This window comes from Pleurodeles waltl, chromosome 7 (assembly GCF_031143425.1).
Source record: "Pleurodeles waltl isolate 20211129_DDA chromosome 7, aPleWal1.hap1.20221129, whole genome shotgun sequence".
Lineage (NCBI taxonomy): Eukaryota > Metazoa > Chordata > Amphibia > Caudata > Salamandridae > Pleurodeles > Pleurodeles waltl.
This window is the reverse complement of record NC_090446.1, coordinates 88,907,963-89,052,141: the sequence shown is the minus strand read 5'-3', so window position 1 is coordinate 89,052,141 and position 144,179 is coordinate 88,907,963. Positions and strand designations below refer to the sequence as shown.

At 45.3% G+C, this 144,179-nt stretch overlaps 2 protein-coding genes across 5 annotated transcripts; both read right to left on the bottom strand.

Annotated features, from left to right (window-relative positions):
• Positions 1–23,169: 23,169 nt before the first annotated feature.
• On the bottom strand, positions 23,170–94,905 carry TAPBPL (TAP binding protein like). Of its 3 annotated transcripts, none has more exons than XM_069243121.1 (8): positions 94,693–94,905; positions 42,959–43,204; positions 41,057–41,584; positions 39,757–40,095; positions 35,750–36,082; positions 34,895–34,987; positions 31,264–31,298; positions 23,170–31,114 (listed from the first exon to the last, which is right to left on the bottom strand). In XM_069243121.1, the coding sequence occupies exons 1-8, from the start codon at positions 94,778–94,780 to the stop codon at positions 31,100–31,102; spliced, it is 1,677 nt and encodes a 558-aa protein (XP_069099222.1). In that variant the 5' UTR covers positions 94,781–94,905; the 3' UTR covers positions 23,170–31,099. The 3 variants fall into 3 exon arrangements, with proteins under 3 accessions (XP_069099222.1, XP_069099221.1, XP_069099223.1); XM_069243120.1 differs by having other exon boundaries at positions 23,170–24,520; XM_069243122.1 differs by lacking the exon at positions 94,693–94,905 and adding an exon at positions 50,453–50,536 and having other exon boundaries at positions 23,170–24,520.
• Positions 94,906–117,889: 22,984 nt separating this feature from the next.
• On the bottom strand, positions 117,890–142,782 carry CD27 (CD27 molecule). 2 transcript variants are annotated; one of them, XM_069243119.1, is made up of 5 exons: positions 142,646–142,782; positions 140,385–140,513; positions 130,186–130,305; positions 121,528–121,589; positions 117,890–118,793 (listed from the first exon to the last, which is right to left on the bottom strand). In XM_069243119.1, exons 1-5 carry the CDS (start codon positions 142,665–142,667, stop codon positions 118,704–118,706), a joined length of 423 nt encoding a protein of 140 aa, XP_069099220.1. In that variant the 5' UTR covers positions 142,668–142,782; the 3' UTR covers positions 117,890–118,703. The 2 variants fall into 2 exon arrangements, with proteins under 2 accessions (XP_069099220.1, XP_069099219.1); XM_069243118.1 differs by lacking the exon at positions 142,646–142,782 and adding an exon at positions 141,191–142,412.
• Positions 142,783–144,179: the final 1,397 nt, after the last annotated feature.

Genomic DNA, 144,179 nt, shown 5'->3' with positions numbered 1-144,179 from the left:
GGTGTGGATGGGATAGGCTGAGGAACAGGAGACAGAGAAAGGGTGGAGGCAGTTAGAAGAGGGAGGCTGGGGACAGGGACAATGGCTGCCGTCAGTGCTGAGGCCAGAGCAGTGAACGATCGTTGATGGGCAGCCTGACCCGAATGAATGCCCTCCAGGTAGGCATTGCTCCGATGCACCTCCCTTTCCACCCCCTGGATGGCATTCAAAAGGGTAGTCTGCCCAACAATGAGCGTCCTCACGAGGTCAATGAGCTCCGCACTGAGGGCAGCAGGGGTAACTGGGGCAGGGGCTGAGGTGCCTGGGGCGAAGGAGACGCCCGCCTTCCTGGGCGAGCGGGCACGGAGCGAAGGCTGAGGGGCTGCTGGGAGGGCGGAGCTGGAGCGCTGGGTGGCGGCTGTACCTGTGGAGGCGGGGGGCCCGGATGTTGCCGCCACCGCTAGGGAGCTCACAAACGAGGACGTGTCCGTGTCGCTGGTGTCTTCACCGGTCCCCGTTGTGGTGCTCCCCTCGCCCTCCGGATCACTGGTGCCCTCGGTGTCTGTTCCAGTGCCAACCGGGGCCTTGTGACTTGCAGCTCCCTCGTGCTCCGACGCCAATTCTCCTCCGCCTGATGATGCTAATGCACAAGAAGACAAAGAATAAGGGTGGGGGGAGAAATAAAACAAAGTTGAGTGTATGCCTTGTCAATACCGTTGGCGGAGAGGACAGACACAGGTGCCTCATGCACTAAGCCGCGAAATTGGGGCACACTACTCAGTACTTCTGACTAGGCCAACAGGTCTAGGGACAACAGACGCGCACATGGGTGATGCAGGACCATGGATAGCTGTACTTGGCACCCTACAGAGGTGGGGGGCGGGGGCACAGGGCCATGTCTAAGGGAGGGGACTACACTACAGAAAGCGCCCTGGCCTAGTGTCACCCACGGCCCTCCTCCCCCACCCAGACGCCTCAACTGCGCTTAAGGATAGCAGAATGTGCAGGTACTTACCCCCTTGTGTCTGCTGTGATGTCCTCAAGCGCCCATCCAAATCAGGGTAGGCCACCGCCAGGATCCGGGACATCAGGGGGGTCAGGGTACGACTGGCACCCCTCCTAGGTCGGGAGGCCATCCCCAGCAGTGACTCGGCGGTCTTTCGGGTTCCGCAGCGGATGTCCTCCCACCTCTTGCGGCAGTGGGTGCCCCGTCTGGTGTAGACCCCCAGGGCCCGGACTTCCTTGGCGATGGCACGCCAAATGTTGATTTTCTGATGGGCGCTCACCTGTTAGACATGTACAGGGTGGGAAAGAGAAAACGTGAAATTTCGGCATGTTTGGAGTACATGCCCCCCCTCCCCAACCTTGCCATGTGGCCCATTCTCTCATCTGTCGTGCGTTGCACTCCTCATTTTCTCCCCACCCCAACAACTTACATCCACCCCACTCCACACAGGCATAACCCACTCAATGTGCACTCAGTGTACTCACCTGTTGGTCTGGAGGACCGTAGAGTAGCGCATACTGGGGGAGGACCCCATCCACTAGTTTCTCCAACTCTTCAGACGTGAAGGCAGGGGCCCTTTCCCCAGTCGCAGCAGCCATAGTCACTTCCAGACCGAGGTCACAGCAGCACTTGCAGTATAGGTCCTCTCCTGTGGATGATCAGGTCTCGAGTGATTAGGCAGATAGAAAATGGCGGTCACGGCCGCGGCGGTGCGTACCGCGGCGGTGCGTACCGCGACCGCCAGCGCACATCGTCATTGGCTCCTGAATCCCATAGGGTTCAATGTTAACCAATGCGGCTTCGTATATCGGTCTTCGACCGCCTACCGCCACGGTGTGCCACGCCAGCGCATTGACCTCACATCCCATTGTCCCACTTCACCGGTCAGGCAGCCGCCATTTCAAGGGCCCACATGGCTTAATTTCAACTGCGTCACACAGGCCTAGGCCTTGCATTGCCACACATCCAAACATAGCCATCCATACCTTTTCGTGTACTGTGCATGCAGTGGTGAACGTACCTGTGACTTGCTTGACTCTGTGCTCCATGTTGTCCTTCCTAGGCACCGTCCGCTGGGACTTGCGAGGAGAAGGATGAATCCTCGCGTGTACCGCCCGCTGGTGGACCTGTCGACAATGGAAGAACCCCACATCATACTACGATACCGACTTGACCGAGCCACTATACATGAACTGTGTACCCAGCTGGAGCCAGCCCTGATGTCCCCCATCCGCCAACCCACAGGAATTCCCCCTCTAGTGCAGGTTCTGTCAGTCCTCCATTTTCTGCCAAGTGGCTCATTCCAGACAACAGTGGCCATGTCATCTGGAATGTCTCAGCCTAAGTTTTCAAAGATCTTGTCTAGAGTGTTGTCTGCCCTGACGAAACACATGCGGCGCTACATTGTATTCCCTGAGGAGGTCGATTTGGCCACTGTGAAGGGTGATTTTTATGCCCTTGGACACATTCCCAACATAATTGGTGCCATTGATGGGACCCATGTGGCTTTAGTACCCCCAAAAGACGATGAGCAGGTGTACAGAAACAGGAAAAGTTACCATTCGATGAACGTTCAGGTGGTCTGTTTGGCTGACCAGTACATCTCCCATGTGAATGCCATGTTCCCTGGGTCAGTGCATGACGCGTATGTGATGCGAAATAGCAGCATCCCTTATGTGATGGAACAGCTACAGAGACAACGTGTGTGGCTAATTGGTGACTCTGGTTACCCCAATCTGCCTTGGCTATTGACCCCAGTGAGGAATCCCCGGACCAGGGCAGAGGAACGGTACAATGAGGCCCATGGGCGAACTAGGAGGGTCATTGAAAGAACCTTTGGCCTCCTGAAGGCCAGGTTTAGGTGCCTACATATGACAGGGGGATCCCTGATGTACTCACCAAAGAAGGTGTGCCGGATCATCGTGGCCTGCTGCATGCTTCACAATCTGGCATTGCGACGTCAGGTGCCCTTCCTGCAGGAGGATGGTCCAGATGGTGGTGTTGAAGCAGCTGTGGAGCCTGCGGAGAGTGAAGAGGAGGAAGACGAAGAGGACGACCCAGACAACAGGGACAGAGTTATCCATCAGTATTTTCAGTAGCACACAGGTAGGAATCACCCACGCCATTTACCATTTACTGAATGCCCCCTACATCTTTACTTTGTGTATTTCCCCCCAGTTCTTTTAAACTGAAGTTTACTTTTCCCTTCCCTTTTCAGTGCTGTATGACCCACTGCGTGACTTCTGCTTGGTTAGCCCATGGACTAATGCTTATTGACATCGGTATGTTGTCCACACATAAATAACAGAACATTATTGATAAGTAATGTGTTATACATTTGTAAATAATACAGGCTGACTCCAGAATGATTTATGTGCAATGAGTGATTTATTTTTAGTGCTATATTTTGGTACATGATATTAAAACGGTGAAGGGTGAGGGTGGAGTTATGTCCATGGCAGAGTCCAGTTCTCGGTCGCACAGGTGCATTGTTCATATGGCTGTGGAAGGATGGAGCAGGGGCAGTTCAAGGTTGGACAGGGTGACACTGTGGGACAGTAGAATGACATCCGGGGGGATATTAGACTGGCGGGGGTCTTGGCATCCTACTCTGTCTTCCTTTGAGATCTCAGGTTCCTCTTGCGGGGTGGTTGTTCTTCAGCAGGAGGTGGGGTTCTGGTGGCCCGTCGTTCTGTGGGGGCCTCCTGACCACTAGCGCCGGCGGAGGTGGTAGGCTGTTCCTGGCTAGTGACAGGGGCCCTTTGCGGTGCCACATGGTCCCGCAATGTGGTTTCTATCCGGTTGAGGGCCTGGACTATGGTCCCCATTGCGGTAGCGATGTCCCGGAGTTCATTGCAGAACCCCATGTACCGTTCCTCCTGCTGTGCCTGGATCTCGGTGAACCTGGCCAGTACCGTCGCCATCGTCTCCTGGGAGTGATGGTATGCTCCCATGATGGTGGTGAGGGCCTCTTGGAGAGTCGGTTCCCTGGGCCTGTCCTCCCCCCCCTGTCGCACAGCAGCCCTCCCAGTTGCCCTGTTTCCCCGGGCCTCTGTCCCCTGGACGGTGTGCCCACTACCACTGCCCCCAGGTCCCTGTTGTTGTTGGGGTGTTGGGTCAGCCTGGGTGCCCTGTAGTGGCAGACACACCGCTGATTGACGCGTCCGCGGGACAGAGGCATGGGCCCGCTGGGTGGGAGCTGTGCTGGTGTTCCCAGAGGGGTTTGGGTCTGCTGTGGCCTGTGTCTGTGTGTGGGGAACCGACTGTCCAGAGGTCCCCGATGGTCCGGGCTGGTCGCCAGGTTCTAGGTCGACAGAGCTGCTGTCCTCGCTGGGGGCCTGTTCTGGGGGTGGGATGGACATCTCTGGACCCTCCGTGGCGGTGTGTTGGCGTTCGGGCCCTGCAGGGGTGAAGGAGTATGGTTATTGTTTCTGTGTGTGCCATGGCGTGCATTTTGGGTGCCCTTGTCCCCCAGTGCTGGCATTCCCTTGTGGGAGGTGTTGTGAGGGTTTGGGGGGGGTGTATGGGTATGTGCAATGGTCATGCTTTGGTGGTGGCTGTCTATGGTTTGTGTTGGCATTCAGGGGTAGGTGTTGTTTAGGGTGGGTTGTGCTGGTGAGACATTGGCAGGGAGGTTATGTGCTGGGGGGTGATATTGGGGGGGGGGGTTGGCATGCTGGTGGTTGGGGGGGGTGAAGTAGTTGAGATTCGACTTACCAGAGTCCATTCCTCCGTGTACTCCAGCGAGGCCATCAGGATGCAGGATGTTTACCACCTCTTGCTCCCATGCTGTGAATTGGGGTGGGGTGGGTGGGGGTCCGCCGCCAGTCTTCTGCACAGCGATGTTGTGCCTGGAGATCATCGAGCGCACCTTCCCCCGTAGGTCGTTCCATCGCTTTCTGATATCTTCCCGATTTCTGGGATACTGTCCCACAGCGTTGACCCTGTCTACGATCCTTTGCCATAGCTCAGCCTTCCTTGCTATGGTGGTGTGCTGCACCTGTGTGGCGAAGAGCTGGGGCTCAACCCTCATGATTTCCTCCACCATGACCCGGAGTTCTTGGTCCGAAAACCGTGGGTGTCTTTGGGGTGCCATGGGGTGGTGTGGATGAGGTGTGGGGTGGTGTTTGTGGTGATGTGCGTGGTGATATGTGGTGATGTGTGCGTAGATGTGGTGTGGGTGATGAAGTTGGGTTCCTGTGTGTGTTGGGGTTTTCTAATGCTGTGCTCGCTATCTCTATCTCTCTCGCTCTCGCCTTCGCTCCGATTTCCAACTAGTGGGGGTTTGTGGGTGATGTGGGTGTGTGTTTTATAGTTGATTGGATGTGTGGGAGCGTTGTTTGTATGTGTCTCAGGTGTGCGTATTTCAAAATGTCCAATGTGGCAGTGTTTTGGTGCTGTGTGTGTATTTTGACCGCAGCGGTGTGTACCGCCAATGGAATACCGCGGTTGAAAGACCGCCGCGTGGATTCGTGGGTCAGAATGGCATGGGCGTGTTTGTGTTGGCGTGACGGTGGAGGTTTGGTCATCTCCAGTTTCCGCGGCCCGCTGATGTGGCGGCCTTCCTTGGATGTCGGATTTTTGGCGGTTTCACAGTTGGTGGTCAGAATGACCGTGGCGGTCTACCGCGGCCGCGGCGGTAGTATGGCGGACTTCTGACCGGCGGTAAGGGCCTTTTACCGCCGAGGTCAGAATGACCCCCATAATCTTGTCCCTTCGAATGTGCACTGCATTTTACCACTGCTACTTCTCCTGGTAGTTGGATGGCATGTAACAATTCTTTTATTCTTTCGCCATTTTTCACTGGCGATCCTGAAGAGGTCATGAAGCCTCTCTGTGACCACAATTGTCCGAAATCATGCACTATTCCAAACCCGTACTGGCTGTCAGTGTAAATGGTAACTTTCATCAATGCAGAGAGTTGGCAAGCTCTAGTAAGGGCTACCAATTCTGCTACTTGTGCAGAGTAAACTCCTTGAAGCCAAGATGCTTCCAAAACACCTGTTACCGTGCATACAGCGTACCCTGCTTTCAATACACCCAGTGTATCTCTTAAACATGAACCATCGACAAAAATAATTTGATCATTTTCTTCCAATCGGGTATCTTTGATATCAGGTCTTGGTTTGGTGCAAAATTCAGTCACCTGAAGACAGTCGTGCTCGATGTCTTCAGCGTTCTCAATTTCAGCATTTTCACTGGGAAACAAGGTTGCTGGATTCAACGTAGTGCACCTTTTCAGCTGCACATTAGGTGATCCCAGAATTATTGTTTCGTACCTTGTGAGTCTAGCACCAGTCATGTGCTGTGTTCGGGAACGTGTCAAAAGTATCTCGACTGAGTGAGGGACCATGACTGTTAAAGGGTGTCCCATCACTATTCCTTCTCTCTGAGTGAGGCTGATACCAACTGCGGCTACGGCGCGCAAGCACCCTGGCAGTGCTGCTGCGACCGGATCCAAAGTAGCTGAAAAATACGCTACCGGTCTGTTTACGCCACCATGGGCTTGGGTCAAGACAGACAAGGAACATGCATCACGTTCATGACAAAACAATGTGAAAGGCTTTGTGTAGTCAGGCATACCTAAAGCTGGAGCCCTGCACATGCATTCTTTCAATTCAATAAAAGCATCCATCTCTTCTCCTTTCAGTTCAATTTCATCCAATGCATCCTTCTGGGTCAGTTTCAGTAAAGGTTTTGCTAGGGTTGAGAAGTTGGGAATCCATTGGCGACAGTAACTCACCATTCCCAAAAACGTCCTCACCTCCCTCCTCGTCTTTGGGGGACTCATTTGAAGTACACTTGTTATTCTTTCCTTCATTATTCTCCGTGACCCTTTTTCTATTTGGTGACCCAAATATTTCACTTTCTTCTGACAGAACTGTAATTTTGAAGGAGACACCTTGTGTCCATTCCTTCCCAAATGGTTCAATAGGGCAATGGTGTCGGCTGTGCAGTCACTTTCTGTCTTCGATGCAATCAGTAAGTCATCAATGTACTGTACTAGGGTTGACTCGAATGGCAATTCTAACTCTTCCAAGTCTTTCTTTAGAATCTGATTGAAAATTGACGGTGACTCCGAAAACCCTTGAGGAATTCGACACCAACTGTAAACTCTGTCTAAGAATTTGAAACAAAAGAGAAATTGGCTGTCCTCATGAAGAGGCACCGAAAAGAATGCTTGTGACAAGTCGATGACTGAGAACCACTCGGCATCGCAAGGGACTTGAAACATTATCACAGCTGGATTTGGTACTACAGGGCAGCATTTAATTATTATGTCATTTATTTTCCTCAAGTCCTGCACAATTCGTACCTTTCCACTTGGCTTTATTAGTCCCATAATTGGTGAATTACATGGACTGCTTAACACTTCTTTCAGTACTCCTGCTTTACAAACTCATCAATGAGTTGGGCGACTTTCATGAGGGTGTCTTGTGCCATATGGTACTGTGGGGTCTGGGGAAAGGTTACATTGGGTTTTACAGTCACTTTCACTGGTTCCACTCCTTTCACCAATCCCACCTCCTTTCCTGTCATATCCCACACTTCTTTTCCGACTGTTTCCTGTAACTCAGCTGGAATATCTGCTTCAGTGATCATCGGAAAAAGGGTAATCAGAGGATACTCTTCATCAATAGTCTCCATCTCATCCCCTTCTACACTGTCCTCTTCTTCCCCATCACTGCTCGTCTGAATTCTAATTCCATCGTTCGAACACATAATCGAACATCCCATATTTGCACAATACATCTCTCCCTAACAGTGATATCGGGCTTGAGTCACATACCACAAAATTATGTGACCCTTGATAGTTACCAATTCTGACTTGTACTGGATCTGTGATTGGGTTCGTCAGGTACCTGTTTGCTACTCCCACTACTTGAACTGTTCTCCCTGAAAGTGGCAGATTTGGCACTTCAATGCTCCTAACAGTTGAATGTGTAGCTCCTGTGTCAACCAAGAATGAAACGCGATGACCCATGACTCTTCCCTCCACATATGGACCCTTTTGATCAACTTCCAAAGATGCTGCAAGCACACAATTTCCCTCCTCATCTGAACTTCCGCTCTCCCATACATCGTTTATTCCATTCTTGCTGTGTAGTGGGAATTGGTGTACTGTGTCATTTTGACTCATTGCCTGACCCGTGACCTGATGAGGAAGCATTGCTTGCTGCTGATTCATTGGTGCTAAGGGTATTTGCATTTGCTGATTAGGTACCATAGGAAACTGCTGTTGCATTGGCTGCAATTGTGTCATTTGCACACGTGGCATTTGCACCTGTTGCGGTTGCATGGGTTGTAGACCCTGCCTCTGGTTCATATTGTTTTGAAAATTTGGGTTCGGACCTCTCAGTTTCGGTCCTCTCATAGTCTGAAATGCATTGACATCATTGTTTTGCTGACCTACACCTTCCTGCACCATCATTGGGCACTCCCGTTTCCAATGCCCGACGATTCCGCACGTGTGACATGGCATCACCTTCTTCATTGCCTGTATACCATTTGGAATCATAACGGTATTCAAATCAGGACCATTATTCACAAACCCTCCTTGGCCTCTGCCTCTCATCTGCGGCTGAAACATAGCATTTCCCTGTTGCTGCTGCTGCGGCATCTGTTGTTGAAAACCTTGCAAACCTTGTAAACCTGTCTGAGCTGCTCTGAGCTGCATCACCATCACCTTCTCCTTCAATCTTTTCTGCTTTGTCTCAATCTCATCACTGCAGTATTTTGCATAATTCAACACTTCCTCAATCGACTTTGACTGCCAACAAATCAAATGCGATTTAATCATCTGGCTAATTTCGGGTCTCAGCCCTTCCACAAACCTGAACACAAAATGGAGCATGTCCTTTGGCTCAATCGTTTCCGTGCCACTGTAATTTTTAAACGCTTTCAACAACCTCTCATAATACGCGTGTATAGATTCTTTAACCTCTTGAGCGGTCCTGTCAATCCTTTGCCAATCCACATTTTTCGACGCAACCTTGGTTTTCAAGTGCTCGATCACCTTATGGTATAAACTCATTACCATAGGTGATGGCGCACCTGTGTCCCTATCTCTCTCTGGTTCACTCGTCGGCCAACCTACAGCCCTTTTACAATCTTCCCACAAATCTGCCGGAACCACAATTTCAAATAAGGTATTCAGGTCTTCCCAGAGACACTTCGCGAGTTTCACAAATCTATCCGTTTGTTGATACCACTCAATCGGCTTCTCTCTTAATTTGGGAAAGTCATCCGTAAAGGATTGAATATCGCACCTGTGCCATGGTACATGCACAAGTTTTCCCCCTGCTGTCTCTCTCATTGGTAGCATGGTTATCAGATCGTCATTCTGTTGTTTTTTCTCACTTCGTTCTGAAGTATTTTCCTTCTTTTTATCCTTTTTCTTGACCCACCTGCTTTCCCACTTGTCTAAACATCTCCAAACCTGTGCACTCTGCAGTATCTCTTTAAGGTGTGTTTTCATCCCTGAGGATCTCATGCGTTCAACATTTTTTGTCTCAAAGTCTAACCTGTAACTTCTGCTCAGGTGTTTGGTCTTACCTATATCATCTCGTTTCTGTCTGCAATTTCTTGTAACTTCTTATGTATGTTGCTCACTTCTCTTGTAATCCTAGGGCACATGTATCTTAGTTCTTCCTCTGTGTATGATTCTAATCTGTTCAAACCCATTGTTCCCTCTACCAGTTCATCTGCCTCCATACCCAACCTTATTTTATTCAGGTATTCTTCTCCCTTCCCGCTTGATGTACTCTGTGGGGAGTTCAGGCTGTTAAACCATTGTGTCAACTGTTGCGCGTTCAGTCCCATCAATGTAGCAGTTACATCAACTGCCATCGACGGTTTCTGTAATGTTTCAGTCTGTGAGGTTAACGGTACTAATAGTGGTGGATGTGACCTTACCACGGTTGACGGAGCACAAATTGGAATTGGACTGAATTCCGACAAGGACCCAGATCCATTTGGCAGTGCCGCTATCGAAGTTGTCTCTGGAGTGGTTTCTATGCATCTCCTCCCTGTCCCATTCTGTATCATAAACCCTTGGTCGCTGGTGCCTGAATTTGCCTGTATGTACAGTGGTACTGGTGGACCTACAGTGATAGGTAGAGATATCGCGTCTGGATTCTGTGGCATGTTAATCCCCACATTGTGGTTCATCATTGCTGGCATACCTAACTGGCTTTCTACTACTCGCACTTCTTGCGTTTGCTTTTGGGGCATCGAGAACTGTGTTGATTCAGCTTGAATCAATGTCGGTCTCTGATAGTTTTGTCCTCCCTGCGCCATTGAATCGGAAGTCATTCCCACATTATGCTCATCACAACAGTGCCTTTGAACCTGTGGCTGATAGTTATCAGCAGGTTTCAATGTTGGCACGTCTGGGTACATTCTCTGAATCCGTGGTATTCGTGGTGAGAAAGGCATGTCAGAGCTGCTCGGCCTCTGAGATCTTCTCAAATTTGGTGTTACATTACCCTGTATTGGTTCTGGAGGGGCAGTACTAATGCTTGAGCCTTTTTCGCTTTCCACATATGGCGGTGGGCGATCATTCAGCAATTGTATAATGAACTCCTCATCATCTGACTCGTCTCCCCTTTTCGAGTTTCTATTGCTCTTTCCCTCTCTGGACTGACTCCTGTTTGTCTTACAGGTGGCTTTCCTTCCTTCCGTCTCCGCTTCCTCAGCAATCGCTGGAAACAATTTAATTCCCTGCAATACGTCTGATCTCCAAACCTTTTGTGTGCTGTCCCATCTAGCATCCGCTAGTGTCTTTTCTACTTTTCTTATTCTTGTCTCAAATTTCTTTTGTTGTTGGTTTCTAGCTATTAGCTCCCAAATTGCTAATGCCTCATACTGTGCTGGCCTTGGAGGTACTTTCATGTCGTATAGCGCAAATCTCAGATTTTCTAAAACCCTTAGGTTAAACGACCCATGGATAGGGAACGCTACACTTCCATGTTTTTCTGTTAATTTGCACCATTGCTTTAGCCATAGACATGGCGCTACACCCTTTTCTTCAATGACGATGTAAGCTGGTGTACCCTCAGGCGGTGTTTCTTCTCCTACATTTGCTTTAATATAAACATCTCCCCTCATGGCACTCTTAAATGCTTTGAAAAATGTCATCTTTCCGTCTTTTGTTTTTCTAAAAATATGTAATCAATAAGTGACTTTAATTCCCGGAATACTCTTCGCTTGCCTTTCCCCTTCCAATTGCGCTTCACGGACTGCGTCCAATCCGTGCGCGACCCTTCTCACCAACCGACCTATCCCAGCGCGGCTCCTAGTGACGTCACACTCACACACTGCGGCTGACAAAGTCCTGCGGCTTGTCCTCTTTTCATTCGGCTTCACTCATAAACTAATTTCTGCAATATAACGCAAGCACTTTACCAAAAGAATAAAACAGATCTGTCGGTATACTACAGGAAAGGTACTACAATCGCTTCAGAAACCTTAGGGATTTTTCACTAGCCTCGGCAGTTATTCCATCTTTCTCGGTTTCCCACTTTCGCAAGCAAAATTTGACCCGCAAACTTTACTCTCAACTGATCAATGAACTATTCTAGTGCACTTTAGAATTCGTCAAATCTCAAAGTCGAAGTTTTCTTTCACTCTGCAACATTCATACCGACTTGTTGACCACACCCGATCAACCTATTAAACCGACCAGATCACAACATCAAACAAGTGTCACCTACACTTTTCAACATACTCCAGAGTCTCTTGACCTCGCAGGGCCCGTCTCAACATCAACAACCACGTGGACAATTTTTTTCTGCTCAAAGCGCTACACACACGTGAAGTTTGACAACTTCCCTACTCTCACACCTTTGGAGGAACAGTCCTCTAATATCTTTTAACCCCTTAAATCCTCACAAACTTCTCAATTAATCTGCGGCGATAAGCTGTGCAAGCGCGAAACCCTAACTTCACTCATACCGTCACTAGAAATGCTGAGACCATTCTCATACCTCCATGTTCCTCATTCGCAAGCTCCGAGATCCCGGGAAAGTCATTGGGGACTTAGGGCATCATCATCTCTCCAACTTGTTTTATCAAAGAAAATTCTAACCTGACTCTGTCTATTGTTCGGATGGGGTCCCAAAGGGCGAAACCATCAATCTCTACTACCATCTACTGATAACGCGTCCAGCCCTTATAAATTACCTGTACCTGGACACGTTGGAGGTCGGTGAATCTTTTAACCGAGTCGGGCTCTCCTCATCCTAAAATAGTCGAGTCACTCAGATCAATAATCAATAACTACTGTAATCGGTAATCAATACTCAATTAATAGGTCAATATAACACATCTGAAATCAATAACAGTTGGTATTTCGGCGCACCATGACCTTTCAGTCATGAATAACCACACCAGTTTATTAAAAGTTAGTGAATTTATTTCCCTATATTAACAAAGCTAGCACGATGTATATATCTCTCAAAACCAATTGATATATGTATATGAACATTACTAGCTGTCCATAACGGCGGAAGAAACGCAATCTACGTAAAATCTGGATAATGATACTCTCCGTTATAGCAATGCAAATCACCAATGTGACTAACTGTATTTGACTAATTGCATACATTCGGTCAGCATAACAAGATTTCAATTCTTCATGATACATTGAATGAATACCTCGACTAACCTTTAATTAGCATTGGCATGTGGGACTTCATGCAAAACGAATTTAGTCAACACAAATTTGGAAAACTTCTAGCTAGGACCCTATCAAAATAGCAGTTGGTACCTAAAAGGAAAAACACAATGCATAATACATTTATCCTTTCATATTTACCAAATACAATCAGCATTCAAGAAAAGTCTTCGTCCTTCAGGTACCGGTTGATCAGCATGGGGCAAATTTCAAAGGGGGCAAAGTTTAAGGGCAAGTTTCCTTGCAGCGGCAAGGAGAATAGGGCAAAGTTACTGCATGGGCAAGACGGGGGCAAATCAAAGTTAAAGTCTCTAGGGTGAGAATTCTTAAAGTCTCTTTCTCTCAGATAGAGAAAAGGGCATCAGGGTATCGTCCAAAATGGAGTCTGGCATCAGGCTTCAAACTGGCATCGAGGAAAATGGCTGACTTCTCTTTGTCCGGTGGGTTTAAGTAAGAAACATTCCAAATTTTGCAGGGTCTTCCATTGGAGGGTTCATAGGTTGGCTTCAAATTGTCCAATCAAAAATTGTCTTTTACTAGCGCCCATTTATGCATACACTGTCCTTGGAAACTTGGAACACAAATTGTATCATGGTTTGCCAATTATTTTACTATCTGTACCTTCATTGTCCGCCCCTGCAGAGACTGACCTTGTATCAAAGGGGATGTAACCGGCCTAGCACGAAACCTTGGAGATAAGTGTACCAGCCAGTTTCTACTGGAAAAATACAACTTCAAACAAGAATATATGTTTCATTAGTTCAAGGAAAAAAAATCACGCAGTTAGAATTTGAAACCAAGCAACTAGGCCAAAGCCTGTACTAAATTTAAGCTCAGCAAAACAGTTTTCAAACAAGAAATCATGGCATACATTTGCGATTATGACGGATTACTACAATTTTAATACTTCGTGATTAATAAAGCTCGTTTATAATGATGGCGAACTACCCCGAGGGCACATTTTTCCCCGTACATTATTTATTTTACTAACATCACACTACATTACACGTACTGATTACACAATTTATATGAATATATGTCGGACCTTCTTTTTCTGCGTCATCATGCGCATGCGCTGCCACGCTCAGTATCACGGTGTCTAAATACTACACTGGCAACGAGGAGCCAGGAAGCACTCACCTGCCATCAACAAGCTGTGGCGACCGCATTCCTTCAGCGGTGCTCGTGGCACATGCATGCTGCGCACCGTCACCTCTCTCCTGCTCTCGCAGACTCCCCATTCCACCACTGGCCAGGCCCGTGGTCATATCTCCTTGGGGAGGGAGGTTGTGGACTCTAACCCCATCACTGTCAGTGGAGACCCGAAACCATAGAAGACCTCCAAGTGCACCGGAAGCAACTCAACGTGAATCAGGCTAGTCGCCAGAGGTGTGCTAAAATATCAGACTTCTGTGTGGGAGACGCTGTGCTTATCAAGGATCAATCTCCTGGGAGTAAATTTTGCCTACTGTTCGACAGAAGTCCCTGGACCATTATGCGCAGATGTGGATCTATGGTTGTGGCTCAATGAGAGACATCCACCGTCACAAGGAACATTTCCATGTTCAATCCGTTTCCTCTGCATCTCTCTACCAGGGATGAACATAACGTTCTGTTGCCTGGCAATGACCAGGAATCAGTAGGAGGAATGTAGTGTCCCGCTGAGAGAGTGCAGCTTATCCACTTATAAATTAACATGTTATGTTTTTGAACTAATGTATAATAATGCCGCATAGAAAATGTATTAATATATTTTTGCTAAACGTACGCTTGAAATGTGCACACGGGGAGTGGCCACCAATATTTACAATGACTAATGAAACTTATTAATAATGATGAAATGTTATGTTGAAGTATGATTTTGCATTAATATAAAAGGTTATATGTTAAAGTTCTGCTAATAAATCATTAGGCCTTAGTAAGCATGAGTCGAGGCCTGGCTGCCCGGTTTCATATTAAATATGTTTTTCTAACGTGCAGTGCGCTGACTTGCTGATGGACATGATCTCGTATTTTTTCAAAGCTAGCAGATGAATGTAACTGTAGTAGATCCGTTCTCATGAAATTTGACTTGCTTAATGAAACATTCTTGCTGAATGCAACAGTGTAGACTACTCGCAGGTACAAGGACGTCTGTACCAGTACAGACAATGGAACCACTGACTAAAGATGCGAAGAGGACCACAAGAGTATGAAATCATACCGGACATTCTACCCGCTGAAGACGTCAATCATAAGGACCAATAAATTACTTGAGAACTGTTATGGGGTGACAATTTTAATGAAGTCATTGAAACCCTATTAGAGGGAGATAGTGGGGTGCTGACCCCAACCAATTGAAACTTAGGGGATTGCACAACAGAAAAGGGATTAATACCCTTGACACAAGGAAGTAAATCAGAATAGGAGAATAGGAGACTAGGAGATAGAGGAGGGGGAGATGCTGTTGCGCATTTTGCTATGACCCAGACACTTTGTTACTCTGCATAGAGACTTTGCTGTTTGGTTCTTCAAACCATCCTTGCCCTTATATTGCCCGTTTACACTTTCCCTCCTTATGAGGGAAGTGCCCCTTTACCCGACTTGCTGTATTCCTGGCAGATGGCGAATCAACTGATGTCCTGAGGACGAAGACCAAACCTGTATGCTGACCCAATACGGAGGGTAACTATATGACAATAAAATTGTAATTGTCTGTTTGCTTTTCCTACGTACACCTCCTACAACCACTACCTCTTCCTCCACTCCCAAACCCCCTCCATCTACCCATCCCAGTGTGTCTAAAAAGCTTTTCCTTTCTAATATTGACCTCTTTCCTACACCTCCCCTCCCACCCCCCGGTCCGTACCCTAGGGCCCGCCTTTCCAGGTCCCAACCCAGCACCTCAGCCACCACATCACCGGGCACAGTGGGGCCAGCAAATGCGGGCTTTTGGAGTGCGTCAAGCAACAGGGCTGCCAGTGTTCCACGGAGCGAGGGCAAGGAGATTCTGCCACCTGCAAAAGTAAAAAAGTTGCCCACATCCCGGAGGGAGAAGGCGAAAACACCTGCCACCAAGGGCTCAGGCAGAACAAAAGTGGATAGTGGCAAGACAGCTGCGCCACCATCCAAGATGGGGACGGGCCAGAAAATCAATGGCAGGTCCACGCCGACGCCAACCTGCACGGCAGACAAGACCGTCACCAGCACCGCAGCCACTGAGCCCGCCACCAGCACCGCAGTCACTAAGCTCGCCACCAGCACCGCAGTCACTGGGCCCACCACCAGCACCGCAGTCACTGAGCCCGCTGCCAGCACCGCCGCCACAGAGCCTGCCGCCAGCACTGCCGTCACTGAGCCCGCCACCAGCACCGCCGTCACAGAGCCCGCCACCAGCACCGATGCCACAGAGGCCGCCACCAGCACTGATGCCACAAAGACCGCCACTAGGACCGCCGCCACAGAGCCCGCCGCCAGAACCTATGCCACAAAGGCCGCCGCAAACACCGATGCCACTGACACCGCCACCAGCATCCCCGCAACATCCTGAGCCAGTGGCACCACCGCAGACATGGCTGCCATCCCCAGTGGTCAATCGTACGAGGCTGGTGGTCAGTTCCAGGAGCCTGGGCAGCTTGCATGTTGCACCACCGTCAGTGGAGTAGCACATCCACTACCTCTGTCCTTGGCAGGATGAAGCCCTCTGGGCACAAAGCCCCCTCCAGAACCAGTGGAGAAAGGCATCCACTACCTCAGTCCTTGGCAGCATGAAGCACTCTGGGCACAAAGCCCCCTCCAGAACCAGCACTCTGGGCACAAAGCCCCCTCCAGAACTAGTGGAGAAAGGCATCCACTACCTCAGTTCTTTGCAGGATGAAGCACTCTGGGCACAAAGCCCCCTCCAGGAGCAGTGGAGATTCACATCCACTACCTCAATCCTTGGCAGGATAAAGCACTCTGGGCACCAAGCCCCCTCCAGAACCAGTGGAAAATGGCATCCACTACCTTAGTCCTTGGCAGGATGAAGCACTCTGGGCACCAAGCCCCTCCAGAACCAGTGGAGTATCACATCCACTACCTCAGTCCTTGGCAGGATGAAGCACTCTGGGCACCAAGCCCCCTCCAGAACCAGTGGCGAAAGGCATCCACTACCTCAGTCCTTGGCAGGATGAAGCACTCTGGGCACTAAGCACCCTCCAGAACCAGTGGCGACGGTTATCCACTTGAGAGACTGTGGCTTTGCACTCCCCAGGATAATGCAGTGGGCAACCCACCCACTGGAGAGGCTTGAGAGACTGTGGCTTTGCACTCTCCAGGATAATGCAGTGGGCAACCCACCCACTGGAGAGACTTGAGAGACTGTGGCTTTGCGCTCCCCAGGATGCATCAGTGAGCAGACCACCCACTGGAGAGACTTGAGAGACTGTGGCTTTGCACTCCCCAGGATGCAGCAGTGGGCAAACCACCCACTCGAGAGACCTGAGAGACTGTGGCTTTGCACTCCCCAGGATGCAGCAGTGGGCAGACCACTCACTGGAGAGACTTGAGAGACTGAGGCTTTGCACTCCCCAGGTGAATGCAGTGGGCAACCCACCCACTGGAGAGACTGTGGCTTTGCACTCCCCAGGATGCAGCAGTGGGCAAACCACCCACTCGAGAGACCTGAGAGACTGTGGCTTTGCACTCCCCAGGATGCAGCAGTGGGCAGACCACTCACTGGAGAGACTTGAGAGACTGAGGCTTTGCACTCCCCAGGTGAATGCAGTGGGCAACCCACCCACTGGAGAGACTGTGGCTTTGCACTCCCCAGGATGCAGCAGTGGGCAAACCACCCACTTTAGAGACTTGAGAGACTGTGGCTTTGCTCTCCCCAGGATAATGCAGTGGGCAACCCACCCACTGGAGAGACTTGAGAGACTGTGGCTTTGCACTCCCCAGGATACAGCAGTGGGCATGGGGCCCCCTCGTGGAGCTGGCGTTGTGCACTCATCCGGCTGAGGTGCCCCCCCCCTTCCCTTCCCCCTGGGATGCCGGTTTCATTTCGATCTGATGCCCCTGCAGTGCTCTCTCCGCTTGAAGTCTGGTATCGAGTGTGGGCCTCACCCATGCATTTTGGGTGTACGTAATTGTTTATACTGTATTTCAAGTTTTGACTAATGGATTTTTATTTATTACAATCGTTCAACTCATTTCCTTTTGTACTTGCGTTCTTCCAGGGGAAGGTAGGGGGCGTAAATGTAATGTTGCAGCATGTATTTGTGTGTATGTTGTTGTGGGTGGGGGTGGAGGTGTTGCATGTGTGTGTCACTCTCTATTCCCTCCCCCCGCCCCTGTGTTGTAGGTGCAGTACTCACAGTGGTCGTCGCCGCTGTCTTTCGTGCTCCTAGTAGAGGAGCCGGAATACTATTGCAGGGAGTATTTGGAGTTCTGGCTCCATGGCATCCTGGTTCCTCGTGGAATGTGTAGAGGTGAGTGTTTTCCCTTCCAAGTCCTGTTTCCGCCGTGTTTTTGTTCGCGTTGGTCCCGCCCCGGAAAAGTTGCGGATTGGCCTCTCATAATAGTGTGGGCGGTCAATGTCTTCGCCTGCCTGTTGGCGGTGACCGCCACAGTGTTTGTTTGTACCGCCGTGGCGGTCAGAGTGTTAAAGTGGCTGTCTATGTTGGCGGTTTCCGCCATGGTCGTGATTCAATTTTTTTTCCCGCCGGCATGTTGGTGGTCTTACCGCCGCTTTAACACCAACCGCCAGGGTTGTAATGAGGGCCTAAGTGCGCATGTGTTAGGTCGGCCTAAAACGGCCAGCCAAACACACATGTGCACTTAGTGCACTCCATTCCTCATCCCACCTCCCATGGCCTAGCCCCACCTCTCCCTTGACATGCCAGCAGCAGAAAAATAAAACAATATTGAAGTATTGTTGTATTTTTCTGCTGCTGGCTCTTAGCCAGGGATGCGATGCTCCTCTGCTATTGAGAAGGAGCTGCCCCTAGAAGTAACATGCGCAAGGGCACAATTCAACACTTTGCATACCACTGCATCATGACATGTTGCTGTGCGTGAGTACTGCCAGAGAGAGACAACAGTGGAGCAGAGTGGCTCTCACTGATTTCTTCCCAAAATGACCACAGTATGCAGCAGCCTCCATTAAATTCACACCTTTTTCAATTTTCACCAGAATCAAAAATGACATTGGAACCCTGGAAACACAAGCAGAACAGAGCAAAACAACCACAAATAAATACAGAGTTTTTTAAAGGCAGTTGTTGCTAAGATCTTCATCAAAACCCCCAATGACTCCCATAATCCAAAATGTACAAAACTGTGAGGGCGTGCTGTAATGAAAGTGTACCGTGTAATGAAGCCGCTCAGCTCTGTGAAGCAATGCATTTATTGCCATTTGTTTGGTTGACATACTGCTAGCGGTCTCAAAGCGCTATTATGACCATAGTAATACCAAAAGCGAGTGGAAATGAGCTCTGCAATAAAACGCTGTTCTTTAGTTACAAAAAGCTAATTCGCTCCATGGTTTCTTATATATAAATGATGAATTTAATATTCTGACAATTCTTATATTAATTATCATCATTATTGTCTATTAACATAATTTCAATTAATGATATTGATAACATTTACACTAATAGTAATGACAATTTTTTTTAAGAGGATCGGCCTCTAATCAGACAGACTCAGTAACCATGCCATATTCAGTTCTCTTGCATATACTTCAGCAGTCCCCAATCGGAAGTGGTTGGGACAGACCAAGGAGACCCTCTGAGGCACAAGATGCTCATTCTAGGGTAGTCCGTGCTCTCTCTGGATGTCCCTCAGTCCCTGAGAAACCCAGGAAATCTCTCCTCCTGCACAGCCTTTTCTCCTGCTGGGCAACCCAGACTCCTTTCTTCTCTCTGCAGGAAGGCAGGCTTCTAGGCACTACAAGCAAATCATCAGCACCTCGACCGGAAAGTGAAGACCTCAGATGAAAACCCCTCACCTCTGGGAGACTGGCTGGCAGGCAGACACTAATCCTGTTCCCGCAGCAGTCCCCAGAGTACTCTCTGGAGTACTCCCTTCCCTGTTCAAGAAAGTATTAAACCTAGAAAAAAAATGGGGCGATTGGAGTCTCACTTTTTATACAGAATTTTCAGACCTGGGATGTGAATACACTGCCTCAAACCTCAGAAATGGTGTGTGGTAATTCACCTCCCAAGTATCCTCCGGCTGCTCTCCAGGCACATCCTTTGTGTAGAGTGATGCTTCTCACAGCAGGCAGTACTGGGGCGGCTTCAACACTGGAGCATCTGCAACACAGACACGGTGAAGAGCGAGGTTTCTGCACCGAGCTGTCATCAGTGTTACTTAAGCACTAACCAGGGGAGGACAAAAGAGCGGGCCTAACCTAGAAACCTCCTCACCTTTCACAACAGAAACTGCACTCCGACTGTTCATCTCTACCATCCACCAATGGCAGTGCTCAAGAAGAACTGATCAGCATCTCTTTGCCATCAACATGGCTCAATGTTTCTGATGCTTGGTCTGTCTCCTATCCTCTGACTTCAGTGTTTACATCTCCACCCTCAAGCCACTGGAATAAAGGCAATACACCTCCACCGTCTCGGAGATCAGTCCTCACCCTACATCTTGTGCTATGCCAGGCACAGGTGTCCAAAATGGACCCCAGAGGCCACAGTACTCAGGCTCACTCGCACAGCCCATTCACTGTACATGTGCTACACGTACACACACACTTTATAGACTCTGGGATGCCAGTGCAAGATTCTAGATAACCTTATAGCTTACATGGTTCTGTCACTCACAATTGAGTAACATTTAAAAATTAAAACAATCAAGAATTGAAAGGTGAGTTGCAAACCATGGTTCAAACGTAACAGTGTTTTAACTGTAATGTACGTAAATTGCGTTTACATAGCACTTACTACCCATGAGGCACTTTGTGGTGAGTAGCACCCAACTGTGTAACTCGAAGTCAGTGGTTAGATCCTGTGGTTAATTCATTATAAAGTTTAATAATGTGTTCTCAGGGACTGCATGCATTTACCCCAGTTTATTGTGCCTTAAATCCAATTAATAGGAGTTAGATTACATCATTAGTGTGAGCTTAGTGGCACAGTGCAAATGACTGGTGTGAAGAACATAGGGCTGGAAGAGGATAGGGATTGTTGGGTTCATAGAAAGTAAAGGTTGTGATCTAGCTAAGGCTGCAAAATTCCAGGAAGCAAGGGGGTTAATGGGGATCAATACCCAAATGCAAAGTTCACAGTAGCAGTAAAGCAGTCTTAAATTAGCTGCAGGCTGTATGAATTGTTCAATGATTTAATGCAGTTTTCAATTGCCCAGCATTCATCTCGGCTGTGGTGCCAACAGCTGAGGGCCAACGAAGCCCGCAAAGTATTAGCTCCATTCATTAAGGAAGGAAATCCTCCCTGAATTTCTCCACAAATTACTAGACACCTTCTCCACCATATTTTTCTGGTGCCCAGTATTGACTTTGAATGGCCTTTGAAATTGAGGCCCTCGGCTTTTGAAGAAAAGGCATGATGCATGACCCTATCAACCATGTATTTGGCATCCATCTCAAATGACTCTTGTGTAGAAAGCAGAGTACCTATTCATTTTGATCAGTTCCAATATATGTTTTTCACCTCGTTTAGGGTGTGCATATTATAATTTCTTTAAGTTCAGTTTCTAGAATCTTCTTAAAAATTGAACTAATCCTTTAACATTTAGTAAGATTATAATTGTAATTATTATATAGCTCTTACTACCCCTAACAAGGCATCAAAGCACTTTTCCACGAGTAGCAAAGTACTCTAGAACCCAAAACGATTAGTGTAGGGAGATATAAGTATAGTATTAGTTTTAGGAAAGTAGAATATCGCTGTCCCTAGGTTCTTGTACAGTTAGTTCAGTCCAAAATGGACAGATGCTGAAAATAAAACTGTCTTAAATAGTGATCAAATATTTATTCTCAATGACAAAATAATGCAAGAAAAATAAATATATGCATTTCATCATTGATAAAAAAAAACCTTCCCTAAAACCAATACAACAATACAAAGAAAAACAATGAGACACTTCGTTATACACAACACCACATATCTACAAACACATAAAACATATAAAACATTCAACATAAAATGAATCAACACTCCAAACGTCAATATTGTCCATATATACATACAACTAACAGATTAAATCTAATCACATTTGTTTTCAAATAATTACACAAAAAATCCAAATATTTCTTATCTAAGAGAACATCGCAAAGATAAATACTAGTAACGTCAGCACATGTGCTCACTAATACTCCTCCATCCAGTCCATCTCAGGAGTATAGTCCATTTCTCATATTACTTCAAGATTGCACTTTTTAAATAGCCTTAGTCCATAGTATCTGAACTTCTGTTACCTTCCCCATACCCAAGACTAATCCACTGGTGGGAGAATCCAGTGCAGCCATTCTCGCTTACCGTTTTGCCAGTTTTTCCTGCAGTCACTAATATGTGCATGTTATTACACGGACAAGTCTACGTAGGGATTTAGATATAACGGGGTACTCAGCTGGTCCCTCCACAGAGAACTTGACAATACCTGAGTTATGAAGATCAAAGACATGAACAGCTGCTAATGTAGGACACAAGACAAAAAAGTATCTCCAACACCCATTCCCCTATCTAAACCTTCTCATATTGCAAAATTAATACATACTCTATAACATGGTTGGTCTAGAAACTGTCAAGCAGGAATGCATTAGTAATTAAAAGAAAGTGAAATAAATATACAGACATATCTAGAAATATAATAAATTACATGCAAGAAATAGATGCAATACATTAAATGCAATAAAATGCATGACAACCTGTGAGATGGAGAAAGTACAATAGCTACCAACGCTCATACAGAATGAATTAAAGGTTTCTTTTCTGACAACTGCAACAGCTTCAGCAACTTCTGTGAATCTGAGTATAAATGCTGGTGCTCCATCTGGTGACACCTTCTTTGATGTTATTTAATCTCTGGCCTTTTTCAATCTGAAAAGTCCTATCAAACGCTAGCTTTAGTCGTTTTAGAATATAAGCAATCATAGGTTCCCTGTATTCCACCTACACTGGAAGGCCTACAATCCCAATGTAATCCCTTGTTTTCCTGTTCTCCAGATTTTCCAGCTCTGTGGCCCACTTGGCAGGCACATTGCAGGTGAATTTTTGTTTCCTCATCTTATCTCCCAACAACCCTAGTGTAATTACTTTCAGGGGAGTGATCTCCTCAGGGTAACATGTGATCTTCATCAATCAGGTTGTGTAATGCTGTTATAATCATTCACTTATTGTTCGTATGTTTTGATGCGGAAGGCTGGTTCTTTTTGACGCCAGGTTAGGGTGAATCCTGCACTCCTTCAGGTTTGGTAGAGCCCATTTTAAAATGTGCCTAACTCTGCGAGGCTGGAAGGAAAATCCTAAATCATTCACAGAAAAAGACAAACAAATCAATGACCCACTACTTCAAAGACGGATAGGTTGAACAAGTGCTTGTATTATTTATTTTTATTACATCTAATTCAATGGCACAGCCACAGATCTGTTCTGCGTTTTATGCATACAATATTTCTGCCAAATGATTTTTTTTTAAAACAATAAACTTTCAAGATGAAAAATTAAACCTCGAACAACTACTAACAAGTGTGGGCCTTTGGCCCTTTGTGATAGGTCACAGTCATCTGTTCATCAGCATTTGGAATGACACCTGAAACAATAAAATATCCTAGAATAAAATGTACTCTTTATCAGAATGTCACTGTCAAGTGACTAAAATGTACTGACTGAACAAGACTCTGTACATAACATCAAAAATGAACTTGTCTTGAATGTCTATTTCAAAATCTTCCACATATACTTTTACATTGAAATACAGGCTGACACCAAATGGCACCATCCACTGTTGTACAGCATAGTGTATAGACCAAACGCCACCAGCAATGTTGCCCTTCAACAAACAAAGTGATCGAAGAAATGCTTGAATTGATCCCAGCCATGCCCTGTAAGTCACTTCCTGTTCTGTCTTCAATGTCCCAGAATGACGACAACTTCTGCACCAGCATTGCAAATACGTCTTTCCAATGATAGTTCATACTCAACCACAAAGCCAAGCATCCAACCCTCGAGTCAGCGTCATCTTTTTTTTTTTTTAATTTAAAGAAAAATTCTCCATGTCTACAACATAGACCAATAAAAAGTCAAAGCATCCTCCCTTCACTGTTGCGCAACTTATTTTCTTGTAATCCCCATTTCTCCTGACAACAGTTAAGCGGCAACCAACAAAGAAACACACACCTCAGTCCTAATGACAAGACCTCCTTGAAGCCAGACAGTTAAATTATTCTGCTTGGGCAAGCCAGGGTGAATCTAAGTTAAGGTGCTTGAGGCACAGAGAAGCACAGCGACAGGATTGTGAAGGAGAAAAAAGGGACTCTGATAACCGCAGGCAAGATTTGGAAACACAGAAAATGAGTCCAGTGTTCACTGTGTCACAGGACTCAAGCTGGGTTTCACTGATGACGGCCAAATGGGAAAAAAACAGTCTTGGATTTTTCTCATTTATGTCCAAAGGGGTTTGACAGGTTGAACTGTTGCTGTACGTACAGGACCAAGTGTAATTTGTGTATGGCTGGTCTCTTTTCGGAGGCACAGTAGGTGAAACATGATGACATGAAATGCAATAACTGAGATGAATTCAAACATTTCTTCCTTTTCTTGGTTGCTTGCTGAAGTTGTTGCCCTAAGCGTGATGAGTATGGTCTGACGTCAGTCCTGGCCTCACTGTGCCATAGGACCCCTAATGCACTTCATTGATGAGGGCTCAGTAGGCTAAAAAGAAAACACAATTAAACTTTCAGGCTATTTCAGTGCAGTTGATTTTAAAATCCTTTCCGAACTTCGACCTACAGTATCACAATAAATTTCAATACCCCACGTTTGAGGCATATATCAATGTGAAGTGTAGTAGATAATGCCTCACTGAAGGAAAGGTGTACACTAAAAGCACATGGGACATTTTTATTAGTAGCCACAGTTGCGCTCCCAAGGACCTGGCAGCTGGACATTCACTCTTCAATGACTATCTGCATTCTCCCCAGAAACCCACACTCTAGGTGAATTTAGCAAATTCCTCCTCACTTGCCTAGCCTCGCTGCCGACTACACCACATCCTGCTCGGTACTAAAATAAAGTTAGGAGTAAAATAGAAATTTCCTCAAAGTAAAAAGAACTGAGTTTGTACACAGCAAAAAAAAAAGAACAAAAAAAAGCAAGAATAGTTTAACAACTCTGTCCCAGGAGGTGGATCCTGAGGCTAAAGTGCCATGTTGCTCTCACCAGCACTGCAAAATCACTGCTGCAGACATCCAACCATCAGCCATAGGTCTCTCTACAAGATTTTGTTGCCAGACAGGTCTCTTTCTGTGGCACTTCAAACCACCATGATTCACTTCGTCTACCTTGCTTCCCAGAATACCCTCCGCATTAGAAGATGCCCTGTAACACTCAAGCCTAGAGATGCTACACGCATCACCAGATTCCACTACCAACACATTCCTCCTGACACAATTTTAAAAGGACCCAAAATTGCAGGTGATTCCCCGCTAACCAACATCAGTTTCTTTACCAACACCATGCCTATTCCACACACAAGTCTTCACCCGGTGGCTCCTGTCGAGCAACTCTTGTATTTGCCTTAGTGTAGTTTAATTTTCTCAAAAGACACATTCTTGTGTCCAGCCTTTTGTCTTACACCACTCCTCAGCCATATGGGTTTCAATTTCAACCCAGCTATGCATCCTCTTAGACTGACAAAAGGTGACACGCCAGTCACACTATCTGTTGTTGTCTAGTTTGCCCACAGTGCCTCAAGTAACTTTGTTTCAGGTGCTTTGTCACTCTACTACTCATTGGACACAACTTCCCAATAATCTATTCATTCACTCAACCAACTGTTGGTTCGTAAAGAGTACGGGTGCGTCTTGTGGTAAACAATGCTCAAACTAAGCAAGAATTCCTCGCTTTGCAGCAGGATTGAACGGAACACAGCTGGCAGTAAACAACTCTGTGCACACCGTCAGAGGCAAACTCATATCTCAAAAATGTAAGTACAGATTACAGAGCCAGAGGTGAGTAACTTACATACCTACTTTTGACCAATTTAGTGCTGTAATCCACCAGCAACATTACTTATTGCAAATTAAGGGACCCATGATACCCAAACCCAGTTTGGGCCATACTTCTTTGGAGCCTAACGAGTCTTCTTCATTACCACACACTTATCCCTCCTTGTGTGCTTATTGCACTATCTAACACCATCCTCCACCATGCGATCTACATTGGGCCACCAATGCCTCGGTCAGACTCCTCTTCAAATGGATTTTATGGCCAAGATTCACAATTCTTTTTCTAATCCCAAATGGAGAGATCAATCCATCTACTCTGAACAATTCACCTCCAAGTAAACATAACTCACACCTCATATCCCAAAACTCCTTATCTAAATCAGATAATGCAATAAAATTAGTTTGGCCCTTCACCATCTGGTTTTTACTCCTCACAAAGATATTATCTGCTCCTCTGGTATCCTCCAACTTAATTTTCTCTACTGAATTCAGACACACTCTGTGAATACATTCCTCCTGGGTCTCAGATACCACCTATCAATCGAGTTGTCCTAGGTCCCAGTAAACACATCACTTACTGGAAGCCTAGCCAAGCAATGAGCCACCTTTGCGTTCAAACTCTTCAAGTATTGTACTTTGAAACTGATATCCCTAACACCTTTCCCCATACATAAAAGTTTTAAAAAGTGGTTGACAATCACTTCAACCTACAAATGGTACATCCCAATCAAAGAATTTGAAGTGATTGGCCACACAATAACAAGCAAGTGCTTCTCTCTCAATCACAGAGAAGTTTCAGCACCTCCCAAAAGGAATAGGGGGCAAATGCCACCACTCTTTCCTCACAATCAACCATCTAAGTAAGCCCAATGCATTATCCATGAAAACAAGTGTTGGTATTTAAAATTGTCCTCTGGAGCATATCAAAGTTCACATTCACCAATTTCTTTCTTGATTAATTTCAAATTATTCTGCTGTTGCTTTTGATTTGACCCTTCAAAATTATCACCACTGTCATAGGATGTGCAATCTTTGCAAAGTTCTGAAAAGACTTAAAATAGTACTCAATTAAGCCAAGTAATTGGTATGGAACTCCAGCAAAATCCATTTTGGGCTAAAACCAACACCAGAAATTGTGTGATAAGAAATTATAATTACGCCAAAGTAGTTAGAGTAATTTCAGTAATTAAACATTACTCCTGTGATGTGAAATTACCAACATGATGTAATTATGCCAGCTCAAGTATTTTTCGGCTGAGAAAATATAGCTAAATGCTAGATGACCCTTCTCACACATTTACACATAAGTGTGTTTAATTTTGCGGTAATTACGCTAGAGAGAAATACCCCAGTTACGCCAACTTCTAGTGATAAGTGATTCTACTTACACAAAACTGGCTCTTCCATTTCTTTACAGGGATTCAATTTTTCTCTAATCTTTGAGGACCTCCATCAAAACCCCACTGTGGTCTTCCTTTCACTGCAGTGTACTAAAATATCCAAGAAGAATGTCACCTGATCTATGCTCACCAGAGCACTTTTCCTGACCCACTCCGGAAGTATGCAACCACAAATGCTAAGCCAAAAGGCATCCTAACAAAACAATAAGCCCCCAAAGTGTTACAAATGAGGCAAGATACCTATATCCTCCCGGTAACTGTATTTGAGGGTTTGCAAATGTTAAATCCATCACTCTGAAAAGTTGTGCGCCCTCACCAATAATAATTCTTCCACTGTCTACTCATATATTATAATTCAGATCACAGAAATTTCCACATGATCTTATAATCCTCTCCAGCCCACAAACAACGGGCACCAACACTACAGGTGCAAACCACTAAGACTTTACTTTTCCCCAACCTATATGATTCTTGTCTTAATAGGGCTAAGGATCATGTTGGGAACTGTCCTTACCTTGAAGACCACTGTTTCTCTCCCACTTTCAGCATAATCATTTGTTCAAAATATCTGGGTTAACTTGAATTATTTGTAAAGAGTTTATAAAACTTTTTTCACAATGTCTTCACCATTACTCATATGGAAGACCACAATCACTTGTTGAGGTGCACTGAGGATTAGTGAGATACCGAGTTTGGGGTGATGTCTCCAACACAACATATTGCCACCTCTCTTTATCATATAGACCTTGATTACCCCTTTCTTTAAACTCTGTTTTCATAAGAGTATAACAAATCAACCAAATCTTAGTCCTGCCATAAGCTCCTGGATTTAGGTCTGGTTTGGACAACCTAATTTCATTGCTCCCAACAATTATCACCCAATTCTGTCATCAAATAAAGTGTAAGACAAACTGGAATCCAATAACCATCGGGTTACCCAACGTAGTGACTCAATCAGGCATTATAAGTTTATCTTCATCTACGGGACTCAAATCAGTCACATTTAGTTTGATTTGTTTTACAGCTTCTTGAAATTCTTCAACTTGCTGTGCTCTGCCAGGTTTTCAAACCCCTGTGTGATGCTCTTGCCTTCCACACTCCGGGCATCTCTCACAAAACCATTTGGAATGTTAGATAACACTAAGATACTTCTTAAATATTTAGCCCCAATTTCACTCATTCCTTCACTTGCTCTGTTTTCTAGTTCAGTATCCAACGTCTTTGAATTATAATTTTCCACAGTGCTAATATCATTCACCCACTCAATTCTGCTGCCACATTACTATAACTAACTCTGTCAAAATCATTTATCTCCTCTACCTTGACCTTGTATCATGACAATAACTTCCATTAAATATTGACTTTTTTATAACATTTATCTTGTACTCTGTTGTCATTAGTGTATCACATCAGTTTGCCCCAGACTAAAGAGTCAGTCAGGTCACAAAATTCACATGTTCTAGCCAGATTTTTAAACTAGCTACTTAGTTCTCCACACTTTATTTTCTTCTGCTGGCTTACACAATTGTGTCCCTTATTGATTCTATACTTGCATGTGTTACTAAATGTTCTCTAACATTTTTACAGATGTTTCGTAAATGTCCCTCACTTCACCCTCACCATTGCTAATAGCTAGTTTATCAAGACTCTCATAAATATTCCTCGATTAGATGTCATTGTTGTGGAGAAGTATTACCTCTTTCCTAACTGCTGAAAAATGTTCACCATGTATAGCTATTTGATAGGATTTGAAAAGGTTTTTTCCAATGCTTCCAAGAAAGATGTTGCTCTTCTGAGAGAAGGAATAGTGGTTGTGACATGCTGGATACAGCCATTTAAGTCTCACATTATAAAATACAACAAACTAAAAAAAAAAATATGACAAATTAACACAATAATTTAAAACATGTAATTAATTTGACTATATCCAACGTGCTTGCACAGGTCACCAATACGTTATTCTCAGAGAAATGGTCTATCTAGATATTGCCCACATGACTCTGGTAATCACAGTATTATGGGATCATCCTGAATGTAGCCTGTGCAGCCAACAGAATTAATCCTCAGAACAATTGGCCATGAAATCAAATATGAAGATGCTGGTCACCCTTAATTCACTTCCACTCGATCAGGTTCTGTCTTATGTTCTTTATCCTGTAGCTGGAGCGCTCCACTAGAGAATATTGTTCTGACCTCTGTTTATAAGGTGTGCAAAGTAGTTTCTGTAGTGTCAGCGGATGACCCTTTATTATGCTTTGGCACTTTCCGAACTGCCCATCCAAGGTGGCTGCCAGCAATAACATGAGGCCATGCTAGCATCATGTAAATGCCTGTATGAGGTGAAGTGAGAGGAAAAGTTTGTTGTAGATGCAGAAGCGTGGAAAGGCTCCTCATAGGTGTAGGTGAGCTAGCATAGCATGACTCTCCCAGTTTAACCACTTCTAGAGATAGTGCCGCTGGAGACGTGCAAGGTTAGCGCCATTAAAGTTACATTATTTACTTCCAGGTCATGGGTACCTTAAAGTTGGAAATGCTAAATACAGAATTTAACAGTACCTTCTTTCACCATACGTTTCCTTACTCTGATTAATAAAATATCCCCAATACTAGCTCAAGCTGCACCGACAGGAACATACAGGGGTTTGTTGTGAACCTGCTTCCTTCACATGTTGCCATGTCTTGCAGGTGACACCTCAATGAAGAAAAATCTACACTATGCAGTAGCATTGGTTACTCCACCAAGTGCCTGGGAACTGAAAAGCCACTCTGCAACATTCTACCCTACATCCCCCATTTCAGGTTTTTATCACAAGATGTCACACTCCTGGCCCAGCCTTAATGATACCATGAATATTAGCAACCAAACATCTCCAGCCACACCTTCTTCTTCATCTGTGTCAAGATTAAACACTGAAGTACATACCTAAAGGAAGCATATACTCACAAACGTCCTTAGACATTCACCAGAAAGACTCAAGTACAAGGACATTCTGCACAATGAACAAACACCATCAGAGCATTGCACAGTACACCAAGCAAGTACAGAGCATCACTAGTATATCCTTTTCTTTCGAAACATCACTTAAGAACTTCATAAAATCTGATAAGCTGTAATACATGACACTCAAATTAAACTATGTTTCCCGTGAAAACTTCACAGAAAAGTCCCACCACTTAGTTCTTTGCCTGTGTCCACTCATCCCTTCCTCTTCACCAGTGTTACAACCACGAATGAGAGCACCCAGGAAAAGATCTCTGGAAGCAGGCATGTTCAAATTTGAAATGTTTTTATCATGTAGATCTGTACAGCAGCTAACCAGGTATATGAGTTAGTGCCCCATCAGGAGCTTGATGTTATCATCTCAGTCCCTGCAGGTTCGAACTGACAGCCACAAAATCCTGGGGCACCACATGACATCACAAGACCTTAACAAGACCCTCCGTCAGGGCTAGGAAGGGGACAGGTCACTGTCACAACAGTAACAATGGTTTCTTTCTTCGAATCTTGAGTGTCAGTTTTCTTTAGTCCTTCCCTGAAGCAGAGACAGATCTGTATTACTTTGAGATAAGAACACACACGGGTGTTAGCGTGCAGTTCAACATTAACAAGATGGCTTGGGCATCATTCGTTAACATCCATGTATTTTCTTCTAAAGTCCCAAGACGAGGCATGTGAGATGTACAGAAACAAAATAGCACGCCACAAAGTTACGAGAAGATGGAGAGGACTTCATCTTTCCAAAGCCTCCACTTGTTGTGGAAGCCAGAATGATACAACTGAGATTGTTGTTGCGACTTAAATTTCTACTTGCAGCTTAAATGTCTGAACCATCCGAAGGCCTCCGGCAGGACAGCTCTGTAACTTTGTTACTTCTCTACTTGTTTTAATTTACTTTTAACTGGAAAGGACAGAGAGGAAAAGGATAAATCAGGTGATGATATACCTCACTTTCGCATGCTGGACTCTAATTTATTCCCCATTGCTCTTTTCCCTCCCCTGCAAAGGCCTGAATACCCCATGCACTCTATAAGTCAAGCTTGCCTTTACCTTCTGCCCCTCGGCATCAACCACAGGTGCACGGTCTGTAACAGAAACAAGACATCATTAGGGAAAGTGTAATGCAATCCAGCCTGCAACACAGTCAAACATAATTTAAATCTTAAAGGTGGGTTATGGAAAGGGCCCAGCTAATCAGCAAATTGACAGAGGACACAAATTGAGTTAAGTTTCAGGTACGTATGATGGTGAGGTATATATGTCTATATGTCTGTAAGGCACTATGGGCCTTTACAGTCCTCCAAGAGCTTTCAGCCAGAATGCAGAACAGACTATAGTGTATCCAAACAAGACTGTCCTTGGGAGCTTTTGGAACCAACAGCAATTTACCTCCTAAGGCCTTTCTTTTAAATCACAGATACATTTCTTTGCCTCTGTTTGACAACCTCAGCATACTGGCCCTCATTCTGACCTTGGCGGTCGGCGGAGAGACGGCGGTCGGACCGCGAACAGACCGGCGGTATTAAAAATGGCATTCTGACCGCGTCGGTCACCGCCGCGACCGACCGCCACTTCCCCACTCCGACAGCCACGGCGGTCATGACCGACGGGCTGGAGTCTGCGCACTCCGGTCCGGCGGTCGACCCAAGACCGCCAACGGTATCATGACCCTGCTTACCGCCGCGGTTTCTGGCGGTCGGGAACCGCCATGCGAACCATGGCGGTAGGCACTATCGGGGCCAGGGAATTCCTTCCCTGGCACTGATAGGGGTCTCCCCCACCCCCCACTGCCCCCCCGAGTCCTCCCCCCACACCCTCCACCCCCCTGCCACCCCCCAGAGGTGGTACGAACCCCCTCCCCACCCCCACCCCGACATGCACATACACGCACCCCGACATGCACACACCCCCTACATGCACATATACACACCCCCTACACACACACATACACAACGGGGACACATACCCGCACACATACATGCCGACATGCGCACCCGCCGAACTACACACATTGCCCATAGGCACAGCAGCACTCCCCGCCCGCATGCACGCACTCACACACCCCCTCTACACACTCCCACGCACACCCCCATGCACGCACACATCACACCACACCCCCCCACCCCCTCCCCTCACGGACGATCAACTCACCTTGTGCGTTGGTCCTCCGGGAGGTGACAGGAGCCATGGGGAGGTGACCGCCAACAGAAGACCGCCAACAGAAGACCGCCACACAGAAATGTGGGTCGTAATTCTGTGGGCGGTGTTCTGCTGGCGTGGCGGTGGAGGTTGACCAGTCTCCACTTTCCCGCCGACCGCCAGTGTGGCTGCTGGCGGTTTTCCGGCGGAACGCTCCCAGCGGTCAGAATGCGCACAGCGGCATACCGCCGCGGTCGGCGGTCTTCACCGCGGCGGTAACTCGGCGGTCTTGCGAAAAGACCGCCAAGGTCAGAATGAGGGCCACTGTCTTTAACTTAAATTTTAAACAGACTATACAAGTATCTTGGTGCATTGAACCATGAAACCTCAAGACAATGTTACAACTTCCAATTGGAGTATTGTATTACTCCACCAGCAACAAGTACAGGCAGAACTATGCAATGGATCATTCACAGACAATTGTAGAGCAAACAGATTTAATACCAATTTTGCTTGTGCCATAAATGAAAGCTACATAAAGTGTCCTGAATGGTGTTGGATATAGTTTGACAGTAAGTTAAAGAAGCAATTATAGATCATTGGGAGTGTAAAACACAGTATTCACGTTTCTATATTTGCAGGTATGTTCTACATGTAAGATTCTGGAATGTCAGCAAATCAAGACTGCTAATTACTATCATTTTGATTTTGTGTTTGATATCTTTTTAGGCAAGTTACAGCACATAATATAATCCAATCATACAAAAACAGTACAAGAATGTTATCAATTTTTCAAGGATGTGGGTGACCTACTGTCTGGCTACCTATGTTTCTACAACTCTGCTAACCAGTCTTTATCCAATTTGCCCAAACTAACACTTCTCAGCCAGAAGTGTTGGCAGACTGTTTACTTCTACCATGACACCTGAATTCATCACCTTGTCCCCTGTGCCTACAAAATTGCTGATTAACTAACTGCAACATGAGTGATGCGCAAGCTGGCCTTCTGCAGTAGCGTCTTGGTCAGTCTCGAGCACCACTCTTTCTCCAATATCACAATTTTGAGAACACTATCTGATCCTAACATAGATCCACTTCACTCGAAAGAGATACATCAGGCTGGCTCTTGGCCACGCAAAGGGTCCAATACAAACTTATCACCTAAACATTCAACACTGCACATGACAGAACACCCTCCCACAGCCCAAAATGACTAGTTCATCGTGACCCAATTCGCATGGTTTGCTTTGCTATCCAAAGCGTTCCCTCTGTTTTAAAGCCATCTCACGCCTCCTTGGCTTTTTGGCCTTCAAAACTGTGTGGACCCTTCCTGTGGAATGCTCTCCATAGTCAGTTCTGAGCCACCGATTGCTCCAACAATTCTGAAAACCCACCTCTTGGTCTAGAAAACACTTTCAGTCCATGACCATGCACTCCTAATTCCGCATCATCCCCTGCACCGTATTATAGAAGATAGGGTTGCGCAATGTGCAGGAGTACAGAGCTGAAGTCCACAGTTGCTGCATTTAATAAATCATAAAATGAGAATTATTTTGTGGAACTAAAGCAATAGCTGTATTGGGCACTAACGATTAGAGGTGCCAAGCCGCTTTAAATGGGGGTGCCAGGTTACTGTATTTTTGGTAGTCAGTGGGCCAAGAGAGTAAAGCAAGTGTATCCGAGTTGGACTGGGAAAAAGGTTTTTTTTTTTTTTTTTAAATTAAATAAAGTAGGTAAGTCGGAAGAACTAAGGTGGGCAATAGCAACACAGAGGATGAAAACAATAGCAGAGGGGAGAGAGTATACAAGTGCTAACACAACGTGGAACATGGTAGGGAGAAGCACCAAATGACTGATAACAACACAGTGTGTACAGGGCAAAAACTACACGATGGAGACAGCTGGAAAAGTATGCTCTCTCCTGGAGTGCTTAACAGAAACATAATAGTGCTTAAATGCAAGGAATGGAAGCATAGAAGCCAGCTAATAAAAAGTGATGGTACAAAGTCACTGCTTCATGGGAGGGACAAATAAAAGACTGACACGCTGAAAAACAAATAAGAAACATTCAAATTAGTGTCAGGAAAGAAAACCAATAGTAAGCAATGGGTGAGCTCAAAGCCTCTGTATGTTCTTGGTAAGCCCACAATATGGAATGCAAATGGCAGTGCACGCGCTGTATGGTTAGAAGGACCTAAAAAACACAGAAGATGTAGCAGCACATGTTGATGCAGAATGTGCTGAGTGGTTATCAAGCAATGGCTTTTGGGGGCTAGATTAAGAGTGCTGGGTGAAGAGTGCTGCATAGGAGCCCTGACTACAGGGGATTCTATTGAGTCACTAGATGAGAGCAATGGCGTGAGAGTGCTGGCTTTGAACTGGTGGAAGGTAAGTTGCCTGGGAATTGGTTATGATGAATGATATAGGAGTTCTTGCTTTGGGGTTTGGTGTGTATGAGGGCGGACTGTGGTGTATCCTGTAGGGGTGCTAGGCGGACGGCTACCCTACAAGTGATGGTTGGTGGCTTAAGCAGATTTCATACCTTGGTTCCTGAGTTTGAAGATCATATAGCCGGTGATAACAAGCAGCATGATGATGATGGGCAGGATGCAGGCTCCCAAAATATATGTGGCTCCTGGAAGAAATAAACACACAATGTGAGTGAGGCATACGGCAGTGGCATTTCAGTGGGGGGGGAGGTCTCACCAGGGGATAGAGCACAAAAGGTACCCCTAATGCTGGGTTGCATTCTGGAGCAGTGTATAGAAAAGGAATGTTCTTCCAGGGCTGTGCAGCATCACTGGGAAGTGCAAGTGCTTAATATGTCAAACAAAAAGTGGCAGGACCTAAAATATTTCATGGGAGTCCACTGGAGCTTGAACAACCAGCCAGAGAGCTCAACTGCCAGTGTCAGCATTAGCAACTAACCATCACAAGCTAACACATGTGACAATTTGGATTATTCTGTATCACCAAAGTTGTAGGAACCGCCTGGCTGAGTTATCATTTTAATGTTACAGTAAATTTCATTTTTAAACACTCTGCTTATAGGCGTTGCTCAAAAATAGACAGTGAGCGCTACCATGTGGTAGGCAATTGAAAATAAATTGCAGCGTTGATAAGTTTTTGTGCTGAGCACCAGCAAACACCGGCACAAATTAAGCACTTGGCCCTGCATAAACAGAGAGAGAGCCATCATGGGCATCCTCAAATTGGTGGAGCAATGTGTCTGGAAAGGGAGGTGAATTCACAGAACAGCCTAATTAATGAATGACCGCATATGTGAGGTAGCGCCCTCGGTAAGGAGATTTCTCTGTGTCGCATTGGTGGAATGCATGTGTGTGGATGAAAAAGCAGACTTAAGCTGGGCTTGATGGGGGTCACAAGGCTCGATTACCTCTAGGCTCCAGCGACACCCTCACTGCGAATGGCTCCTTCAGTGATATGTGGCTGACGCTGCAGGTGTAGACCTCGCCACCTTTATCCAAGTCTGACTCAAGCACCTCGATGGATGAGCTGATGCTGAATGTGTCATCCTGGTTGTGCCTGTGGCTGGAGGAGTAGGACTCCGAAATCTCCTGTCCATCTGTCAGACTGTCCTGTTGCACATTCCTAGTCCAATGCACTTGAACATCCAGTGGGAAATATCGTGCTATGTCACAGGTAAGCACTGTTTTGGGGACTGGGCCATCAGGGTGAGGTAGGACAGACAGTGTGACCCTTGGAGGTTCTGAAAAAGAGAAAAGAGAGTGCTGAACACACCATGACACAAAGAACAGAAACTGTCCAGTGTAAGGCATCACCGCCACTTGGACAACAATATGTGAGGGAAAGAGCCTTCAGAGACACTTGTGCCTATAACTGAGCCTTAATACAACCACTCCAGATTCCTCTTGTAGTTAAGCAGATCTTTAAATTACTTTAACATACCAGATTGTCAAGAGTAGCCACTTTATTCCTTCCACCTTTTTCTCAAGGAGCGACTGAATGGCACATTTTCTGTCAATCAAGTAATTTAACCCTAAAAAGAGAGGGGCTGAGGTGAAGGTATCCTATCTATCAACCTTCCTGGCACGCTATGTTATATTGTGTAACCTATTTAATATTGAAACCTGTTGTCTTCTACCACCTGCACGAATGAATGTGTTACTTATGTATTTGCTACATGGTCTTTTCATAAAAACATAGTTGCTGGTTCCAGTCTCTTATATCTCCTTTCCTATACATAAACTAACATTATTCTATTCTTCCTATGAAAAATAGCATTTATTGAATATATTCAGGTATCAATAGAAACGTGTGGATCAATACACAGAAAATATCAGTAGAAAATGTGTTTCACTCTCGAAATTCACAAGAGGAAACACAAAATCAGACTTACTTATAAGACACACCACTTCAGCCTCATCGATCACAGCAGTTGTTCTGAAAAGGAATATCCGCCAAGCACTCCGGGTAAGGTGGTTGTGAAATTTGTCAGGAATCCTTCATATTAGAATTTTAACTCATTAAGTGACAGAGCCTAAATGTGGTCATGAAGGTATGCTTATGACCAAATTTACCTTTTTTATGTCTGCCAGGAATTTACAAAGGAATTCCTGGCAGACGTGAAAAAAACCAGTTGAGATCTCCATGGAAGGGGTGGTAAGAGGGTGTTCCAAGGCGTAGTTTGACTTGGAAGTTTAAAAAGGCCCTAAAAAATGTACATTTTCAGCATTCCCAAACTACACTGCAAATTGTTGTGAATTTACTCTAGCGCAGGGCTGGTGTAATTTCCCTTTGAGGGTGAGGAGTCAAGGGATTACCCCCATATTTGCAGTTGCATCTCGAGGTGGGGGGATGGGGTGGATGAGTTGAGATCGGGACGGCACGGTGTGTGACGGGGACGACAAAAAAAATTATAATAATTTTTTAAAAAGCTTACCTTCCTCGCCATTCCACGCCGCTCATATGGCTCTGGTACTCTGGTACCCAGCCTGCCCTGCGGCCAATCCTAATGCATCTTTCATGCAGCTGGCAGCATGAAAGCAGCGTTATGATTGGACGGAGCATCCTGATTGGGAGCTCCGAGGCAGAGTGGGAGCCTCTGCCTGCTTTCTCCAACCCAGCAACGCAGTGCCGGGTTGGAGGGAGCCCTTTGTGCATGTGTGTTTGGCCGGCCTGAGACAACCAGCCATACATACATACGCACTGAGCGGGAGTGCTGTGCACTCTCCCTCCGTCCCTGTCACCGCCCATGGCCCGTCCCTTTTACAATAAAACCATAAACATAGTTTATTACGGTTTTATTGTAAAAGGTTTGCAACTGCTGCTGCTGTTGGCGGGGGACGACGCTCCTTCGCCGTAGCGGAGGAGCCGCCCCTGGTTGTAGGTTAAAAGATTTCTCTATAAGGAAAAACATCTTTTCCTGCAGAGAAAAAACATCAGTTTGCACAGTTCTGCTGTTAGTAGTTCTCAGCTATGGAGAACAGCTGGAATGGGATCCTCCAGGAAAAGCACCCCAGCTTCCCATGAGCATGCCTCGGAACTGAGAACGTTGGTAAATAAAGTACCAATGTAAACATATCTTCAGGCAGAGGTGGTGATTTCTGCCTGTACTATTATGTTTTCCAGTGTGTAAAAGGGGTGTAGCCACACGTCCGCAGAGATGGCACCATCTGATCAAGCTCTATGCAAGAGACCGGCTTTGCTAGCTTCCCCACCCGGCCATGGAGAGAGACAGAAGCATCCCTGGACATTGGCTTGAAGGAGCTGTGAATAGTGGCAGTTCTCGTTAGTTCGTTTACAGTGAACATGGCGGTGGCCATCTCTTCGTGCGTTGATGATCGAGGCCTCCAGCACTGCATGTGAGGACACAGGTCCAAAACGAGTTCTCCAAGCCAGAAGCAGCAATAACAATACTCTGGGTCTGAGGCGGGGGTGAAGCCAACTTTAAGTAAGCTTTCCTTCCACCCACTTTTTACCCCTTCCCCCGTGCATGGCTTAATACACTCAAATAATTCTATAATGTGTGGACACAAGGGATGGGCACAATTGGCAGAGTTTCATTCTTTCTAAATTCTGCTGAATTACATGGAATTCCACGAGATTCTGCGGAATTCCACAAAGGTGCAGGCTGAGCACCGCAATGTGCACTGCATACCCCTTGGTGCCCTTATATAAGCGTATAAAGGGCACCAAGGGGTATCCACTCCAGTGCACAGCACACATTACATACTTATGTAAGGACACCGAGGGGTACACAGTGCAATGCATACACCTCGGTGCACTTGAATAGGTATGTAAGGGTCCCGAGGGGTATGTATCCACTCCAGTGCAGTGCATACCCCCAAGTGCCCTTACATACTGATGTAAGGGCAACGAGGGGTATGTGTGGCACTTGAGAGGTATCCACTCCAGTGCATACCCCTTACTTATGTAAGGGCACCAAGCGATATGCACTGCACTGCAGAGGTTTAAACAGGGATGGAAAAGGAAGCAGTCCCTCTATGTTTAAGTGACAGCCGAAAAAGTTTAATTTTCAGTCCTTTTTAAACATAGAGGGACTCCTCCCTTGCCCAGCCCTGCTTAAAAAACTATTACAGAGCTGATTAATTCTGCTGGTGGAATCCATTAGTAATTCAGCGTTACACAAGTAACACCAAATTACTAAATTCAGCCAATTCCGTCAGTGAAATTAAACATTTCACTCCACAGTAGTGGACATCCACACATCTCAAATGGTGAGGGGAAGCATCTAAATACCTATGAAACTGGAACTTACAACACAGCCCAAGCTAAGAGAACTAAGAATTACCAGCAGCAGCTCAAATAGGCCTTCTACTGAGTCCAACCGCAGGGCTCCCATGTTGCTTGCAGAATCATCTAGAGAGTTTTGCCAACTCTAAGATAACCACCCAATTTGTTTTTAAAGCATCACACCTGCATCCTTTTTGGCGGGGTTAGATCTATTATCATCCACATTAGTATTTTTTTGTATTTATTCTTAACACTTCTCAACAACTATAACTTAGCTTTTTGCTCAATGTGAGATCCATTTAACCATGTGCCTGAACTATTTTTTTAAGTTCAATGTTCAGTCAAAAATGTTGATTTCACAAATGACAGCGGGCTGGACATATTGCATTGTGTGACGCTCTATTTCATTAGCTTGCACCATAATTTACCGAAATCTGCAACAAAGCTTTGGATATGAACTTGTTCCAAACTAGTAGCCCGGAGAGCTCTGCAACTCCTTGGTAGTCTCTGCTGAGCTTGAACAAGATCACTGATCAGAAAGGGAGTTCTAGTAGCAATCAGAAGGACCTATGTAGTTCTCCTTTACTTCCATAGCCAGGCCAAGTCCACACCAACATGGACAGAACACCCACCCCCTAACCTAATGACAGACATGTGGCTTCTCACCTTGGACAAACAATTGAATGATCTGCTGAGCGTGGCTCGAAGGTGTGGTGATGAGGCAAATGTAAGTCCCTTCATCCTTCACACCAACATCCGCAATGGTGAGGGAGGCGTCCCCCAAATCCAACAGCAATTGTGGGTCTATCCGCGTACGAGTTGGCCATTTTCTTGCCTCAGGGCCCGGGGAATGCTCGTGAATAGTGCGACCGCTGCCTTGGTGTTGGATCCTCCACTCCACAGCAGTCGCATCCAGGCTGGGCGACAGCAGACCGCAGTCCAGCCTCACCGTATTCCCAATGCTGGTGATGAGAGAAGGTGTGCGGGTGAAGACACTAAGGTCCACTAGAAATGAGAAAGGGATGGTCAGGAGAAAGAAGAGATTTGTGTATGAATCATTTACCAAAGAGAAAACACAAAGTCTAAGGCCACAATTATGAGTTACCCCGAAATGGAGTTTAAAGTTAACTACTCAGTAAAATGAGATACTCGAGTGTTTTAAACTGACAATGACTCATAAATGCTACCTATTATGAGTTCAACCATCCAAAATGGGGCCTAATATGTGGATTTTAATGCCTTCTGAGCCATAACACAAATGGACTGCTCATTACGAGGCATTTCCCCCGGCATATTTCAGGTATGATGAGCAGGAAGTTGCGAGTATCTAATTTTTAATGTACCCTGTAAATTCCCTATGTAGAAAAAGAGTGCAAACTCTGGAATTCCGATACGTGCAGTAAATGGAGTTACAGCACATATCTCATTTTTACAGGGCACTCAGACTCAGTCCTTCAGTGAGAATTGTGACTGAATTTCTTTTAGTTCCTAGAACTGGAAGCCGAGCCCCAGGGAAGCCTTTAATGCTGCAGCAGTGTGCATGGGAAGGAAAACAATTCCAGGACTAAATCAACATCTAGACTTAATTCCCATTTCCCCACAAGCTTATTCTAAAACATGCATGTTGGAAAGCATGTTTGTGCACAGAGAGGTTATCCCATTATGCCGAATTAAACCCAGTTTTACTTTTATTGAGCTAGCTGTGCAATCAAGAAGCGAGCGAGACGTCTTTCTTAATTTAGGCCCTGCAGTCTCCCCATGAGATGGAGGTCAACCTACTCCCATGCTCCCTATGGTAGAACAGTAAGCACATTCCATGGTAAAACAGAGAGCACATTTTTATTTCCCTGTTATCCAGGAGCAGGTGGTCCCTGTTGGGTATGGGTATTGGCTAGGGCTGAGCCCCTCCACCATTCCAGCCCACGGTGTAGCATTGTGTTTGATTACTCTGTCCACCTTTGATTACCTAGTACTGGTATTATCCCCTTGTCGCTGAGTGGCACCTTCAGTCGGGGATGCAGTCTGGGTTGTCCATCACCTTGGTTGTGATCTGGCACAGTCTTTGTCACTATTGTGATGCTAACATTTCCATTTGGAATCTGAATGTAAAAAATGAACCAAGATGATGAATGGGTTGGCTCCTTCTGTTCAAGCACTTCCTCTTCCGGTTCCAGTCCCACCTCTTCCTTTCTGATTTCAGTTATTTCCTGTATAAGCTCTGTCTCTTTGAATTCAGGCCTTGCTTCTTCCTTTTCAAGGCCAGTCATTTCCTCTAAAGTCCCCATCTCTTCCTGTTGGCCATCCACAGGGCTTCGCTCAAATCTAGAGATATCCTGGTTCACCTCCACTTTTTCAAGCCCTGCATTCTTCTGCTCAGGTTTCATCTTGTTAGGTTTACTGGGAGCGAAGTAACGACTGATTTCACAAGTCACTTCCTGCCCATTGCAGTCAGCATGTAGGACAGTCTCTGCTTCCGCCACCCCCATAGTTGCTCCTGAAAAAGGGAACAAAAAACCAATGAGGTGAAATAGGCAACTTTTTCATGCAAGTCACACAATCTGACCACCAGCCTATTCTACAAAGGTTACCTCAGCCACACAATGGAAAGTTTCAGAAATCGCCAAGACAAAGAAAGGTAAGGTTACAGAAGCCTGGAAAGTCTCGCAGAACACCATTTAGGGCTGTATTTGGTAATGAAGAAAATCACGCATTTATGACAGCTAAGACTAAAAAGGCCTTAGAAGCATGCACTGCAGAGGCCAGCAGTGATTGTATGCAATGAAACAGTAGCCCTGATTTACATACAAGACACGTACTACAGGAAAGCAAGTAAAGTTGCTGCGCTGTGTTGCATGAATGGGAGAGAGACCAGCACCTTATCTATTAAGATGTGGTGTTGTTTTGCTCTCACCCTTTGCTGGCACTTTTTTAGCTGCCATGTGCCAACACAGACATTCTTGCGCCATAGTAAAATGGTGCCTGCGTTGTGAAAAACATAGGTTATGCTTTAAGACATTTCCCACTTTGTACGCATCCAGTACAACAAAGCACACAAGCAAAGTGGAGAAAAAAGCTGAAAAACGAAAACATTTCTCCTTGTTACGCCTGCCTTGGGAAGATGCCAGATTTTTTTACAAATCCCTCTCTACGCATCTTTCTAGATGGAGATTTGCATCAAAAACCATGGTTGGCTAAGTATGGTAAGGCACAGCTTTGTATTACCTTGGGTTAGAATCCAACACAAATTGCAACTCGCTTTGGACTGTGAATTCCACCACAACACTTTGTGCCGAGTTCGCGTTAAAAAAGTAACACAAACCCAATGCAGAGTCTCTGTAAATCTGGGCCTCTGTGTGTAGCAAAGAGCAAAGATTGATCACACTTAAGGAGCAGCTGAATTATAAGCCTGCTCAGAGTCAGGAATTCTCCCAGCCTAGAAAAAAGAATACAGAGGCTCTGCTCACATGGTATTTCATCACTGACACGTGGGGGTCACCAAACAGCTAATAGCATGAGGTGGGGGACGAATACTCTTCTGGCTGGGGCCAAAGGTACACTCTATGTACATCTGAAAGAATTGGTAACAATAAGTCTGTCATAGCGATGTGCTGCCAAGTCAGACCTAAAAATGGAATGATTTCTACACTGTACTATCTTTCTGGCTTTCAACTAATTACCTAGCACAAACATGTGGCAAATACCTATAGGGTAAGCCCCCCCAAGCCAGGTCGTCTATTACAGAGGTGGATTTCATCATGGGTGATGGGAGACATCTCCCTTTATGTGTTAGTTGCCTGGAGCAAGCATCTCAAAGTAAGATTTCCCTTTCCACTAACAATAGTCTGTTCTTGTAGCACAGTTGACTAACCTCTGCCTTCAAAAATGATGGCATCTTCTGCTATATCCTGGGGGTTGTAGTCGGTATAGTCATTCAAGTATTCTCCATCTGTTACCATGACATCCGGCAGGACTAACGTGGCTGAGTCATGGCTGAATCCAGAGGCAAATCCTCCCAAATGTCCAGCCTTCTCCTCCAGGAACATGCAGTCCAGGACTAGATCCACTTCTCGTTGCCCCTCAGTGCTGAGAACCGGGGGTGGTCCCCCACACCCTCCTAGAGAAACAATTCATGATTAAGATGTACCATGTACTTAGCAAAACTACAGCTGTGCACCTACTCACATGAACAGCATAGATTCAGCTATCATCACAGACTGCTTCAACTCAGGAAAAAAATAAGCCAGTGTTTCTACTGACACGAAACATTAAACCAAAACACTGATCCTCCTTACATGAAAATACACCAGCGTTTCTACTGATGCAAACAATACATCATAAGACTGTGTTTATGGACAGGAATTCCTAATGAGAAACAATAAATCAAAATGCTGATTTTACTCACATGAAAAATAAACAAGTGTTTCTAGTGATATGGGACCGAACACTGATTCTGCTCAGATGAAAAATATATCAGTGTTTCTACTGACATGAAACAATACACAAGTGTTTTCACAAACATGTATGAGAAAATATTTCAACTCACCTGAAAAAATACAACAATTTTTCTACTCAAATAAAAGAGAGCAGCTGTATTTCTACTCACAGAATAACAATATTTATACTCACGTAACAAAGCACACCATGAGCCTTTTTTCTAATACAAAAAAAAATCACAGAGCCCTTGCTCACATAAAGTACATTTTTGGTTGTATGCACATTGAAAACACCTCATCGTTTCTAACTACTTGAAAAGGCTGGGGTAAGGAGTAAAGGAGTGTTTTTATGAAGGAACCTGGCCAAGCTACACCCCACGAAGCCGCAAATGTAGAACAACACCCAGCGGGGCGGTGTCGGTGGAAAGAATACTAAAATTGTTGGTGACAGAAGTAATAAATGGATTTACTACCTCCGCAGCCAACCAGAGGGAGATTTTGGGGTATGTGCGCAGACCTGGTGGATAAACTTAATTCACTGGTCTTGAAAACTAAGGTCTTGGAAGACACTGTGGCAGAATTGAAAACCTTAGTCACAAATGATAGAAAAGAGTTAAGGGCAATAAAAAATAAAGAGAGAGCTTCAAGATAAGCTTGAAAATAGCCAGAGGAGAAACAACATAAGGGTCCTGAATGTGCCTGAGAGGGCAGAAGGTGAGGACATTAAGACGATCATTGTAGCTCTACTGAATTCAGTGGATTTGTCAGAAATTTCAGAGGACGTCCATGCAAATGATATTCCACGGGCACACAGGGACCCTTTTAGAAGACATTACAAAGGCCTCAAACCAAGGAAGATTCTGATTAATTTTCTAACGTACTCGATAAAGGAGCAGGTCCTGGCTAAGGCACTGACACAGAACACTCTGTAAAGCAGTGGGATTAGCTTTCAGATCAGGTCAGACATCTCATGTGCCACCCTGAACAAGCAGTGGGAATTAGGGAAAAGAACAGAGGAGTTTAAAAAGCTAGGTGCTATGGCCCAACTGAAGTTTCCCACCATTTTGAAAGTAATGCATAATAATGAAATACATAATTTGAGGGACCGCAATGCAGCAGACCATTTGATAGCGACAATAAAGGGAAATACACCCCGGGTACACTAAAGCAGATGGAATAGGTTGCTAATAGTTAGTCAACCTGATATTTCTCCTTTCTTTGTTATCAATATATTTTTGGAAAGGTGTTTTTTCATTTTTAAGTCACCATAGCAAGCACTTAAAGGGTGTGTATAAGCCATGAAGAAGCAAGGGAGTTATACGTGGTGTTTAGGGATATTGGGGGCATAGGGTAGCCACACAGGGTGCACCAGGTGAGGAGCTCAGGGGAAAATTACCACAAAAATGATAAAAAGTACTTAGAAACCTTTTCTCAAATTCCTTCCATGGTACAGCCTGGTATATTAAAGAATGTCCATGTGAAAACTTTAATAATGAGAGGATGGTAGTGACAGTTTAAATCCTTTCATGGAATGTCAATGGGCTCATGACGAGTAGGAGGAGGGTCAGATTGCTACAATACCTTAAAGATTTAGTGGCTCAAATTATAATCTTGCAAGAGACTCACCTCACTTGGAAAGAATGCCTGAGCTGTTTGGCAAGCAAACGTGGGTACGGCAAGTGGCATGCACTGATTAGAGTTGTAATGTGGAAGGAGTGGCTATTAAGGGAAAACAATGCCTTCAATCGTACTGTAAAAAAAATAAAAAAACACTGGTGAGATACTATGGGTCTGACATGGAAGATACTGAGCTACTTAAGGTGGTCTTTTTCTGCTCTAAATATTATGGCTGTAGATTTTAACACTATTATGGATTATTCTATTCTCTATACAGGTCTAATAACAGTAGAGCCAAAACATATCCCAAAATGGAAATATACTTAAAAAACACGATGAGTCGGCTAGGCTTGTGTGACATATGGGAAGGTAAGATCTGGGAAGGACCGAGGTTATACTTTTCATAGTAAAAAATATGGTCATTCCTCCAGGATGGATTTGATATTAGTAGACCAATGCATATGAGGGGATATTACAGTAATCAAGCACACAACTGCTCATCTCTCTAACTGTGCAATAGTCATGTTAGAAATGAAGCTGTCTGCCAGTCAAGAACCAAAGAGGTGAACCCTGCTACTAGACCAGGAGGTTATCAATGGTCTAATAGCAGCAACAGATAAGGATCGGAGTGTAAATCTTGGCTCAGCATCCCTCAAACATAGATTGGGATGCCTTTACGGCATGTATGAGGGGGACGTTAATTAGCACTGCTGCTCAAAAACATAGGGAGTTTAGGAGGGAGGTTGAGACACTAGAGAAGAAATTGTGTAAACTTGAGATTCACTCCTTAGACCAACGGCATACACTTGCAGGGAAAATGAGGTGCTATCGAGGAGAGAGCAACTAGCGTCTATATTGGAGGCATAAGTAAAGGCAAGATGGAAGGCAAGCAAGCGGACTCATTTTGGGTATGGGGAAAGTGCAGGGAAATTGCTGGCTTGAAAAAGGCCAAAAATGTAGTGCACAAAATGAACGATGAAGCAACAAGGCTAACTTCTTCCAACACCCAAGATATTGAGAAGGCCTTTATTAACTTCTTCACATATTTTTATGCATAAAACTTGCAAGTCACAGAGGAAAATGTGGGGAAGTGGCTCCTGGGAGATGTACTTAATAAACTGACAGAAGATCAGAAAGCACTCTTAGACCAACAGATTGGGGCAACAAGAGGTCAGGCAGGTGGTTAAGTGGAGCGGTTAAGAGGGGAAAGGCAGCTGGACGGCTTTCCCAATGAGTTTTATAATGATTTAGGCGATACAATAATCCCCTTCATGACCAGGCTGTTCATTGAAATTTTGAAAATGGGCACCACTTCTGAAATCATGGGGTGACGCTGTAGTTTCTCTAATTTTGAAGCCAGGGAACTCCCAAGCTATGCGAGTCATTTGGATCTATATCCCATTTGAATTTGGATTACAAGTTCTTCACTAATATTTTAGCTAAAAGGTCGAGTCACGTAGCAGTGGCCCTGGTGCACGGAGATCAGAAGGGCTTCATGAAGAGCAGATATCTTCATAAGCTGACGCACGAGTAGGTATGGGTGACTGACCTTGCCGCCACATTCAGAGTCCCCCCTGGGGGGGGAGGGGAGGTTTCACGCTTAACGCTACTGAGGCGTTCAATAGGGTAAATTGGTCTTATCTGAATGTAGTTTTGAAGCTAGTTTGAAACTAGTTTTTGAAACTAGTTTTGAAATAAGTTAAGAGAGATCATGATCCAGCAGATTTATTCAAGTCTCTCAGCCAAGATTCTTATAAATAGCAGATTAACAACTGAATTTAAAATTATGAGAGGGACGAGACAAGGATGTCCTCTCTCCCCACTGCTTTTTAACCTATACATCAAACAGCTGGCAAGGAAGATGACGGAGCAGAAGAGTTTAACACCTTTCAAGTTTGATACATGGGAAAAAAAGATATTCTTGTACGCGGATGACCAATGATATGTACAGCAAGCTTACATTAATCGCTACCCGTAGTAGAGCAATTAGTAAGTGACTTTGGTAGGATATCAGGATATGCTATGAACGCCTCAAAGATGGAGATAATGGTCTGGACTATGGCTGGGGTATATCAAAGAGCTAAGAACGAGATGAAATTACTTGGGATTAGAATTTTACAGGACATAGCAAAGATTGTGGAATTTAACTTTAAAAGTGTGATGAAAGAGGTGCAGTGTTGTTTGCCAAATTGGTCTCACTTATACGGATTATCTTAGCAGAGCTAATTTGATAACAATGTCCATCTCACCACAATCTACCTTCCTTTTCACTTTATTCCTTTGTTTAAAAAAGAAGAGCTGGGGAGGCTGCAGGGTATCATAAATTCATTTGTTTGGGCATCGAAAGCCCCGCATTATTCATGGAAGAAACTTTGCAGAAGGTGGGAAAAGTGAAGAATTGTGCTGCCAGATTTTCAGGTGTGTGCTTGGGCCTTCCAGATGAAGAACTGTAGGTGTCTGTTCAGGAAACCCGTGCAATGGGGGAGTCCATTTAAAACTATGCTGAAGGACGTAAGGAGGGGAGAATCCCATTTCTTGTACAAGCCCGGAGATGCAAAACTTTACCAAAAAGGAAGCCTGAAAGTGCTGCAAGAAATGGCTTACCTTTGGGTACAGATAAGGAGGGTGACAAAGCTGGCATATTATAGCAGCTACACCCCAGTTTGGGACTCTGCATGTACACCTGAACGTCTGAAAGATAAACTGGCAATTTCTATCTGTAAGACGGAGCTGCAGTATTGGGGGCCGTTACTGCTGGACGGGGAGTTAATCCTGGAGGAAGATCTACAAGAAGTAGCACAGGGCAAAATCACCGTCTTCAAGCTGATCCAGCTAAAAAGCTGGGCCGGAGACCAGAGGGCAGAGGATGGGAACTCGAATGAACTTGAGGAGCAACTAATGAAGGGAAAAATAAGAAAGAGAGAGGTTTCATGTTGGTACTGGATGATTTTAGACAGCATGAATGGGGACTTCTTTCTTCCAGACGATCTATGGGAAAAGAGCTTGCCACAGCTATAGATTCAAGACCTATGACAAGTATCAATACCCTTATTTTATAGTACAGTAAAACCTGCATATCTGAGAAGGAATTATCTTTTTTCTCCTCTAGAGAGCTTCTGGGTCCCAAATAGAATTTTGAAATTGGGGAGTCGGGTCCCAATGTGCTGTATGAATTGTGGTCAGGAAATGGCTGAGGAAGTGCCCTCAGATACAACAGTGCTGGGATGACGTAAGGAGCAGTGTAAGTCAGTTACTCAGGGCAGGCATCAAGGTAAGCCTTGGGTTGATAATCTTTGGGGCAGTGAAAGATGCGTTGAAACTAAATAAAAGGGATGGCTAAATGGTGTTTTACTCGATTCTGTTAGAGATGGAGGGAGATTTGCAGGACGTGGGTATCAAGAGACCCCTCCCATTTGCCACTGAGTGGCACAACTCAGTGTACACATCTCGAAAATGGATACCTTCCCCAGCCTTCAAAGAAGATCGTATATCTGGGACCCAGTAAACACATGGCTAGGTGAGAATGTGGTGGGAAGACAAACATTGAGGTCCAATGATTACGCTAGATGTTGAACTTTGGAATCCAGCTGGTCTGGCAGTTCAGAGGAGGGTGATATTTCTTCCCAGGCTCGTAAGCCTAGAGTCCCAGACGGACAAGCTAGACTATACAATGGGGGCAGTAGGTCTGTAGTTGGAAGTGAAAAGGTGGATGAAGACTAAAAAAAAAACAATTCTACTCAAAAGTAAGGGAGCGGTAGGATTTCTACTCATAATACAACAGTATTTATTATGTGCCTATAAAGAAAATCAGTGATTTTTTCCCCATATAAAAGAAAAAAAATTCAAACAGTAAAAAAACCCAGAGCTCTTGAACATGTAACCTTTTTGACTGTAAGCACATTGAAAACACCTCATTGTCCTTCCTACTTGAAAAATGTTTCCACAGACATAAAAAGGTGCCTCGATTGTTCTCCTCTCAGTAAACCTCCATATTTATTTTAACTCACATAAAAGTACCCACATAAAGTACCCAGGTGTTGTACTCAAATAGAAAACTTATGAAATGCTCCTATTCGCAATGCAAACATGTTGCTTCTCACAAGAAAACACACTCCAATGTATCTACTCATCTGGCCATCTGACACATGTCTTTTGTTGCCTAGCACAATGCCTCACTCTCTACTAAACTTGGGACCTAATCACTTATTTCTGCCTGGAACTATCCTAGCATCTTTGTAAGTTGAGAACTATGCATGAAAATGTATACATCATCAAGGAATGTGGACACAAAGAAAACATAGCAACATCTTACTGACTATTCTCAAACGACACAGCAGCGGGCTAAAGCGCAACACACCTGACCCATAAGTTCCCTCAATCTGAGTACAATTGAACAAAAAATGATTTTTTATTTATTTTTTCTTCTTCTCTGTGTGCACTAACACCAACACCTGCTGCCAAGGTGCAATCCTTAAAAAGGGGGGGAACTAAAATACAATTAAAACACTGGTAGTGCACCACAATCAACAATATTTGAATGTCCAGTTCTTTAGTGTAGTGTTATTCAAATCTTCTCTATTCTTTTTTCTTAAAACAGCACATATTCATAGCAGAAACAGCCAACACATTTCGTCCTTAGCAAAGGACTTCTTCAGGGCTGTAATATTATAAATATAACTCCCTTTCAGTGTACACATGCACATATATATTAACAAACATGACTAACAAAAAAACATTGAGAAACACAACAGAATAATAAGTATAAAGAATATACATATTTTAAAGGACAAAAAACATATTCCAAAAAAAAAAAAAAAAGGGGCCTTTAAACTTTACTCAATACCCTATGACGAAAAGAAAGAACCTGGCAAGGGAATATTTCGACTTATATAAAACAGAAAATATATATACAAAGAACATACAAGTAATATACATAATGACCTATTATGCATAGGAACAAAAACAAACAATTTGACAACTATAATAATAAATAAATAAACATATATAAACAAAGAAAAAGGTAAAAAGCTACCTACTACCCAGAACCTATAATTAAAAAGCACCCACCAAGGATATCTTACATAGTTTAAACTAAATTGTTTTTTAAAATTAATTAAAAAATTTTAGATATCCAATTATTTATACTTATTATTCTATATTATAAGGGTATAGAGTATATGTTTATTATTCAAAATACCTTATTTCACCCCAAAAAACTAAAACCCTTATACCAACCAAGTGCAAAAAACATATAATATTAGACTTTTATTCAAGCCATAATTATTTGCTTAAATGAACGACCTTACACGTACCAAATAATTCGACTCCACTTTGGTCCACCATACTTAGCAGATCATTTCCCATGTAATATTAAATGCATCCAAAGTAAATGCCTAGTATAAGAAAAAATGCTGCATCACTTTTCCAAAAGAGAATTCTTACTCCTAATTGTCAAAAGTTACCAGCTATATTTATTAATCTAATAATCCGCCATCAATAATGAAAAGAAAGATCAAAGTATCATTAATTCATTTGTTAAATTATACCCACTGTCTATTGTGTCAAATAAGCTCTACATTTCAGTCTATTCAGTGCAATTGTCTACTACTCGCATTCCAATAAGATCATCAACATTATTCTGAACTAGCAATATATCAACTGTTCATTGTACTCATAAGAAACAGCTCTAACTCGGTTATAGCAGTTTCGTTTTAGTATATAATGGCAAAAACCCTAAACAGAATACTCATGAAACAAGTTAAATATGCGTATAACAAGGTTACTTAAAGATAACCAAAAAAAGATTCTCACAAGGCAAGTGTAGCAGTCCCCACAGTATAGACACACAGTAGAGGTAGGTTTGGATTATTAAGGTAAGTATTTATTTGTTAATTTCAAAGGAATGATGTATCGGATCCTCAAAACGGTTTAGAGTCTATTTCTTCTTTGAGTGGTGAGCTTCTTCTTCCTAATGGGTATCCCTCTTCTTCTTTCCTTTAGGTGTCGTTTTGGATCTTCCTCATGAGGTCCCGGGTACCATATAGGAAAAGAGGGAACAAATACCGCGGGTGAGTGGAATGAAGGCCTTTACATACGTCCCTTAATTATTTGAAATACTGAGGAATGGGTTAAGGAGGGGGGGGGTGTCAGTGAGGACTGTGGGCTATGTGCCTATTACTTTATATACTAAATGTGCTTGCTTTTGGTGCTTTTTACGTGCTCCGGTCTTTGTTGTGCCCTCTGATTACCTCCCTGTCCTCCCCTCGCCCTGCCTCCCTCCCTTCCCCAGCTTGTCTCCCTTTACAGTGCCCCTCGGTTTGTCCACAAGGACCGTACCTTCCCGAGCCACGACCCTCCGGGGCCGTGGCTGGCTCTGTGGAGGTCCTCTCGTTGGTCTCCTGTCCTGTTGTCGTCTGGTCTGGTCCCCTTGGATTCCTGTGCAGCTCTGTTCCTCCTGGCGTTGTCTCCGTAGGATTCTGACCACTGGGGCTGCCCTCCGTCCACGAGGTTGCCGTCAGGATGGTGTGGCTGCCCTTTCGGACCGCCGCCGCCGCCTTTCTCCTCTCCTTCCCAGGGTTCCTTTCTGCTCACTTTCCACTCTCTGCTTCTCCCGCTGTCGCTGCCGCCGTCCTCCTCTCGCCCTGCTCCTCCTCTCTCTGGGAGATTTCCCGGCATTTGGCCTCCCGCCGGCCAATCCGAGGAGTCATCGTCATCGGAGGTTGCCGAGGCAACCTCCGAACGCCGGCCTCGCAGTGAAAACGTTCCCATGGTAACATGGGAACGCGGAATCGACTCTTGTCCTGCAGGCGCCTCGGCGGAGATCGGGCCGACCCGGTCACACACCCTTCCCCAAGAACTGTCCTGCTCTAGGACAGTTGCAGACAGGGGAAACCGAGATAGATAATCCGCGGGGGCCTGGCGAGATCCGGGTACGTGGCAGACCTGAAAAGAGAATGGTTGGAGTTCAAGGAACCAGCGGAGTATTCTGGAGTTTGTATCCTTATGTGCAGCTAACCACGTAAGAGGAGCGTGATCCGTGAATAGTATAAAAGGCCGACCCAGGAGGTAGTATTGTAAACAGTCGATGGCCCATTTTATAGCTAAACATTCCCTCTCAATAACTGGGTAATTACGTTCTCGAGGAAATAGCTTCCTGCTGATGTAGACTACGGGGTGGTCATGCCCCTCATCATCAGGTTGCGTTAGAACCCCTCCAAGCCCAACAACCGAGGCGTCGGTGTAAAGGTGGAAGGGTTTTGTAAAATCCGGGCAGCGTAGGATGGGGTTAGAGGTTAAGGAGTTCCTTAGTTGTTCAAAACTCGCACTTTGTGTCTCCGAAAAAGGCAAAAGCCGATTGGGATGGTATTTAGCGAGGAGGTCCGTAAGAGGGGCTGCTATGGTGGAGTAATGCGGAACGAAAAGTCGATAATAGCCCACTAATCCTAAAAATGAGCGTAAATCCTTTTTAGTGTGCGGAAGAGGGGCATGCAAAATAGCATCCACTTTCGGATTTTGAGGTTGGAGTGTACCCTGATTAATCCGATTACCCAGATAGGAGATGTCTGTCTTACCTATGATACATTTCTTGGGATTGGCTGTTAAGCCGGCTGTTTTAAGGGCGTGGAATATTTTCTGTAGGTGTACTAAATGGTCGTCCCATGATTCGCTAAAAATGACTACATCGTCTAGATATGCGGCGGAGAATGTAGGATAGGGTTTTAAGATCCTATCCATCAACCTCTGAAAGGTTGCTGGTGCTCCATGAAGCCCAAACGGCAGTACTGTGAATTGATACAACCCTGACTGGGTGGAAAAGGCTGTTTTTTCTTTATCCTGAGCAGCTAGGGGAATCTGCCAATATCCTTTTGTTAAGTCGATAGTGGACATGTATTTTGCTCTTCCTAGTTTTTCGAGAACGTCGTCTACCCTCGGGATGGGATAGGTGTCGAACAGGGAGCTCGCGTTAAGCCTGCGGAAATCGATGCAGAACCTGACACTACCGTCAGGTTTTGGTACTAGGACTACTGGTGAACATCAGGGACTATTGGACGGTTCGATGACTCCTAAGGTTAACATCTTTTTGATTTCCTCCTCAATTAATTGTTTTCTAGCTTCTGGAACGCGATATGGACGCTCTCTAGTGATAATACCGGGATTTGTTCGTATGTTATGGTGGATTAGGAAAGTTTTTCCTGGCTTTTCCGAAAACAACGGTTGCCACTGTTTTAATATTTGATGTGCTTGTTGTTTTTGCCCCTCAGATAAAGTATCGTCCACTGAGGGTAGAGTAACCTCCGTGGATGGGGTGGTAGGGTAAAACTCGATATCTAGTGTCTTGTTGGGACACATAAACTGACCCATTTCTACGGTACGGTCAGGCTGTTCGGGTGTCTCCCATTTTTTTAGCAGGTTTACATGGTATATTTGTGTTTTCCTCGGATGGGAGGATATTTCAATAAGGTAGGTGACGGGGGAAACTGCTTTGATTATTCGATGTGACCCTTGCCACTTGGCGAGGAGTTTGTGTTCGGAGGTGGGCCTCATTATTAGGACCTGGTCCTCGGGTTGGAAAACTCGTAGTTTGCTTCCTTTGTCATATTGGACCTTCTGAGTTTGTTGGGCCTGTTCCATGTTCGCATGTACGTCGGCCCATAAGCTGTGTAGGTGATTTCTCAATTTTTGAGCATATTCTAACAAAGGAGTTCCCCCTTCCTCAGCCTCAGCCTCCCAGGTTTCTACCGCCATGTCTAGCAGGGAGCGAGGTTGGCGTCCAAACACCAACTCAAATGGGCTATGCCCAGTGGATGCTTGCTCGTGTGTTCGTATGGCGTACAGAACGAGTGGCAACTTTTGATCCCAATCTTTCCCTGTCTCATTGACAATTTTTCTAAGTAGCGTTTTAATGGTTCGATTATATCGTTCTACTAGTCCGTCTGTTTGAGGATGGTATACGGAGGTTCTGATCTGAGCTATCCCCAATGTTTTGCACACTTGTTTCATTAGGGTGGACATAAAAGGGGTACCCTGGTCTGTAAGGATTTCATGGGGAAACCCAAGTCGAGCAAAGACATTAATCATTGCTTGGGCAACAGTCTTGGTCGTCATACTCGTCAGGGGAATAGCCTCTGGGTATCGTGTGGCATAGTCCACAATGACTAGGATGTAGGTATGTCCTTTTGATGAAGGAATTAGGGGTCCGACCAAGTCCATCCCTATTCTTTTGAAGGGAATGTCTATAATGGGAAGGGGTAAAGGAGGTGCCTTCCTAGGCCTACCCGGTTCGGTTAACTGACATCGGGGACATTGGGCGCAATACCTTCGTATGTGGGCGTATACCCCAGGCCAGTAAAATTTTCTGAGCAAATATTCTTCGGTTTTCTCTCTCCCAAAGTGTCCTCCCCCTGGGTGATTATGTGCTAGAGTGAGGACATGATCCCGATAGTCGGTAGGTACTAGAAGTTGGAGTTTACGTACACCCAGCCGGGTGGTAGTTACCCGATATAATAAGTTTTTCTGTACTACAAAGTAGGGACCCACCTCCTCAGTCTCCTCTGGTACGGCCGACCTCCAAGCATGGGTAAGGGAGGGGTCCTCTCTCTGTTGTTGGCTAAAACTACTAGGAGCTTCATGGAGTTCTGCGACTATTTCTCCGCAAGAATTTCCACCTGTACTTTTCCGATATTCCTCCCTCTCATGTCGTTTTTCTCTTTGTGACAATTTTCTACGATCAGCTGGACACTCAATGAAACTCTCTGCAAAAGGAGCCTCTCTCCACCAATCTTTGACTACCTTGTTATCTCTGACATGATCCAACAACTCTTGGAAGTGGATATAGTCTGTCCCGATGATACACTCCTCGATTAATTGGGGCATTATTCCCGCTGGCAGGGAATCCCGATAGGGTCCCCACACGATCTGGAGCACCTTTATAGGATACTGGGCCTTATCTCCATGTATACAACATATAGATACCCATTGTTTCTCTTCTGTGTCATCATGCATCAAGTCTTTTCTGACTACCGATTGGCTACAGCCGGAATCAACCAGGGCATACACCATTTTCCCGTTAACGGTTATCATTAGTTTAAATTTGAGGGCACCCTTTCCCGTACATAGTACCCTTCGTTTTGTCATTCCTATCTCCATTGGTTCCCCGATATCTTGTTTTTGGGGACACATACGTGCAATGTGTCCCCATTCGCCACAATTATAACATTGGGGTCCCATTGTGGGTGGGCCTTCCGGAAATCTTCGTGGTACTATGTGGTCTGGTGGATTTTTAAAAAAAGGCTTTGGATTCGGAAGAATCGGTTTAAGGGTGTTTCGTGTTGGAGGGTTCCTGACATCGGTAGACCGATGGAAAGCACAGGCGAGATCAATGGCCGTCTCAGTGTCTACCTTTGGGTGTTGCCTGATCCAGTGTTTTGTGGATGGGGGTAGACCGTCTAGATATTGTTCTAGTATGATGGTTTTGATTACCTCCTCCCGACTATTTCCAACATGGCCTAACCACTTCAATGCCAAATCCTTTACTCGAAAATAAAAGGTTCTGGGATCTTCATTGACGCCCCATTTGATTTTACGGAATTTAACCCGGTAATATTCTGTGTCGTGGCCCACCCTTTCTAGTATACTAGTTTTTATGTCTTGATAAGGGGTGACACCGCCCGGGTTGGCTGCTTGATATGCTGATTGTAAGATACCTGTGAGCAAGGGAGCAACATACTGCCCCCACTTATCTTCCGGCCACAGGGCGGAGGAAGCCACTCTTTCAAAATTGGTAAAAAAGGACTCTGGATCCTCTCCCTCCTGATATTTCTGTAGTACCGAACTAGGTACATTCGGATGTACCTTACTAGCGGCAATAGTCTCAGTTAGTTTTTTCATCGCGCTTTCATGGACTAGCTGGTTATTCGCCAGTATGGTCGCCTGACTCTTCAGTGCGGATTGTAGGGCCTCTCGGTCTTCCTTGGCGTCTCGCTGTTGGGCCTCCCATACCAGCTGTAAGTGTCTTTGCCCTTCTGCTAGCTGCTTGACCATGGTCTCTAATGACGGACTTTCACTCATTGTGGATACTGTTTGGACTGCAAATGGGGGGGGGGGGGGTTAACGAAATCCCACTTCTGACACCACTGTAGCAGTCCCCACAGTATAGACACACAGTAGAGGTAGGTTTGGATTATTAAGGTAAGTATTTATTTGTTAATTTCAAAGGAATGATGTATCGGATCCTCAAAACGGTTTAGAGTCTATTTCTTCTTTGAGTGGTGAGCTTCTTCTTCCTAATGGGTATCCCTCTTCTTCTTTCCTTTAGGTGTCGTTTTGGATCTTCCTCATGAGGTCCCGGGTACCATATAGGAAAAGAGGGAACAAATACCGCGGGTGAGTGGAATGAAGGCCTTTACATACGTCCCTTAATTATTTGAAATACTGAGGAATGGGTTAAGGAGGGGGGGGGTGTCAGTGAGGACTGTGGGCTATGTGCCTATTACTTTATATACTAAATGTGCTTGCTTTTGGTGCTTTTTACGTGCTCCGGTCTTTGTTGTGCCCTCTGATTACCTCCCTGTCCTCCCCTCGCCCTGCCTCCCTCCCTTCCCCAGCTTGTCTCCCTTTACAGTGCCCCTCGGTTTGTCCACAAGGACCGTACCTTCCCGAGCCACGACCCTCCGGGGCCGTGGCTGGCTCTGTGGAGGTCCTCTCGTTGGTCTCCTGTCCTGTTGTCGTCTGGTCTGGTCCCCTTGGATTCCTGTGCAGCTCTGTTCCTCCTGGCGTTGTCTCCATAGGATTCTGACCACTGGGGCTGCCCTCCGTCCACGAGGTTGCCGTCAGGATGGTGTGGCTGCCCTTTCGGACCGCCGCCGCCGCCTTTCTCCTCTCCTTCCCGGGGTTCCTTTCTGCTTGCTTTCCACTCTCTGCTTCTCCCACTGTCGCTGCCGCCGTCCTCCTCTCGCCCTGCTCCTCCTCTCTCTGGGAGATTTCCCGGCATTTGGCCTCCCGCCGGCCAATCCGAGGAGTCATCGTCATCGGAGGTTGCCGAGGCAACCTCCGAACGCCGGCCTCGCAGTGAAAACGTTCCCATGATAACATGGGAACGCGGAATCGACTCTTGTCCTGCAGGCGCCTCGGCGGAGATCGGGCCGACCCGGTCACAGCAAGTTATAAATATTTTGTAACTCTCACCAATAATCATAGAGCGGCAACTAAATCCATACATTTCCTTAATCACATATTACCATAGAACGTTAACATTTGCCATAAATTATTTTACAGTTAAAACCCTAAACGAAATTCAAAATGATTACGATGTAACATTTTGCAAAAAGCTTTTTTTAAATTAACAATACCTTCATGCATGCCAAGAAAAGGGGGCGTAACGGTCCTTCATTATTCGTACACAAAACATATAACAAACTGAGTTATTCGAAATACCAAGTTTTTAAACAGCAGCCTTTCCACTACCCCCTATTCCTCATCATGGATGTCCCACCAACCCAATTGAAGCAACCAGTCACATGTGAAGAGAAACACCATTCCCCAAATGTCATCATAATCATGGCGGCCATCTTGAAGCAAGTAGCTTATTTTTAACCAAGTATAGTTAAATTCATTAAGAACAAAAGGCTTTTTTTAAAGTAGCCGTACCTTCATGCATGCCAAAAAGGAGGTGGGGGAGGAGGGGAAAGTACCAGTTCTTTAATATTCGTACACAGAATAATTAGCAAACAATGTTGTTCAAGGTGTACAATTTTTGAACACCTGCTTTTCCACTTCCCAGAAATCCTCATCCAGGATGTTCCAACAATCCACCAAAAATGACCAGTCACATAGGAAGAAAAACACCATTCCCCAAACTTCATCGTAGCCATGGCGGCCATCTTTAAACAGATCCACTCATTTTGGCCAAATATGATTCAATTAGCTATCATAAAGTGATAAAACATTAGAATATCAGGATCTATTATAGTACCACTATCTACTATCAATATGACATAAACACAAAATATTCAATGACCAAGAATGTCATCAATTCACAAAACCCTTATCTAAAGTCACCAGAGCGACGCCGGGGAACCATGGTCTCATTCAAATATTCCCACAAAACATACGAGGAAGCTAGTCACATGTACCAAAAACCATTTTCCCATAATTCGTCAAAATAATAGCAACCATCCTTGAATGAAACCCTTCATTTATTCCTAACATGGGGTAAGCAACAACATCGATCGCATTGAAAAATCACAATCATTTCTAATTGTCCATAAATAGCTACTCCGTTGAATAGCCTGAATATATCATACTCACTTCTTTAATACCAACATCATATCAATTATACAATCCAATCTTGCATTTGTTGATCAATTTAACGAGGAATCAGCATACAGAATACTTACATTCTAATTGTATCCAGAATTTAACGTGACCGAAGTTTGTCATTCTTTTGGTGATAACATAGTCCCTTTATGCTATGATCTATTATGTTTACAAAAACATCACGCTAGATTAAATGGTGTAAAACCAAAAATAGTCAAAAATGAGTGGATCTGTTTAAAGATGGCCGCCATGGTTACGATGAAGTTTGGGGAATGGTTTTTCTCTTCCCATGTGACTGCTCGTTTTTGGTGGATTGGTGGAACATCCAGGATGAGGAATTGTGGGAAGTGGAAAGGCGGGTGTTCAAAAATCATACACCTCGAACAATGTTGCTTGCTAATTATTCTATGTACGAATATTAAAGAACTGGTACTTTCCCCTCCTCCCTCCACATCTTTTTCAGCATGCATGAAGTTATTGCTACTTTAAAAAAAGCCTTTTGTTCTTAATTGAATTGAACTATACTTGGTTAAAAATAAGCTACTTGCTTCAAGATGGCCGCCATGATTATGATGGCATTTGGGGAATGGTGTTTCTCTTCACATGTGACTGGTTGCTTTGAGTGGGTTGGTGGGACATCCATGATGAAGAATTGTGGGTAGTGGAAAGGCGGGTGTTTAAAAACTGGGTGTTTCGAACAACTCGGTTTGTTATATGTTTCGCGTACGAATACCGAAGGACGGTTACTCCCTCTTTTCTTGGCATGCATGAAGGTATTGTTAATTTAAAAAAAGCTTTTCGCAAAATGTTACATCGTAATCATTTTGAATTTCAATTAGGGCTTTTAACTATAAAATAATTTGTGGCAAATGTTAACGTTCTAGGGTAATATGTGATTAAGGAAAGGTATGGAATTAGCTGCCGCTCTATGAGAATTGGCGAGAGTTACAAAATATTTATAACTTGCCCTGTGAGAATCTTTTTTGGGTTGTTTTTAAGTAACATTGTTATACGCATATATAACTTGTTTCATGATTATCCTGTTTAGGGTTTTTGGCGTTATATACTAAAACGCAACTGCTATAACCGAGTTAGAGATGTTTCTTATGAGTATAATGAACAGTTGATAGATTGCTAGTTCAGAATAATGTTGATGATCTTATTGGATTGCGAGTAGTAGACAATTGGCACTGAATAGATTGAAATGTAGAGCTTATTTGCCACAATGGACAGTGGGTATCATTTAACAAATGATTTTATGATATTTTAATCTTTCTTTTTATTAATGATAGCGGATTATTAGATTCATAAATATAGCTGGTAACGTTTGACAATTAGGAGTAAGAATTCTCTTTTGGAAAAGTGATGCAGCGTTTTTTCTTCTACTAGGCATTTACTTTGGATGAATTTAATATTACATGGGAAATGATCTGCTGAGTATGGTGGACCGAAGTGGAGTTGAATTATTTGGTACATGTAAGGTCGTTCAATTAAGCAAATAATTATGGTTCGAATAAAAGTCTAATATTAGTTTTTTGCACTAGGTTGGTAAAAGGGTTTTAGTTTTTGGGGGTGAAATAAGGTTTTATGAATAATAAGCATATACTCTATAACCTTATAATAAAGATTAGTAAGTATGCATAATTGGATATCTAACAAGATTTTTTTAATTTAAAAAATAATTTAGTTTAAAACTATGTAAGATATCCATGGTGGGTGCTTTTTAATTATAGGTTCTGGGTGGTAGGTAGTTTTTTACATTTTTCTTTGTTTATATATGTATATTTGTTTATTTATTTATTATTTTTTATAGTTGTCAAATTGTTTGTTTTTGTTCCTATGCATAATAGGTCATTATGTATATTACTTGCATATTCTTTGTATATATATTTTCTGTTTTGTATAAGTCGAAGTATTCCCTTGCCAGGTTCTTTCTTTTCATCATAGGGTATTGAGTAAAGTTTAAAAGCCTTTTTGGATTATGTTTTTTGTCCTTTAAAATATGTATATTCTTTATACTTATTATTCTGTTGTGTTTCTCAATGTTTTTTGTTAGTCATGTTTGTTGATATATATGTGTATATGTACACCGAAAGGGAGTTATGTTTATTATACTACAGCCCTGAAGAAGTCCTTTGCTAAGGACGAAGCGTTGGCTGTTTCTGCGATGAATATGTGCTGTTTTAAGAAAAAAGAATAAAGAGAAGATTTGAATAACACTACACTAATGAACTGGACATTCACACATTGTTGATTGTGGTGCACTACCAGTGTTCTAATTGTATTTTAGTTTTCCCTTTTTCAACATCTTACTGACCTTCGCAATACTCTAGATGCCCTAGTTTTGTAGGATGCTATCTGAAACTCGATATTTCAGATACTAATACATTCCTCATGGAGTGCCTCAGTATACTTAATGATTAATACCTTTCTATATGTACTGGTCACCAAGTAATCTATACTAATGCATCAACTTTTGCAGAAATTACCTCATTGTCTTTAAAATCATCTGGGGGACTGTACATGCTTCAGAATTCATCACATTACATAGTTCCCACTTTTTTCGACGTATGATGATGATTCTAGGAGCACTTCTCAGTGGATGGAAATAAAATATAGGTCTCTGCATGGGTAAAGGCAATACACAATGTTTACCATTTTCTATTGTCACTGTAGTTTTTTATGTCTATTCTGAATGTCAATTACTGTAAGAGCAAATTCACACAATGTAACTCTAACCAGCGCTATCTCATCAAAATATATTTTTAATTTCCCAGATTCTGCAAATAGCACCGGGTCGATTGTCAGCTTTTTTTTTCAGGAACACGGCCTCGGGTAGGTCCCACGTGGGGATTCAGCTTCTAACAATTATGGTGCCTGTCTCCCGGCACGTGTACTCCTGTGGCGCCGGAACCTCAATTTAGGGCGGTTGACCTCTAGACTTGACTAGTGTGACGTACAGTACATTAGAGTAAGTGTTTAGAGTATTGTGGCTTTACAGTTTCAGCCTAATTGCAGTCTAAGTGTTCAACAAAAGGAGAAGTGTTGATGTTTTTTGGTCCTGAAGAAGGGTCACTGGATCCAGATGGACCCCTGAGAAGCTAAACATGTTGACCTACTAAATAGGGGTGTTAGACAATTCTCCCCCTCCCTTTTGATTTGTGATTGCGAGAGTGAATGGGCATTACCTCAGTCCTCACTCTCCCCTGTATTTTAACCTTGACCAAGACTCTGCTTCGATTAATAAAATTATCAATTAATTGACAGGGTTCTTGAGCCAATTAAAAAAAAAAATGTTCTCTTTCCTCTCCTATGTGTGGTGTACCCATTATTTGTGCACCACTTGTCACTACTCTTTGGTTTGGGCACTCGGTTATTGAGAAAAGATCTCTGGCAAAGAGCCCCCTTTCGGGTTGCCCGTCAATTGCAGCACTGGTCTGACGAGTAGCTTGTCCTATGATGAAGCATGACATCCTATTGGATGTGTGAGGGCACTTTGCTCCTAACAAGAGGACTGCCCTGTAGTCCTAGATTTATCTTGGGACAGTGTACCTAGATTTATTTATTTATGATTGTCGGCTGTGCCTGGTCAAACCCAGCCAAGTTGTACATACACTCACCCTCAACTTGGGGAAATAAATCTTCCAAGAACACAGTGGGCTAAAATAAATTCTCCTTCGGCCAACAACATCTCTTGGACAAGAAAAGAATATAAAAGGAACAGACTTTTGGAATAAACTCTTACAACAGATCTGTTGCGTTTCCCAATAAGAATCTCAATCCTTTGCATGTATATAAAGCTGCTGTTTGAGCACCCTGGGGGAAGAGGTTTAACGTGTGCATTTTGTGCCAGAGATGCCCTCATTAAACCTGATCTGGATACATTGGACCTTTATTATAGAAACACTTTTATTTCCATTATATAAAAACATTACACACATTTGCTTTTCCTTCGACAAATAGTACATACACTGTGCTATCCATTTCCCGGTCCCCGATCGCCTCCACTCCATCCATATGCTTGCCAGTGTTGGAGTCAGATCAATAGCATCATTGACACTCCACCATTTCCTCCAAATGGTCTCAAATGTACGTGGGCTCTCCCTGGCCATATATATTGTCTCTTCCATTTTGCCACACCAGTCCAAGCCATTGATCCAAGTCTCCAGGGATGGATCTTTAGGAGAGTTCCATTGCCTAACGATGTCTCTTCTGGTCACTACAATTCCCAGTCCTATATCCTCCAGTATGCCCAACAATGCGATTCTGGGGTGTCCTTCAATCTGTATACCAACAATCCTGGAGAGGGTATTCATTACATCAGCCCAGTAGCTGTGTATAAGTGGGCAAGACCTATGATAGACTGGGCAAGACATATGATAGAAGTCCCCTTTCATATCTTGACACCAGAGGCATGCAGAGGAGTCTTGGATTCCAGCTTTCCTTAATCAAAGGGGTGTAAAGTAGGCCTGATGAGGATATTTGAGCTGCACCACTCTGAGCCTGGTCAACATAGCCAGGGTCCGGAGTGCCATACATGCATCTCGCCAGTCAGCCTCTTCTAGGTCTCCCAGCCACTCCTCCCACCTCTCCCACGGGCCACCCATCCGGTCAGTTGCGTTTGCTATCAAGGTCTTATAGATCTGCGGGGATCTCGCCTTTCCCTAGATGGACCATAAGCAAATGCCTCTCAAGTGGGCTAAGTTTCGGGATCGTCATCTAGGTTCCAGTGATATTCATAAAGTGCATTGAGGATCTGCAGATAACGACAGAACTTGGCGGAAGCCATTTGGAAGCCTTTGCATAGGTTGTGAAATGCCCTAATGTGGTTCCATTCTCAGCTATCCCCCAATTTCGAGACCCCTATAGAATCCCAGCCTTTTAATCCCTGTAAGTTTGACACACATGCCAGCCAACAGCCATCCGACAGGGGAATTTCCAATGTGAGTTTGCAGTTCCATCCAGTCCACCTTAGTGCTGGTCTCCACACGCAAAACACCACCTGGGTCACCTCTGGAAAGGAGGCCAGAATGGGGGGCCCCATATAGAATGCCTGTCACCATGTTTGTTTAAGTCAATAAGGGACAGTCTCCCTTAATATATGCAGGGTCACCCCATGTATCCATTAATTTATGGGTAGTAGTTGGCCCGCCCAATAAAATGGATGTAAGACATGGCAAGGCCTCATCATAGACCGAACAGGCACATTTTCCAAACGGTGCCCTCAGAGTTTGCCGGTCCATATGAATCTGCATACCATGGCCGTCAAATGTCTGGGGATGACGCAAGAGTAATTCTGAAGAACATAAAGAAGCCTTGGGATGATCATCATTTAAAAAAAGGCTATCCTACCAATGGCATTAAGGGGGAGTTGGTATCAGCGCCCTAAGTACTCCGGAGTCTTCCGCACCAGAGGACCAAGGTTAAGGCTCCAGGTGTGCCGTATTGGAATCTGGGGGTGCCAAGTTTTATCTTGTTGGTCTCAGAGGCACCAGAAGAGACTTATCCCATTTAATCATCATCCAAGAGGCTGCCTAGAAGACATCCAGGACATCAAGGAGTCACTGCCCGTTTCTGCAGGTCTGGACAAAAACTGTATTATGTCATCGGCATAGCGGGCTATCTGGTTCTGTGTCACTAGACCCCAGTCAAATCCCCAGACCTGACCATCACACCGGATCCAAAAAGCCAAGGGGGCTTGTTGTAATGGGGCCGGTGGGGAGACCACCAGCACCTTGGTGGTCTCTCGTAGGCAGTTTAGTGGACGGATGTCTGTCCATTAAACTCCTAATGACCATCTAAGTCTCTTCACAATTCAACAATTAAAAAACACAGAATTGTTTCACCCTAATACATCAGAATATATCAGTGAATGGAAGTGAGAAGTATTTTAGAAAAAGGGATCGTTTTCAAACATGAATTTAGAAACATTCATGGATCTCCCCTTCACCCTGACAACAATGCCAACAGTGAACTAAGAAGCAAGTCGGCTGTTTTGTGCTCCGTTTGGGTGGCCTGGGTTGCTTTTATACATGAACAACATTACAATTTATTAAATCAAACACAGAAGAAGGTTGTACACAGCGCACATCCTAAAGTCATGTATTTCAAGGTCCTCATAAGTGATAATGAAGAAAAAATAAGCATTAAGTGAAATAAAACAATTGCATAAAATTACAGAGTTTGGTCAAGTGGGCAAGCCAGGGTTGAACACAGGTTTTCTGGTTTCACATTGTGCAATTCAGCCGCTAGGTGTAAATGCTTCACTTCCATTACAATCACCCCTCTTCCCACCCACCAAACCACCACCCTTCTGCCATCAATGCGGCCCTCGGGAACACAACAGACTAAACTTTGTGGCCTCTTGGAAAATGTTTGTGAGTACCCATAGTCTCGCGCTTCAGCCTGGGATAATATCACATTGGTCTGGATGCACCAGGTGGGGGATGACCTGCAGTAGCCAACTAGCTAGAAGCTTTGCAAACAAAGTAACATCTGTATCAATGATGGAGATGAGTTGGTACAATGCGCATTCAATGTGGGAACAACCTGGCTTGGGCAGGATGACTATTGTAACCACATCTATGTCAGGAAGAAGTGGCCATTGGTAGTTGCCTCATTGAATATGTCTACAATGGGTGGGAGGACATCCGTCTGGAGTTGGCGACTGTACTACATTGGGTAGCTATCCGGTGTCTTCCCAGAGTTCAGGTCTGTCAAGGTATCCTCTACTTCCTCAAATGTAATCACTTGCTCTAACGCCGTCCTGTCCGTCACCATTAGTCGAGACATTTGCATATCTGCAACTAAGGGGGTCGCCGATTTGCGTTCCGGGCAGGCCTGGGCAGCATAGAGCACATCACTGAAGTGGGCAAACAGTGGTGCAATCCCCAGGGAGTCCCCAACGACCTGCCCGGTCTTGTCCCTTGCTTCAGTGTCTTTTGTGGCTAGCCAGTGATGTAATTTTTTTAAGGTGCCGCAAAGTACCCTTGAGGGGATACCACTGTGTAGCTGCTAAGGTTGAACCATCCGTGGCTCCTCCAAGGCAGCAGCTGCATGTCTTCCAAGAGAGGCAATGCTTTGGTGTTTAATTTCACTATTCTTTTTAGATGACTCTGGCTCAGGTTAGAGGCCAAACTGGAAGTGAGGTCCAAGGTGGTAAGTAATTTTTTTTAGGTAAGCTATCATAGGTGAATGATCGCTCTCCTGTATTTCTAGCCAGAGATGGGAACCAAAGAGCCCTCTTTTGCAAATTTAAAACTTTGACAGCAATTTGCAAAAGCCGCCTGCTTTCCCAAAGACTGATATACCAGGTCGAACCCCCACCTGATTTGTGATGAGAACATGTATGCGGGCAGAAGACAAATGGTCCTGTAGATTTTCATGGCAGTGTTCTCCAAAGAGGTGCTGTCCCGGCCCCGCACGGCCTCGCTCCCATAAGCCAACATAGGGAGGACTATGGCGTTTGACACCTCCAGGATCGGACAGAGTAAAGAGCTCTTCATTTTCCTGAGCAGCGCAGCAGAGCAAGTCCAACCACAGGTGCTTTGCCTTTCTGTTTAATTTCCTCAATTTGTGCTGTAAACCTCCCATTAGTGCTAAAATAATACTCCAAGATATGTATGTGCCCTTACTGATTCCACCTTTCCTTTCCCAAGTATCAGGTGTAGTTCTTTTGTTTTTTCTATTGAAAAGTTTGGGTGTGGGTGTTTTTCATGTTTATGGCCAGCCCATTTTTGTTTGAGTATTCTAAGTTTGAGTCTAGAAGATGTTGCAGTGCCACTTTTGTCCTGCTAACCAGAACTAGGCTGTCAGCTGTTTTAATCCTCCAGTTGTTGATATCATCCTGGACAGACAAGTGCCGTCCCTCAGTTTAATTCTGATCCACGTGTCCTTGTGTAACATTTGCAATACTCTTAGAATGTCACCAGGAATCATCCACCCCACCAGTTTTGCCCATAATTTCTGCGGCTTACCCTATCGAATGCAGATTTACAGACAATAAATCATAGATGGACAGGTTGTTTGTAAGACATTGCAATATTTCAGAGCAGAGATGGGGCCATGATGTTAGCTATTGATCCTGTATTTTTGGTAAAAGCAGTCTGATTGAGTGTGATTATATGGCTTTCCTCAGCCCACATCTTGAATTCTTTAAAAATTACTCCTGCAAAGTATTTTGCTTCACTGTCTAGCAATGCTACAAGGCAGTAGTTCTCTGGTATACCTCTGTCACCACCTTTGAATATTGAGGACATCACTGAGCCATTCCATGAGGCAGGGGCCCTGCCGTTATCTAAGACAACATTGTAGAGTGGTTTGAGCTTCTTAGCCCAATATGATGGATCTTCCTTAAAAATTGCAGGAGAAATCCCATTGGAACCTGGGGCCCCTTCTCTACGCCCTTTAGAAATTTGCTTTTCAGTGTCTTTGCACAAATGAGGAAGTTAGATGCAGTTTGGCTTTGCGGACTATGAGGAGGTTGGAATCTCAAGCTCAAGGTTTCAGACTATGTTAAAATGGCTGGGCTTGGATCAGATGCCCCATGTCCCCATAAATGTTGCTTCTCACCTTAGTACAGGCTTTCGCATCCTTTATTGAAGAAGCCAAAGCGGGCAGGGAACACAAGTGGTGTCTTTTGGGGAGATATTTCTCCTGATAATTCAATAGGTAATTGTGACGATCTCACTGATTGTAGACTAACTATTGAGTTAAATGTGCAACTAAGAAGTTGGCCCAGGTTTCCAGAATGAACTGGTGCGTATCCGGTGGGACAAATACACTCATTGTATATAGTGTGTTCAAGGGAGCCCTCCAGGCCCAATTATTGGCCCGGATCATCTTGTGTTACCTATGTCACTGCCAGGGGTAATGTCCTGGGAGGAGCATAGCCACACAGCTGGATCCACACATGCATCCCGCATGGTACACACCATAATTGACTTTCCATGCTAAGATGTGGCCATTATGTCCCCGTAGATGGGTTTCCAGGAGCAACAGGATCTTAGGGTTGTGTCTTTGTGAAAACTGAAGTACTGGTCCCCTCTTAATATGATCTAGTAGACCGTTGACATTGCAGGTCATGACTGAGTGAGTCCTCAAGGTGGTGGAGTTGGTGTATTATGTTGGATATCTAAGGGAAGCAGCTGACGCTCCCTGTCAGGGTGGCCCTGTCTGAGTCCAGCCCGGCAGTGCCACACAGCCAGATTCATAGGTAGAGTGGGGTTGTGTGATGCACCTAGTGTTGGAGAGCAACTATGGGGAATTAAGACGAACTCTCACAAGAGACAAGATTTGATATGCTAAGTGATGTAAATTCTTCCCTCCATGTCCTTAAGCAGATGTTTTACATCAACATTCACAGGGGGGTTGCAGCTATTTGATCCTATTACAGGGTATCTCCTCTTCTAGTTATCAAAAAATTGGTTTTCCACATGGATCTTGCCCTTATTTAAAGAGTTGATTGGGTTTGGGGCATGTTTCCCCTTTGGTCCATTGTCAGTATATGTCCAGCACCAACCTATCCATACTTTATTCAGACTATGGGTGGGGTGACTCTCAGGGCAACTAACTGGCAAGGGTGGATTACCATGGAAACCCAGTTTCTGTCCCACTTCAGACCCTGATCCCAAAGCTGGTCAGTATCAGATTTTGGGGTACACAATTTCAAAACTGGGGGACATCCTGCAGGACACAACCTTGGAATCCTTCTCACAATTACTAACTGAGTTTGGCCTCTAGAGGTTACCCCACTTTAGATACCACCAGTCTCTGCAGGTCATTAGGCTCAGCCTTGAAGTATTAGAAAATCTGCCAGATTTCTCCCCACTCAGGGTTGAACTGACCACTGGGACTCCTGACAAGTGACAAGTAATGCAGACTTATCAGAGATCGGTCATTCATTACCCTAATTGCTTTGAGCAACTGATAAGAGTCTGCAAAGCAGATATTGGCTCGTTACAGTTGAAGGAATGGCAAAATATCCTCATTGCTTTAAGGCAAATGGTGATATTATTCCATTTCTGACTAATTCAGTTCCACTGTCTACATCAAATTTACTATCCTAGAAAAATGCTGTGGATTATGGGTGTGACTTTTCCCCATCATGTTTCAGATGTCATGTGAATGAGGGCGACTTCTTGGATATAGCCTGAGGCTGCTCTGATACTCAAGGAGTCTGGTTGGAAGTTGCGGACACATTGTCAGATATTTTGGGATGTCAGTTTGCCTTACACTTAAACATACTTTACTCAGTATTATTGACTTTCTAAATTCAGGTAGGCATAGCAGCATCCTAATCCGCTTGAGTTTGCTAATGGTGGGCTAAACCCTCCACATCATCATGGACACGGCTTCCGGTCCTGAACTTTTTTCCTAGAAATCATCGCTGTAAGGTGCGCAGTCACATGAATTCAATGGAAACAACTCAACACAACAATACCCATCAGGCAATAGGCTGACACACAAACGTCAAGGACTGCAAAGTGTGCCCATGAGATGGAGTGAGCTGACCACCTTAGATAATAGTCAGGAGGGACATGCACAGAACTTGAAATCTTCTATAACTCCCTGGAGGCAGATTCCTGAAGCCCAGTATACGAGGCCAGAGGATGCCTGCCTAAGCATGGGAAAATGTAGAACTCATGGCAATTGTAGTTTGGACTGAATAAATAGTAATGGGCATTTGGTAGGTTCTTAGTAGGGAATAACTTTATTCCCACCAAATATTTGTAGCTCCCATAGTAGTAGACCTGTTGAGGGTTGGCTTGGAATGGATTCATTCTATACCATTACACTATACAGATTGTTATGGGGTGTACATTCTTGTCACAGTAGAAACTGCTGAAATGGCAATTCAATTATTTATTGAAAAACTCTCAGTTGTTAAATGTGGTTGTTTTGGATGGGGACTATGTGGAATAGTGGACCTGGTTTCAGAGCAAACAACCGACCCCGTGAGAGTGCAAAGCTGATGATCCTGCAGGAGTTGGAGAAGCGGGAGGTCCAAGGTGTTAGGAAGGCCATGAGGTATGGCCAGGGTGGTTTAATAGAGCCGTCAAGTAGCTGTTCCTCTGTTGCACCTGAGTACACTCCACACAATACTACTGAGTAGTTTAATAGTGCCACCGAGGGTTTGCTCCTAGGTAGATTCCACATAATAATCTTGGGTGATTTAACATTTTCACATAATACCCTTGGATGATTCACCAGTGCTGTGTAGGGGTCGCTCCTGAGTCAATTAATCCGAATAACAATCTTGAGTAACGTAGTAGTGTCATCTACGGATCGATCCTGGGGCGACAACATATAATAACGTTGGGTAGGGTACCGATGCCATCAAGGCTTGCTTCTCTGTGACTTTAGGGGTATCAGTGCCTCCTCTTTTGTCCCACTGTCACTCCGGGGTAGACACCACATAATACTCTTGGGTGAATTAACAGTGGCTTCAAGGGATTGTCACTCTTCTGTTGCCCATAACTCTTGGGTAGTGTAACAGTGTCATTAAGGGGCCGCACCTAGATATATTTGATGACGCAGAAAAGAAGGTTCGATATATATTCATGTACACCGTGTAACCGACATATATATTGAAGTGTGATTTTAAGTAAAAGAAATAATGTACGAGGGAAATTGTGCCCTCGGGGTAGTTCGCCATCATTATAAACGAGCTTTATTAATCATGAAGTATTAAAAATGTAATATTCCGTCATAATCGCAAATGTATGCCATGATTTCTTGTTTGAAAACTGTTTTGCTTAGCTTAAATTTAGTACAGGCTTTGGCCTAGTTGCTTGGTTTCAAATTCTAACTGCGTGATTCTTTTTTTCCTTGAATTAATGAAATATATTCTTGCTTGAAGTTGTATTTTTCCAGTAGAAACTGGCTGGTACACTTATCTCCAAGGTTTCGTGCTAGGCCGGTTACATCCCTTTTGATACAAGGCCAGTCTCTGCAGGTGCGGACAATGAAGGTACAGATAGTAAAATAATTGGCAAACCATGATACAATTTGTGTTCCAAGGCGCCAAGGACAGTGTATGCATAAATGGGCGGTAGTAAAAGACAATTTTTGATTGGACAATTTGAAGCCAACCTATGAACCCTCCAATGGAAGACCCTACAGAATTTGGAATGTTTCTTACTTAAACCCACCGGACAAAGAGAAGTCAGCCATTTTCCTCGATGCCAGTTTGAAGCCTGATGCCAGACTCCATTTTGGACGACACCCTGATGCCCTTTTCTCTATCTGAGAGAAAGAGACTTTGAGAATTCTCACCCTAGAGACTTTAACTTTGATTTGTCCCCGTCTTGCCCATGCAGTAACTTTGCCCCATTCTCCTTGCCGCTGCAGGGAAACTTGCCCTTAACTTTGCCCCTTTGAAATTTGCCCCATGCTGATCAACCGGTACCTGAAGGACGAAGACTTTTCTTGAATGCTGATTGTATTTGGTAAATATGAAAGGATAAATGTATTATGCATTGTGTTTTTCCTTTTAGGTACCAACTGCTATTTTGATAGGATCCTAGCTAGAAGTTTTCCAAATTTGTGTTGACTAAATTCGTTTTGCATGAAGTCCCACATGCCAATGCTAATTAGAGGTTAGTCGAGGTACTCATTCGATGTATCATGCTAATTTGAAATCTTGTTATGCTGACCAATGTATGCAATTAGTCAAATACAGTTAGTCATATTGGTGATTTGCATTGCGATAACTGAGTGTATCATTATTAAGATTTTGCGTAGATTGCGTTTCTTCCGCCGTTATGGACAGCTAGTAATGTTCATATACATATATCAATTGGTTTTGAGACACATATATATAGTGCTAGCTTTGTTAATATAGGGAAATAAATTCACTAACTTTTAATAAACTGGTGTGGTTATTCATGACTGAAAGGTCATGGTGCGCCGAAATACCAACTGTTATTGATTTCTGATGTGTTGTATTGATCTATTAATTGAGTACTGATTACCGATTACAACAGTTATTGATTATTGAATAGAGTGACTCGACTATTGAGGATGAGGAGAGCCCGACTCGGTTAAAAGATTCACCGACCTCCAACGTGTCCAGGTACAGGTAATTTATAAGGGCTGGACGCGTTAACAGTAGATGGTAGCAGAGATTGATGGTTTAGCCCTTTGGGACCTCATCCAAACAATAGACAGAGTCAGGTTAGAATTTTCTTTGATAAAACAAGTTGGAGAGATGATGATGCCCTAAGTCCCCGATGACTTTCCCGGGATCTCGGAGCTTGCGAATGAGGAACATGGAGGTATGAGAATGGTCTCAGCATTTCTAGTGACGGTATGAGTGAAGTTAGGGTTTCGCGCTTGCACAGCTTATCGCCGCAGATTAATTGAGAAGTTTGTGAGGATTTAAGGAGTTAAAAGATAATAGAGGAGTGTTCCTCCAAAGGTGTGAGAGTAGGGAAGTCGTCGAACTTCATGTGTGTGTAGCGCTTTGAGCAGAGAAAAATTGTCCACGTGGTTGTTGATGTTGAGACGGGCCCTGCGAGGTCAAGAGACTCCGGAGTATGTTGAAAAGTGTATGTGACACTTGTTTGATGTTGTGATCTGGTCAGGTTTAATAGGTTGATCGGGCGTGGTCAACAAGTTGGTATGAATGTTGCAGAGTGAAAGAAAACTTCGACTTTGAGACTTGACGAATTCTAAAGTGCACTAGAATAGTTCATTGATCAGTTGAGAGTAAAGTTTGCGGGTCAAATTTTGCTTGCGAAAGTGGGAAACCGAGAAAGATGGAATAACTGCCGAGGCTAGTGAAAAATCCCTAAGGTTTCTGAAGCGATTGTAGTACCTTTCCTGTAGTAAACCGACAGATCTGTTTTATTCTTTTGGTCAAGTGCTCGCGTTATATTGCAGAAATTAGTTTATGAGTGAAGCCGAATGAAAAGAGGACAAGCCGCGGGACTTTGTCAGCCGCAGTGTGTGAGTGTGACGTCACTAGGAGCCGCGCTGGGATAGGTCGGTTGGTGAGAAGGGTCGCGCATGGATTGGACGCAGTCCGTGAAGCGCAATTTGGAAGGGAAAGGCAAGCGAATAGTATTCCGGGAATTAAAGTCACTTATTGATTACATATTTTAGAAAAACAAAAGATGGAAAGATGAAATTTTTCAAAGCATTTAAGAGTGCCATGAGGGGAGATGTTTATATTAAAGCAAATGTAGGAGAAGAAACACCGCCTGAGGGTACACCAGCTTACATCGTCATTGAAGAAAAGGGTGTAGCGCCATGTCTTTGGTTAAAACAATGGTGCAAATTAACAGAAAAACATGGAAGTGTAGCGTTCCCTATCCATGGGTCGTTTAACCTAAGGGTTTTAGAAAACCTGAGATTTGCGCTATACGACATGAAAGTACCTCCAAGACCAGCACAGTTTGAGGCATTAGCAATTTGGGAGCTAATAGCTAGAAACCAACAACAAAATAAATTTGAGACAAGAATAAGAAAAGTAGAAAAGACACTAGCGGATGCTAGATGGGACAGCACACAAAAGGTTTGGAGATCAGACGTATTGCAGGGGATTAAATTGTTTCCAGCGATTACCGAGGAAACGGAGACGGAAGGAAGGAAAGCCACCTGTAAGACAAACAGGAGTCAGTCCAGAGAAGGAGAGGGCAATAGAAACTCGAAAAGGGGAGACGAGTCAGATGATGAGGAGTTCATTATACAATTGCTGAATGATCGCCCACCACCATACGTGGAAAGCGAAAAAGGCTCGAGCATTAGTACTGCCCCTCCAGAGCCAATACAGGGTAATGTAACACCAAATTTGAGGGTATCTCAGAGACCGAGCAGCTCTGACATGCCTTTCTCACCACAAATACCACGGATTCAGAGAATGTACCCAGACGTGCCAACATTGAAACCTGCTGATAACTATCAGCCACAGGTTCAAAGGCACTATTGCGATGAGCATAATGTGGGAATGACTTCCGATTCAATGGCGCAGGGAGGACAAAACTATCAGAGACCGACATTGATTCAAGCTGAATCAACACAGTTCTCGATGCCCCAAAAGCAGACACCAGAAGTGCGAGTGGTAGAAAGCCAGTTAGGTATGCCAGCAATGATGAACCACAATGTGGGGATTAACATGCCACAGAATTCGGGGAACAGACAGAATCCAGATGCAATATCTCTACCTATCACTGTAGGTCCACCAGTACCACTGTACATACAGGCAAATTCAAGCACCAGCGACCAAGGGTTAATGATACAGAATGGGACAGGGAGAAGATGCATAGAAACCACTCCAGAGACAACTCCGATAGCGGCACTGCCAAATGGATCTGGGTCCTTGTCGGAATTTAGTCCAATTCCAATTTGTGCTCCGTCAACCGTGGTAAGGTCACATCCACCACTATTAGTACCGTTAGCCTCACAGACTGAAACATTACAGAAACCGTCGATGGCAGCTGATGTAACTGCTACATTGATGGGACTGAACGCGCAACAGTTGACACAATGGTTCAACAGCCTGAACTCCCCACAGAGTACATCAAGCGGGAAGGGAGAAGAATACCTGAATAAAATAAGGTTGGGTATGGAGGCAGACGAACTGGTAGAGGGAACAATGGGTTTGAACAGATTAGAATCATACACAGAGGAAGAACTAAGATACATGTGCCCTAGGATTACAAGAGAAGTGAGCAACATACATAAGAAATTACAAGAAATTGCAGACAGAAACGGGATCGATATAGGTAAGACCAAACATCTAAGCAGAAGTTACAGGTTAGACTTTGAGACAAAAGATTTTGAACACATGAGATCCGCAGGGATGAAAACACACCTTAAAGAGATACTGCAGAGTGCACAGGTTTGGAGATGTTTAGACAAGTGGGAAAGCAGGTGGGAAAAGAAAAAGGATAAAAAGAAGGAAAATACTTCAGAACGAAGTGAGAAAAAACAACAGAATGACGATCTGATAACCATGTTACCAATGAGAGAGACAGCAGGGGGAAAACTTGTGCATGTACCATGGCACAGGTGCGATATTCAATCCTTTACGGATGACTTTCCCAAATTGAGAGAGAAGCCGATTGAGTGGTATCAACAAACGGATAGATTTGTGAAACTCGCGAAGTGTCTCTGGGAAGACCTGAATACCTTATTTGAAATTGTGGTTCCGGCTGATTTGTGGGAAGATTGTAAAAGGGCTGTAGGTTGGCCGACGAGTGAACCAGAGAGAGATAGGGACACAGGTGCGCCATCACCTATGGTAATGAGTTTGTACCACAAGGTGATCGAGCACTTGAAAACTAAGGTTGCGTCGAAAAATGTGGACTGGCAAAGGATTGACAGGACCGCTCAAGAGATTAAAGAATCTATACATGCGTATTATGAGAGGTTGTTGAAAGCGTTTAAAAATTACAGTGGCACGGAGACGATTGAGCCAAAAGACATGCTCCATTTTGTGTTCAGGTTTGTGGAAGGGCTGAGACCCGAAATTAGTCAGATGATTAAATCGCTTTTGATTTGTTGGCAGTCAAAGTCGATCGATGAAGTGTTGAATTATGCAAAATACTGCAGTGATGAGATTGAGACAAAGCAGAAAAGATTGAAGGAAAAAGTGATGGTGATGCAGCTCAGAGCAGCTCAGACAGGTTTACAAGGTTTGCAAGGTTTTCAACAACAGATGCCGCAGCAGCAGCAACAGGGAAATGCTATGTTTCAGCCGCAGATGAGAGGCAGAGGTCGAGGAGGTTTTGTGAATAATGGTCCTGATTTGAATACCGTTATGATTCCAAATGGTATACAGGCAATGAAGAAGGTGATGCCATGTCACACGTGCGGAATTGTCGGGCATTGGAAACGGGAGTGACCAATGATGGTGCAGGAAGGTGTAGGTCAGCAAAACAATGATGTCAATGCATTTCAGACTATGAGAGGACCGAAACTGAGAGGTCCGAACCCAAATTTCCAAAACAATATGAACCAGATGCAGGGTCTACAACCCATGCAACCGCAACAGGTGCAAATGCCTCATGTGCAAATGACACAATTGCAGCCAATGCAACAGCAGTTTCCTATGGTACCTAATCATCAAATGCAAATACCCTTAGCACCAATGAATCAGCAGCAAGCAATGCTTCCTCAACAGGTCACGGGTCAGGGAATGAGTCAAAATGACACAGTACACCAATTCCCACTACACAGCGAGAATGGAATAAACGATGCATGGGAGAGTGAAAGTTCAGATGAGGAGGGAAATTGTGTGTTGCAGCATCCTTGGAAGTTGATCAAAAGGGCCCGTATGTGGAGGGAAGAGTTATGGGCCATCGCGTTTCATTCTTGGTTGACACAGGAGCTACACGTTCCACTGTTAGGAGCATTGAAGTACCAAATCTGCCACTTTCAGGGAGAACAGTTCAAGTAGTGGGAGTAGCAAACAGGTACCTGACGAACCCAATCACAGATCCAGTACAAGTCAGAATTGGTAATTATCAAGGGTCACATAATTTTGTGGTATGTGACTCAAGCCCGATATCACTGTTAGGGAGAGACCTATTGTGCAAATTGGGATGTTCGATTATGTGTTCAAACGATGGAATTAGAATTCAGACGAGCAGTGATGGGGAAGAAGAGGACAGTGTAGAAGGGGATGAGATGGAAACTGTCGATGAAGAGTATCCTCTGATTACCCTTTTTCCGATGATCACTGAAGCAGATATTCCAGCTGAATTACAGGAAACAGTGGGAAAAGAAGTGTGGGATATGACAGGAAAAGAGGTGGGATTGGTGAAAGGAGTGGAACCAGTGAAAGTGACCGTAAAACCCAATGTAACCTTTCCCCAGACCCCACAATACCATATGGCACAAGACACCCTCATGAAAGTCGCCCAACTCATTGACGAGTTTGTAAAACAGGGAGTACTGAAAGAAGTGTTAAGCAGTCCATGTAATTCACCAATCATGGGACTAATAAAGCCAAGTGGAAAGGTCCGAATTGTGCAGGACTTGAGGAAAATAAATGACATCATAATTAAATGCTGCCCTGTAGTGCCAAATCCAGCTGTGATAATGTTTCAAGACCCTTGCGATGCCGAGTGGTTCTCAGTCATCGACTTGTCACAAGCATTCTTTTCGGTACCTCTTCATGAGGACAGCCAATTTCTCTTTTGTTTCAAATTTTTAGACAGAGTCTACAGTTGGTGTCGAATTCCTCAAGGGTTTTCGGAGTCACCGTCAATTTTCAATCAGATTCTAAAGAAAGATTTGGAAGCGTTAGAATTGCCATTCGAGTCAACCCTAGTACAGTACATTGATGACTTACTGATTGCATCCAAGACAGAAAGTGACTGTACAGCCGACACCATTGCTCTATTGAACCATTTGGGAAGGAACGAACACAAAGTGTCTCCTTCAAAATTACAGTTCTGTCAGAAGAAAGTGAAATATTTGGGTCACCAAATAGAAAAAGGGTCACGAAAAATTATGAAGGAAAGAATAACAAGTGTACTTCAAATGAGTCCCCCAAAGACGAGGAGGGAGGTGAGGAAGTTTTTGGGAATGGTGAGCTACTGTTGCCAATGGATTCCCAACTTCTCAACCCTAGCAAAACCTTTGCTGAAACTGACCCAGAAGGATGCATTGGATGAAATTGAACTGAAAGGAGAAGAGATGGATGCTTTTATTGAATTGAAAGAATGCATGTGCAGGGCTCCAGCTTTAGGTATGCCTGACTACACAAAGCCTTTCACATTGTTTTGTCATGAACGTGATGCATGTTCCTTGTCTGTCTTGACCCAAGCCCATGGTGGCGTAAACAGACCAGTAGCATATTTTTCAGCTACTTTGGATCCGGTCGCAGCAGCACTGCCAGGGTGCTTGCGCGCCGTAGCCGCAGTTGGTATCAGCCTCACTCAGAGTGAAGGAATAGTGATGGGACACCCTTTAACAGTCATGGTCCCTCACTCAGTTGAGATACTTTTGACACGTTCCCGAACACAGCACATGACTGGTGCTAGACTCACAAGGTACGAAACAATAATTCTGGGATCACCTAATGTGCAGCTGAAAAGGTGCACTACGTTGAATCCAGCAACTTTGTTTCCCAGTGAAAATGCTGAAATTGAGAACGCTGAAGACATCGAGCACGACTGTCTTCAGGTGACTGAATTTTGCACCAAACCAAGACCTGATATCAAAGATACCCGATTGGAAGAAAATGATCAAATTATTTTTGTTGATGGTTCATGTTTAAGAGATGCACTGGGTGTATTGAAAGCAGGATACGCTGTATGCACAGTAACAGGTGTTCTGGAAGCATCTTGGCTTCAAGGAGTTTACTCTGCACAGGTAGCAGAATTGGTAGCCCTTACTAGAGCTTGCCAACTTTCTGCATTGATGAAAGTTACCATTTACACTGACAGCCAGTACGGGTTTGGAATAGTGCATGATTTCGGACAATTGTGGTCACAGAGAGGCTTCATGACCTCTTCAGGGTCGCCAGTGAAAAATGGCGAAAGAATAAAAGAATTGTTACATGCCATCCAACTGCCAGGAGAAGTAGCAGTGGTAAAATGCAGTGCACACTCGAAGGGACAGGATTATGTTTCTCTGGGAAATGGATATGCGGATCAAGTCGCAAGGTTTTGCGCATTGAACTGTATATTGCTTAGGGATGAATGGAATTTGATAAGTGAACCAGAACTCGAACCAAGCGAAATATTTGCTCTAAAGGTGATAGATACGATGGACAAATTGAAATCCTTACAGAACGATGTCAGTGAGGATTAGAAACTCTCGTGGACCAAATCACAATGTGTAAAGAGACTAGATGAATTATGGGTTTCAAGTGAAGGGAAATTCGTTCTTCCAAATAGCCTTTTGACACAGATAGCCAGATTTTACCATGGACAAGCTCATCTTGGGAGGGATGCCATGATTAGGTTGTTCAAAACTGATTGGTTTAACCCTAAATTCCGTCAAGTTGCTGAAGCAGTTTGCCACCGTTGCGTCATTTGCCAACAGATGAACGCAGGGAAGGGAACAGTAGTAAATTTGAGCCACATTGGAAGAGCAGGGGGTCCATTCAGCAGGATGCAAATGGACTTCATTGAGATGCCTGTGCATGGAGGCTTGAAGTATGTGTTGGTGGTTGTGTGCATTTTTAGTCACTGGATTGAAGCATACCCTACACGCAGAAATGACAGCCTCACAGTTGCAAAATTACTCTTGAGAGAGTTAATACCACGTTTCGGATTCCCGATCTCTTTAGAATCAGATAGGGGAAGCCACTTCAATATGAAGTAATAAAATTGCTTTGTGCAGCACTGAACATTGAGCAAAAGCTGCATTGTAGCTACCGCCCTGAAGCATCAGGTCTAGTGGAGCAAATGAATGGCACATTGAAATCGAGAATGGCGAAAATATGTGCATCAACAAACTTGAAATGGCCTGACGCATTGCCTTTGGTACTAATGTCAATGAGAAACACCCCTGACAGAAAGACTGGACTGTCCCCACACGAGATTCTCATGGGCAGAGCTATGAGACTTCCAGCAGTTCCTACAAATGCGCTTTTGAATATTACAGATGATATGGTGTTAGACTACTGCAAAGGTCTAGCTGATGTGGTTCGATCTTTCTCTCACCAGGTGGAGGCAACCACCTTGCCACCGATCCAAGGTCCAGGACACACCCTGAAAGCAGGTGACTGGGTCGTGATAAAGAAGCACGTGAGGAAGTCGTGTTTGGAACCCCGTTGGAAAGGACCTTTTCAAGTGATTTTGACGACTACCACCGCTGTGAAGTGTGCGGGAGTTCCCAACTGGATTCACGCCAGTCACACAAAGAGGGTGTTGTGTCCCACAGATGAGGAAGTTGAAGCGCTGAAGTTACCAGTACCTGATAACAAAGTACCAAGCGCTGAGGCAGAGCAAAACAGAACTAGAAGCGAACAAGCAGAAATAGAGGAGGGAGAAATATTCTCTGAGGACGAAGCAACTGATTCGCTTGGGGAAGACCAAGGAGGAGCCTCAGACAGCGACGAAGCAGCTGAAGGTAACAAAGAGCCTGAAGCAGCTGAAAGTGACAAAGAGCCTGAAGAAAGTAACGGTGACAAAGGGCTCGAAAGAGGTGAAGGAGCAGGAGAGCCTGATCAGAGGAGGGCTTTCCCAGAAGCAGACGATACAGAAAAAGAAAAGGAAAACCTGATTGACTCCCCAGAAGGAGGGGACAAGGCAGAACAGAACGAAACTGCTCAAACTTCTTCAGAAGAGATCGCAGGTCCATCAAGTGGACCTAGTGCAAAAAGAAGACCAAGTATATCGCCGGTAAAATTAAGAACTAGAGAAACGTTGAACGACAGTGAAGGGCCAAGAGTGAAAGAGAAAAGAAAGGAAGTGTCTGTCGTAGTACCAACACCAAGTGAAGAAAAGGACTTGGCCAAAGAGGAAAGTACCAGTGAGAAAGAATCAAAGAGAGATGCAAAACTGAAAAGAAAAAGGATACCGAGCAGGAGGTATTCCGGTCCGGAGTGGGCATACGTAGCCAATAACGATTGGTCAGACGAATTCGTATCCCTCAGCCTTGAGAACGAAGAGGCAGAACTTCATTTTGGAAATAAAAACTTTATGGACTCTGTTGATTGAAACCATTGATCACTTGATTGATTTTTTTTAACCGGCTAAGACATTGCTAACTTGACATTGCTAACCTGATTGACTTTTCAACCGGCTAAGACATTGCTAACTTGATTGACTTTGAAACCGATTTTGAGACAACGCTGCTAACCGATAAGAGACTAAGCTGCTAAAGAAACTGTGTGAACATTGAACTCGTTCAGCTTTGTAAATATCTGCAACTTAGAAAAAAAAAAAAAAACGCTTTGATAAAGTGCCTTCAGCTCTCTGATTCTATACAGATCATGACTAGCTTCACTACACAGGGGCGTAAAATTAAGTATTGTAAATACATGTGTATAGGCTTACTGATCGCATGCGTACTAATAATTGTAGCAATAGTTCTTGGAATGCATGGTAAAAGCGAGAGTGAGACGAATGATGCTTCTACTTCTAAACCAATTATCGTTACTGAACTAACAGCTCTGAAGAGACTCGAGCAAGACGAGAGACACTTGCATGATAAGAAGGAACTTTCATCTAACGTTTTCTATTGCTTGCTGAGTGAGTATGTTGAGACCATGGATGCGAAAGATTGTTATGTGTGCACACAAATACCTACCTCAGTAGTGGAAGGGGTAACGTATCACAGCATGCCTCTTACGTATGGAATTACATGTAGTATAGTAGCTTCCAGATTTTATGCTCAAAGAGACATTCATTATTTCTATACTAATTACGATGTTACTTTTACATATGTCCCCATAGTAGGGTACCTAAGTAAGATAGCTAGAGATTGGGCTGCCACATTAATGAGGGAATTTTTCGAATCAATGTCACCTTTCCACACAGCTCACGCACATAGGGAGAATCTTACATGCTTGCTTTCACCAGTAGAAATAGAATTTTTAGACCGCACTGACGACAGAAAACACGAAATGAGGGAGAAATTAGAGAAGGAATTGCACGAAAGGACGTCTGTAGATAATTATGCTTTTGCCGCAATAAAGACACAAGGGAAAATAGCCTTAGATACATTGCATGTGGGTAGATTTTGTATACATAGATTTCCATCATATTATGACACAGCTTTCGTGGGAACGAGTGAATGTAAACACACATACGCATTTCAACAAAAATGGACGTTCATGCTGAATGGACAAGACCCAGTTATTCCTGGAGTATATTATATTTGTGGACTCAACGCCTATTATCGTCTTCCTAAAGGATGGTATGGGAGGTGTTATTTGGGAATATTGTTCCCAAAGGTTTACCAACTAGATGACTTAAAGAAATTTCCACGGCTGTCTGAATCACATCGTGTTCAGAAAAGGGAGACAGCTGTGGTGTGGTAGGAGATATATTTGGAGCTATGATTCCTTCAGTAGGAGTCATATTGAATTCAATCAAAATACGAAAGTTGTCTACTATTGTGGATAACATGTTGACAAAGTTTTCGGGAGCTATAATCCTGATGGATGCTGAACTCGCTGCAGAAAGAGCTATGACTCTTCAAAATCGGCTTGCCTTAGACATTCTTTTAGCAAAGGATGGCGGCGTTTGCAAAATGCTTGGCACGCGTCACTGTTGTACCTATATACCCGACAACAGTGGAAAAATTAGAACGATGCTTACAAATTTAACTAGAGAAAGTGTAGGTTTAAAGGAATTGAAAGAACTCGGAGTTTGGGAGAAAATTGGAAAAGGATTTGCTTCTGTGGGAAATTGGCTCAGCAACGTTTGGAACGGATTGTTACTAAAAATAGTAAAGGGAATACTAATAATATTAATTTGTCTATTAGGTTCTTGGGGAACATGGAAAGCTTTCAAAATGTTAAAAGCAAGGAACAAAAGAAAAAGAGAAGAGAAAATAGAGAACAAAATGGTGGAAATTTATAGGGAGAAGTCAAAAGGGACTAAAAGAAAAAGGGAATTGACTGAAGTGCCAAATTACTATACAGAATTTTAATGGAATAAAATTTGTGGGTAGATTTGATGTGATGACATAATTAGTCATCAGAGGAGGGATTGATGACGCAGAAAAGAAGGTTCGACATATATTCATGTACACCGTGTAACCGACATATATATTGAAGTGTGATTTTAAGTAAAAGAAATAATGTACGAGGGAAATTGTGCCCTCGGGGCAGTTCGCCATCATTATAAACGAGCTTTATTAATCATGAAGTATTAAAAATGTACTATTCCGTCATAATCACAAATGTATGCCATGATTTCTTGTTTGAAAACTGTTTTGCTTAGCTTAAATTTGTTCAGGCTTTGGCCTAGTTGCTTGGTTTCAAATTCTAACTGCGTGATTCTTTTTTTCCTTGAATTAATGAAATATATTCTTGCTTGAAGTTGTATTTTTCCAGTAGAAACTGGCTGGTACACTTATCTCCAAGGTTTCGTGCTAGGCCGGTTACATCCCTTTTGATACAAGGCCAGTCTCTGCAGGTGCGGACAATGAAGGTACAGATAGTAAAATAATTGGCAAATCATGATACAATTTGTGTTCCAAGGCGCCAAGGACAGTGTATGCATAAATGGGCGCTAGTAAAAGACAATTTTTGATTGGACAATTTGAAGCCAACCTATGAACCCTCCAATGGAAGACCCTACAGAATTTGGAATGTTTCTTACTTAAACCCACCGGACAAAGAGAAGTCAGCCATTTTCCTCGATGCCAGTTTGAAGCCTGATGCCAGACTCCATTTTGGACGACACCCTGATGCCCTTTTCTCTATCTGAGAGAAAGAGACTTTGAGAATTCTCACCCTAGAGACTTTAACTTTGATTTGTCCCCGTCTTGCCCATGCAGTAACTTTGCCCCATTCTCCTTGCCGCTGCAGGGAAACTTGCCCTTAACTTTGCCCCTTTGAAATTTGACCCATGCTGATCAACCGGTACCTGAAGGACGAAGACTTTTCTTGAATGCTGATTGTATTTGGTAAATATGAAAGGATAAATGTATTATGCATTGTGTTTTTCCTTTTAGGTACCAACTGCTATTTTGATAGGATCCTAGCTAGAAGTTTTCCAAATTTGTGTTGACTAAATTCGTTTTGCATGAAGTCCCACATGCCAATGCTAATTAGAGGTTAGTCGAGGTACTCATTCGATGTATCATGCTAATTTGAAATCTTGTTATGCTGACCAATGTATGCAATTAGTCAAATACAGTTAGTCATATTGGTGATTTGCATTGCGATAACTGAGTGTATCATTATTCAGATTTTGCGTAGATTGCGTTTCTTCCGCCGTTATGGACAGCTAGTAATGTTCATATACATATATCAATTGGTTTTGAGACACATATATATATCGTGCTAGCTTTGTTAATATAGGGAAATAAATTCACTAACTTTTAATAAACTGGTGTGGTTATTCATGACTGAAAGGTCATGGTGCGCCGAAATACCAACTGTTATTGATTTCTGATGTGTTGTATTGATCTATTAATTGAGTACTGATTACCGATTACAACAGTTATTGATTATTGATTTGAGTGACTCGACTATTGAGGATGAGGAGAGCCCGACTCGGTTAAAAGATTCACCGACCTCCAACGTGTCCAGGTACAGGTAATTTATAAGGGCTGGACGCGTTAACATATTCCACATAATACTTTTGGGTGATGTAAAAATGCATTCAAGGGTTTACTCCTGGGTTTATTCCACATAATATATTGGTTTAATAATGCTATCAAAGGCTTGCTTCTCTGGGACTCTGGGTTTTGCAGTACCACCAAGGACACTCCTCAGTCATTCTTGCGTAGACTCCATGTAATTCTTTTGGGCGGTTTACAGTTGCGGTGGTGGCAGGCATAAGTGTGGGGCAAACAAATTAGTCATTTTTACCCACTGACAGACATTGAGACATTGTGAATGCCTTTAGGGTCAACACCAAAGCTCTCCATCATGACTCTTTTAAACAGTGTTTATGCTGGACCATGACTGGGAGCTCTGTAGTTGAGGTTTCTCATAGTGCCGGCCAGTAGGTCATAGCATAAAAAAATAAAGTATAAACATTCAAAATAAAATACGTACTTAGCCACTGGCTCGCCTCCTCCTGTCCTTTTCTTCTCGGGGTTCCTCTGTACTGCAGGGACCACGTGGTTTCACATCCAACATACTTAACCACTCTTGACGCTGCTCTCATGCTGCTTATAATGTTAAGCAGCATGAGAGAAGCTCCAGGTTTGGTTTGAACGTGCTGGCTCGATGCTCCCTTACGCCATGGTGGCCCGTGCCTGCTCCACCCGGCTGTCTAAGACAGCTCGGGTTGGAGAGGTCTAATGTGCGAATGTCTGGATGGCCATCGCAAGACAGCCGGCCAAAGTAACATGCGCACTTTAAACTTAATTGCCCACCACTCCTCCCTGCTGCTGCAGCTCAGCAGCAATGGCCTCAACTGACCTCGGCAGTAACTCAAAATAAAATGGTAATAAACTAACCCCCTCATAGAGGAGCCACAGCTGTTGGTTTAACGGTGCCTTCAAGGGGTTGCTCCTCTCCATGTCAATCCGGGGTAGCCCGCACATAATACTCTTGGGTGGTTTTCCAGTGCCTTCAAAGGGTCATTCATCTACTATCGCTCTGTCGCCCCTGGACAGACTCATATAATACTCTTCTGTATTTTAATAGTGTCACCAATCGATTGATCCGATAGTGTCAGGCACCCACCATTCATATATCTAAACCAATCCACTCAATACAGACGAGAAGAGGCACCAATGCCGAACAGATCTGCCACACCTGGTGGCTTCATGGTGGACTTGAATACAGTCCGACCCTGGACCTGGCACTCGCATCCCTCTCCGAAATATTACACGAGTTGACTGTAATATGGACCATCAAACAGATCTGTCATCCCAACTGTAGGAAGTTGGCTCTGTATGTGCTATTTCAAAGTAAGGAATAGCATGCACAGAGTCCAAGGGTTCCCCTTAGAGGTAAAATAGTGGTAAAAATAGATAATACTAATGCTCTATTTTGTGGTAGTGTGGTCGAGCAGTAGGCTTATCCAAGGAGTAGTGTTAAGCATTTGTTGTACATACACATAGACAATAAATGAGGTACACACACTCAGAGACAAATCCAGCCAATAGGTTTTTATATAGAAAAATATCTTTTCTTAGTTTATTTTAAGAACCACAGGTTCAAATTCTACATGTAATATCTCATTCGAAAGGTATTGCAGGTAAGTACTTTAGGAACTTCAAATCATCAAAATCGCATGTATACTTTTCAAGTTATTGACAAATAGCTGTTTTAAAAGTGGACACTTAGTGCAATTTTCACAGTTCCTAGGGGAGGTAAGTTTTGATTAGTTTTACCAGGTAAGTAAGACACTTACAGGGTTCAGTTCTTGGTCCAAGGTAGCCCACCGTTGGGGGTTCAGAGCAACCCCAAAGTCACCACACCAGCAGCTCAGGGCCGGTCAGGTGCAGAGTTCAAAGCGGTGCCCAAAACACATAGGCTAGAATGGAGAGAAGGGGGTGCCCCGGTTCCGGTCTGCTTGCAGGTAAGTACCCGCGTCTTCGGAGGGCAGACCAGGGGGGTTTTGTAGGGCACCGGGGGGGACACGAGTCCACACAGAAATTTCACCCTCAGCGGCGCGGGGGCGGCCGGGTGCAGTGTAGAAACAAGCGTCGGGTTCGCAAGGTTAGTCTATGAGAGATCTCGGGATCTCTTCAGCGCTGCAGGCAGGCAAGGGGGGGGTTCCTCGGGGAAACCTCCACTTGGGCAAGGGAGAGGGACTCCTGGGGGTCACTTCTCCAGTGAAAGTCCGGTCCTTCAGGTCCTGGGGGCTGCGGGTGCAGGGTCTCTCCCAGGCGTCGGGACTTTAGGTTCAAAGAGTCGCGGTCAGGGGAAGCCTCGGGATTCCCTCTGCAGGCGGCGCTGTGGGGGCTCAGGGGGGACAGGTTTTGGTACTCACAGTATCAGAGTAGTCCTGGGGTCCCTCCTGAGGTGTTGGATCGCCACCAGCCGAGTCGGGGTCGCCGGGTGCAGTGTTGCAAGTCTCACGCTTCTTGCGGGGAGCTTGCAGGGTTCTTTAAAGCTGCGGGAAACAAAGTTGCAGCTTTTCTTGGAGCAGGTCCGCTGTCCTCGGGAGTTTCTTGTCTTTTCGAAGCAGGGGCAGTCCTCAGAGGATGTCGAGGTCGCTGGTCCCTTCGGAAGGCGTCGCTGGAGCAGGATCTTTGGAAGGCAGGAGACAGGCCGGTGAGTTTCTGGAGCCAAGGCAGTTGTCGTCTTCTGGTCTTCCGCTGCAGGGGTTTTCAGCTGGGCAGTCCTTCTTCTTGTTGCAGGAATCTAATTTTCTAGGGTTCAGGGTAGCCCTTAAATACTAAATTTAAGGGCGTGTTTAGGTCTGGGGGGTTAGTAGCCAATGGCTACTAGCCCTGAGGGTGGGTACACCCTCTTTGTGCCTCCTCCCAAGGGGAGGGGGTCACAATCCTAACCCTATTGGGGGAATCCTCCATCTGCAAGATGGAGGATTTCTAAAAGTTAGAGTCACTTCAGCTCAGGACACCTTAGGGGCTGTCCTGACTGGCCAGTGACTCCTCCTTGTTTTTCTCATTATTTTCCCCGGCCTTGCCGCCAAAAGTGGGGCCTGGCCGGAGGGGGCGGGCAACTCCACTAGCTGGAGTGTCCTGCTGGGTTGGCACAAAGGAGGTGAGCCTTTGAGGCTCACCGCCAGGTGTGACAATTCCTGCCTGGGGGAGGTGTTAGCATCTCCACCCAGTGCAGGCTTTGTTACTGGCCTCAGAGTGACAAAGGCACTCTCCCCATGGGGCCAGCAACATGTCTCGGTTTGTGGCAGGCTGCTAAAACTAGTCAGCCTACACAGATAGTCGGTTAAGTTTCAGGGGGCACCTCTAAGGTGCCCTCTGTGGTGTATTTTACAATAAAATGTACACTGGCATCAGTGTGCATTTATTGTGCTGAGAAGTTTGATACCAAACTTCCCAGTTTTCAGTGTAGCCATTATGGTGCTGTGGAGTTCGTGTAAAACAGACTCCCAGACCATATACTCTTATGGCTACCCTGCACTTACAATGTCTAAGGTTTTGTTTAGACACTGTAGGGGCACAGTGCTCATGCACTGGTACCCTCACCTATGGTATAGTGCACCCTGCCTTAGGGCTGTAAGGCCTGCTAGAGGGGTGTCTTACCTATACTGCATAGGCAGTGAGAGGCTGGCATGGCACCCTGAGGGGAGTGCCATGTCGACTTACTCATTTTGTTCTCACTAGCACACACAGGCTTGTAAGCAGTGTGTCTGTGCTGAGTGAGGGGTCTCTAGGGTGGCATAAGACATGCTGCAGCCCTTAGAGACCTTCCTTGGCATCAGGGCCCTTGGTACTAGAAGTACCAGTTACAAGGGACTTATCTGAATGCCAGGGTGTGCCAATTGTGGATACAATGGTACATTTTAGGTGAAGGAACACTGGTGCTGGGGCCTGGTTAGCAGGGTCCCAGCACTCTTCTCAGTCAAGTCAGCATCAGTATCAGGCAAAAAGTGGGGGGTAACTGCAACAGGGAGCCATTTCTTTACACAAGCCCCCCCCAGCCCACAGGCCAGGAGACTCAGCCCAAGCTGGGAGAGTCTTCCTAGTCTGTCAGGCGAGGAAGAGTAGGAGAAATAGGCTGGTTAGTTGCAGGGCCTACTCTGCCTTACATCCTTCTGTTCAGGTCATTCCCTTTGGGGAACTGACCTACTTCCACAGTGATAGGACCTAGTCTGAATTGCCTCTTGTCTGCCTCTTCAATGTCTCCACCCATTCTTTCTATTTTGGTCTTAGAGGTATCCACCTCTGCTAACCTTATCTTGGCCAGGGTTACCCCTAGCTTACCCAGAGAGGTTACCCAGAGCTGGAGTAACCCCACCATGACCAATAGGGTCAGGGGGCCTAACTTGCTATTTGGCATGGGGTCAGACCACCATGCTAAGGATAGTGCAGCCATAAAGGCTAACACCCAGCAGAGGCCACTGACAGCTGTCAGTGCCCAGAACCACACCTTTAGCTCTTCACCTAAAAGGGAAGGGGCTAAGTTACAGGCTTCTTTGGGTTCAGGTTGCCTGTCTGCTGTATTAGAGTGGGGGGTTACCACATCTTGTAGTAAACACCCTTCTTCCACTCTTTCTTCTGTTAGCTGAGGAGCCACCCACTCAGGTTTAACAGTTGCCTGACTAGCCAGGACTTCTTGTGGGTCAGGTTGGACTTTATCAGGGCCATTTTTGGAGTTCTCCCCTACTGGAGCAAAATCTCCTTGGCTTGCTGTAACCTTGGCTAAAGGTTGTCCACCCTTCCTACTCTGTTTTCTTTTCTTCTTCTTCTGGGGCCTGCTTGTATTTACTGCAGAGGCAGGACTTCCAGAATCCTTGGGAGAGGACTGGCACTGGACCAGTTTCTCTCTTGGGCTCTGACTAACCTCTGTGTAGTCATTTCCAAGGAGACAATCAAGGGGGAGGTCTGTACTGACTACTACCCTTCTCCAGCTAAGAGTGCCACCCACTTCTATGGGCACTAAAGCCACAGGCCTCTTAGTGACCCTGTCTAGGCTAACTCTTACCCTGGCAGTCTCACCTGGGATGTACTGGTTTGAGAGCACCAGCCTGTCATGCACAATAGTGTGACTGGCACAAGTGTCTCTCAGGGCAGTGGTTGGGATTCCATTCACCAGTAGGTGGTGGAAGTGTCTACTTCCCTCTGGAATCTCCAACTCACCTGTTGGGCCCTGTTTCCAGTTGAAGGCTAGGAAGACCTCCTCATCTGAGGAGTCATCTCCCATGGCTACACTGGTTACCCCTGGAATTTTGTTCTGGGGTTTGTTTTTGGGACAAGAAGTGTCCTTGGTGTGGTGCCCAGACTGTTTACAGTTGTGGCACCATGCCTTAGTGGCATCCCAGTTCTTACCCTGGTACCCACCTTTGTTTTGGGTTGTGTCTTGGGGCCCACCCACCTGTTCTGGTTTTTGGGGGCCTACAGAGGACTCTTTTTCTTTGTTTCTAGTGTCACCCACTTTCTCCTGGGGAGTTTTTGTAACCCCTTTCTTTTGGTCACCCCCAGTGGAAGTTTTGGTTACCCTAGTCTTGACCCAGTGGTCTGCCTTCTTTCCCAATTCTTGGGGAGAAATTGGACCTAGGTCTACCAGATACTGATGCAACTTTTCATTGAAGCAGTTACTTAAAATGTGTTCTTTCATAAACAAATTATAAAGCCCAACATAGTCACACACTTCATTTCCAGTTAACCAACCATCTAGTGTTTTTACTGAGTATTCTACAAAATCAACCCAGGTCTGGCTCGAGGATTTTTGAGCCCCCCTGAATCTAATTCTATACTCCTCAGTGGAGAATCCAAAGCCCTCAATCAGGGTACCCTTCATGAGGTCATAAGATTCTGCATCTTTTCCAGAGAGTGTGAGGAGTCTATCCCTACACTTTCCAGTGAACATTTCCCAAAGGAGAGCACCCCAGTGAGATCTGTTTACTTTTCTGGTTACACAAGCCCTCTCAAAAGCTGTGAACCATTTGGTGATGTCATCACCATCTTCATATTTTGTTACAATCCCTTTGGGGATTTTTAGGATGTCAGGAGAATCTCTGACCCTATTTAAGTTGCTGCCACCATCGATGGGACCTAGGCCCATCTCTTTTCTTTCCCTTTCTATGGCTAGGAGCTGCTTTTCCAAAGCCAATCTTTTGGCCATCCTGGCTAACTGGATGTCCTCTTCACTGGGGCTATCCTCAGTGATTTCAGAGGTGTTGGTCTCTCCTGTGAGGGAACCAGCATCTCTGACTATTATTTTTGGAGTCAGGGTTTGAGGGACCCTGTTCTCCCTAGATAGGACTGGTAGGGGGGAATTTTCCTCCAAGTCACTATCCTCTTCCTCTGAGTTGCCACCCTCAGAGGGGTTGGCCTTTTCAAACTCTGCCAAAAGCTCCTGGAGCTGTATTTTGGTAGGTTTGGGGCCCATTGTTATTTTCTTTATTTTACAGAGTGACCTTAGCTCCCTCATTTTAAGATGGAGGTAAGGTGTGGTGTCGAGTTCCACCACAGTCACATCTGTGCTAGACATTTTGCTTCTAAAAGTTGGAATACTTTTTAAGAATCTACAACTGGTTCTAGAATCTAATTCAAACTTTTACAAACTTTTAAACTCTAAAAGAAATGCTAAACAGGATCTAACACAAGGCCCTAGCAGGTCTTTTAAGAATTTAGAAAACTTTTCAAATTGCAAAAATCAGTTTCTAATGACAATTTTGGAATTTGTCGTGTGATCAGGTATTGGCTGAGTAGTCCAGCAAATGCAAAGTCTTGTACCCCACCGCTGATCCACCAATGTAGGAAGTTGGCTCTGTATGTGCTATTTCAAAGTAAGGAATAGCATGCACAGAGTCCAAGGGTTCCCCTTAGAGGTAAAATAGTGGTAAAAATAGATAATACTAATGCTCTATTTTGTGGTAGTGTGGTCGAGCAGTAGGCTTATCCAAGGAGTAGTGTTAAGCATTTGTTGTACATACACATAGACAATAAATGAGGTACACACACTCAGAGACAAATCCAGCCAATAGGTTTTTATATAGAAAAATATCTTTTCTTAGTTTATTTTAAGAACCACAGGTTCAAATTCTACATGTAATATCTCATTCGAAAGGTATTGCAGGTAAGTACTTTAGGAACTTCAAATCATCAAAATCGCATGTATACTTTTCAAGTTATTGACAAATAGCTGTTTTAAAAGTGGACACTTAGTGCAATTTTCACAGTTCCTAGGGGAGGTAAGTTTTGATTAGTTTTACCAGGTAAGTAAGACACTTACAGGGTTCAGTTCTTGGTCCAAGGTAGCCCACCGTTGGGGGTTCAGAGCAACCCCAAAGTCACCACACCAGCAGCTCAGGGCCGGTCAGGTGCAGAGTTCAAAGCGGTGCCCAAAACACATAGGCTAGAATGGAGAGAAGGGGGTGCCCCGGTTCCGGTCTGCTTGCAGGTAAGTACCCGCGTCTTCGGAGGGCAGACCAGGGGGGTTTTGTAGGGCACCGGGGGGGACACGAGTCCACACAGAAATTTCACCCTCAGCGGCGCGGGGGCGGCCGGGTGCAGTGTAGAAACAAGCGTCGGGTTCGCAAGGTTAGTCTATGAGAGATCTCGGGATCTCTTCAGCGCTGCAGGCAGGCAAGGGGGGGGTTCCTCGGGGAAACCTCCACTTGGGCAAGGGAGAGGGACTCCTGGGGGTCACTTCTCCAGTGAAAGTCCGGTCCTTCAGGTCCTGGGGGCTGCGGGTGCAGGGTCTCTCCCAGGCGTCGGGACTTTAGGTTCAAAGAGTCGCGGTCAGGGGAAGCCTCGGGATTCCCTCTGCAGGCGGCGCTGTGGGGGCTCAGGGGGGACAGGTTTTGGTACTCACAGTATCAGAGTAGTCCTGGGGTCCCTCCTGAGGTGTTGGATCGCCACCAGCCGAGTCGGGGTCGCCGGGTGCAGTGTTGCAAGTCTCACGCTTCTTGCGGGGAGCTTGCAGGGTTCTTTAAAGCTGCGGGAAACAAAGTTGCAGCTTTTCTTGGAGCAGGTCCGCTGTCCTCGGGAGTTTCTTGTCTTTTCGAAGCAGGGGCAGTCCTCAGAGGATGTCGAGGTCGCTGGTCCCTTCGGAAGGCGTCGCTGGAGCAGGATCTTTGGAAGGCAGGAGACAGGCCGGTGAGTTTCTGGAGCCAAGGCAGTTGTCGTCTTCTGGTCTTCCGCTGCAGGGGTTTTCAGCTGGGCAGTCCTTCTTCTTGTTGCAGGAATCTAATTTTCTAGGGTTCAGGGTAGCCCTTAAATACTAAATTTAAGGGCGTGTTTAGGTCTGGGGGGTTAGTAGCCAATGGCTACTAGCCCTGAGGGTGGGTACACCCTCTTTGTGCCTCCTCCCAAGGGGAGGGGGTCACAATCCTAACCCTATTGGGGGAATCCTCCATCTGCAAGATGGAGGATTTCTAAAAGTTAGAGTCACTTCAGCTCAGGACACCTTAGGGGCTGTCCTGACTGGCCAGTGACTCCTCCTTGTTTTTCTCATTATTTTCCCCGGCCTTGCCGCCAAAAGTGGGGCCTGGCCGGAGGGGGCGGGCAACTCCACTAGCTGGAGTGTCCTGCTGGGTTGGCACAAAGGAGGTGAGCCTTTGAGGCTCACCGCCAGGTGTGACAATTCCTGCCTGGGGGAGGTGTTAGCATCTCCACCCAGTGCAGGCTTTGTTACTGGCCTCAGAGTGACAAAGGCACTCTCCCCATGGGGCCAGCAACATGTCTCGGTTTGTGGCAGGCTGCTAAAACTAGTCAGCCTACACAGATAGTCGGTTAAGTTTCAGGGGGCACCTCTAAGGTGCCCTCTGTGGTGTATTTTACAATAAAATGTACACTGGCATCAGTGTGCATTTATTGTGCTGAGAAGTTTGATACCAAACTTCCCAGTTTTCAGTGTAGCCATTATGGTGCTGTGGAGTTCGTGTAAAACAGACTCCCAGACCATATACTCTTATGGCTACCCTGCACTTACAATGTCTAAGGTTTTGTTTAGACACTGTAGGGGCACAGTGCTCATGCACTGGTACCCTCACCTATGGTATAGTGCACCCTGCCTTAGGGCTGTAAGGCCTGCTAGAGGGGTGTCTTACCTATACTGCATAGGCAGTGAGAGGCTGGCATGGCACCCTGAGGGGAGTGCCATGTCGACTTACTCATTTTGTTCTCACTAGCACACACAGGCTTGTAAGCAGTGTGTCTGTGCTGAGTGAGGGGTCTCTAGGGTGGCATAAGACATGCTGCAGCCCTTAGAGACCTTCCTTGGCATCAGGGCCCTTGGTACTAGAAGTACCAGTTACAAGGGACTTATCTGAATGCCAGGGTGTGCCAATTGTGGATACAATGGTACATTTTAGGTGAAGGAACACTGGTGCTGGGGCCTGGTTAGCAGGGTCCCAGCACTCTTCTCAGTCAAGTCAGCATCAGTATCAGGCAAAAAGTGGGGGGTAACTGCAACAGGGAGCCATTTCTTTACACCAACACACAACATTTACTGAGTGGGTCTCCTAACAGTTGTATCTCGTATAAGGAAGGCCACTGTAATTATGTGATAGTGCGGCCACTGCGTCGTTTGCATAGTTATGAATCTGCAGATTTCAACCCCCCAAAAAAAAATTCCATATCAAATGGTTCAAAAGTTACTAAAAAAAAGTTAAGACAACTGCTACTGCGCAGTGGAAGTCCCTTCGCAAAGGTTGACTTGTCACTTTTCTGTTTCTTTTTTGGCACATTTGAGTGTTAAACTGGTACTAATGAGGTGCAACCTATGCCTAGACAGAGTTAACAAGTGTAATGATTAGAAAATAATAATGGAATACTGCCACAAAATGTGTCTGCATTACGCCGCACAATTTGCCTTTTCTTACCACATAATTTACTCAACCCTGCCGCATAATTTGGCCCTCCCCTGCAGCATAATTCCAGAGGCCGGAGTATAGAGAGTGGACTGAAAATCGTTTGATGGTCACCATAAACCCACCACGGGACCATCAGAGGAAGCCATCACAGGCCTGGAATGTAATCTGTCTCTCTCACTCATATTTACTCCATCACATTTCTAAGTACTTCCACTAGGGGGATTTTACAGGTTAAAAAGACCTGATGATGCAATGACTGACAGGGGAGTGGCACTAAAGTAGCAGAGTTCTGGCTACAGGTGGCAAGTGACAGAGGGCCAATGGGATGAAACAATGCCCTTCACGTGCTGGCCTGTCATATCCGGGGACATTAGTTAAATGCATTGCCCTGCCAGAGCCAGCCTTTTTTTTTTGGAAACGGTCCACTCACTGATCATGAAATAAGAACTTCGCCCCCGGTTCCACAAACAAACATTGCCATTTAATCTTTTCTTGTGAACTGTTTCGACCTTTCGGTGCTGCTCTGCCCTTAGTCGCGCACCTCTCTCCCAGCCGCTTCCGCCCACGCGCCTCGCTGTGCCCGGCTGTCCTGAGCCGCCATATCGTGCGCGCATCTTCAATCAGCCAGGTGGGGAGTTTGGCCAACCAACTGCATTATGGGACTCGTAGTTTGTCTTTAAATTGTATGTGCGGGCTTAAAAACCTCACCACGCTATTCGGTGCTCGAAAACGTCTAGGGAAGGGGTCACTTCACAGCCTCCATCTCCCGGAACCCACCTCTTCCTCTATGTGGTTACATCTGAATGCTGCAAGGGCAGCGGTTGGGGCTTCATGGCTTGGTGTGCAAATGCTTCTTTAAAAGTCTCTTCTTTACACTGTGATTAGTATTATTAACGCCCCCCCCCCCGCCCCCACACACACACGGGACCTCAGAAATGTATCGAAGACCCATGAGAAGCCTCAGCCAACCCTCGACCGATCCACAGCTTTCGAGTTTCTCACTTTCACGCGCGGCTTCGTCATCCAGTCAGCGGTCTTCATTATACATTCTGGATTTGTAAGTTTTGTTCCTTCTGTAGTCAAAAGAGGACCACAAGTCCAAAAATGCAGAATAAAAACCTTGATTTAACGGGCCATTCACGTATGGCTCTGGGTAACTTGGGAACTCTGCCCCCCCCCCCCCCCATCGCCCCAGTAAAACCCTGAACCAGCCCGACTGGAAGACTCACCTTCCTGGAGAGCAAATAAAAGACCAAAGAAAGCTGGAAGAAGACACCGGAGAGGGACCCCTGGGACGAGCGCACGGCGGGCGCCCATCAGCAGGCCAGGGTCATCCGCCCCAGCAAAAGGGACGACTGGAGATCCCCTGCTACACCTTACATGGCGGCGCCTTGCTTTCACTTTCACTTTCAGGCTGCAGATCAGGAAGTCTCTTCAACCAGTCCTCTCTCCCCCACCCCATCCTTATTGCTAGAGCTGGTCCAGACGCTGGAAGTGGGACTGCAGGGGGTGCTGCAGCGCCCCCAAAATAACCAATGCCGAAGGTGGACGGTCATTAAAGAGGCCTTTGAATTGTATTTTTAGCTCGTCGCGTTTGCAGGGAGTTCTAAGACAGAGGCCGGATTCTAGCCTTCTAACACAGCGCTACTTACTCTTTTAACTTGGAGACTGGTGTAGGGTGACCACCCGTCCGTAAATTTCACGGACTGTCCCTAATTTCGCCCTGCCGTCCGTTGTCCGTGATGAAACCTTTAACGGACGACATTTGTCCGTAATTTCAGCCCTTCACCTAAAGGACAAGGGAAGGCAGGGCGAAATTATGGGCAGAAGAGTTTCCCCAGCAGGTTTCAAAGGCAGAGAGTCTCCTGTGCTCTGAGGGAGGGAGGGGCAGAGAGATAAGAATCAGACCTTCTTGCCAGGGGGTCTCCTTCCCTAAAGACATGCAAATGTGCACAACTGGTAAATCTGCAAATACAAAAGGGCTTGAAAACCCCCATTGACTTTACTAAAAGGAGTCACTTTAAGTTTTCTGATGGCAAAGACATTACTTTTAGAGAGGTATTGTAATGGTGTTCCAAGGTGAGCTGTGGAGTGTGTGTTTTTAATGGAGTGTTATAATTTTTTTTAGTATTAGGTATAAACTGTATATTATTCAAATCTGTATTTCAGAAGCACTTTTTTTTATTTAACCAAAATGCATTTGCGCTTTTTGTAGCAGCCTTTATTATGATGTAATTGTATTTTTTACAGTTCTTTCAGGTACTTCGGTACCTCATAGTACTAACAAACATTGGCAAAGCAATAGGTCTCATCTACAAAAGAGTTAGCGGCTTTGTTAATGTGTTTTAGCCATTAGCCATGTTATACACCAGAGTAGCTGCTGTTCAGCATGGCTTAAAGTTAGTGGCATAGTGGTGTGGAGTGGAGTAGAGTAGCATAGGAGCAGTGGCGTAAAGCCCAGTGGTGCAAAGTACAGTGCAGCGGGGTACAGTGTAGTTGTTTAGAGTGTGTTAGCGTAGAGTGCAGTGGTTTAGAGTGCAGTGGCGTGGGACAGAGTAGAGTGGCATAGAGTGCAGTGGATTAGAGTTGCATACATTAGAGTGGCAGAGAGAGCACTAGCGTAGAGTGGTGCAGTGGCATAGATTGCAGAGTAGACTCACGTTGCAGGGAGTGCAGTAGTGTAGAGTGGTGCAGAGTAGTGCAAAGTGCTGTAGAGTGGAGTAATGCAGAGTAGAGTGGCATAGAGTGCAGTGGCATAGAATGCAGTAGTACATAGTACATCGGTGTATAGTACAGTGGTGGAGAGTGCAACGCTGCAGAGTAGAGTGTCAGTGCAGTGATGTAGAGTGGAGTAGAGTGGCACAGAGAGCAGTGGCGTAGAGTACAGTGGTACAGAGTAGAGGGCAGTGGAGTACAGTGCAGTTGTTTAGAGTGCATTGGCGCAGAGTGCAGTGGCATAGAGCGGCATGGGGTAGAGTTACATAGAGTGGAGTAGAGTTCCATACAATAGAGTAGCAGAGTGCAGTAATGCAGAGTGGTGCAGTGTCATAGAGTGCAGAGTAGACTCGTGGCACAGAGTGCAGTGGTGTAGAGTGGTGCGGAGTGGAGTATTGTAGAGTAGAGTATAGTGCCTAGAGTGCAGTGGCGTAGAGTAGTGTAGAGTGCAGAGTTGCAAAGAAGAGTGTCAGTGCAGTGGTGTAGAGTGGTACAGATAACAGTGGCATAGAGTATAGTGGTGTAGAGTAAAGGGCAGTGGCATACAGTGCAGTTGTTTAGAGTGCACTGGTGTAGAGTGCAGTTGCATATAGTGGCATTGGGCAGAGTAGATTGGCATAGACAGCAGTGGAATAGAGTATATTGGTGCAGAATGAAGTAGTACAGAGCAGAGTGGTGTAGAGTATATTGGCGGCCAGTGCAGTGTTGCAGAGTGTCAGCGTGCAGTGGTGTAGAGTGCATTGAACTAGAGTGCAGTGGTCAGAGTGGTATAGAGTACAGTGGCATAGAATAGATTGTTTCAGAGTAGAGTGCAGTTGCATAGAGTGGAGAGTGCAGTGGAATAGAATGCAGTGGCACAGAGTGCAGTGGCATAAAGTAGATTATTTCACAGTAGAGTGAGGTGGCTTAGAGTGGAGAGGTGCAGGTTATAGTGGAGTTGCATAGAGTGTGATGGTGTAAAGTAGTGTAGAGTGCCGTGGCATAGAGTGCAGGGGTGCAGAGTAGATTAGAGTGATGTACAGTGTATTGATGTAGAGTGCAGGGACATAGAGTTGAGTGTTACAGAGTAAACTGTATTAGCATAGAGTGTAGAGTTCCATTCATACACTCTAGTGCAGTGAGACTACAGACAAGTTATAGGTACAGCACATCCTGACATTAGGTGTGAGACTGTCGCCCACACCATCTGCCCTGCCTCTTTAAAAAAAAATTAGGTTGAAAGTCCATGGGCGGTTGGGGTAAGCCAGATGTTTTTGTTCAATTTGTTTAAACTAGCATAAGGTGAATTACCTTAATGTGTCCCAAACTGTTTGCCAGGGGTTTTAAAACGTTCAGAAACATAATCAAATTTTTGCTGTTACTTTCTTTTCAGGAAAGATCGGGTAGATTTGGGTAGGGGTGATGGCCTTGCCGCAGTACTGAAGGGCATTAATTTACTACTGAACAAGGACGTAATGTGACACCTGAATGTAGCATACCTGGAGGCAATCACAAAAGGTCCACAGTGAATAAATAGTGCTATGTTAAAAAAAGAGTAAATAAATGCACTGACAACATAGTGTGGCATGGCCTCTCTTGCGCATGTCTGTAAAACTGACGTTTGTTCTTGAATTTTTGTCCTGAATTTTGACCCTTTGTCCTGAATTTTTGTCCTGAATTTTGACCCTTTGTCCTGAATTTTTAACAGTCCTGTCCAGAATTTGCCTCAATGCCAGGTGGTCACCCTAGACTGGTGTTCACTTTTTTTTCTCTTAATGCAGTGTGAGAATTTTGCCAAGTGAAGTGTCTGACAATCTTACTTGCCTGAAAGGAAAGGCTGTGGTTTTCTGCTATCACACACCAAAATGTAACTGCATACAAATATTTCAAACTAAATAAACAGGAAATCACAGAAGATAACGTACTTTAAAAAAAAAATCTGAAGTGTGATGGAAACAGAGATTGTAACATGATAAAAACAAATCAAGATACTTTACTTGGTGATGCACAAATGACAAATATTCGCTATATAGTTTTATAAGAAAACTGTAGTTCAGTGCATACTTAGTAATGATTTAAATAGAAAATGTGCTGCCTGTAAATTAAACTATGCTACTACAAAATGCTTTAGTAATATATTTGTAACAGTGTGCTCCAAAATGCAACACCGGCCACATACTACACCCTTACCACTCTCATGCTTCATGGGTGCTGCTCGCATGCAGCACTTGATCTTTGTGTGATGCTTGGATTTTTCAGAATCCCTGAGATGAGAGATGCAACATCGATGCCACCTCCCCAGTTTGAAAATCGTTACATCTCCACTTGAGCGGCTTAAACTGAGCCGGTATGTATGTTACATCAACTAGGCGCTTGTTGCTTTTAGTTCAGAATGAATCTTTATGCTAATTGTCATCAATAAACCTGATTGGGGGCGTGGCCAGCAAGATGGCAGGCTAGATGCAGCCTCTCAGCAGTGCATCCAGCCGACAGAATCCTGATTCAATCATTCGGCCCCTGTAGCTCATCTGACTCAGAAAATTGCAGCCCATGGCCAGGTGGAGTGCCAGGTACCACCCGAGCCCACGACCAGCGAGCATTTTCTGGGTCACGGTCTTGGAGCCAGGGTGCGGGCCGCTGCTGCAAAATGTCAGCAGTGCAGATCTAGGTCCCAGGAGATGTGATGCCTGCTTCCACACTGCAGGAATGTCACATTCAGAGCCTCTCTTACGCCCTTTAGCGGGCTGAGACGAAATCCGGATTCGGCTCTTGAATGTCTTGGTCTGTTGAAGGTAAGGGCAACAGTTTCCGGTAGCCATGGTGCTGCCGACAATGTAACGCCAAAGCAGACTGTACCTTCCAGAAGGAATCCCAAAGAGGAAAAAAAAAAACAAGGGAAAAAAAACCTTTTGCAGCAATTGAAACTCCAGAAGGAAAGAAGGCGAAAGGAAAGCAAAGAGCTGACCAGTAGAATGACAAAGGTAGCAACAGACTCCAAGGACTCCAGTGGTAGAAACAGGAAGAGAACAGCACCCGACTGAAGCAGAAATCACCAACAGGAACGAGGACACAGCAGCAGGAGCAAGAAGTGTCGCAATGCAAAGAAAGAAAAGATTCAGCCACTTATATACCCTCCGACAGGAAATTACAAAACAAGAAGAGGGACACCTCCATCTTGGATAAAGAAACAGCAATGAAAAAGATAGAAAGACCATATTGGATTGGTGCAAACAAAACCCTTCCCTAAGCATGCTGGGAACATTGCAGAGGAGTATGGGAAGAAGTGCAAAAACATGGCCCCCGGTACAAGACTCAGGAACTAATGGTAAGTATATGGAAAGCTGCAGCTCCAGAACAGGAACTGCGGCTCAACTTGTACATTTTGAGTCACCATGGGCCACCACGGTGATCCGTGGTGTGCCCGAGATAGAAAATAAATAAACGTCGCAGAACATATCCGCGATGCCAAAACAGTCACAGCAGCGCGCCGCCTACGACTACCGCGTGCCTGACAGATAAAGGAAAGCTCTGCGGCCGCCACTGCGGCCTTAAGCGGTGAAGAAGGTGGTGCTGCGGGTGACCCTCAGCACACAGTAGGTCCCCCTTCTGAGGCCCGGGCTTGTCAGGAAAGAGCCAGAAAAACACGGCAGACAAGAAGTGGAGCATGAACAGATGCAGCATCTTCCCAGGATCAATCACTGGAAGGATACCCTTTCCATTAAAAAAAGAGGAACTGTAGCTGGTTCTTGAAGAACCGAGTCACATTTTCCCTGCACTTCATAATAAGGAACCCTTTCAACCAAAACTGGAGGAGGATGAGAAAAAGCTCTTCTGGAGGGGTCAGAAATGTAGGGTTTTAACTAACTGGGAAGTATGAAGCACAGGGTGCACTTTCCAGGAACTTGGCAATTGTAAACAAAAAGACATTGGATTCACTATTAAGATTATCTTGAAGGGACCATAAAAGTGTGGTTTGAATTTGTTGAGAGACAAATGACTAGGCAAAAGCTTTGAGGAAAGCCAGACTTTATAATTCACTTGATACGTAGTCGACAAGTGCAGACGAACGTCGGCAGCAGCTTTCATTTTATTTTTGGCATCTTGCAGATTGGAATGTATCTACCTCGGAAACGTTGGGTAAAAGAAGTCACAGCTGGAACAGAGATTGAGTCCTGTAAAATAAAAGGGAGGGCCCTGGGATGGTAACCATAGAGACAGAAAAGGAGAGTGGCTTTTGATGCACTGTGAACTGCTTTGTTGTAAGAAAGCTCTGCCAATGTAAAACGGTAGACCAATTGCCTTGGGCTGAATTACAAAAGCAACAAAGGTATTGCTCCAATCCTTGGTTTAAGTGTTCAATCTGTCCATTGGTCTAAGGAAGAAATCCAGATGGCAAAACGAACTTTATACCCAGAAACTGGAAATTACACAACAGGGCGAGGGAAACCTCCATACTGGATAAGGAAACAACAATGAAAAACATAGAAAGACCATATTGGATTGGTGCAAACAAAACCCTTCTCTAAGCATGCCGAGAACCTGGCCGAGGAGTATGGGAAGAAGTTAAGAACATGGCCCCAGGTACAAGATTCGTGAACTACTGGTAAGTATATGGAAAGCTGCAGCTCCAGAATGGGAAGCACGGCTGAACTTGTACATTTTGAGCCACCATAGGCCGCTGCGAAGATCCACGGTGCACCCGAGATAGAAATGAAATAGGCATTGTGGAACGTATTTGCGATGCCAGAACAGTCACAGCAGGCCACCGCATATGACTAAGGCGTACCTGAGAGATTAAGCAAAGAGCCACGGGTGCTGCTGCGGCCTACGGTGGTGAAGAAGATGGTGCTGTGGGTCTGAGGAAGAGCTCAGAGTCCTCTGTGCCTGGCGGAATCCTGACTGGCAAAGAGGGGTGGGGGCCTGACCCTAAGTGGGACCTGCTGGCTGCGTGTGAGGGTGTGTGTTGCATCCCCTCCATACTCATGGCGAAAGATAAAGAACTGAGGCTGCCTTGACAAAGCAAGATTGACATTACACCAAAATGTTGACCATCTCAGAGAACCCCCACTGATCCTCATGGGATGCTGGATAATGCGGCCTCAAGTGTTCTCTGGAGATAAAATTGGTGAAGTCCTCTCTGAGATGTCACTCCTGACACACAACCTGTATAACCTTGCAGAATAAGTGACTAATGCCGAGGGCAGAGTTTCTGAACTGGAGGACACAGCTCTCACCTTAAGCCAGGGGGTGGCGGAGGTCAGGGGGATTACTAAAGGCCCAGCCTGGATAGTGGACGATACCGAAAACAGAGTAAGGAGAAATAACCTGAGGCTCGTGGGGTTCCAGGAGGGGGTCAAGAAAGGCAATATGTTGGAGTTCTTGGATCAGTGGTCTTTTGTTCTTGCCCCCCCGCTCCACCTCAGAGCTGTGTAGATGAGGCTGGGAGTTTTGATCACTGATTCTAGTCTATATTAGTTGAGTAAGTGGTGGGTGGGGTGAGCGACAGACCTCTCTGACCTTGCTTACGAGTAGTTATGTTTTGTGCTATGTGGGTTCACACTTGCAAGGGGTGGCGGGTGTTTGGGAGGCGGGTGGGGGAACATGTTGGGGATTTTAGGCACTGATTTCAGTTGACAGGCGGGGGAGAATGATGCTATCACTTGCAGACCCGTGGTATGACACCAATTGGCTCTTTTACAACATGATACTCATGACACAAGCTGGGTCCCTAGATGACACACAGCACTCAGTGCTATCATGGAACTTTACCAGGCTAGGTAACGAGGTCAAGCAGTATATCATCCGACTAAAGCCCAATTTAATCCTTCTTCAGGAGACCCACCTGCGTGGGACATGGTGTTCATTCCTGAGCATGATGGCACACATGACACTGGCATTTGCAGGATTTACCTCTGGCTCCAGGGAAGAGGTTATACTGATTAAAGGTGACTCAAACTTGGGTTGACCCGTATGGAACATATGTTGGGGTTCAGGGAATAAAGGATAGACATCACCTAGCAAGTGTCTATGCTCCCGTCCCCCCTATGCAGGCCCCCACACTAGAGAAAGTGATGACTATACTATTAGAAACAGACTGGTCCTCACGCATTATAGGTGGGGACTATAATGATGTCATAGCTTCTACCCTGGATCGCTCAGGGTCAGCCATGGCGCCCACAAGAAACACACCACTGGCACGCTTTGTGGCTACACTGGATCTTTCGGATCTGTGGCAGCGACATCATCCCAGGGGAAGAGGGTATGCATAAATTCCGGGACGCACTGGGTCTTCTCCAAATTAGATTATGTGTTTGCCCTAGTGGGGGAGGTTGGTGCTGTGGCTGGTGCAGAGTACTTGGCAGGGTACTGTCTGATTATTCCCAGCTTTGAGTCTTGGTGGGTAGAAAGTGATGAGTGGTGAGGGCAGGCTGAAACTGAATGCGTGGGACGTGGAAGTGGCCGGGGGGCTCCAAATAGACACATAAATCTACTTTTCCAAAAATGAGGATGCGGCTCATTCAGTGGAGAAGCTCTAGAAGGCATATAAAGTGGTTCTTAAAAATAGATCCCAAAACATAATTGTGGGGGAAAAAACGGCACGAGGTGGAAGCTCTAGATGAGGTAGAGCACCATCTGTGGTACCTGGAGGATCCCATCCAGGATATGGCGGATCCTCGGGTCCTCAGAAGAAATGAGGTGCTGCGCACTGAGTACCGTAATTTGGAAGAGAGGGCAGCAAGCCAATACATGCTTAACACTCACTACCACCTGTACGACACTGGGGATAAGGCAGGCAAGTTGCTGGCATGGTCGAGCAAGAGAAAGGCAGAGGCTCACTAGGTGGAATCCATACACGACTGAGGCACAAATAGTTGAGAAGTTCGCCTGTTATTATGGGGCATTCTGCAGGGTGCACGCACTACCAGTCACCGAACATGTTAAAGAACAAATTAGAAACTTCCTTGAAACAATCGACACCACTGTACTTTCTGCTGATATTCGCGGAAACAGGAGGGCAACATTGAACTCCCCGAGGTCCAGGCTGCCATGGTGAGTCTTAAATCAGGCAAGACCCCAAGGGCCAAAAGGCTCCCCCGCGAGTTCTTCAAGAGGTATGCTTGTGTACTAGAGCCCAATCTCCTGAATCTGTTTCAAGAAGCTAGGGATAGGGCATCTCTACCACCCGATCTTCAATACGAATCTATAACAGTAATACATAAGGAGGGGAAGACTAAATCTAGTTGTGAGTCATCTCATCCGATATCACTGTTAAATATTGTAGCCAAGATACTGGCCACTAGACTCTTTAGGGTTGTGGTTCCGCTAATACACAGACTAGTCAGGCTTCATGCCAGGTAGGACCACCAGACTTAATTTAAGAAGGCTGCACAATTGGATGCCGGCGGTAGGAGATAGGGAGGAGCCGATGTTTTTCTTTCGCTGGCTTGATTTCCAGTAAACATTAGCAAAAATATATTTTGGCCTGTATTATAGGAAATTGATAGTGCTGCTATACCAAGTACAAACTGCGGCGGTGGGGGTCAATGGTATCCTCTTGTCAGCATTCCCGATTGAGGGGGGACTTGACAGGACTTCCCCCACCACTCTTATCCACCCTTACACTGGAGACTCTTGCCAGCCTAGTCCGTGCTCACCCCAATTTATGGCTGTTGAGGGTAGCCAACACTAGTCCGGAGGAGGAGAGAGTCTTGCTATATGCAGACGATATCCTCCTCTATGTTAGAGAGTCCGTAACAACAATCCCGGTCATCTTCCATACCTTGGAGGCATTTAGCACTTACTCGGGTATAAGATAAACTGGGAGAAGCCTGTGTTGTTCCAGCCGTATGGTGCCTCTGACCTGACCACACCCTCCTTGGAAGACTACAGGTGAAGACTGGGTATTAAACATCTTGGTATCCATGTGACTGCTACCACAGACTTGCGTCGCTCTAGTAACCTTGGAAGGGAGATTACACATTTTCAGGGCAATAGAGAGCAATTCTGTGCCCTACCCCTGATTATTCTACGGAGGGCTGCTATTTTTAAAATGATCACGCTTCTTAAACTGCTCATGCCCTCCAGAACACATTCTGTAAAATTCCAGAGAAGATGTTTACCAAACTGAATGGGGAGTTGAGAACAAGAGACACCCCACAGTAGCATTAAAGACACTGCAGTGTAAACCGTACAATAATGGGATTGCTCTCCCGGATGTGAATGCCTTCTATTGGGTTACACATCTGACAATAAATGACTGGATATTCACACCTCAGGACCATTCAACGTACAAATTAGAGAGGGCTTAAGCACTTACGAGTTCTGTGCATTACTGTATATGAATAAGAGGCAGGGGATTAGTACCCTGCTGTCGGCAACACAGGTGACATTAGAGGCTTGGAAGAAAGCCACTAGATGTATAGGTTGGGTGAACAATGTGACTAGAGAAACACCTTTATGGGATTCGGGGATGATGCGGGAACTGAGGAAGCAGATAGGTTTTGAAGCCTGGATATCTCCAAGATTGAGGATCTTTTAGAGTAAAGAGACCTAATTTTCTTTCCCTCTCTTAGGAGGGACCACCAACTCCATCAAAATCAGTATTTAAAGTGTGCACAGTGATGCTGCACATGGTTGGCCAAGAGGCTAGGAGATGTAGACATACCAGAATATGCCCCACTTGAAGGCAGCCTAGTCAAGGGCGAGGTCAAAAAGGGGACAGTTTCCTTCACATATAAAATGTTAAACAAAAACAAGCCTGACACATTGAGCAGGCTGCGAGAAAGGCAGGTGGAGGATGCAGGAGGGACGAACCAAACTGACCGGGAGGCGGCCCTGAAGCATCCATGAGAGATAACCATACAGTCTAGGTTACAGCTGATTCAGTTTAAGATACTCTACGCCCTGCTTCATAGGATGGGGAGAGTGCTGCCCCTGGAATGCTTGAGATGCATATGGGCCAGGAGTAATTTTATACACACACACTGCAAACTTCTCATCATTCAAGTCCACTGGGCCAAGGTGATATGGGATCCTGAGAATCAACATCCCGATTGATCCAGAGTCTGATCTCCTTGGTGTTCCGACTGAGGTGGATGTCCCAAGGGCAAAGCTTATCTTCAGTAACCAAGATTTGTTGGTGGCAAAAAGGAATGTTGCCAAATACTGGGGAGTGCCAGAGGTCCTGACACTATGATAATGGAAGACCAGGATAGGCATTTATAGGGCATCAGAGAAGGTGACCTATAAAAACAGAGGGTGTCCCCTTAAAAATTTTCAAAATCTGGGGACATTGGATAAAACACTACAACCTGGGCCCTGTGGAAGGCAAGGCCAAGCCTCTGGGGCAGCTAGCTCAATGTAGTGAAAATATGTTTGACCACTGACTTTGTGTTTCACCACAGTGCATATTAGTTGTTCAATGTTCACCAGTAGCACATTACATTTTGTATTCGGTTTAGCTGCCTATTGCTGTGACTGTTTTTAAACGTGTGCCTCCAACCTACTAATCCCCTCTCTCAGGAACCTTGTGGTGAAGTAATAATAAATGTCTTCTTTAAACTAAGAAGTGCATTCCAGAGATTGTTTTCAGCTCGGTCATTAGTGTAAGCAAAACACTCAACACGAAGTATAAAATGTTCCTATATTTGCTGTGTGTCTAGTCTTGTATCTTATTTGCTTTTAGACACCCTGCAATACATGTACTTATGGTATTGCTGTTTTCTCTGACCTCCCTCTGATGTTTGATGATGAATGTTATTGCCATTATGGGCGCAGCAAGGTGCCAGACTGTGTTGTTTGTATATATAAACCAAATATAAATATAAAAAAAACAAAAAAAAAACTGATGTGGTCCACAACAGTGAGTGTGGCCCATGCTGGCCTCCAGACGGTGTGCAAGAGACCTGCTCACCTGTAGGCTGGGAGTAGAGGGCAGGCTGCATGGTCCCACTGCCCCCACCAGAGGGTGTCAGACCTGCCTGACCGAGTCAGAGTGAACATAGCTACAGAGTTTTCAGATTCATTGCATTTCTCTGTTGCAGCATGTTTGTGTGTGACATTTCTTTGGTGTATGTGTGACACCTGAGTGACACTATATCATGATAGAACCACAGAGTTGTGTCCATGTAGAAGCCGGGACTGATCATTGGTCTCTGACACAAAAGACAGGGTCACTTCACAGCTGTCTTATGCACCAATGAATATATGGAATTACATTTTTGGTGTATGCTAATCAGGGTTTGAGCAGGAGCACAAATTCTGTTCCTGGGCGGCAGTGAGATATGCTGGGTGTTTGGCTGCAGAGAAGCCTGTGAGTGGTGGTGTCACTGGTCAGAAGCCAGAGGAGCACCAAAATAAGGTCTGATATTCCCACATTTGAACAGCCATCATCACAAGCCACGGTATGAACATCATGTCATATGCTGATGACACACAACTCATCATTTCCCTCACCGAAGACCGGGACACTGCCAAAAGGAACTTCCACTCAGGAATGGAAGTTGTCGCCACCTGGATGAAAGAAAGCTGCCTCAAGCTCAACTCCGATAAGACTGAGCTCATCATCTTTGAAAATGCCACCTCAGCTTGGGACGACTCCTGATGGCCCACATCCCTCAGCGTCACCCTGCACCGATTGAGCATGCCCGCAACCTAGGCATCATCCTTGACTCCTCCCTATCCATGACCTGCCAGGTAAACTCAGTCACCTCCTCCTGCTGACACACACTCCGCAAACTTTGGAAGATCTTCAGATGGATCCCAGCAGACTGTTGCAGGACAGTCACCCACGCCTAAGTCACAAGCAAGCTCAGCAACGCCCTCTATGCTGGCACCTCAACTAGAAACATAAAAAAACTACAACTCATCCAGAACGCTGTTGCCAGACTCATTCTGGACATCCCACGCCGAGAACACATCTCCCAACACCTGAGGACCCTCCACAGGCTACCGGTCGAGAAGCGAATCACCTTCAAGCTACTCACCCACACGTTCAAGGCCATACACAAAGCAGGACCAGCCTACCTGAACCACTGCGTCTCCTTCAACACCCCAGCCAGATCACTCTGCTCTGCCTAGATGGCCCTGGCCACCAACCCCCGCATCCGCAAAACCACCGCTGGAGGATGATTCTTCACCTACATTGCAGCAAAGAGCTGGAACAACCTCCCCCTGCACCTCAGACAAAGCCTGTCGCTCATTTTATAACAGCTTGATGGTTAGTTTCCTTGGAGAACTAGTTATGTGGTGACTGATGGTTATGGTGGTAGTTTAAATTAAGGTTAGTTATTCATTTTTATGAGATTTGAATTTAGTTTTTCTGAAATGGCAATTGTAGCAAGAATGATGTCCCCTTAAGCCCAGAAATGACTTTCCCAGATCCTGGATCCTGCAGGTAGAGTTAGGTATGTTCTCTGCGTCTTTGTTACAGTATAAATGTGGTAGGTTGCACTTGCAAAGGCTTATGCAAATCGCAGGTGAATTGTGATGTATGTGAGGGAAGTAGGGAGTCTGCATACTCCAGTTGAGGTTTAGCAGGAGTGTGCATACTCCGCAGTATGAGAGTAGGGAAGTCATTGGGCTTCATTTGTGTGTGGCGCTTTGTGCTAAAAAATTGTCCACGTGGTTGTTGGTGATGTATAGACCCTACGTGGTCTAAGACTCCTGAGTATATTGACAGGTTTGGGAGACACTTGGTTATATGTTGTAATCTGTTTGGTTTAGTGGGTTGATCGGGAGTGGTCAACAAGTCGGTGTGTGAGTTAAGTGAGTAAGAGAAAATTTTGACTAAGATTTGGAGGGTCCTATGTGCACCAGGACAGACCCATTGATCAGTTGAGAGTAAAATTCGCGGGTCGAATTTTGCTTGCGAATGTGGTAGACTGAGAAAGAGGAATAGCTGCATGAGTGAAAATCCATAAGGTCTCTGAAGCAATTGTGTACCTTCCTGTAGTAAACCAGCAGGTTTGTTTTGGTTATGAACTGGATGAAGACAATTCCTTTTCACTTCCTTATCTTCAAAGTGGATAGTTTCCACCCCTACAACTACTTTTGCTTTGGACTTTGATATGACTATAGTAGGGGTTCAAACCACTTATTAATAGACTCCATATCTGTGTAATTTTTTGATGAATGTTAATTCTTTATTAACAATTTCTTATGTAAACTTATTTGTGTTATATCTAAAATTTATGATTTATGTATTAAAAGTTCTTTGTTTTAAGCTTTTCACTTTTCAGATAGCACACTCGGTATTGATACCACTTTAGGGACAACTTAACACACACTTGAATGTGTATGACTATTGGAATTTTCCATATTAGAGGGATACTTCTTTGTGTGTGCTCCGTTCGCATTTTTTCGCAGAGTTTACTTGCGGGTACAGGTGTTCCTGTCCCGACACACATGTGTGACAACAGACATGTTTTGAATGTATGAGCACCTATAACAATACTTGTCACTATAGGAATGTGCGGCAACTACAGGTTTTCTGTTGTCTATTTCCTTTAATGTTAAAAAGAAAAATTGTTTTGGTTAGGGCTCGCAATAATTTGCATTAGTTTTTTGTGAATTGGAATTTAGGAGGACAAGCCACAAGACTTTGTCAGCTGCAGTGTGTGAGTGTGACGTCAGAGTGAGCCGCGCTGGGATAGGTTGGTTAGTGAGAAGAGTCGCGAGCGGATTGGCAGTCGTCCGTAAGAGGCAATTGGTTGGGAAAGCGGATGAAGGGAATCTTGGGAGTATAGTCATTTCCTTATTGAATCGAATACATAAAAGATAGAAAAGATGAAGTTTTTCAAAGCGTTTCGGAGTGCCATGAAGGATGATACATACATTAGGACGACAGTGGGGGAGCCTACCCCACCGGAAAAATTCTCCAGCTTATATTGTAATGGAGGAGCGAGGTGTAGGGCCATGTCTTTGGTTAAGGCAGTAGTGCAAATTGACTGAGAAACAGGGAGCTTTAGTGTTTCCAGAGAATGGAACGTTTAATTTGAGAATTTTGGATTAATTGCAAATGACATTATATGAGACAAAGCCACTTCTGAGACCGGCACAGTTCGAGGCATTAGCGGTTTGGGAGCTCATAGCAAGACAGCAGCAAGAAATGAAATTCCAGAGGAGAATAAGGAAGGCAGAGAAGTCTTTAGCAGAGGCAAGATGGCATTGGGAACAGAAGAAGTGGAGAATGGCGACGTTGCAAGGTGTTAAGTTGTTTCCTGCTATTACAGAGAAAGATGAGTCGGAAGAGAAAGAGGATACTAGCAAGAGTGATAAGGGTTTGTCAGGAGGTAAGAAGAAGAAAAAGACCTTTGTAGAAGAAGAAGATTCAGATGTTGAGCATCTTATTCCTCAGGTGTTGAGAGACCGACCTCCACCCTATGCAATGCATGAAGAGGGTCCAAGTATTAGTTCTGTCCCAACTTCCCCAGCTCAAGTGACGGGGACAGTGGGACCAGTGCAAACAGATAATGGACCGATACAGGGGGTAGTGCAGAGTACTCCTAATGCAGTGTCTACTTCGGTAGTCCAAGCAGAGATGCACCCACCACCGGTACAGAGAATTTATCCAGAGGTACCGATTCTCGAGACAACCTCGAACTTAGTGGTACCTACGGAGCAAGTGGCTCCAAGGCCGATGTTAGTTCAGACCAAGTCGACTCCAATGTTGATGCCCCAGGCACAGCCACAGGGTTTGCCAAAGATCACACCAATGACAGGGACACAGTCAGATGTGACACCAGTAATGAATCAGAGCATGGGAGTAGTCGTTCCACAAAATGCGGGTGTCAGAGCGGCACCAGATGCAATATCGCTGCCAATTACTGTTGGTCCAGCAGTACCATTATTTGCTCAGAAGAAGCTGATTACAGGAGAACAGGGTGAAATGTCACAAAGCCTCATTAGGAGGGGGGTGAGAGAGCATGTGCAGGTGGTTTCATCTATGGGTCAGACCTTTGATGAATCCAGGCCATTAATGGACCTTAATCCACTTGTTGCAGTTCCAGATGCCGTAAATGGCCTGAGTGTAAGTCAGAGCTTGAAGCTTTTGACACCGCAAACTCCAGGAGCAGTGGTACAACAGGTGCCATTGCCGAACGCAAGTAATATTTCATTGCAGGGATTGACAGCATAGCAATTAAATGACTGGTTAGATAGTCTGAATACCCCACGAAACACATCCAAGGGTGTAGAACAAATTGATCGCGTAAGGCTAGCTACAGAATTGACTGAACTTGTTGAGGGATCAATGGGAGTGAATAGGTTAGAATCCTATACCAAAGGAGAGGTGAGATATCTGTGTCCGAGAATAACGAAAGAAGTGGGCAAGATACATCAGAAATTGGCAGACTTAGCAGAGAAGCATTACATAGAAATTGATAAAACGAAGCATTTGAACCAAAGCTACAGATTAGATTTTGAGGCAAAAGACTTTGAACACATGAGGTCAGCTGGGATGAAAGCGCATCTTAAAGAACTATTGCAGAATGATCAGATTTGGGGAGCATTAGAGAAATGGGAAGGCAGATGGGCAAAGAAGAAGGATAAATGGAACCGAGATTCACAGGAAGGGTCTGAAAGTGTTCAGAAAGAAAAGGATCCAGTAAAAATATTACCAATGAGGGAAATTCTAGGAGGGCAATTTGTGCACGTTCCTTGGCACAGAAGTGATATTCTGTCATTCACAAATGATTATCCAAAGTTGAGGGAGAAACCAGTTGAATGGTACCAGCAGATAGATTTGTGAAGCTTTCGAAATGTCTGTGGGAAGACCTGAATACTCTGTTGGAGATAGTAGTGCCAGCTGATTTGTGGGTTGAGTGCAAGAGAGCAGTGGATTGGCCGATGAGTGAACTGGAAAGAGATAGAGTTACAGGTGCACCATCACCTGAAGTGATGAAACATTATTTTAAGGTCATTGAATTCCTGAAGACAAGAATTTTGCCTAAAAGTATTGACTGGCAGAGAATTGACAGGACAGTGCAGGAGATAAAGGAATCGATACATGCATACTAGGAGAGGTTGCTGAAGGCGTTCAAGAAGTACAGTGGCAAGGAAGCGATTGAGCAGAAAGACATGCTACACTTCGTGTTCAGGTTCCTGGAAGGTTTGAGACCTGAAACAGGTCAGATGATTAAGAATCATTTGATTTGTTGGCAAGCAAAACCAATTGATGAGGTATTGCAGTATGCGAAATACTGTAGTGATGAGATTGAGTTGAAGTAGAAAAAGCTGAAAGAGAAAGCAATGTTGATGCAAATCAAGGCAGCCCAGACAGGAGTGCAGGGAGCTTTAGTGCAGCAGATGCCACAGCAGCAGGGAACTGTCATGTTCCAACCTCAGGTGAGAGGTCGTGGAGCTAATATGAATCGGGGTCCAGATTTGAATACCGTAGTGGTTCAAAATGATGTGGAACGGATGAAAAAGATGTTGCCATGTCATCTTTGCGGAAACGTGGGAAACCAGAAACAGGAGTGTCCGATGATGGTGCAGGAAGGTGTGGTTCAGCAAAGTGGTGATTTCAATACATTTCAAACTGTAAGCATTCCTAGAATGAGAGGACTTCCAAAATTTCAGAATAACATAACTCAAGTGCAGAATTTTCAACTCATGCAGCTGATGCAAATGCCTCGTGCACAAATGGCACAGTTGCAACCAATGCAGCAGCAGGTTCCCATGGTACCTAGACAGCAAATGCAAATACCTCAAGCCCAGATGGAACAGCAACAGATGATGCTTACTCAGCAGGTCATAGTTGGGAAACAAGACAGAAGTAGTGACAAAGTGCACCAATTTCCATTACATAGTGAGAAACAACAAATGGATGTGTGAGAGTTCGGATGAAGAGCCATGCATGCTTGCAGCGTCCCTAGAGGTAGATCAGAGAGGACCTTTTGTGAAGGGCAAGGTGATGGGTCATAGGATCTAATTTCTAGTGGACACAAGAGCTACGCGCTCTACCGTAAGACGTGCAGAAGTTCTGAACTTATCTCTTTCAGGCAGGACAGTTCAGGTTGTAGGAGTAGCGAATAGACAGTTGATAAGTTCGATCACAGACCCAGTACAGGTTGAGATTGGCAACTTCCAGGGACTGCATAAGTTTGTAGTCTGTGACTCAAGTCCAGTATCTCTACTGCGAAGGGACTTGTTGTGCAAGACCAGATGTTCGATTAGTTGTTCAACTGCTGGAATAGAGGTTCAGACAAATAAGAACAAGCTCCTGAAACTGAGAATGAAACCATTAATGAAGAATACCCGCTGATTAAGTTTTTCCCGATGTTTACTGTGAATTACATGCAGACTTGCAGGGAGCAGTGCAGGTAAATGTGTGGTACCTGACAGGTAAAGAAGTGGGCTTGAGTAAAGGAGTGGAACCGATTAAGATCACCTTGAAGCCGAATGTAGTGTTCCCGCAGCTTCCACAGTATAACATGGCACAAGATGTTCTGATAAAAGGGGCGCAGATAATTGGAGATTTTCTGAAACAAGGGGTTTTGAAGGAAGTGTTGAGAAGTCCATGTAATTCACAGATAATGGGCCTGAAGAAACCTTGTGGAAAGGTACGAATTACGCAAGACTTGCAAAAAGTGAATGGCATGGTGGTCAAGTATTGTCCTGTGGTGCTGAATGTTTCTGGGAATGGTAGGTTATTGTCGTCAATGGATTCCAAATTTTGCTGAGATTGCCAAACCATTGCAGCAGCTGACACACAAAGATGTTCCAGATCCCATTACCTTAGATCAGGATCAGATGAAGCCGTTCACTGAGTTGAGAGAGAGTTTGTGCAGAGCTCCAGCATTGGGAATGCCTGATTAGACGAAACCATTCATATTGTTTTGTCATGAACGTGATGATTGTTCTTTGTCTGTCTTGACACAGGTCCATGGAGGTGCTTAGCGCCCAGTAGCCTTTTTTTCAGCTGCCTTGCACCCAGTTGCGGCAGCCTTACCAGGTTGTTTGCGTGCATTTGCTGCAGTTGGTCAAAGCCTTTCACAGTATGAGGGAGCAATTATGGGATACCCTTTGACAGTAATGGTACCTCACTCTGTTGAGATCTTACTGACAAGAACGAAAACACAGTATTTGACTGGTGCCAGACTGACAAGCTATGAGACGAGCATTCTAGGTGCTCCAAATGTAACATTGAAAAGCTGTACAGTGCTGAACCCAGTGACATTACTTCCAAGTGGTTCTGTTGGAATTGAAAAAGAAGAAGACATTGAGCATGATTGTCTTGAGGTAACTGAGTTGTGCACGGAACCCAGATCTGATTTCAGAGATACACGAATGGAAGAAAATGACCAAATTGTCTTTGTCGATGGCTCATGTCTCAGGGATGGTACAGGAACATTGAGAGCAGGATATGCTGTGTGTACAATTACAGGTACTTTAGAAGCTTCTTGGCTTCGAGGTGTATATTCTACACAAGTAGCAGAATTGGTATCTCTTACTAGAGCGTGCCATGTATCTGTGAGATTGAGAGTTACTATCTATACACATAGCCAATATGGATTTGGAATCGTCTGTGATTTTGGTCGGCTGTGGTCACAAAGGGGGTTCCTAACCTGTACTGGTACACCAGTAAGAAATGGCGACAGAATAAAAGAATTGCTGTATGCAACACAATTGCCTGAAGAAATTGCCGTGGTGAAATGCAGTGCACATCTTAAGTCACAAGACTACATCTCACTAGGAAATGGATATGTGGATCAAGTCGCAAGGTTTTGCCTATTGAACTGTATATCGTTCAAAGACAAGTGGGAACTGATGTCAGAAGAAGTTAATACATGTACAAGTTTTGCATTAAAGATGATTGATACTTTGGAAGAGTTGAAAACACTGCAAAATAATGTTGACAAAGAGGAGAAACGACTTTGGTCTAAACTAAAATGTGTCCAAAGCACTGATGAGATATGGGTTTCTGAGGAATGTCAGATGGTCTTGCCAAATAGTTTATTGTCACAAATGGGCAGGTATTATCATGGGCAGGCACACATTGGGAGGGATGCAATGGTCAGGTTGTTCACGATTGACTGGTTCAATCCTAAGTTTAGGCAGGCAGCAGAGGCAGTATGTCATCGCTGTATAATCTGTCAGCAGCAAAATGTGGGAAAAGGGACGGTGGTGAATTTGAGCCACACTGGAAGAGCAGAAGGTCCATTCAGCAGGATGCAATTGGATTTCATTGAGATGCCTACATGTGGAGGTTTGAAGTACGTGTTGGTGATTGTATGCATTTTTAGTTACTGGTTTGAAGCATACCCCACAAGAAGGAATGACAGTCTCACAGTTGCAAAGTTGTTGCTCAGGGAGTTGATACCACGTTTTGGGTTTCCGATCTCTTTAGAATCAGATAGGGGAACTCACTTCAATAACGAGGTGATTAAACTCTTATGTGCAGCACTAAACATTGAACAGAAGATACATTGTAGTTACCACCCGGAAGCAACAGGACTAGTGGAGCAAATTAATGGTACTTTGAAATCAAGAATTGCAAAGATGTGTGCAGCTACGAATCTGAAATGGCCAGATGCATTGCCTTTGGTGTTGATGTCGATGAGAAATATACCTGACAGGAAGACAGGGCTGTCACCCAACGAGATCCTCATGGGCAGAGCAATGAGATTACCAGCAGTTCCAGCCAATGCACTTGTGAATATTACAGATGTGATGGTGTTGGACTACTGCAAGGGTCTGGCTGATGTTGTTCGCTCTTTCTCTCATCAGGTGCAGGCCACTACCCTGCCTCCTATCCAGGACACAATCCGAGAGCCGGTGACTGGGTCGTTGTTCGAAAACATGTTCGCAAGATGTGATTAGGGCCACACTGGAGAGAGCTTTACCAGGTGATCTTAACAACTACGACAGCTGTGAAGTGTGCAGGGATTCCAAACTGGATTCCCGCAAGTCATACAAAGAAGGTGGCATGCCAACTGGATCATGAAGAAGTGTTGTTGAGAGCACCAACAACAGTGAACCAGGTTGCTGCACCTGAATCAGAAAGAGAACCAAGAGAGCCTAAAATTGAACAAGAGCTTGTGGAAGATGGTTCTATGACCCATGTAAGAGACAACAGTGAAGATTCACAGGAGGGTGCGGAAGAATCAATCTCTATGGATATAGCAGGAGAGCCTAGCTCCGCAGAGGTTCTCCCAGAAGTAGACAGTGCTGAAAAGCAAACAGAGCAAGTGCCTGACCACGAAGGTGAAGGAGTTGAGACAGAGCAAAGTCAAGGTGATCCAACTCCTCCTGAGCCTGTTGCAGGTCCATCAAGAGAAAACACCATAGAAAAAGAGGAAGAGAAAAGCTCATTTTGAGAAGGATATTAACAGAAGGATTGAGAAAAGGAGATAGTTGGCCTGAATCGCAAGTAGGGAAAAGAAAGGAAGTGGTCATAAATGAGACAATAGCAGAAGAAGTAGATACTACGAGAAAAGAAGAATTGAGTGAAGGAGAAATAAGTGGTGATCAAAAGTTGAAAAGAAAGAGAAAAGCAAGTCGGCGTTACACAGGTCCTGAATGGGCGTATGCAACTACAAATGAATGGCAACGCAAGTTATGTCCTTTTGTTTTCATAGAGAAGTTCAGAGTCACTACTTTGATGTAACCTGAAGGTAAACAAGAAGCTGAATTGTTGAACCAATCTGAAATACTTTAAAGAGACTGTTGAAAAATAAACTGAAAAAGACATTGAAAACTCGATTTGACATAAAACCGGATGTGACAAGCTGCTAATCAATTTTGACAAGGAAAAGAATGAAACTGAACTGCGAGAGAAGAATTATTTTCTTATTTTTGATTTTTTATTGCACTTTATATAACATATATGTTGACAAATGATTGACGGACTAGTTTGCTGAACTCTGCTACTCATGTTAACATATTCATCGTTATTGGCTTATGTTGAGGCATTAGAACGCATGTTTTCTCAAGATCTGATTAGATTGTTATTGGTGGTGACTAATGAATCAATCTTGAGTTGATTTGAATGACGTTTAAATTAACCTCATGACTTAGTATTGTAACTAATAGGGAACTGCGTTGTGGTTATTCATGACTAAGGGCCATGGTGTGGTTTATTAACTGTTGAATAATGATTTGCTTATTAGTTACTGGTTTCTGTATTGATCATTGATGCACATTGGTTACACCGTAGCTAGGATACTCCATGCAAATCAAAAGGTTAATCGACCTATACGCGTCCCCTTGTGGGCGTGGTTAAAAGCCCACAGAGAGATTACAACAGGCCACAGTGCTTGCGCACTCGACCCTAAAAACTGAGTGTGGGAACACTGGCCCACTCATTATTGTGCAGAGCAGAATTTCACTACACAAAACTCATAGCCTTCTAGCCTTCATACAACTGGAGCAATGTTTACATTGCCTGTTTTGTTTTAGGACGCACATGCAGGAGAAGCACTGGGACAAAGAGATGGGCACACCATTTAATTATTATAATCAGTACAGTAATGCAGCCACTAACAATCTCTCATATTAACATCATGACACCAGTGGTCATACCTCTACCATTCAATGAAAGCCCAGTAGGGTTGAGTAAACAAAGCATACGTGCAAGGTTTAACGAACACTAATGAACTACCAACTATAGCTGCCTGTCACACCCCTTCAGCATTGAATTACGTATTTTATGCCTTAATACCACGTGTGTTATTATGAATGCATTATTGCAGTTGTACACCTTAATGTGTACTAATGTTATATGATTGAATTTCAATATTGTTTTATATTAACCTGAAGAGCTCATTTACTTTGATAAGTGAAATGTTTCATGTATTTCAGAGGGCAAGAAATAATTTTATTCAAGGTTGTATAACTCTGCATGATCCTGCACTGTGCTGTTAGTAGAAACTTGTTACGAGGGGTGACAGCTAGAAGTGTGAATTTCAGATAAGTAGTGAACTCCGCATTTGTTGATGTAGTTGTATCTTTCCTCAAGGTCATCTGGTATTCCATCACATGAAAAGATCTTGCTTACTGCTCAATAGCTAGTTTTGTTAAAGTAACAATTTTCTATCACGTTTCCACATTTCCATTGACCTGTACTGAAAGAAAAATGTGTACAATACATTGGAAATGTACTGATTTTAGCATGATATGCTCTAATTGGATTTTGAGCTGATGCGCTAGCCCATTCAAATGATAATTGCCAATTCATATTTTGCTTGGATATTGGCTATTTTTGTATTAGCCACTTGTTTGATTTGTGGCCTTTCCAAAATGTTGTGTTTTATCTTACACCTCCCATTCCCACAGTAGAGCAAGCAGCTCAGAATTTGAATCCTGACTTGGGCACAGGAGATGTGAAGGCCTGCCCAACGCAGGAGGCAAGGCAATGGTTCCTGCCTTGGTTCCAACGCCACCTTGTACCACTTTGTCACAGACTTGGGTGGAGAGACTTTGATAAGGTGGGAGAAGGTAGAGTCAGAGGTGGAATCTCCTCCGGCCAAGAAAGTTTGCCTTTATAAGATTCATTAGGTGGATAAGGAAATAACATACGTGAAGAAGAAGTAATTGAAGGACGAGGGAAAAGAGGGAACCAGAAAATAGAAAAAGGCTGTGGGGGCTCACCCCTACAAAGGAGCAGAAGAGGGGGAGGAGGAAGAAGAGAGAGAGTGATTGTCCTAATGAAAGGGAAACAGGGGATATATGTGATCCTGAGGAAAATAAACTGCAGGGATTTTTGGACAGCAAGACATTCACTAGAATGAATTAGAGGTCCATGGGATGCTTTTTATTTTAAAAAAATAATATGGAAACCGGTTTCTCTATACAGTCCCTTCAGAACATGTTAACTTGCGTATATTTTCTCAAGACTCACATACAAACCTACACTGCAACTAAACAACTAATAACACACTGCCTGAAGCCGTTCCCATGCCTTAAGCTTTCATAATCCATGCTACTGTACTTCCAGAGAAAGTTTTTGTAAATGTTCCCAAGTCTTTTCAAGGATAACATTGGATCCTGCACCCAAAATTGAATCCGGGTGATGATTTGCAGCCAGAACTAAGGCCTCCATAATATGGATCTGCAAAATCATGCTAGGAGATGAGCAGTAAATTATATACATTGACCATCTTATACATTGACCATCCTCTTCAAATAAACATATTTTGTGGTCCACCCAAGTGCTTACTTCTCTGAATGATAGGCTGAGCATAACCTGTGCTAATGGCCCATGCTGGAGATCTTGTGCTCCTAGATTTAAGGTGGGTGATTATTTGCATCCAGTTTTATTGCCAGAGCTGGCTCAGTCTACATAGTGAGAGTTCAGGAAGGGAAACATCTGGGGAAGGTGCTGTTTAAATAGGAATTGTTGGCTATCCTTTAGCACAATGTCCTATGAGGTAGACATGTCAAATGCGTCTTTGCTTCCAATGTCCTTTGGTACATAAAGCAGCATCTTCTGAAAATATCTGTCTTTGGATTATCTACTGTCCTAGACTTCAGCCATCATTGTATCACCTTGGCTCTTCAATAGTTCGTTTAGTCTGAGGGTTAACGTCACACCCATAACTTAAGTCTATAAAGTAGAAAGGTGTAGCTGCTGTTGTATCTGTCTTTTCCTCAACGAACCTCTATGCTTGCCTTTCTTCTTCGGGGGGCGCAGTGTCTGCAAGGAAAAAACGAAACAGTCTTAGAAGGGTAACTTCCAAGGGTGCAATAGGAAACCTGAAGCGCATCTTCTAACCTCACACGTCCAATATTTCTTCTCTTGGAGGAATGGAAGAGCAACACCATTGGTTCAAGCCTTGGTTCAGCCATCACCCCAGTTATCATCTTTGGCAGGTAATTTTTTTGAAATGCCCCAGTAGTCATCCTCTCACCAATCCATTCGACACCACTCCCTCCCTGCTGTCAAGGCTCACCAGTAATAACAGTCCAATAAGTAGTCACATTGGCACACAAAAAACTGGGGAGCTTTTCCTGGAAATTCTGGTGGACAGGTATATACCATGTTCAGAAACATATGAACTCAAACAGCACCCGCAGGCAAACAAAAAAAAAACAGACCCTCCCAATCCATGGAATTAATTTAGTCTTATGCCAAAGACAACACCATCCATTGACTTTGGTGTACATTAATTTTATTTGGCTCCAGCATCTGGAGGAACAGAATGTCCTGTCAGTTGTGGTTGACTTCTGGGCTCAACTGTACCACTTTGTTCTGTCTTTGAAACAACCCACAGCCATTGAACTGGCTACAATATTCTTGGAAGAGCCAAGTCTAGCCTGATGCTCTCAGATAGAGGTAGTCATTTCGTCTGAAAATTGAAAAGCCTTATAACTAACCAGGCCTCAAAGGCACACTTACCACCCAAAGATTATAGAGCAAATTGAGTAAATCAAATCAAAGTAGGATATTTACAGTTTTGTTGCCCAGCACCAACATGAATGGGAGAAACTGAGAGCAATCACTGCGTTTACATAGAACACCGCTCAACACAATTCCCACGGGTACTTTCATTTTTGTACCTTCAGTTTCCAACCAAAAAGGCTCCCTTTTTCTTTCCAACAATGGAGGTTCAACCGTTTACCAACACATACGAGTATTGTGTGCAACATACAGTAGTTGTCAAGCATTTGATAGTTGCCAAAGCAGCATATAAATGATTTGCTGATCCCATACCCCATCCTGCTTCCTTGCGTAATCTTGACATTCAATATTTGTTCACCTCATAGTTTTAAAACAACCCATTACCTCCCTAAGTCTGCACCTTATTTACTTGGTCCTTTTGCATTTGTTTGGGTTCTCAAACCTATGGCAGATGAATAACTTTATCTGCTTACTGGAGCATTCATCTTGTTTTTGCTTTTTATTGTGATTGTTCCTCTCCCCAATGTCTCCGTGTTGGGTCCTTTTTTCAATTTCGAAAAGGATCCCTGCAGTATGTGGTTGGATTTCAGCCTGCTTTGTGGTTAGCCCCAGTATTTGGTCCCTAGAAAGGTCACAGGCTGGCCAACTTGCAAATGATATGGCTTATTTTGTGGATGTGACTCACATGGTTTGTGCTTTTTTTACCTGAGTTTATTTTCTCTAAATCTAGTGCTTTCATGTGATCCAGCCGGAGTAGCTTTAGGGAAGCTGTGTCCATTCTGGGCTCACCACGGGTGCTGATTGGTTGCTTTTCCTGACCCATTTGACCATCCTCTTGATGGTGGGCCTCAGGCTGCCTCACTGTAGAGTGTCATGATTTGGTGATATGTGTTTGTCTCGTAACCACATGAGAGAGAACAGGGGTGACTAGCAGGTATGGGATCCCTGGCAATGAACGCAATGCAGCAGCCCTAGACTTTTTTGTTCTCAGACCCTACTGATCTATCCTCGCCCAAGGTTATGTTGTGCATATTTGTAGAGTGTACTATCACCTGGGAGGGAATCCTGGTGCTGAGCAGGGGTGAGTCTAGGCATGCCGAGTGCCTAGTGGGACTACTAAAAAAAACAGGTTTTTAGCTTTTTGCAGAATTCAAGATGTGAGAAGGAAGCCCTTATGTGTAGCGGAAGGCCATTCCACGCTTTAGGAGCAATGTAGGAGATGGCCCAGCTGCCAGACCTGGTTTTCGGTATGTGTGGGGTATGTGCAAGTAGGTGTCCAGCCGAGCTGAGGTGTCTGGAAACTTTTTGAAAATAGGTGGCACGGCCAAAGAGACATGAGGGTTACAATGGATCATCTTGTGGGTTATGGCATAAAATGTCAACATAAAAGCTGGTGTTGTGATTCACCCTTTGCCTAGCAACACAGACTTAGAATGTAGTTTGAGAAGTGCAATTCACCAAACACAGAGTGTGTCATTCTCAAGCAGCCTTCACATCCTCAAGCTTGCTGTGTCTCTTCTCATTTCATGTTTGTGTGAGACTTACTCCTTGGATTTACTGAATCCGACCCTCTAGCTTGCTGTCATTAAAAATCTAGCTCCATCTTTACAAACAGTGTAGCGACACCCCACACCTACCAGTTCCCTTCTTTACAAGTTGTGAGAGGTCTGGAGAGACCTGCCATCAATAATAATACTCTAGCTCTGGTGATATTTTGATAACTATATGATTTCAGACTTTGATGTCTCCAGCTACTGGCCCTGTGCTTCGAGATACCTTTGCATTCCTTTATGTTTCTCTCCCCTGCTTCTCTTGTAAACTCCTTAGGTTGTCACTGACGGGAAAATAGTTCCAGATTCTGCCTTAGTGAGAGGCAGGAAGATTTAGGAATTAACTTCTATTGCGTCACTGAGCCCAAAACTCCTAACACTTGTACACATACACCGCAGAGCCTCCCCATCCATCACTCTCATCTCCTGTTGTACTCTCTCCCTCTCAACTTTATTGAGATACACAAACAATCTTTCACCTTTGTGGACTTCAGCTTCCTGGATTGTCTTCTTGATGGTCTGGCGTATGGTTTCTTGAGTGCTGGAGATGGAGAAAGGAGAAAGATTCCACTTAAACTCAGTCGGACGTGCCTAAAACATACCTACACCCCACAAACTCCCCACGTTAGGCCACGGTAGGTTTTCTTACCACCTCATTTAAAGAAAATGTATTGACTCTCTATGCTTTCCATCTCGGTCCCTGCACAAAGTCTCTGTACACTCACCACCCTCATGCGCCCTCTTGCTACTCATTCACTTCAACACTAGGCCTGGGTGGAAGTTAAATTACGCTGGCGTAATTCATGTAATTTGGGGAATTTCATGTTGGGCTTAAGTGAAAAAAAATTAATTACACCATTACGCCATGCCACATAATGATGTGCCACGTGTGGTAAAATTATATAGCAAACTCACAGAAACACCAGAATGCGAGAAGGTGTTGTTAATGGTGCTTATGTATTTTTGCACTATGTTAACTGCATAAAATTTATCCTTGTGTCAATTTAAAATAGAACACTGAATGACGGATTCGCCTTTTATGTAATTACATGTAACTTCGCGGAGTTTTGAAGAGATTGTGCATAATTACACGAATGCAGATTTTTGTAAATATTGCACACTACTGCCCACCGCCCATTAAGGGCCCGTTGTCCTAGCATCCTCCCACTCTCGCTAACTGCCCTCTGGTACTCTTATGAATATGATTCCATGACTATTTGCTTTTATGCACATCTCTTTCCTTTCCCTCGCCCCTACATTCATTTTGGGAATAAAACAGCAGTATATCTGAGGGAACAGATGTAATAAAAACCAGGATGCAAGGATAGCTAAACCTCGTCACTGAGTTCATTCTGAGCACTTTGTTAAATCCGGGATTGGGCACAACTTGTGTTTGTGCCCCATTCTAGATTCTGCATTGAGTGCAAATTGACCCAGGGTTCTTTCCCTTGCAAATCCCTCCAACTATTACTAGGAGGAATTTGCATGATGAAAACATGTTAGAGAGGAGGAAAACACCTTTCTTTTTTATTGTGCTGCTTGGTATCAATGAAACTGTAAGTTGTTCCTAGGGTCAAACTGGGGCTCAAAATAGTCCCAGTCATCAAAATGAAAGTGACCCCCATTAGCGAATTAGATACCCAAAAATCTCTGACCCAAAAATCTCTCTCAATATTTGCAAATTGGGGCAGTTCTGAACTTCTAGGGACACGCTGTATAAGTCATTTGCACAGTATGTAAGACTGCACGGATTGCTGGCAATGTTTCATTTAGTATCAGGCAAATTAACAATAAAAACTGTCCCAGAAGACTATGGGTCCACAAATAAACAAAAGAAACAGCTTTCACACTGAGCTATCAGACCAGCCCCTCTGGCACTGCCTGATTGCCCTATTGACCAATCCGACTCCAATTGTTTCCCATTCTGTCCTTTAAAATCTGTTTTAAAGGTAAATTGCCAGGAGAACTACAGTGACTAAGCAGTAATGTCCTACTACTTACCTGTAATCTGCATTACTCCTGGTCCTTTTGTCCTTGTCCCATTCATCAATAGTGAGATAGGCACTATCTCATGTACAGACAAAAGAACAGAGACATGCGAGTAAGTGCTCCCCTCTACTGGAGGCTACGTACGTACTTAACCAGCATTCCGCCCAGACTACCAAGCCCCCACCTACGAAGGCCGGCCGTTCGAGAGGGAGGGGGGTCGTGACAAATGAGATGAGTTCAACAGGACCAGGAGTAATGAAGATTACCGGTAAGTAATAGGACATTACCACCAGGTCCCCCGACTTCGTCCCATTCATCACTAGTGAGAATACTTGAGCAATGCATCCGGCCTTCATAGAAGACCACAGGTGAAAAAACACTGTGAGGAGAATAAACACACCGTAAGGCATATGAACACTGCCTCACCACCAGTGATTTATTCAAGAGAGAACAAAAACAGTTCAGGACACAACCGACTGAAGGACCCCCAAACCAAAATTAACATCATCACCTAACACATTCTGCAACATGTAATGCTGTATAAAAGTATTAGGGAAAGCCCAGGTAGCAGCCCTAAAAAAAAATCTGAAATGTACACCCCTTCCAACTCAGTCCAGGAAGCAGCAACCCGTCCTAGTGGACCGACCCTAAACCCCGGCCGGAAGGGGAGCTCCGGACACAGTATAGGCCACGCAATCACTTGTTTGATCCAGTGGCTGATAGACAGGAAAGAAGGGCCCAAAAGAAACAAACAAGAAATGTGATTTTGTCCTGTCAAGATAAGCCAACAGGGCACGACACACATCCAAGAAAGACTACTGTGACTCAGAGCCAGACCTGTCACCATTCCCCAAGGCCGGGAGAACCACCTCCTAGGACTGGAGAAACTGGGAAGCCACGTTTTGGAACAGAGGACTCAACCGAAGAACCATACCATCCTCTGAGAAAGAAAGATACGGCTCCAAGGCCACCAAAGCACCCAGCTCCCCAGTCTGCTTAGCAGAAGTAATGGCCACCAGGAATCCAACCTTGAGAGTGAGAAACCAAGGGCTCAACACGGGAAGAGAGCAAGGCCCTCAAAACCAAACGCAAATCCCAAAAGGAAACAACGGCTTCACCAACGGTCTGGACAAAGAGAAACTGTGCAAGAACTGTGCCACCAAGTCCTCAGCATCCATCAAATTCCCCAAAGTGGCCTTGAAAGCAGGGGGTAGCAACCCATTGGGCCCTCAAAGTGGAGACCACTAGCCGTTTTTCAAAACCCTCCCATAAAACGTGCAAAACATCACTCAACTGACAAGTCAGAGGGGATAACTGGAGAGGTGAAAACCACTGCTGAAAACTGCCCCAGTGCCTCTCATAGGATAGCAAGATGGAAGGCTTGCGAGAATTCTGGATGGCCACCGCTAAGCACTGGGGCAAGCCTTTTTCCTGCAAACCTCACCTCTGAACTTCCAGACTGACAGACAAAGTCGCAGGAAAGGGGCAGACCGAAGAGGAGAAAGATAACATGGAATCAGCTGGGGGCCATGAATTGCCAACATTTTGAGCTGAGGAATCCACGACCTCGGGCCAAAAGAGAACCACCACAATCCTGACTCGGTCCTCCCCCGACAACCGGGCCAACAGAGGAGAGATCAGGGGCACCAGAGGAAATGCAGACAGAAGACGTTACAGCCAAGGAAGAGTCAGAGCATTCACCTCCAAGCCCAGTACCCCAGTACCTGAGTACCCAGAGAACAAAACCTGGGAACCTGGGCATTGAGCCAGGAGGTAAAGAGATTGAGAAGGGGTACACCAAACCTCTTGCACAGCTAACAAAACAAATCTTTGTTCAATGACAGCTCCTGCGAAGGAGGAAACAACTGACTAAGGGAGTCTGCAAACCAATTGTCCACTTCCCTGTCATAGACTGCCACAAGGGAAAGCAGAAAGTGTTCCCCCACTGAAAAATCAAGGTGGCCACAGCATTAAGGGGCCGGGAGCAAATCCCCCCCTGGTTGTTGAGATAATCCACTGCAACCTGATTGTCGGACCTGACCACCAGATTGCACCCCATTATGGCCTTGTATGGCCATGAGTTCCCTCTAATTGGAAGAGTGCCTGCTCTCTAGGACCATCCCGCCTGAAGTGACTGCTCCCCTAGCAGCGCCTCCCATCCGAGGGAACTGGCACCCATTGTAAGGACCAAAGAAGGACCCCGCTGAAGCTCCACCTCTTTGGTAAGGTTGATGGGCTGAGTCCACCAGATCAAGGCAGCAACCACCGCCTCAGTCACCAGAACCACACAATTGAAATCCCCTGAGCTGGGTCCCCAAAAAGTGTGCAGATGAAACCACAGAGGCCGGAGATGAAAGCGGGTCTAGGGCACCATAAACACAGCCGCTGCCATATGTCCCAAAAGTCTCAACCACTGTCGCACCATCATGGACGGAAAACCCATGACAGGCAAGGCCAGGGGCCTGAGGACCTGCATCCTCTGTTATGGAAGAAACACCTTGTTGAGGTCTGTCCAAAAACGGCCTCCAATGAACGTCATATCCCTGGAGGCGGCAGCTGACACTTGCCCAGATGGATGAGGAATCCATGAGTCCGCACCAGTGAGTGAATAAAGGCCAGGTCGTGCAGCAAGAGAGGCCCTGTGGGGGCATGCAGCATTCAGTCATCTAGATATAGATACAGGTGGGCCCCCACAGATGTAGGAACACCACCAGTGGAGCCACCACTTTCGTGAACACTAGGGGCACCAACTTCAGTCTGAAAGGCAACACCCTGAACTGATAATGCTGACCCCGAATGCAAAGCCTGAGAAACAGCTGGTGCAGAGGATGAATGGGGACATGATAGTATGTGTCCTGCAGATCCAGCGTACACATCAATTAGCTCCTGAGCACCAGGGCAATGACCTACTGGAAAGTCTCCATCTTGAAAAGTTATGTCACAGCAAACTTGTTCAGGGCCTTCAAATCCAACACCAGACGAAAGGCCCTGTGGACTTTGGCACCAGAAAAATGATGGAATAAAAGCCTTGCCCTTTCTCTGCCCGAGGGACTTCCACAATGGCAGCTTTTTGGAGAAGAGAATCTATACGTTGAGAAAGGGCCATGCGCTTCTCTACCTTCGAAGGCCAAGGAGTAGGCATTACTCCAGAGGGAACTGGAACGGGAACAGAGAACTCGATTCTGTAACCCTCCCTCAGGACATCCAACACCCAGGCGTCAGAAGTGGAAACCTCCCAAACAGAAAGGAATTGCTGAAGACGATCCCCAACAGGCCCCTCCTGAGACACTATCACATAGTCAGGAGCGAGGCATAGGAGGAGACCTTCTTGTCCTTACCTTTGCAGGCCTGAAACTTCCCCTCCCGAGGTTGCTGGGGAAACAGCGACTTGTGTTTATGAGACAGTCTATCAGAGGCTGGCTGCTTCAGAAAGGAAGAATGCTTCTTCTCCTTGAATAATTTGCACAGCCGTTCCTCCAGCTCGGCCTCAAACAATTGAGTCCCCTGGAAAGGAAAGTGGAGAGCTGACGACTTTTGCACCAAATCAGTGCGCCAAACTTTCAGGGCCAAATTATGCAGGGCCGAAATACAAGCACCCCCTGACGAAGCAGCTGCTCCTAACAACATCAAAAGAAATATCCAAGAGGTATTCCACCTGGCGCTCAATGACCTCCAGGAGCCCAGCGCAGTCAGACCCATCCCTCATGGATCTGCACAAGGCCTTAAAGTCCGAGATCAAAGATTGTGCACATAGGTGCCATAAATCCCAGCATGCAGCACCAAATGTGTACCAGAATAGATTTTCTTTAAGGCATCATCCACATTTTTATCCATGGAGTCCTGAATGACAGCATCCTCTGAGAAAGACGTGTGCCGCACCAGACTGGCCACAAAAGAGTCAATGGGGATAGAATTAGGAAGGTCCTGCTGCATATCCTGCAACGGGTATAATTTCACCATGAAGCGGGCAGGATCATTTTATCAGGGTCCCTCCACTCCTGCTTAAGGACCTCAGAGACACAGGGATGCACAAGCACATCTAATTGTGCCGAACTCTGGACTCGCCGAAGAAGAGATCCAGCTGAAGTCCCCAGAACCTCCTCCTCGGGGAAGACTGTATTCCCCTTCACGTCTCCCAAAAGATCTGGGAACACCTCTTTGGAGACATTCTTGCCTTTCTGCTCCTGTAACCCCCGGACATCCTCTTCAGAAGCAGAAGACCAAGAAGAGGCTGTGATCCCACCTCTTTGCGTGGAAAAGAACCATCCTGAAACTCCCCCAAGGTCTCCTTAATCATGAGCTTCAATCTGGAATCCAACGATTCCCGGGGCATTTGGGGCATGGGTGAGGAAGAAGAGGAATCCCCAGATGAGGAATAAGAGGGCTCCACATGCTTCCTCTTCGTGGAATGCTTCCCCATGGCAGGCAACACCAGAAACAAACTGCAGCGGAACAGTCAGCCATAACTACAGCAAAAATAAGCCGCTACACAGTACTTATATGCCCCCGAAGTAATAAGGCTTCAGGCACACTGTGAAGCTGAAGCCGGCTGCATCTTGCGCCACACACAGAACCACCCAGTAGCACAGGCCGCTACACCCCGGAAGTCAGCCAAACAGCCCTGGGCCTAGAGGAAACCTTGCCGCAACGCTCAGGTCCCTCCAGGCCTGGACCGCATCTCCAGGCAAGCCGCGCAACCTAGGAGACGAGACTGGAACACACCAGCAACCTCCCACTGGCACGACTGCAAAGCCGCCACGCCGGCCTGGACCGAAGGATAGGAACACAACAGGCAGTCCAGGCCACGAATGGACCATTCCACGTCCTCCTGTGTACGACACAAAAAAGAACAGGTGAAATACTGGGTAAGTGCTACTCATGTAGCCTCCAGTAGGGTGGGTGGGGGGGCACTTACTCGCATTCCTCTGTTCTTTTGTCAGTACGTGAGATTGTGTCTATCTCATTAGTGATGAATGGGACGAGGACGGGGGACCTGGAGGTAATGGTATTTCGATCGGGCAAGGTATTTAAACCGCAGGCCTTCTATTGTTAAGTCATCTGTTACCTTCTCTGTCTCCATATAATTCAGTTGGAAAGTCTGCTAAGTGGTAGGGTGCATTATTCACTAAATTCGCTTTTTGTCTAATTATACTAAATTCTACGCAAACAAATGCAAAAACAGCATCAGGTTTTTCATTTTAGCACAAAACCCGTCCTCGAGTCCAACATATTTTGCACAAAACAAATAGCACAAAAAACACAAGTGCTGCATTTAAATGCAGCTCGTATTCTATTTTGATTATTTGTGTTGGTCCGTTGCTCCATGCTAAAATACTGCTGCAAACGTAGTGTAGTTGCACCACTTGGCTTAATGGCATAATTTCGGGAATTTTGCATAGCAAGCATAACATGAAATTTGAAAAATCTACAAAATTCTACAAGATTAGGCCAGCATAAAGGAAATTGCACTCGCACCTTCTGATAAGTAGGTTCAAGACTTACTGCACAAATGCTAACTAACCGACTGACCACACAGGTTACGCACACCTTCAAACACCCATTACAAGATTAGCTTTTGGAGGCAGAAATCTTTCCATCACTATGGAGACATCCCACCCTAGAAGGATGGAGCTGAGGTTTAGTAGGTGGACACTGGAAGCAGGGAAGCCCATGTTAGCTAGAAGTGAGGCAGTATCAGTAAATGGTAATGTGAGTAGCATTCGGCCCAGTGCTTAATTTGAGCCGGTGGTTCCCGGTGCGGAGCACCAGCACTTGTTTTTGAGGGCCGGCATTTACTTTTCTGTCTGAAGCATTTACTGCGAGCAAAAGACATATGAGAAAGATCGAGGAAGAGAAAAGCGTCACAAATGGAGAAAGCAGAAAGCTGCAAGTGTGAGCAGGAGGGGCAGAGAGTGCCTTAAATGCATTAAAGAGGCCCGCAATGGCTTCAGGATTACTCCTCCTCAGTATTTCAAGCTCGCACATTTAATTGCTGCAGCTGCGTGTTTCAGAGGAGAGCTTCGGGCACCGTCAATTTTTTATTTACAAATTAAGCACTGATTTGGCCCAATTCTTAACATATACCATTTTTTTATTCATTATTGTGAAGTAAGCAGTGTGTGTGATTGCTTCGATTACTTGCAAAAGCAGAGTCTTTGCCAGCCTCCTCCATCATAATGCTAAGTGCTGCGATCCAAGACCCTATAGAAACCTCACTTGGTCCGCTCACGCACCAGTCCGGCAGCTCACGCACCACAGCCTAGCCTCTCACGCACAACTCTGTCAATTCACGCAAAACACTAAAAAACGTATCCTCACAAGGCCACAGCAAGTACAACATCCCTTCACCCAACGACTCCTCCACAGCGTAGTGTGCTACCCATCTGATAAAGCGCTTCAGCACCTAAGAAGGCAGTTATAAAGCACTAGGCACATGCAATCCTAGTACCAAAACCTCTGAAATGCTGTGTCTCAGAGAAAGGAAGACATCACTGGAGCTCATAGGGTTTGTGGTAAGAGAAGGGCAGGTGACCCTTGGTGTCCATAACATTCTTCACCATGGACATTTTAAGTATTTTGGGGGCCCTGGGCAAAACATATTTTGGGGGGCCCTCTTCTGAACCGCTTTGAATGTATGATCCAGTTTCAGTTCTTTCATGACCCATTTGGCCACAATGCACAGGCACACTCGTCCAAATTCTAAATGTGTCTAGATCTAATGTTCAGGGACAGTGATGTGAATTTTCCATACTGTAGCACAGCAGCAACTCACTAATATTACTGCAAATAATCTCTGTGGCAGCCTCCTTTCTCATATGAGTTCCTGTTTGGATCTTTTTTATGGATGCTGCATGAAACATAACACAGCATTTGTCTGCAAAATGTCTGTAACAGACTCACACAATATCCACTTCAAAAATAAATTAAAGGGAAACCCTATTTACAACAATCTGTTGAAGAATTATTCAAGGTCCTCAGGGCAAGGGACTCTGCAGCACAGATATTGCTCTATCAGTGGGGGCCCCTGAAAGGCTGGGGCCCTGGGCCAGAGTCCAATTTCCCATTCCTTACAACGTCTCTGTTTTTCACTACGTCAGGCGTACCGTACGTCACGCACCTCGCCACGTCTAGAGCCTTCTAAAACTCACCTGAATCTCGTGCGAGGGGGCTTAAACAGAGCAAGCAGTCTTCAGTGGCGCAGAAGAGTCCCGCCCTGCACGTGCAGACGGCGTCGGCTGTCAGAGAGCACGTGCTCCGGTATGCCAGCACTGTGGAGAGAGAGCATTGGGTCTTTGTTAGAATGATTCTCCGTAACAGCCGCAGCTTGGCTGAGGACCTCGGTCCTGATCCAGAGCACGTCTACACTTTCACACACGCACATTACAGACAATGCACCTCGAATTTGGTAAAGGTGGGGGAGGCGCTGAAGCTCGAGTCTAGAGCTTGAGGCCCTGCTGTGGGTCAGCTCGAGGCCCAGTTGGAACCTCCAGCCCACAACGAGCCAAGCTTTCCTGGGACTTTGGCTTGTACGACAACACGTACTCTGGATGCGGCCTTACGGCCAGAGCTGTCACCTTAGGTGCCAGGGAACCAGATTCGAGTCTTGGTGTGGGCTTCTATGATTCTCAGCACATCACTTAATGCCCCTCCCCAAACCATGAACTGTGAGCTTTTGTAATTGGTGCTTCGGGTCGACCTCGCGACATACAAAAAACTTCAAAAATATTGCACGAACAGGTAAAAGCAAAGCCATAACATAAGTCAGACAAATAGATACCCATTTAGTGGCTGGTTTGACAAAGTGAAATCAGAAAAACCTGGATAAATAGTGATATCCCTCACTTCAACCATGTGATCTTAGGCAAATATGTCTTTCACCAAAAATCTTGTCTTCAGTATTGCATACTTTTTTTCCAAACTTGAAGAGACTTTATCATATTTTACATGTTTGCTGTATGATTTGCATAGGAAACATTTTCAGGGCTCGGAAGACTGAGTCTTACCCTTGGCTCTGATCAGGCTCGGCTCTCCCTGTGAATTTTTTGGTTCGCCTCCCTCTGCAACTTAGCACGAGGGCTCACAGACAGCTCTGAAAATGTCCCTCCACCCTGATCTGCAACATATCAAGCTACTCCAGTCATTGAAGTCACAGGCAGTTTGGAATTGCACCTGGCGTGCATTCCTCTTACACACACACCCATATATATATATATATATATCGTAGTGCACACTACCTCACACACAACTCTGCTAATGTATCTCATTCTTAACTAATGTACTCTTCCGTTTCTAGACTTGTAACTCACACACGTTGTGTGCGATGCGCACGTGCACCAGTTCTGAGATGCTGCATCAGGTTTCTTTCCGGTACTGGTAGCCACAGTGGCGCTCTCAGTTGTCAATTTACCTCAATCAATGACATCTCCTATTCTCGTACTGACAGGGCCGGCTTCAGTGCTGGTGGCACCCTGTGGGACAGTTTTTTTTTTTTGGTGCCCCCAGATGAGCACCTCCTCGGATTCCCTCACTACCGCCCGGAGTGCCCCTCATCTCTCCATAGCTTCCTTTCACATACATTCATTTGTTTTAAAGCGCTTGTAAAGACTGGCTTTACTAATCCACTCAGTTATCCACATAAAATATAGCTCTGTTCTTTGTATCAGGCATATTAACCCTCTGCGCTACTTTATGGCGAGTCAAAGCTGCAGCTAAACAAAACTCCCATCCCTCTCCCCAGCAGGAACATTAATCACTAGAGCTATCTTGACAGTTTCATTGCTTCCTGAAGGTAGGACGCACAAGGAACTTTTCAGCAGGTGCTTTTAAAGAGCAAGTTTCATAAATTATTGTTAGTCACAGGGGCTCCCTGAGATCAGCCCCCCCCCCCAAATCCAGGCCAGCACCCGGTGCGGCTACACCACTCGCACGACCCTAGAGCCGGCCTTTCAGACGAATGTCTGCACTGGCCCTCAATTATGTCTGGCGCTCTCCTAATCCTGGAATACTAACGAGTGAGTAAGGCTCTGGCAATGTCCCTCATACTTGTCACGCAGCACTCCCTGCCACTGAGTACGGCATTATTTTGTGAAGTGCCAACAGGCCTGGTATACCAACACTTCAAGGCACTTAACATACGTACAGCATAGCTAAATAAGGCGGAGAGAAAAATAAAGTGATATTCTGCCTTTGTTGGTAGATATTGCACACAATCTATAGCAGAAGTTAAAACCACAAAATATACATACGATGAAGCTGTACCGATGCGCTTCCATTAGGATCTAAAGATCCCCCCAACTCCACCCCTCCCTTCCAGTCCCATTGATGCTCTGTAAGGGTGACTGACACCCAACACAGCCAGTGCACGTCAACCTTAACCTGGACCCCCCTTCCTACAAATATAAGATATTGGCCTTCGTTGTTCCCTCAACGCACTCCTGTCCTGGGCTCTGAGCGCTATACTAGCCCACCCAGCGCCGACTTTAGCATTGGTATCGCCCGGTACGACAGTCTTTTATGGTAACCCCGCCTCCCAACCAGTGACCATCTCCTCCTCGGATTCCCTCACTACAACTAACAGCGCCCCCCATCTCTCCATACCCCCTCTCTTTTTTATAGCGCTACTCATAGTTTACTCACACTCATGTGTGTGATCTGCTTGATACACGTTCTATGCAGCAGGCACTTTAGCCCTCCGCTCTACTATATGGTAAGCCAAAACTGCCACTAGACACACCACCACCAGCAGTGCTTTAAGTGGAAATGTTGAAGTGCAGGTACTCACTCTTCTGAGTACCTGTTTGCTCTTGAGAAGAGCAGGTACTCTCCCATTACATGTATTGCAGCAGCGCTGAGAAGTGCAGATACTCTCTCTTTCAAATTAAAGAACTGCAGGTTCTCATTAAACGACAGTACCTGCCCGTTTAAAGCACTGATCACCAGTAGGAACATTAACCACTAGAGTTATCTAGGACATTTTTAATGTGCCCTGAAAACTGCTTGACAAGGAAGTTCATGCCCTTTTAAACCAAAAGTTATTTTTAAACACAGCCCCCCAACTTCAAAGTCAGCGCTGGGTGCGGCTGCACCGGTCGCAACGCCCTAAAGCCGGCCCTGAGCCCACCGATTCAGGGAAGGATCATTGAAGGAAGCATGAGGGATTTATGTGCTCTCCCCGAATTATGTGTCCAAATTTGTGTATGAGAGAAGGTAAAGAATGCTGCATGGCTGCTCTGGCTTTTTGGGACGATAGAGCATTGCAGCCGTTTTGAGTTGCTCTCAAAACCGTTACAATGGACGGGGGCTGCGTAGAGATACCGGGGTACGGCGTACCTATCAATGGAGCCAGCCAAGAAAGCCCGCTCACTGATGACGGGCGAGGGGTAGCGGTGCCCAGCCTAGCAAGGGTTTGCTACTAAACAGGACTAAGAACAAAATCGAAGGTATTCATTTATAACATGATTTTTTAAACTTTAATTATGAGGCAGGGATCGTTTACGCATCTCTAGAACACATTTGAAAGTGTTTCTATTTATATTTGCTGTTTGAAGTATGTACAGATAAGAGCTAAAAATACTAGCACTGGGTGATTTTGCTTATTTTTGTTCAGACCGGGACAGTAAAATACCAGTGATGCAGATTTTAAAAAACGGGTTAGGTGGCAATCCTAGGTGCAGGGCGTCAAGCAGGCCCGCCCACTCCGGTACGGAAGCATAGTAACAAGAAGCCTCTACTCGCGCGTCACTTGTTACTGTGCAAGTTATGCCAGAAACTGCCTGGATGCTGCCTCACATATGTATGTATGGGCACTTAGGGGTATCCATTCCAGTACATACTCTTCGGTGCCCTTACATACTCATGTAAGGGCACCAAGGGGTATCCACTCCAGTGCATACCACTTGGTGTCCTTACATACTTTTGTAAGGGCACTGAGGGGTATGCAGTGCACTACAGTGCAGTGTATGCCCCTCAATGCCCTTACATACTTGATGGGGTAAACGCTGCACTGTAGGGCAGTGCATACTCCTCGGTGGCCTTACTTCAATATGTAAGGGCACTGAGGGGTATACATTCCAGTGCATACCCCTAGGTGCCCTTACAAAAGTACACTGAGGGGTATGTAGTCCAGTGCAGTGCATACTCCTCAGTGCCGTTACATTGCTATGTAAGGGCAGCACTGAGGGGTATCCACTCCAGTGCATACTAATCAGGGCCCTTAGGCACCAAGGGGCATGCACTGCAGTGGTACTTGACAGGGAGCAGTCCCTTTAGGTTTAAAAATCACTGCAGGTTCAACTTTAATTTGCAGTAATTTTTAAACATCATGGGAATGCTCCCACTTTTGGCCATATATAAAACCATAACAGTGCTGATTTAATTCTGCTGGCAGAACACAGAATTAATTAGCTATTCTGTGTTACATAAGTAACATAGAATTACTAAATCACTCCAGTTCAATCCATCAATCAATCAAGTATTTGTCGAGCGCACTACCACCTGTGGGGGTCTCAAAGCGCTGAGGGGGAGGGAGGAGTGCTACAGCTCAAATAGCCATGTTTTGAGCTGCTTCCTGAAAGTCAGCAGGTCTTCGGTCTGTCGTAAGGGTAACAGAAGGGTGTTCCAGGTCTTGGCGGCGAGGTGGGAGAAGGATCTGCCTCCGGTAGTCGCTCTTCGGATGCGGGGGACGGTGGCGAGGGCGAGGTCGGCTGAGCGGAGTTGGCGGGACAGGGTGTAGAAGGTGAGTCGTCTGTTGAGGTAGGCTGGGCAGGTTTTGTGGAGCACCTTGTGTACGTGGGTGAGAAGCTTGAAAGTTATCCTTTTGTTGACAGGGAGCCAGTGTAGGTCTCTGAGAAGGGGAGTGATGTGGCTGTGGTGGTGGGCATCGAGGATCAGGCGTGCGGAGGTGTTTTGTATGCGTTATAGTCGTTTGAGGAGTTTGGCCGGGGCTCTTGCGTAGAGGGCGTTTCCATAGTCAAGTTTGCTGCTGACGAGGGTTTGGGTGACTGTTCTTCTTGTATCTGTGGGGATCCATCTGTAGCTCTTGCAGAGCATGCAGAGGGTGTTGAAGCAGGATGAGGAGACAGCGCTGACTTGCTTGGTCATAGAGAGTGTTGAGTCTAGGATGACGCCCAAGTTGCGTGCGTGGTTGGTGGGTGTTGGGGCTGCTCCCAGAGCGGTCGGCCACCAGGAGTCGTCCCAGGCTGAGGGGTTGGCACCGAGGTTGAGGACCTCCGTCTCCATCTCCGACTCCAGTTCTACTGCGGCATTGAAAATTCTGCCCACCCCTAGTCTTGGCAAACAGTCACTAGTGCTCCAGACTCTGGAGCAGAAGGTCTTGGTAGCTCTGGATGAAGTCCCCTCACCTAGTGGGGAGGCTAACAGGCCTTGGCCCCCAGCCCTGGCAACAATCAGAAGTCTTGCAGTGCTTCCCCTCCACACACAGACATTCTGGCTGCTTGGCTAATGACAAATGTTTGGGGTCTCAACCTTCCCTTCTTATAGTCCATTTCCAAACACCAAATGTGATTTAGGGTCTGGTCCTTGAAGTTTTATGTTGGGAATCTGCTTCTTTTGAAGTGCACACTTTAATTTTCTCTTCTTCCTCTTGAAAGGCTGTCCATCACAGCAGAAGAGACCCTGAAGGTGCTAGTCCCACAAACTAGGCCGTGGGAGTGACTTTAGTTTACCACTGAATGTCAGTCACAGTGATATGTGCATCAGAAGGTTATTCTCAGTATCCCAGCCCATCTTTAAGATTCTCTTATCAGCCCATGTGCTTCCTAAGATGTTCCAGGCCCTTTCCTTGTGATCTCTCACTGAATCAAACAGCAGCCTTCGATGTGTGCAAGCAGCAACTCTCTCTCCCTTCTCCAGTGTGTCGCATCCAGCTCATAGGAAAGCAGCAATACACAAAATTGTCAAGGGGATTCTCTACTCCTCATGGGGGTCATTACGACCTTGGCGGGCGGCGGCCAAGCGGTAACCGCCGTGCGGCCGCCAATGCAGCCACACTCCCGCGGACCCCATTACGACATCCCTGCTGGGCCGGCGGGTGCAAACCTAGTTTGCGCCCGCCGGCCCAGCGGGGTTGAGGCCGCAACATAGGAGCTGGCTCCTAATGGAGCCGGCGGTGTTGCGGCCGTGCGACGGGTGCAGTAGCACCATTCAAGCTTTTCACTGTCTGCTATGTCTGCCAGTGGCATGGGCAGTACAGGGGCCCCCAGGGGCTCCAGGACACCCCTTACCGCCAGCCTCTTCCTGGCGGTGCAAACCGCCTGAAACAGGCTGGCGGTAGGGGTGTCATAATCCCCAGGGCAGCGCTGCTTGCAGCGCTGCCCTGGTGGATTATCACCACCGGGGCTAAAATGGCGGGAAACGACCGGCCCCCGCGGTGCAACCGCGGCGCTACCGCCACGGTCGTAATAAGGGTCTCCGTACCGCCAGCCTGTTGGCGGTACGGATGCTACATTACCCCTGGCGGTCTCCGACCACCAGGGTCGTAATGACCCCCTATGTCTTCATCAGGCAGTCCTGGTTTTCCGAAAATGGAACCCAGGGTACCCCATGCAGTGTACCATTATGGATACACTTACACTCCATGTATTACACAGCACACACACTAACCAGTACTGTTACATCCATGTATTGTGCCACCCCAGGCACACATAAATTCAGCAAACACATTCCCTCTGCAGCACTTCTCAGTAGTGTATCCTTTCTTTGTCGTGGCATTGTGTGCTACTTGCAAGCACAGCCATTTTTGGTACACACATTCCCCAAGTGTGCATTGCACAACACTTCACCCAAGGTACATACCTTCATGTATTGTATTTTTTGTAAGCATACATATACCTAGCACAAGCTTGTATTGCGCATGCAATGCACAACATTACATCTCTCATGTAAAATGATCTTCTCTGGTCTACATACACCCAGTGCACACACTCGCCATGCATGCCCTGCACCGCATTGATCTATCCCTGTACCCTACCCTTCCCAGGCACACATACATCCAGCGCAGAGTCACCGCTCCTGCTCTACGCAGCACTCTACATCTAAATTATGTAGGTTAGGGGTGAGTTAAGCACACAACAGTGGACTTTTTGGAAAGGTGAGTGAGCCTGTAGGCCTCACTCCAGTGACACAGACTAAAAAGGCCCTGCCCACTTGTACTGATCACTACACAGTATGCTGTCACCACTGCACTTGTGCTGTTTAACTCTTGGTGAAGGCAGTAGACTTCCACTACTATGAGGGTAACGCTTCAGGTACCTCTCCTGATCCAACAAGACTTCAGTCCGTGAGACAGACCTATGTCATGGCACACATGCAAGATCTATGTTTGTCTATGACAACAAAAATCAGCCTTAGTGATTCAGACAACAGTACAGTTGGTACAGGGGCAGGGGTATACGTCCGAAACCATGCAGAGGACTTTTTTGTCCCAACACATTGGAATAAAACAATGGGTCTCACCTTTGAGACCAATTAGCTTTGGAAATGACTTTTAGTCATCCTGAACAGCATCAGCAAATGCTCTGCAGCATATGAAAAGCTAAACAAATGCGCAATGAAATAGGCGCGTCATTAGGGTGCGCATGCTGTATTACACATGTGCACCTGCATAATTACATCAGCGCCATTTTTATTTTTTTGATATACTGACCTGAGATGGAACCCAGGGCACAGACGTCGTAAGTTAACTACAGTGGTTAATGCACTTCATGGAGCTATATTGTCTCAGGTTAGAAGCATTATAAAATAGCAGCACCGTTAGTGTGCTTGTTTCAGAGCACGATACGCAGATCACATATTTGTATTTTATGTAGGTAGTGCAGTGGGTTAATGCCTTTGATGCAGAGATCCTTATATTAATTGCAAGGTACAAACTTAGAATTATAGCTCAGTGAGTTGTGCACCTGCACCAAAGAGTTGTGTGTAATCTGTGGGGATGTTGAATTAGAATCGTGCAGGTTTTTAGTCAGAAGTGGTTAACGTGACTTCTTTCGGGTAATTATAAACATGTTTTTCTAAGCACTAAATAACTCGTTATTAGCATGATTAAACAGACAGAGGACCTTATTTGGTTCTGTTTACTCCTTCACAATGGTGACGGATAGCCTGTCTGCCGAAATATAAATCCCACAGGATAGAATGGGATAGATAGGATATATATTCTTACATGGCCCACAAAGACCTATACTTCTTACAGACGAGCTTGAATGTGGCAAAAAACACTTCCAAATATTCGTTTTTCTCTTAACTACCTGTGAAGTGACCAGGTGCATGTCTGCATGCTCGGATGGGCATCTTTTTAAGTTTGGCAGGAGGTTGTTGGGTTCCAGGTGTGAGCGCTTGAATAGAAGTGCTCTCAGCCTTGTGAGATAAAGAGATCCTCTGTGCTCGCATTCGCACACTACCCTGCGGCAAATGTAAGATTTGTTGGGGCCCGGCCAGATCTCGAGTTCAGCTCAGAAATGTTGCTTGGCCCGAGATCTGATGATCTCCCTATGTACCAGCACCAGTCTAAAATCTAGAATAGAGTGCAAGTGCACCTGTGCCAAAGAGGTGTGTATTCTGAAAGCCAAACATTAAATTCCCAGTATGTTAGCACAGGGATTAATAGCAGAGGGGTTGGCTGCATTAAAATCACTGAGGGTGGTCCTTTGCTGATTTAGGGCTGAGCCCATCCAGGGTTGGGGCCGGTCCTCTGCTGTTATAGGGCTGCGGTACTGCATGTGTTCATATCACTTCTTAATAAGACCTCTAGAAGCACACACTCACTTATAAAGCGGAGTTCAGACGGACACTTTCTATGCTGCGGCGCCCCCTGCCGATTCATCCTGTAAACAGCACCCCCTGCACTGCTCACGTTCACGCTGTGCGGGGCTCTACCAGGCTGCGCGGTCCGCTCCTGCTTTTAACAGCTGTGCACAAGTTCTTCACAAGATTGCGCAATTGTCTATGACGTTTCTGACAGGGTTACACACACCTTGGAAAACGACGACTCTAGCAATAAATGCCTGTATCTTTACGAAACACCCGTGGCCTCCACAGTGGCGAAAGCCAGTACCTATGACACATTGACACAGAATGACTGAAAAGTCAGGTCCCTGCGTCATAAAAAGATAGAAACTCCAAAGACTGTTATATTTATCTTGCATGACGAAGGGACCTGACATTTCAGTCGTTCTGTGTCATATCTGGACTGTAACGAAACAGAACACGTGGTTACATTCTCTGATTCTAGGCGACCACCCTGTAAGCAGAAACCGCTTCCTCCCTGCAGCTGGCGACTTTAAACAAGCTGACACAATCAAGTAATCTAGGTGCTTTTAAACAATCTGCCAAACAAGTAACTTAGTTACTTTTAAGGGAAAAAGTAGTCTAGTTCAAACAACTTCACCCACATGGGTAACCAACTTATTACAAAAGTAATTGGGATTACTTTCAGTTACTTAAAAAAGCATCCAAACACCCTAAAAAATGAAATGTCACCTAATCACACATTTTCACATATCTTATTTCTTTGTTACATGTTTGCTTCTGCGCTGAAAGAACAGAGGCCATTCAGTGTGGGACTGGCAAGTCGAATTAAGGTGTACATTTCTGCAGATAAAATCTACTTTTATTATACCATGAGTTTATAAAATGGCAAAGCACATTTTCAGGAGATTGACAGCAAAAACAAAATAGAATTCATTTCACACTAAGACTTGCTCCCACTTGGATCTATTCCACATAAAGTTGTCCTCTCTGCATGGAAGGCAGAGCCAGGAGAGGACTATCAAATGAGACTACTAAACAAGACAATAGTATCTCAGTAACACTAATATTAAAGCATCCTGGGTTAGGATACATTGTAGCTGGTTTTCAAATAGAAAACCTTGAAGGTTATACCTGAGACAACAAGTGAAGGCGTGTTGGGTTCCTTGAGGGTGTGAAAAGTGAGTGACCCAACAAATTAGTTTTGAGGCAATTGCTGGAGCTGTAAACAACAATAAACACTGGCCTAACATGCTCTGATGAGAATTTTGACCTTCCTAAATTTGTAGAAGAATGAGCCACCCCTCCAATCTCATCAACTAGTTCTCAGGCTATTTCTCAGGCTTCTCAGTATTCTTAAGTTTGATTCACCCAGAGAGATGTGCGACCCCCAATCCAGCATGTCTGACACCCCCACACTTACTATTCAGGCTTGTTACCAGTAGGTGAAGCACTAGACCCTCTGACGCACTAGACTCCAAGAGGCCGCAGATATCCATGTGTTCAACCCATCTACTTTCCATTTAGAGGATGTTCAGAGTAGACTGGAGGTTTTTTTGAAGCGATAAGGATAAAGTGTTCCTACCTCCTACACACTGCCGGCAAGGCTGGCATTGGTATCTGGTATTCCAATTGGCATTGTATGCAACTCCTTCACGGCAGGGCCGACATTCGGTGTCCTTGATAGGGGTGCATCGATTGACCATGTAGTGACCTGGATAGTAAAGTGAGTGAGAGAATATTTAGGAATGCGGCGAGAGAAGCTTAAGAGATTGCAGATGGACAGGAAGGGGGAAGGAAACAGAATGTCGAGCCATGCTAAAGATTGGGTGGGACAGAAACAGATGTGTTGTAAGTGGGTAGGGGAGATGTGCAGAGAAGAAATGGCAGAGTTATGGAGGATGTGTGATGAAGAGGGAACAAGGCACAGAGGAGAAGGTGCTAGGAACAAAAGGTAGAGCGTATATGAGAGGGACCAAGCGGTGGATGGAAGAGTGATGCTGAGAGAGACAGGCTTTGTAAAAAAAGAGAGGAGGATAGGGTAGGAGAGGAAGAAAGTAGATTGAATGGAGGAACTTGAGAGAGCGGGGAGGAGACAGAGTGAGTACGAAAGAGTAAGAAGTAACGGAGAGAGGCAGATAAGTGTGTTGAAGAGAAAGAGAGAGGCAGCAGGGGTTCAGAGAAAGCAAAAGCAAAGAATTGAAACGGAGGGATGAGTGATGAAACTTGCATCTGGGAGAAGCACATGAAAGACGGAGAGACTCAGGAGAACAGCAGTTCCCGAGGAGGGGTGCAGGGGGTCAGGAGTTTGTCAGAGGATTCATTCAAACATTAAAAGACAGGCCTCGGTTTGTGGGCCCCTGGCTCAGAGAGGGACCCTGTCATTCTCACCTGGTGGGCACTTGGAGCAGCAGCGCCCCTCGCGGAGTTGGTACTCCCTTTCACTGGCACAGGAAGGGCTACCCCACACTGACCCCTGGAGGATGATGGGGACCAGGAACAAGAAGAGCTTTCTGAATGGTACTTCCGGCATCGTGTCACGACAGCAGCACCAGTGACACAATGTCACTGGCACAGCTATGTCGTCGAGTCAGAGAAGCTTTGCCACCAGTGGTCTGACTATATCACGATATGAAGAGAGCTAATCCGTGATATGTGTGAATTCTATCATGGGATGAGAGGGATGTCGCTACTGGAATGGATCTAATCTGTGATATTGTCAAAGGAATGTGGGGCCTGCGGTTAAATAGCACTGGCTAAACTATGATTTGAAATCTACAATATAGTGTGAAAGTGGCATTCTGTGTTATGTCATGAACTACGTCCTTTGATATGCTATGGGCAAGCAAGACCTAAAATAAATAAGGAATATCCAGATAATATTGGAATTTAATCTCTTTTTGGAGGTCTAGATATTAGATCTCCTCTGCAAGCCCCCTGCCTCAGAGTATGGGAACTCTTCCCTTCTCTCTCTCTTTCTCCTTCGTCTCTCTCTCTTCCCTCCCCCCTCTCTCTGTGTCCCCGTCCTCTCCCCTCAGTATGACCCCCACTACCAGTTCGCCCTGTCCTTCCCCTGGCCCCTCAGCAGGCAGCCTCTGCCCTGTCCCCCAGCGGGAGGGACGGTCCCTTGTCCCTCACTGTGAGGTGTGTGTGCTCCGTCCCTCAGTATCACGGTGCCCCGTGGCTCCCTGGCCCACTCTCTGCAGCTCGAGGGCTCTCCCCCCCCCCGGTTCCTGTTTGCCCTCTCAGTCTGTGGACCCTGCCCTGCCTTCTCCCTGGGCGTGAGGCTTCCCTGCCTCCTCTCCCGCCTCTGTGTCTCAGGATGAGTGCAGATGTTAGTCTCCCTGCCCTCTCTCGCTCTCTGTCCCAGTCTTCAGGGCTCTCCCCCCTCGGTTTCTGATTGCCCTCTCAGTCTGTGGGCCCTGCCCTTGCCTGGGTGTGAGGTCTCCCTGGCTCCTCCACTCTGTGTCTCAGGATGAGTGCAGATGTGTCTCTCTCTCTTTTTTTTCCAGGGCGGCTCCCCCCACCCCTGTCTCTGATTGCCCCTCAGTCTGAGGACCCTAACCCAGGCCTTTCTTCCTCTGCCTCCCTACCCTGGGCCTGACAAGGCAAAGCTGTGGCTTTTATAGGACGACTGCTTTTTTATTATTTCCGGGGAAATCCCTTCTTAGTCATCCTATTTGTTAACCGAAAGTATAAGCGCGGAAAGAAGGGCGAGATCACCAGAGGGCAGAGAAGTGGGGGGAAGGAGGAAAAAAGGAGTGGGGGGAGAGGAAAGGGATAATGATTGAAGAGGCCGAAAGGCGGAGGAATAGCTCCAAATGCAACATTTCCGGGAAACAATACCACATCCCGGGAATAATCCCATCTTCCGAATCCTGGGGCACCGAAGCCGGTGGGTGGCGGCTGCTGGGGGGGACGGCGGGTGTTTCGGGTCCACGTGCCCATTCTTTTCTGATTTATGAGGAACCGCCCCCTCGTATATTTAAATTGATTCAGCTGAAGCGTAATGCTGTGAAACCGAAGAAATGCAATTGTAGGTAAACGTGTTCATCTTCAAACCTATAGGTCCCCCCCCCCCATCACTTGAGGCCCCCCTGGGGGTGGGGGGGGGGGGCGCGGGCCCGCCCCCTAGTTTGAAGACCCCTGCTATGGGATAATCTGCCAGGGTAAAGGACGCTTGGGAGCAGGTACTGACTTTAATTGATCCAATCACTCAGCTCTGTGATGACAAATATGTCTTTTCTGAGTGGTGGTGCAAAGAATTAACAACTGAGCTGTGAAGTCCATACCTTTAATCGAAATTGTATCTACATAGAGTTTACTACCCAGAAGAGGCGTTGAACCCACAGTTATGTCAACAAAAATTGCATTACCTGCAGACTGGGTATTTCCAAAATCTGTATTTCGAAGCACTGTTTTATCTGAAACATTTGTGTGTATTTCGTAGCAGTCAATGTTATACTGTGTGTAATGCAAGTTTATAAGAATGACTTACATATTCACACAGGCTCTGAGCACATAGCACCACAATACACCAGTCACTATTCTCTATAGCACCTACCAAGATTCTGTGGCCCTCCGGGACACAAAGACCTCTGCAGCACATTAACTATTAGAGGTTTCATAATGTACTATAGTGCATTTCCCACTGAGTAACAACTTTTACATTTATTTTTCATTTAAGCTGCATGCTATTTTATATGTAGCTACCTGACGAAAGAACTTACAGAATATTTAGTTTTTTTAGCCACACCTTTGACCCCAGCCTGACGCTCACTGACCCCGCCCCTTTGCAGGCAGCATCACAGTTCCCATACTTTTTTTTTTAATGCACTTCGACCATTGCACCAACAGGGGTTCCCGATGCAGAACAAACTGAACCTGGCCTCTTCTCATATCCAAGTAAACCGAAAAGGTGGGAAGGAGGGGGTCTTGGTTGTGAGGGGCAGTACTTAATTTGTAAAAACAAAAAAACAAAGTGCCGGGACCAGTTCTGGAATTGGAAAAATGTACTCCTATATTCAGGTCAACTAGTGGTAGAGGGAAGGGGGAGGAGTCACGAGATGGGAGCTTGAAAAGCCGAGCTTGACAGTCAAACTCTACATTTAGTAAAAACAAATCTAGTTACAGTCTGGGTGGGCTGGGTGTGCAGTGTGCTCTGTGCTGTTGTGAGATTGCTGTTTCTCTGCATGGGGTATCTGAGCTATGGTGGGTTGGTGTGCAGTGTGCTTTCCAATGTATTGTGGTGAGTGCTGTCGTTAGGAAGAGGGGGAGGGTGCAGTTTAGTGTGCAGTGTTGCCCATATGTGTAAATGCATGCCTGGGGTTCTGTCAAATATTTCCTTTTGGGTACATGAAACCGGTCTGTCAGTGTTCGG

What these genes read in the sequence shown, in the direction of transcription:
- TAPBPL (XM_069243120.1), bottom strand. Translation starts at nt 94,780, where the DNA reads ATGGGCGCCCGCCGTGCGCTCGTCCCAGGGGTCCCTCTCCGGTGTCTT. An exon ending in CATCATTTTTGAAGGCAGAG is followed by an intron (nt 41,585 to 42,958) that starts GTTAGTCAACTG and finishes TCCCTTTTTCAG; the next exon opens with GAGCAACTATGGGGGTGGCG. An exon ending in GGGGATAATACCAGTACTAG is followed by an intron (nt 40,096 to 41,056) that starts GTAATCAAAGGT and finishes TCTCATTTCTAG; the next exon opens with TGGACCTTAGTGTCTTCACC.
- CD27 (XM_069243118.1), bottom strand. Translation starts at nt 141,332, where the DNA reads ATGCCGGAAGTACCATTCAGAAAGCTCTTCTTGTTCCTGGTCCCCATC. An exon ending in TTGCCGGCAGTGTGTAGGAG is followed by an intron (nt 130,306 to 140,384) that starts GTAGGAACACTT and finishes CTCTCTCCACAG; the next exon opens with TGCTGGCATACCGGAGCACG. An exon ending in GGAAGCTGAAGTCCACAAAG is followed by an intron (nt 118,794 to 121,527) that starts GTGAAAGATTGT and finishes TTTTCCTTGCAG; the next exon opens with ACACTGCGCCCCCCGAAGAA.